Source organism: Oryctolagus cuniculus, chromosome 14, assembly GCF_051225735.1.
Source record: "Oryctolagus cuniculus isolate XC-2025 breed Fujian yellow rabbit chromosome 14, ASM5122573v1, whole genome shotgun sequence".
Lineage (NCBI taxonomy): Eukaryota > Metazoa > Chordata > Mammalia > Lagomorpha > Leporidae > Oryctolagus > Oryctolagus cuniculus.
Genome location: NC_142880.1, coordinates 54,904,408 through 55,048,586, shown reverse-complemented (window position 1 = coordinate 55,048,586; position 144,179 = coordinate 54,904,408). Strand labels below are relative to the sequence as shown.

The following is a 144,179-nucleotide window of genomic DNA, read 5'->3' as shown; positions in this document are numbered from 1 at the left end:
TGCTGGGTTCTAGTCCCAGTTGCTCCTCTTCCAGTCCAGATCACTGCTGTGGCACGGGAAGGCACTGGAGGATGGCCCAAGTGCTTGAGCCCCTGCACCCACATGGAAGACCAGGAAGAAGCACTGGCTCCTGGCTTCGGATCAGCGCAGCGCCAGCCATAGTGGCCATTTGGGGAGTGAACCAATGGAAGGAAGACCTTTCTCTCTGTCTCTCTCTCTTACTGTCTATAACTCTGTCAAATTAAAAAAAAATGGGAAAATTACATCTGTACTGAATATATATAGACTTTTTGCCTTTTTTTCTCTAATCAATACAATACAAAAATTTTTGTATAGCATTTACATTGCATTAAGTTTTACAGATACTCTAAAGAGAATATAAAGTTTACAAGAGGCTATGCACGAGATATATGCAAATATTATATATTTTACCCAAGAGACTTTAGTTACATCCATAGATTTTGGTATCCTGCAACTAATCCTCTATGATACTGAGGAACCACTCTATTCCTAGTATTTAACAAAACTAAATAAGTAAATACTCTTTTAAGTAACAAAGAGCTTACCAGAAATTATCTATCTTTCTTCTATTTTAACATAAATTTGTACATTTGCTGACATGATACATTATTCTAGAAAGTAGTATTGCAGCAGTGAACAAAGCAGAAGCATCATTGCTTCCTTGGAACATGCATTCATATGGAAGGGATTGACTAGATTCGTGATACCTTAATGAAATAAATTTCACACAATATGAGTGCCATAAAACAGAGGAAGATGATAGTAACTGGAGAAGAGACTTTCGAGCTTTCGCTTAGAACGTTGCTCAAGCAGCTGCATGTATCAGTTTGGAGAACAGGAGAAATATATGGTCCTAATAGATATGTATACAAAATCATGTCTAGAGAAGATACAGAGGTGAGTACCAATTGCACCAACTTTGTGAATATAGAAGAGTTAGGAGCAGATAAGAAGACTTGAATAGGTAAAGGCTGAGAGGTAGGAGAAACTGTGACTAAGCCTTCTGTAAGGGGTATTCACTGTGTGATGGATATCTTTTTTGGATTTGTCCTTGTGAGAATTCTGAGGATTTTGTTAATGGTAGTTTGGGTGAAGAGGTAGTTTCAGTGAGATTCTGAATGCTTTGAGAAGAGAATTAGAAATGAAGACATGCAAAAGCAAGTCTAAACAACTGTTGGGAATTATGCTGTGCTGTAAAAAGGACAAAGAAATAGTCATTTGCTGTGAAGAAATGTGGTTTAAGGTGATGTTTTAAAGAAAAAATAAATACATTAATGTATTATTGAATAGAAGCCCAAGTATTGATGACATGGGAAAAAGAGATTTCCATTGGAAAAATCTTTGGAAAACTATGAAGTATGGGTTTCTGAATACAGTCAGAGAGACTAATTTTCAATACAATGCCCACAGTGAGCATTGCTTGATAAACAGGAAGAAGGATATATTTATTCTTGGCAATAATTCTTGTCTGAATGCCTGCATTTGTTGTTTAATTAATTATTTAATTATTTTTATTAATTTTAATTTATGCAAATTTAATATATTTCATATATACAGATTTAGGAACATAGTGATACCTCGCACACTCCCTCCCAGTCATGTGGCAACCCTTCCCTAAATCCTTCTCACATTACCACTCATATATTTACAAAGACCTAATTTCAGTATACTTAATGATCATATAGTCAACAAATAGTATGAAGAGAAAACAAACAAAAAAAAAAGAAAAAAACAAACAAACCACTCCTCAACAGAAGAGACAAGGGCTATAAATAATCACCAAATCTCAAAATGTCTATTTCATTTCAATACATTGCATTTCAGTTGCTCTATTAGTTATCTCGGATCAGGGAAAATATATGATATCTATCTTTGGGGACTGGATTATTTCACTAAGTATAATGGCTTCCAGTTGAATCCACCTTGTTCAAAAGATGAGATTTCATTTTTTTTTACAGCTGAGTAATACTCCATAGTGTATATATACCATAATTTCTTTATCAAGTAAATAGTTGATGGACCTCTTAGTTGATTCCATATCATACCTATTGTGAATTGTGCTGCAGTGAACATTGAGGTACAGATAACTGTTTCATGTGCTGATTTCTTCTGGTTGGGTAAATTCCCAGGAATGGAATGACTGGATCATATGGTAGGTCTATATTCAGGAGGTATCTCCATACTGTCTTTCACAGTGGCTACACAAGTGTGCATTCCCAAGAGTACACCAGGTCACCTTTTTCTCCATATCCTCACCACCATATGTTGTTTGTTGATTTCTGTGAAAGCCATTCTAATTGGAGTGAAGTGAAACCCTATTGTGGTTTTGATTTGCATTTCCCTGATGACTAATGATCCTGAACATTTTCTCCAGTGTTTGTTGGCTGTTTGAATTTCCTCTCTTGAAAAATGCCTGTTCAAGTCTTTTGTCCATTTCTTAACTAGATTGTTTGTTTAATTGTTGAATTTCTTGAGCTCTTTAGAGGTTTTGGGTGATTACCCTTTATCAGTTGCGTAGTTTGCAAATATTTTCTCCCATTCTGTTAGTTGCCTCTTCACTTTGCTGAGTGTTTCTTTTGCAGTACAGAAGCTTTTACATTTGATGTATTCCATTTGTCAACTTTGGCTTTGATTGCCTGTGCTTCTGGAGTCTTTTCTAAAAAGAATTTGCCTGTACCAACATCTTGCACAGTTTTCCCAATGTTCTCTAATACTTCGATGTTTTCTGATCCATTTTGTGTGGATTTTGTGTAAGGTGTAATTTAGGGGTCTAGTTTCATAATTCTGCATGTGGAGATCCAGTTTTACAACACCATTTGTTAAAGAGACTGCCCTTGCTCTAGGGATTGATTTTAGCTCCTTCATCAAACATAAGTTGGTTTTAGATGCATGGATTGATTTCTGGTCTCTATTCTTTTCGATTGATCTGCAAGTCTGTATTTTGCCAGTACTAGGCCGTTTTGATTCTAACTGCCCTGCAGTATGTCTTGAAATCAGGTATTGTGATGTCTCTAGCTTTGTTTTTGTTGGATATGACTGCTTTAACTATTCTGGGTCTCTTGTGTTTCCATATGAATTTTAGCATCATTTTTTTTCAAGATCTGCAAAGAATGTCATTGGTATTTTGATTGAAATCACATTGAATCTCTAAATTTCTTTTAGTAGTATGAACATTTTTATGATGTTGATTCTCCTGATCCATGAACATGGATGAATTTTCCATTTCTTAATGTCTTATATTTCTTTCTTTAATTTTTTGTTATTTTCATCATAGAGATCTTTGATATACTTGGTGAAATTTATTCTTAAGTATTTAATTATTTTTGGGGCTGTTGTGAATTTGACTGATCTTAAAACTTCTTTCTCAGCCATGATATTGTCTGTGTATACAAAGGCTATTGATTTTTCTGCACTGATTTTATATCCTGCCACTTTACTAGACTCTTCTATGAGTTTCAATAGTCACTCACTGGAGTCTTTTGGGTCACCTATATGTAGAATCATGTCAACTGCAAACAGAGATCTTTTGATTTCCTCCTTTCCAATTTGTATCACTTTGATTTATTTTCTTTTTTTTTTATTTATTTGTTAGGTAGAGTTATAGACAGTGAGAGAGATACAGACAGAGAGAAAGGTCTTCTTTCCATTGGTTCACTCCCCAAATGGCCACTACAGCTGGCTCTGCGCTGATCCGAAGCCAGGAACCAGGTACTTCTTCCTGGTCTCCAAAGTGGGTGCAGGGCCCAAGCACTTAGGCCATCTCCCACTGCCCTTTCTGGCCACAGCAGAGAGCTGGACTGGAAGAGGTGCAACCGGGACTAGAACCCAACTCCTGTATGGGATGCTGGTGCCGCAGGTGGAGGATTAACCAAGTGGGCCATGGCGCCAGCCCCAATTTATTTTCTTTTTATTCCTAATGGTTCTAGCTAAAACTTCTAGGACTATATTAAATAGTATTGGTGAGAGTGGGCACCCTAGTCTGGTTCCGGATGTTAGGGGGAATGCTTGCAGCTTTTCCATGCTTGCTAGCCATGGGTTTGTCACAAACTCTCTTGATTGTTTTGAGGAAAGCTCCTTCTATACCAACTGCTTAAGGTTTTCATCATGAAAGTATGTTGTATTTTATCAAATGCTTTCTCTGCATCTATTGAGATAACCTTATGATTTTTGTTCTTCATCTTGTTAATGTGATTTGTCACCTTGATTAATTTGCAAATGTTGAACCATCCTTGCCTAACAGAGATAAACCCCAGTTTGTCTTGGTGAATGGTCTTTCTTATGATAACAACAATGTAACAGAGGCATAACTCAAAGATAAAAGCTATCAGAAGATAAAAACAAAAGTCAACTACACACATGCCTAAAAACAAATGCAGAAATTCAAGAAAGAAGAATTAAGAAGACACCATGACCCCATTCCCCAAAGGAACACAATAACATTTCAATATTAATATGTGAAGATGAGGCATTGAGGAAATGCCACAAATGGAATTCAAAAAATTAATCATTGGATTATTCCAAAGCAACCAGAAACAAATCCTTGAACTAAAGAAAACCATCCATGCCACGAATGAAAATTTATCCCTTGAAATTGATACTTTAAATTAAAATCAAAATGAAATATTAAAAGTGGAGAATTCAATAGGTCAAATAAAAATGCAGTGGAAAGCATTAACAGAAAATTTGGTAAAACAGAAAAAGAATATTAGAACTAGAAGAAAATCTTTGGAAACCTTTAAGTCAGACCAAAAAATACAAAAAAATAGAAAACTTATAAACAGTTTTGGAGATTTATGGGATACTATCAAACAACCCAACATACAGGTCTTAGGTATGGGAAGAGAAAATGGGCTAGAAGACCTATTCAGTGAAATAGTTATAGAAAACGTCCACAATTTGGAGAGAGAAAGGGACATCCAAGCAGAGGAAGCACATAGAACTCCTAACAGAAATGGCCAGAAAAGATCTTGAGCACGACACATTGTAGTCAAACTTTCCACAATAATCATAAAGAAAAATTCTATAGTGTGCGCAAGAGAAGCACCAGATTACTTCTCATAAGAAAACCTACAGAATAGAAGGGAATGATGAGATATAGTCCAAATCTTGAAGAAAAAAAAAACTGTCAATCCAGAACACTGTATGCTGCAAAGCTCTCATTTATGAATGAATGTGAAATAAAGACCTTCTATAACAAACAGAAATTGTGTGACCACTCATCCTGACTTATAAAAGATGCTTAAGGATGTGCTACACACATACACACAGAAAGATAGCAATGAAAGAAGGTAATGGCAGAAAATTCCCCCAGTAAAAATATAAAAGAAATCCAAAGCAAACAATAGGGATATTTATGGAAAAATTGTAGGACCAATTTGTTACTTATCAATAGTCCCTTTGAGTTTAAATGTCTTCAACTCTTCAGGTAAAATATACAGAGTAACAGAATGGATTAAAAAACAAGAACCACCTATTTGCTGCCTACAAGAAATACATCTCACCAACTAAGATACATGCAGACTGAAAGTGAAAGTTAGAAAAAAAGATATTCCACACTAACAGAAGCCATAAAGGAGCTGGTGTAACCACCCTAATATTAGACAAAATAGACTTTAACATAAAAACTGTTAAAAGAGATGAAGAGGGGCACTATATAATGAATAAGGGATCAGTCAACAGGAAGATGTAACTATAATTATTGTACATGCACCCAATTACAGGGAATTGTCTATTGAAAAGAAATATTAATGGATCTAAAAGGAGGCATACTCCAATGCAATAGTAATGGGGGACTTCCGTACCCCACTTTCGGCAATGGACAGTTGAAATAGACAGAAAATCAGCAAGGAAACATCAGAGTTAACTGATATGATAGACTGAATGGATTTAAGAGGAAGAATACATATTCTTCTCACCAGAACATGGAACTTTCTCTAGGATAGACCACATGCTAGGCCATGAAGCAAGTCTCAGCAAATTAAAAAAAAAAAAAAATTGAAATCATATCATAAGTCTTCTCTGACCACATGGAATAAAGTTGGAATTCAACAACTCAAGAATTTCTAAATAATATGTAAACACATGGAAAATGAACAGCATGCTCCTAAATGAACAATGGGTCATGGAACAAATCAAAAGAGAAATCAAAAAGTTTCTGGCAAAAACACGCCGGCGACAGGGCTCAATAGGCTAATCCTCCGCCTGCGGTGCCTGCACACAGGGTTCTAGTCCTGGTAGGGGCACCAGATTCTGTCATGGTTGCCCCTCTTCCAGGCCAGCTCTCTGCTATGGCCCAGGAGTGCAGTGGAGGATGGCCCAAGTCCTTGGGCCCTGCACCCGAATGGGAGACCAGGATAAGTACCTGGCTCCTGGCTTCAGATCAGCACGCCGGCTGCAGCAGCCATTAGAGGGTGAACCAACGGCAAAGGAAGCCCTTTCTCTCTGTCTCTCTCTCTCTCACTGTCCACTCTGCCTGTCAAAAAAAACAAACAAACAAACAAAAACAAACAACCAACCAAACAAACAAACAAACAAAAAAAAACAAAAAACAAAAAGGCAACAACAGATCATACCAAAACTTATGGGATACAGTAAAAACAGTTTTAAGAGGGAAGTCTCTCACAATCTGCAATCGGTGCCTACATGAAGAAATTGGAAAGGTACCAATAAAAGAACTTTCAATGCATCTCAAGGACTTAAAAAAAAACATCAAATCAAACACAAAATTAGTAGGAGGAAATAAATAATTAAAATTAGATAATAAATAAAATTGAAACAAAAATCAGTGAAATGAAGAGAAGGTTTTTGAAAAAATAAACAAAATTGATACACCACTGGCACAACTAACCAAAAATAAATAAATAAATAAAAATAGGGAGCAAAACAATAAAATCAGAGACAAAAAAGGAAATGTGACAACAGATTTCACAGAAATAAAAACAATCACTACAAAGAACTGTATGCCAACAAATCAGGAAACCTAAAAGAAATGGATAGATTCCTGGACACATCCAACCTACCTAAATTGAGCCATGAAGACATAGAAAGCCTAAACAGACCAATAACCAAGATGGAAATTAAATCAGTAATAAAGACCCTCCAAACAAAAGAAAGTCCAAGACAGGACAGCTTCACTGCTGAATTCTACTATTTAAAGAACTAATTCCAATTATTTTCAAGCTAATCAAAGCAATTGAAAGGGAGGGAATCCTCCCAAACTCCTTCAAGGAAGCTTGCATCACCTTAATTCCTAAGCCAAAACATGATGCAACAGAGAAAGTGAACTATGGACTAATAACCCTGATGAACATAGATGCAAAAATCCTCAACAAAATATTATTTATTTTTAAAAAAATCTTTAATATCTGTGACACAAGGGTAAAGAGAGTGTGATGGCTATATTAAATCGAAGTATATGAACAGTATCACTTTGGATGATAAATAACTGACAAAGTGGGAAAATATTTTTGGACAATTGTGACTATGCATTTGAGAGGTTTTAATCATGGATTTAAAGTTAACCCAAACCTCCAATTTGCACTCTTCTCCAGTAAGATTAAACTTCAAAAATTGACTACATATGTTTAATAAGACTCTTAAATTGTCCCTAGGAATTAGAATACAAGAAGAGTGAGACAGGAGTATGGGATTTTATCATAAACAGAGACTTTAAGGAGATACAAACTATGAAAGATGTGTCAATGAAAGATGATCCTGGTGTTAGCTAAATTGCACACACACACACAGAGACAAACTATAATATAATCATATAATATGAAACAATCACAGGAAACAGTACTTCCAAGGCTGACAGAAGACAAAATGATGTTTTCAGAAATTAGGATTTGAAAAAAGTTCTTTAAAGATTGGTATTAAGAGCAATGAGGGTGGTCTCAGTCTCCTGAGGGCGGGGTTACCTGGGAGTCACTCAGCCTGGAAAACTGCAGACTGTGTCCTGTCCTACTGCTCTCCAATCTCCAACCAATACTACCCAATGGGAGGACCTCACTGAAAGGAGTTAGCAAGGACATTGGGAAATGAAGTTGGCAAACTCCCAGCCCTAGTATCACAGAGGGGAAAAAATGTAAAAGCTTTAATTGACAAGTTCTGGTATTTCTCTGGTGGTTAAGCACGAGTTAACTCCTGAGTATAACAATGTCCTTGTGTCGAAGAATTTCACAATAAATATTAATTGCTTCATCTAAAACAATGGAAAAAGTGAAACCCACAATGCCAGAAATAATTCTTGACCTCCCTTGAGGACACTGAGCACCTTCAAACATATCCTTCAGTGAATGTTTATACCAGAAACTTGGTTCCCAATGTTATAATTACATTGATTCAATAACAATGATAAAGCGACCAAAGTCAATGCAGGCACTTTCACTATCGCCACAGAGAGGATATTTATCTGGGTAACAAGTTTCATTCTTTATCTTTCATTGTCATGTCACCTGTCCTTGAAAAGTCCTTGTGTTGGGTCACTAGTGATTATAATTTAAAGAAAAACATAGAGTTGTAGAAAAATTCCATTAAAAGAGAAAAACCAACACGAATAGATTATTCCATAAATATGCTTGAAGAAATTATGTTTAACTTGAGTGATTTATGCTCCATTTTTATTTGAATTCAAAATGATATACAATTTATTTTATAAGCATAAAATCATATTTGGCATAAAGTATGTTCATATTGGAGTTTATCATAGTCTGGCTATGTTAAAAGCTAATTTTATTTTCCAGAAAAGGTGAAAAATACACAATTACCAGCAAACAAATATTCATTAACCAAAATTTTAGAACAGTGGGGTGTGGATTCAAAACATTTTAATAGGGAAAGTTTTAAAAATAAGCACATTTAGATTTCTATCATTTACTCCAGTCATATAAAATCATTAGAATGACAAACCAGTTGTTCCTTAAGATAATCAGAAACTAAGCTGGAGCAAACCATTCTGAAAAAGCAGAAAATTATGATAAAATTTATTTTCAATAACCTATCAACCTAACTTCATTATTTTGTTCTCAACGTTTTTACTTGTTCCCCTGGAAGTTTGCAAAATAATACAAAGTTAAGTTAAGCAGTATTTAAACAGTTTCTGTTTAGTAACATGTTACTGAAATACTTTTGGATAAATAGGCCTAATAATTTAAATATGTAGTGCTTCGTAATGCAATAATTAAGTTCTTCCATTTTTTTGGATGTTGTACTTTATGCTCCAAAGTGAAAGATGAGATAATTTCTTTTAATCTTCATTTAGAAGCCAAAGACCAATAAAGCTATGGGCAGTTATCCAAGTTGTGTTCTTGCTAATTAGTTCCTCTAAGATGACAATATTTCATTATCTCCTTTCTCATTCTACATATCTGCTAGCATAACTCTCCTGTTTAGGAGGTCCAGTGTTTATCATTTATGCCATTTAAATGCTGTGCTTCATTTGTCAGCCAAGACTTCATTTTCTTTCTTTGTATGAGGCTGATGCCAGGTCCTGGGCCCTTTCTTCCTCACTGCCTGTGCCATTAGATGACAACTCATAGAGGGCTACTACAGCATTCAATAACTAATAAGTTTATCACAGAAGTCCCTTATTGCCAAACAGATATATCATCCTTCAACATACTTCTTTAAATTCTAAAACAGTGTTGACAACAAGTCCTAAAATCAGTGAATCCTAAAATGCATGTAGTTCTCAAAGATAACAGGATTTCAGTAGTATCACCAGCACAATAGAAATTTCAAGAAATGTCGTTCTCCCTGCAGCAACATCAGCAAAATAGAAAGCTGACCAAATGATGTCTTTTTGTAGACTGAAAATGGAAATAGCTTTAGAGTAAGTATATTGAAAACAAAAATGTCCCTATAACTATGACATCCTTTCAACAGAAAGAAAATAACTTTATTTTTATTCAGATGCTCACTTGGTAAAGACTGTATGGGAACTCACATATGTACCTCTGAATAAGGTTGTTTCCTCAGTTCAAGACGTCAACCAAGACAATTGATTTCTTCAGGGGTCAGAGATGAGAAGGTTTGGAGTATTCACTCACAGTATTATTTAGATACAGCATAATATATAAAATTACAAAAGAACATATGAGTTTGCAATACAAACATGTGTCTGGCAAAGTCAACATACTGGTAAATTTCATAGTCTGTTGTTGTTGAATTTGCAATGCTAATATTGAAAGTTTCTTTAAGCAAATGAGTAAAAACACCACATAGTCATGGCATTTTTTTACCTAACACAGGATGAGCAACATCCTGCCAGGTAGTCCTGTACCATGCTGTTACTTTGTATAGTTCTGAGATAGACTCTCCCAAAAATTGTCACTTTCTATGCTACTCCCACTATTTTCATATCCGTATTCTGGTTATTCAAGCCTCTCTCTAGCCATTCACTTCCATCCTCTATGTTTGAGCCTTAAGCTACCTTTCTTGATTTTAATTTATTTTCTTTTCTTTCTGATAAGCGTCCCCCTTGCTTCTGTTTTCCAGGATTATTCATACTTACACTCCTGTTTTTTTTTTTTTTTTCCCAAGAACATCTTTCCTTTTTTTCCCCCAAAGTAATGTTTGAATTAGTCACTGCTATGACCCTGTCACACTCTGTGCACAGACATATCATTGTACCATTCACATGGCTTTCAGCTAACTTAATTTGTTTCCATTTTTTCCCTCATTTAATTGCTCTTGGATGTGTCTTCAAAACTGGGATTTTTAAAAACCTTCCAAGCAATTCTGGTGTGCAGACAAAATTGAGAATTCCTTTTTTCAAGCAAGGAAATATGTACATTCTCCTACTGTAAATTCTCTAATGGTTATTATCAGCTGAGAAAGAGGGGGGGAGGAGAGGGAGGGGCCAACTAACACTTAACATTCTAATCTACAATTTTGAAGGTATTTCAAATGCATATGATACTTAGGATATCAGATGAGATAACAGCTATTACTGGTGCTGTTCTGTGAAATCCTCCATTCTATCAGGTCAAAAGGCCCTACAGAGAAGATGAGCTTCCCCCTACCAGTATTTGAATCAAGTCTGTGCATCCTCTTCCCGGCCCTTCTGTTCCCTAACTCCCAGCTTGGAATGATTTCTTCAATTCCACTGATGTGAGAGACTTGCATAGCAGTAGTTAATAGCTTCCAATGTAGAGTGGCTCTAGGTTATTTATTATCATGATTCTATAATAATAATAAAATCAGAGCAATTGAAAACCAGTGGTACTGTATGAGTAACTTCTCATTCTGTCAAGAAATCCAAATGAACTGATGACTTGCTCATGCACTGTCTGATCCACATGGTAAAGCAGTTTGTAGTGGTAGAGGTGCAGGAATGTAAAAGCTCATGTTTTAGGCCATCCTGCAGTTTTTTGCAGTGATTGCTATTCATTCCTGCATACCTTACCTCACTCACCTTATCTATCTTTCAGTTGCCACAGGTATAGTTTTCCTACCACTGCTGAGTGCAAATAGCCACAACTGTAGAGTTGTAAAGCAACACAAATTTCCCCTCCTAAAGACCTGGAGGCCAGAAGTCTGTAAGGCTCTGCAGGGCCATTGCATCAGTTCCAACGACTTTCTTTCTACCATAGGCCGCCTGCACCACGTGGCTTCTGATCCCCTCTCAACAGAAACAGTAGCCAGCTAGCGTCTCCTCTGCCCTACATCTGCTCGGTCGTTCTGCATTCTCTTCTTCAACCTAACTTCTGGCATTTCAAAGGAGACATGGCGACTTTTGGAAGTAAAGTCTATATTTTATTACATTTAAAATGCATTTGCATTGGTTTCTCCCCCCTCTCAATTTTGATGCTTTAATTTCATTTTCAAATAGAACTCATTTTTTTTCTTTTTTAATATTAAGGTTTCTCTATTGGATACATGAAATAAAATGTCAAGTATTCTAAACTTCGCATTTAAGAATTTTCTATCTCTAAAACTAGCTATTATTAACATACTACTTACAGATAATTTCTAAAATACATCTAATGAATACTTGTAAATCTATACATCGAATATTTTGTTCACATATCTAACTATTATTTGGTTGAATATTACATTTTGTTAATACTGAAAATATTATAACTATACTTTCTGCTCTTCATTATACATATTTTATAGATCAACACAGTCATTTGCCATGTAAAACCTCCAATAATTTTCTATTCAAGAGGCTGAGGTTTAGCAAAGTTTATTTGGAGTTTTTAAAATTCTTTTCAATCCTCTTCTTTTTAATGTTTCAAACTCTCAAGGGATTAAATCCGTTAAAATGAAGCTCGTCTTCAATTAGCAAGAAGAACATATGTATGCTCTTCATTAAAATCCCCAGGTATCATGAGTAGCAGTTCATTTTGGGTTTTCAGATAATTAAAGCCTCATACACATTTTCTAATACTCCATCTGGCATTAGAGTGTATTCAACTATAGACCACTTGAGTTAGCAGACTTCTGAGAAGCTTAATAACACATATTAATATTGGGATCAACTCTACATTGATGTTGCACAGATAAGTGCATTGTTATAGCACTACATTTCCTCACAACATGAAAGCAAAAAACGATGTTGGATCTTGTCTTCTTTGACAACCTTGCTAGGTTAACAGTTAGACATTCCTTTGAAGTTTCAGTATAAATATAATTTAAATGGCTACCAGACTGAAAATGGAGATACAAAATGAGATTTGAAATTTTATTTCCAGAAGTATTCTTTAACTCCATTTCCTAGCTGTGATCCTCTCACCTTCCTAGCCATTGAATTATGATGATACTTCAAAAGTTTAGGGAAAATGGAATCAAAGATAAAGCTTATTTTCTGAAATATTTTTGAAGTTCTCTCATACACATCATAGAAGTAATCATATACTTGTTGATTGAGTAAACTGCAGTTCATCATTTGTGTCCAGTTGAAGTATCACATATCTAGTCTTAAAATATTTGAAGCTTAATATAATGTTTGCTATTTGCCTGACTTTTGGATTTGCATCACTAAATGTTTTATAAGATCTCTTATAATTAAAAATGTACTCCATAGTTACAAATTATCTTAAGGATTAGGAGTCATTGATTTTTCAGCTGAGTCAAAGTTTACCTTGGTTCACTCCCCAGATGGCCACAACAACCGGGGCAGGGCCAGGCAGAAGGCAGGAGCCAGCCAAAAGCTGGAGCCCAAGCATTCGGGCCATCTTCCTCTACTTTACAAGCACCATGATAGTAGGGAGGTGGATAGGAAGTGGAGCAGCCAGAAGGCACACTAACACCATATGGGAGCCAGCATAGCAGGCGGCAGCTTAAGCAGCTGCAGAAGTGCTGGCCCCTCTCATTAGGTCCCAGCTCCCACGATGTTGCACTGGGGATTAAACGTCCAACATGTGTTCAAGTGGACACAGTCAAATCACAGCAAATACTGAAATGAGTTCTAATATGTCAAATAAAATTGCACTATAATTTTTACTAGAAGTTGTTATAACTTGCTATAAATTTATAATAAATTGTTATAATTATTAAGAAGATCTACCATTTTGAAAAAGGGGAAAGACTGTTGATGTTTCTTTCAAGTAAAGTTGGACTTGGCATTGATTGCTGTCATTAAGATGATTCATGCTCTGTGATTTAAAATAATAGTTTCAGGGGCCTGAGCTATGGCATAGTAGGCTAAGCCTCTGCCTGTGGTGCCGGCATCCCATATGGGTGCCAGTTCAAATCCCGGCTGCTTCTTTTCTGATCCAGCTCTCTGCTGATAGCCTGGGAAAGCAGTAGAAGATGGCTCAAGTCCTTGGGCACCTGCATTCACATGAAAGACCTGGAAGAAGATCCTGACTCCTGACTTCAGATTGGCACAGCTCCAGCTATTGCAGCCATTTGGGAAGTGAACCACTGGATGGAAGACCTTTCTCTCTGTCTATAATTCTGCCTCTCGAATAAATAAATACTAACAATAAATAAATAAAATAATAGTTCCCTAAAATGTCATGGGTATTCTACTGAATGCAACTAGAGCTCAGTTATTTAAAAGTTACTAGATGATATGTAAACACAGGTATATATGGAGGAGTAAAGTACACTGGGAATAATGCAAAAGTGGCATGATGAAATAGATGAGAATTTTTCAAGTTTTTCTACAAGAGAGTATAGACTAACTGGAATGATAGGCAAATGCTGGAAAACATAGTGAAGTTCAAATAGAATATGCTGTTATCATAATTGCTGCATGAAATTGTCAGTTAAAGAAATGAATCTGATCAATGTTCTCAGTATTAAAAAATAGAATCTAGTATGATGACTATTGCAAGTTAAAAGGAATTTCAAATGAGGAGAGCTACTTTAAAAAAAAAAAAGATTTTATTTATTTATTTATTTAATTGAGAAGTAGAGTTACAGACAGTGAGAGGGGAAAGACAGAGAAAGGTCTTCATTCCATTGGTTCACTCCCCAGATGGCTGCAACGGCCAGAGCTGTGCGATCCAAAGCCAGGAGCCAGGTGTTTCCTCCTTGTCTCCCATGTGAGTGCAGGGGCCCAAGGACTTGCGCCATCTTTTACTGCTTTTCCAGGCCACAGCAGAGAGCTGGATCAGAAGAGGAGCAGCTGGGACTAGCACCAGTGCCCATATGGGATGCCAGTGCTTTAGGCCAGGGCATTAACCTGCTGCGCCACAGCACTGGCCCCCGAGAGCCACTTTTGTTCTTAAGAATATATATAGAGCCGGTGCCATGGCTCACTTGGTTAATACTCTGCCTGCGGCGCCGGTTGGGGCGCCAGTTCTGTCCCAGTTGCCCCTCTTCCAATCCAGCTCTGTGCTGTGGCCCAGGAGGGCAGTGGAGAATAGTTCAAGTGCTTGGGCCCTGCACCCCCATGGGAGACCAGCAGGAAGCACCTGGCTCCTGGCTTCGGATTGGCTCAGTGCACCTGCCATGGCGGCCATTTAGGGGGTGAACTAACGGAAGAAAGACCTTTCTCTCTGTCTCTCTCTCTCTCTCTTACTGTCTAACTCTGCCTGTCAAAAAAAAAAAAAAAAAGAAGAATATATGCAACAGCAAATTTTTACTTAAAAAAACAAAATAGGACTCTTCTTAATTTTTTAAAATTTATTTCTTTAAATACAGAGTGATGATGCAGAGAGAGACAGAAGGAGAGAGAGAGACAGAGAGAGAGAGAGATTTTTTTCATTCCGTGGTTCACTACCCAAACAATTCTAACAGCTAGGTCTGGGCCACACTGAAACCAAGAGCCAGGAAATCTATCTTTGTCTCCTACATGGTGTCATGGTCCCAGATATTTGGGCCATCCTCCACTGCCCTCCCAGGCACCTTAACAGGAAGTCGGATCAGAAGCAAAACAACTATAATTCAAACTGGCACTCCAATTTGGGATGTCAGTGTTGTAAGTGGCAGTTTAATTTGCTGCACCATAATGTTGATCCCAATGCCTTTTAATATTAATCCATATTAATTCACAAAGAAAATTATATATGTACATTTTCCCTTTCTATTGATAATATTCATCAAAATCAAAATTTTCTTTAGAAGTTGATAGTACCATTTTACTAAAGATTGTACAGAAGGATATTCTATTTAAGCTATGATTAAAAGTGCCTGAATACGGAAAGGTTTGCATTTTAATATAAAATAAAATTCAGGGAGTGGGTATTTGGCCTAGTCATTAAGACACACATAATGACATCCCTGTCCTATGTTCTGTTCAAGACATGATCATTTGAGGGACTAACACTTAGTTCCAGCTCCAGCTCCTGATTCCAGCTCCCTCTTAATACAGACTTTGAGAAGCAGTGACAATGAATTAAATAATTATGTTCCTGCCACCCACATAAGACACTTGGGTTGCTTTTCTGGCTCCTGGCTTCACATGACCTAGTGCAGCTGTTGAATGAATTTTAGGAGTGAACCAACAGATTGGAACTCTCTCTGTCTCTCTGTTCCTATCTCTCAATCTCTCTCACTCTCCACATAAAATTAAATAACTAATTTAAAATATTCATATCTTACAATTTTTAAACAAAAGAGAAATAAATACATGGAGAAATACAGATTTTGAGTTTTAATTTTTAAAACAGATACTTAAAAATTCTGCTGTAGAATGATTCAAAACTGGTTTGAAGAATTGCTATTAAACCCCTCACCCAACATGCAACAAGCCAATCACTGACATAGGGTGGTAGAAGAACTGAGGTGCATTAGGAAAGTGCAGAACAAGCATCCAGGCAGTTGTTGCTTAATTCCCAGGCTCCCTAGGAGTTGGGGATAATGGTTCTGAAAGATTGCATTTAGGGCACAGAGGTGTGCATTCAGAGGACGTTCTAATTCCTGGTTGGTTTTCAGCACTCATGGCCTTTCTTTAGTTGGTTGGTGATACTGGGCCCTCTAGGGAATTTTGGGTTTTAGGGAATTTTAGTTAATAGTCTCAGATCTATGTGCAGATGGAAGCTATTTTTTTTTTTTTTGCTCAGGGACTGGAAATTCCTGGAAAAGCAACCCCTCAAACAAGATGTGCATCTATGTTATCTATAGCAGAAATAAATGACCTTGCTAATCCAGTGATTATGGGCCTTGTAGAGCCAGTTACACCACCCTCTCAAGGCAATGAGATAATTTTAGTAAAAAGTTGACATGCAATCATAAAGCAGGACAAATCAACTTTAAGCTAAGAGGATGAGGCTGAGAAACTGTGGGAGATTAGAACTCCATGGTATCTATCATCTGCCTTCAAAGCCCATTTGGAGCTTCAAAAGCTCCATTTCAGCTCAAGTAACAAACTTGCAAAATGAAATTGATATCAAGAGGGATATAATAACAATGTTTTAGATAATTTTGTTTTCTAAGAAATATTGAAAGCAATATTTGTTTAAAATGTTTTAAATATATTTTAACAGCTATACTATATTGAGGTAAGTATAAAAAATATTAATTTTTAGAAGTTTAACTTTGTCTTTATCACTATATCAATAACATTTATCACTGATTAAATACTTCCAAGGAACTAAATACTACCTTAGAACACTAGATATATTCCTAACTTTAACCATGTTTTCAAAATCTGGCAAGAAATTCATTGTTATATCTCCCTCTCTGGTGAAGGTAAAATGGCTTAGAGTCTTTAAGCTGGCAGTGGATGGAATGAGGATTTAAATAAAGTTTTCTTTTTGACTCTAAGGCTTATGCATTTATCCACCATTTATACACAAAGGAGTAGAACAGATACTGCAGTGTGTGTGTGTGTGTGTGTGTATGTGTGTGTGTGTGTGTGTGTGTTTTCTGCTGAACTCCTGGGCAGGTTTCCTGATCAGTATGCAGTGCCCAGACATCTATCACTTAAGAAGTTTTGCTCCCTGGAATGAATTGGGTCATGCCTGCCATGCCAGAATCCACTTTATCAGCTTCATGTGGACAGGTTTAGTATGTAATTCTTGTTCTTCCCTCCCTCCCATAAGTCTTTTGAACTGCAAGATCTCCAGTAGAAGAATTTACCTTTATCTTCTGCTACAAACTCTTAGGGTTGGTGAAAAATCGGTTCTTTTCCTGTTGCCTGATTGAAAGGGGTATGAATTCAAATCACTTCCTAGTTTAAATTGGCTTTTCATTTATGGAGCTCTTCCTCATGTATTTGTCCTGGTTGTTGGCTGAGATTTTTCATTCCTAAGTGCTTTGGTTTTATTCAGAGGAAAAGCATTATCTAAGTGCAAAATGTTACAATTAATATTAAAATGAGATTCCTTGGTCTTAAAAAAAGACTTTAAAAGAAGCCCAAGGAATTGCTTAGGAAAGACACCATGTGGTTCTTTGTATTTTATAGATATGCTTTTTCATAAGGTAGAAGTGGTTTTTCAGGACAGGTAGTTTTTAAAAGAGAAACATAAAGAGCTACATATGCAAACATAAAGTATTAAGGATTCTGAAATGTCAGAAAGGAACAATGCAGTAAAGATACTTTTCATGTGACACACATTTTGAATTTAAACAGATATAGGAACTTCATTTTGCCTTACTTCATAGCTTTTATAATTGATCAGACACATATTCAACTATAACTATTGCATTAATGGTTTTGGATAGTAAGAAGTGGCTCATTGTTTCTAAAATGCAGCAGTGATACTGAATGAGGCAGTGAGACAAATACCAACACAATGCTGCCATTCCATAGTGCTCTGAAATAAAAATTATGCTCACTTAATATTGAGTTCTGTCTTTGTTCAATATGGAAATAAGTTCCTGTGTTATGAATATAAAATAAACCTAAGTGCTGTTTTGAATAATTCAAAGTTTATATATTGGCATTATACCTCAATCAAAATTATGTTTATAATTTTTGAATTTGGTCAACTTGCACAATAATCATATGGTTCTTTAGAGGAAGACATGAATAAATCATGCTCACAACAACATGCTTTCCTGAAGAAATTATAGTTCATGATATTATCATACAAGTACTTATGAAATACTTTATTGATTTATTTGAGAAAGAGAGTTGCAGAGAAATAGAGAGACAAAGAGATAAATCAACTCAAATGATGGTTCACTTCCAAAATACCCACAAACAGGGTCTGGTAGTTGCAGGAATACACATTACTGCTACTTCCACAAAGTTTGCATTAGCAGGAAGCTTTAGCCAGGAACCAGAGCCCAGCTTTGAATATAAATAGTCTGATATGGGTGCAGCATCTTAATTGCCATCTAATTGCCCACACCAAAAATTTACTTTAAAAGATGAGGAACATAGTGTTTCAATATATATCACTCTATATATACACCTGTGTGTAAATAGCAGTTCCTGTTACAGTTACATCTATTTATTCCTTCAAACAGCATGAATTTTCAGCGACTAACTTTTGTAATTAGGATGTCAGACAAACAATTTTAACTTTTCATGAAAATGTCAGGTAAAATTGCAGGTAGTCTAACATACATTCCAGCATGATACATTAAATTTTAATTTAATGAACCCAAGTTTATAAGCAATAAGGTCTTTAATACAATTCTACCTATCAACTAAAAAATACAAGGGGACTTCAAAGAGTTTATGGCAAAATGAAATTAAAAAAATGCACATTTTTCCTTTAACTTTTTGATCTCCTTGTATGAGCATTAAAGGGATAGATTTATTTATTCAAAGGTATTTTTATCTAGTCTCCCAAAACACAATAGTTTTGGTGTGCATTAATTGTCTGAAATATAACCATCTAAATTAAAGCAGAAATTCAAAGCAAGACAAGGATTTAGTAGCAGACCTTTTTCTTCTTCCTGGGTTGGATATTTATGAGTTTTATTAAAATGGTTTACCATAAAATGATATTGTAAGGAAATTTCAAATTAAAATGTGATTATACCATTTGAGAGGTGTTGAACTCACTTAGCAGACAATATACCTAGATTATCATCATACTGCTCTTAAATGTTAGGAGAAATACATCCAACTAAGGGGAAGTAAGAATTTCCATTGTTGTTATGTACTAAGAATGATCCCAAAGATAATATTCAATATTTTGGTACAGTTTTTTTTTTTTTTAACATGCAAGCATGATTGTTTTACTTGGTTGATCTTAGCAGCTCTGTGTCACATGACAGCTTATCAACTTGTGTCACATGACAAAGCTATTCATTGTTCATTGCAGAAAGGGGTGTGTGTGTGTGTGTGTGTGTGTGTGGACTCACTTACCAATAAGATGATGGGACTATTCGATAGTGTGGGGACGCAGAACATATCACTCCTAAATGCTGAGCTGAAGGTACCTGAGAAGAAACTGAGTCAGGAAGCATTTCTTTCCTTGTCTATCTGCCTGAAAGCAGATTTACAAAGAAAAAAGTTAGTGCCAACCTCCCACTGCCACTCCCCTAGCCAGTCAACATCCTTTGTTTCACTCCTTCTCTAAAATTTCATTGTTCTTTTTTTTGTAGACACCATATAAGCCAGAATTCAAAGCCATGTCTTTCAGAACTACTTACTTTCGAGATGTCCTTCGCATGGCTGGAGGATGAATGGATTCATAGGTACATAAGAAGTGGGAGAGGTAGAGCTTTGTTTTAATCCAGGTCCTTGCCTTCTACTTAGAGATGCATTTTAAGTGCAGGCACACAGACAGTTCACAAGTGGTAGAGTTTATTTAAAAGGTGAGAAAGCAAACACATACACACACACACACATACACACATACACACAACAATCACACATACACACAAACACGTGAGCATAGTGAGGAGTGGAGTGGGCCTGGAAGGGAAAAAGGGTAGTAGAGGGAAGTTGACAGAAGGCACCTTCAGCACCTGCTTTCGGTCTCTTTTATGAGGCTGGAAAGGGCATAGATACTTGGCACCTCCCCCAGGTCTCAATAAAGGAGCCATACAGGAATAGGAAGGTTCTGATTAACAAGGAAGGGCAGGTGCCTATGGTTTCCAGCTAGTGGATTTAATCAAATTATCCCATATCAGCAAATGGCCCAGTGAGTAAAACCTCCACCTGCTATGAGGGCATCCTGTATGAGAGCTGGTTCGAGTCCTTGCTCCTCCACTTCTGATTCAGCTCCCTACTAGTGGCCTGGGAAAGCAATGGAAGATGGCCCAAGTGTTTGAGCCACTGCCATCCTTGTGTGAGACCCTTATTAAGCACCTGGCTCCTGGCTTCTGCCTAGCCCAGCCCTGTCTATTGTGGCCATCTAGGGAGTGAACCAATGGTTTTAAAATTTCTCCCTCTCTTTCTCTCTTCAACTCTGACTTTCAAATAAATAAGTGAATCTTAATACACACACACACACACGATAATAAATTTTAACTTGTTTTTCTCTTTCTAATCTTCTTGCTTGCTACAGAAGGCTCTACCAGCTAAGAACTTATCAGCACTGACAATAACATGCTTCTTCCTCTATATTTGTTTTATGTGTTTATTCTTCAGCTGCAGAAATATATTTCTCAAAGTACACATGCTCAAAGTACATATCCACATATCCTTTAAAACCATCAGTAAAGTTAGTTCTTCTATTGGTTAAAAAGATGAAAATCGACAGATTATGCTTATATTCAGTCAAAGCAAAACGACTTCTTCCATTTAGTTTTCTGCAAAATTTCCAGGAGAGAATTTTAACACTTTTAAGACAAATGACTATGTAGTAAATTGGATTATTTTTAAAATGTTCCGGGGGTGGCAGTATGACGTAGGAGATAAAGCTGCTGCTTGTATCACAGGCACGGGTTTGAGTCCCAGATGCTCCACATCCAATACAACAGAGGAACACAGCCCAAGTGCTTGGGCCTCTGTGCTCCACATGGAGACCAGGAAGAAGCTCCTGGCTCCTGGGTTCAGCCTGGTTCAGACCTGGCCATTGCACACATTTGGGGAGTAAACCAGCGGATGGAAGATCTCTGTCTCTCCTCTTTCTGTAACTCTGCCTTTCAAACAAAAAATAAATAAATCATTTTTTTAAAAAAATTCCTATTTTCAGAATGATGCATACATGTGTGCACAACAGTAGATTTGTAAAGTAAAATTTATCAGATTTATCAAATGTGGTATTTTGTGTTTTTGTTTCATGGGATACTATGCATAATTATTCTGAATAATATATATATATAGATAATTTTATCTACAATTTCTTCATAATATGTGTTTTCTATGAAATTTTGAGGATATTTCATAAGTATGGAATTAAAGTTTTTCATACCAAAAAAAACTTCTGTTTTAATTCTGTTTTCCACAAACTTCTTTGAAGTGTTCTTGTTTGTGTATACAAATGTGCAGTGAATATATTTCACATATGCCATGAATATTTAAAATTTGCTTTTAAAAGATGGGCTTCATAACCCAAACCCTTTAACTGCTATGCAGTTGCCATGTTTTTATCCATGTTTTACTATCCAAAAGTTTATCTTCAGCTTATATTTTATTATTTAAATCAATTTCATAATTTTGGTTGCTTAAACAATTTATGAAAAAAATGAAAGCTTTATAAACTGTAAGCATGTTGTCATTTTGTGGATGTATACATTTACCCTGTCCATTTGCTCACTAATTGGTACACAAAACTTCTTGTTCCAGTAGTGTTATCCATGGCAAAGGCATAGAAATAGAGAACCAGAACAGGTTTCTACATTACAGCTCATCAACATTAGTTACGGTGAATGGACAGGGACTACATGTCATAAAAATTCTAATGTTTTTCCCTTGTAAATTTACCAGATGTTGAGTCATATAATGTGGGAGGTTTAAAATTAATCATTCAAATCATTGCTCTGTCATTATATTCTCTGGTGTTGGAGAAGATTTTAGTTGATAAATACAAATTACTAAATCTCTCTTTTTGAATGTAAACTTAAGACACTAATTTGATTATAAGGAAGGAAAATGGAAAAAAAAAGAAGTGGCTGAAGGATTTATCTAACCAGTATTCTTTTTAAAATTTTTTTCTTTATTTATTTTAAATTCAGAGTTACACAGAGAGAGAAGGAGAGGCAGAGACAGAGAAGGGTCTTCCATCCACTGGTTCACTCACCAATTAACCACAACTGCTGGAGCTTTGCCGATCCAAAGCCAGGAGCCAGGAGCCAGGAGCCAGGAGCCAGGAGCTTCTTGCAGGTCTCCCACATGGGTGCAGGGGCCCAAGGACTTGGGCCATCCTCCACTGCTTTCCCAGGCCACAGCAAAGAGCTGGATCAGAAGTGGAGCAGCCAGGACTCTAACTGGCACCCATATGGGATGTTGGCACTGCAGGAAGTGGCTTTACCTGCTACACCACAGTTTTGCCTCACAGTATTCTTTTTAAAATTATTTATTTATTTGAAGACAAGAAGAGACAGGCAGATAATGAGAGACAGGCAGACAAAGACTTGTCAACTCCTGTTTCACTCGCTAAATACATGCAACAGCCTAAGCTGGACCAGACTAAACTGGGAGCCAGGAATCCAATTCAACTATCCCACATATATGGCAGGGACTGACTATTTGAGTTGGTGTATTTGAGCGAGGACCTGGAATCAGGAGCAGAGCTGATCCTCACACCTCGACAATCAGATATGGGGGGACATTAACTTGTATCTTTTGTATCCATAATTTATTTATTTATTTATTTATTTATTTGAAAGTCACAGAGAGAGGGAGAGGCAGAGAGAGTGCGATCTTCCATCTGCTGGTTCATTCCCCAAATGGACTTAATGGCTGAGGCTTGGCCAAGCCTAAGCCAGGAGTTTCTTCTGCATCTCCCACATGAGTGGTGTATCCCCCAGCATTTGAGCCAAGTTCTGCTGCTTTTGCCAGGCTATTAGACAAAAGCTTGATTAGAAGTGGAGCAGCTAGGACATCAGTCAGGATACATACGTGATGCTGGCCTTGCAGCAAACAACCTTACCTGATATGCCACAAGGCTGGCCCCAACTTGTATTTTAACTGAGAGGCCAAACATCCACCCCAGGCAGTATTTTTGAAGCATGTATAATATTTATCAATTAATTAAGATATAGCCATTTCATCAGGGAAATGCAAATCAAAACCAAAATGAGGTTTTACCTCACCCAGTTAGAATGGCTTTCATATAGAAATCAACAAGTGACAAGTACTGGTGAGGATGTAGGGAAAAAGTTACCCCAATCCACTCTTAGTGGGAATGTAAATTGGTCCAGCCAGTGTGGAAGACAGTATGGAGATATCTCAGAAATCTGAATATAGACCTGCCAGATTATCCAGCCATCCCTTTCCTGGGAATTTACCTCAACCAAAAGAAATCAGCACATGAAATAGTTATCTGTGCCCCATATTCATTGCAACACAATTCACAATAGCTAAGATATGGAATCAACTAAGATATCTATCAATTGAAAACTGTAAAAAAAAATTATGCTATATATACTCTATGGAGTACTACTGAGCTGTAAAAAAGAATGAAATCCTGTCTTTTGCAACAAAATGGATACAACTGGAAACCATAATAATAGTGAGATGAAACAGTGTCAAAAAGACAGGTATCATATGTTTTCCCTGATCTGGGATAACAGAGTACCTAAAATGTAATGTATTGTAGACAAATGGATGTTTTGAAATTTGGTGATTGCTTATACTCCTTGTCTCTTCTGTTGAGGGACAGTGGTGTTTTTTTTTCTTCATAGTATTTGTTGAACTCTTCTACTTAGTGTAGGCTTAACCTTACCATCACTGGGTAAACTGAAAGTAGATCTTTGTGAAAATTAAGAGTTTGAATGGGGAAGGGAAGAGGAAGAAGAGTTGGAGTGCAAGAAAGAGGGAAGGTAGGGTGGGAAGGATCACAGTGATCCTAAAACTATATATATGAATACATGAAATTTGTATAAATTAAATAAAATCTGAAAGATAATAAACCAATGGCACTAATTTACATTGAAAAAAGATATGGACATTTATCATATACATCATAATCACTTAAACTTAACCTGTATTGTGTCACAGTGCAATGAATTATGATACTGAAGCCATGAAAATACTAGCACTAATTGTGTCATGTGTAAATATCTGTGCTAATTTGAATAAGGAATCAGTATATAATAGTCTAAGCCATTACCAACACTAATTTTGTATATTTCCTATAAATATTGAAAAATTAACTAGTTGTAAACTAATAATTATAAAACATCTTAGGATACCCTTAATAAAATTTGTTTCAAACGTATAAATTATATATATATAAATCGTAAGGTGAAGATTTTTTTTTTTAAGAACATGTCAAAGGTGGCCATGTAAGAGGCCACTTGGGAAACCTGCATGCTGTATTAGACTGTTCGGGTTTTGGCTCTGCTTCCAATTCTAGCTTTCTGTTAATGTGCACCATTGGAAGTGATAGGTAAAAAGTCACAAATTTTGATCCCTGGTCACCTAGCTGGGATACCCATATTGAGTTCTTGACTCCCGGCTTCTGCACAGTCCTGGCTGTTGCAGTCATTTGGAGAGTGAACCTATGGATGGAAGATTTACTTTCTCTTTCTCTCCTTCTCTCTCTCTCTCTCTCTCTCTCTCTCTCTCATTTCTTTCACTCTATATCTCAGATAAATAAAATAAATATATAAACATTTAAAAATAATGAGTTGTCTACATGTATTCTTTCCTTTAATTGGGATTTCTGAGATGTTGATATAAATTCAAAAGAAAGTATCAGACACATTAGGATGAGTCCATAGTTATCTCCTCACATATTCATTCACTTAACGTACAGAAATCTTACTCTTTCTCTTGTTTGTAAGTCAAAACAAGAGGCAACTAACCTGACTTCACTAAATCATTCATTTTTCTAAGTGAGCAAAATATTGAACAGTTGTTTAATGAACCAGAAGTTTGGCAGATGTCAAAGTTAACATCTTGAAGCCATACTGTCATAGGAAAACACAGGTGATTGGAAATAAATGCAAAATTACATATCATTGAATAGCATTTGCCAGACGAATTACTACTTTGATTTACCTTCAACATAGCTCCAGACACATCCATCAAACAAACTTGGAATTCATTCCAAATCAAATCATCGAACTATTGAGCATCAAAAAAATTAAAATCGTGTTAAAAAATCATTCTCATTTAGTCTGTATGCAATTACTTATAGATAAAAATGGCAAATATTAACATTTAAAACATATTTTGAAGCTACAGTTGAGACTATGGATTTCTGGAATACTGTTATTTAATACTGAATGTGTTCACATCACTTTCTTTAGTGAAGTTTTACTTGTTTATCTGAAACATAGCTAAGAAAATAATTTGTAAGTATAAAGTATTAGAGCAATATGTCTCCATTTATTTAAAGTTAACATTTAGTTTAATTCATACCTAAGTCTCATGATTAAAACATCAAACACTACATATGCTATGTTCTCACACTACGTACTGCAGTAACACATGGGTTGCTTGAAAATCTTACCTACAGATGCTGCTCTGGTCACCAAGGTTTATTGGAAATCCCTTGAAAAATAACTGTTCATCTCTTTTGTTTAATGATTCAGCTGATGTTTATCTCCAAGAATATATTTAATTTTGGTTTTATTATTAATGTATGTAGAAATCCCACAATGTCAAATGGTTATTTTACAAGAATAATTCTTGCGTGAATTGCAATTAGCATAAATATGCTATTTAATCATTTAAATAAACAATTTTCAGGGTTTTTGTTTTTGATTATTACAGTCATGAGAAAATAGAATTAGATAAAATATCAATCCTCAGCTTATTTTGTAATTTCAAACAGATCAAGTAGAACTGTATGAATAATTACAAATGTCAGAATTCTGAGGGCGTGCTTACCTGGAAATAATTTATCTGTTTCATTGATGCGAGTCAAAGAATGGATAATTGAAGCATATTTAGGGGCAGGAAGAGATAAGATGGGAATTTTGATGACAATTCATAAAAAATGTTTCCATAAAAATTACAGACTGCATAAATCAGGGCTAGTGCTGGGAGAATAGATGGATAATGTGTGCTAGGATTTTGTCTTTTTAAAGCCCCAATATTTACAAAGGATCTGCAAGGAGGTAGAAATTTTATAATAGAAAAATAATTCTAGAATGAAATTCTATACAGTCTCTGAGATATTTAAACCTATGATTGTTTCAGTTTGCTTTAGTGTGAAAGCCATAAACATTCAGTATAAACTCTACATTTATGTTTTCATCCTTTCCTAGGCTACAATAATGGAGCTTGCTTTGCTGGACAGCAGCAGTATTCTCAGCCCCTGGTCTGCCACAGGCTCACAATGGTTCACATCACATATTTTGGTACTGTGTTGCCAGAATTTTTGGATCAAGATATTCAATAAATTACATGCAATACTCAATACCTTATCATCCCATTATAAACTAAGAAACACCTATATATTTACAGTTGATATTTCTGGTATTTCCTCTTTCCCTTTCTCTCTCTCTCCCCCTCCCTCACTCTCCTTTCATCTTTCTACTCAAATTTACTTTGGCTGTTTACAATACATATATTTTATTAATATCTACAGAATCAGATCTTCCTTTTTTTCCTCTATCACCAGTATCAAGAAACAGAAAATCTTATTAAAGTTCTGAAAAAGTGATAAAATCAGCATTAATTGTTATGAAATCATAAGTCTACTTTGAATAACAACACATTCCCTATGTGTCTAAATCATCAGATCAGTGGTCTTTTTTTTTTTTTTTAATTTAATTTTATTTATTTGAAAGACAAAGTTACGCAGAGAGGTAGAGCCAGACAGAGAGAGAGAGAGGTCTTCATCTGGTGGTTCACTCCCCAAATGACCACAGTGGCCAGAGCTGAGCTGATCCAAAACCAGAAGCCAGGAGATTTCTCCGGGTCTCCCACATGGGTGCAGGGGACCAAGGACTTGGGCCATCCTCCACTGCTTTCCCAGGCCAAAGCAGAGAGCTGGATCAGAAGTGGAGCAGCAGGGACTCGAACCAGAGCACATATGGGATGCCATGGCCTTAACCCGCTGTGCCACAGCACTATCCCCCAGATCAGTGGTCTTAATAGCTTCTCTTATAACATCGTAACTTCCAGAGCTGTATGAGACACTAATGAAAATATTTAATATGATATTATTTTATGATAATACAGTTGCCGCTCCTCCCATTATCACTTTCATATTTCATATAAAATAAAAAGAAGAGGAATGCCTTGCTACTCTTACAGAAATGATGAAAAATGTAAACATCTCACTTATACTCATGTATTCTTAATCACATTTTAGTAATGTGATGGAAGACTGGCAAATGGATATACCTGAGTAGTCATGTGTCCAGCTAATAATTATTTTACTACCTAGGAAAAGAAAATTCATATTTGAAGCATGATAGCAATCCCTGACCCTCTCCCAGCCACATCATTTCAGATTCTGACTTTCATGTCTATAATCTTTCACTCATTGCCATGAACAACAATCCTCTAGTTCTCAAACTGCAAGGAAGTGAAGGAGTCAATAACTAGGCCAACACAATTCTTTCCAATTATCACAGTTCCGTAAGTGATGATTTCAATCTCTGAAGGAGCCGATTGTATCCTAGATGACCGAGCTCCTTGGACTCTGAATCCTTTATTTGACTTTTTCACACACAACCATGGTTATAGTCTTCAAAGACATTCCAGCTTAGAGATTTAAAACCCAATGTCATGCTTTTTAGAGTTTCTCATTTCTCTAATGCTGTTGTACTCACTTCGTTCAAATGTTAATCTTTTTTTTGTCTATATTCATCTCCTTACAATTTTTTTTAAACATTTATTTTCTTTATTTGAAAGACAGAGTTACAGAGAGAGGTAGAGGTAGAGATAGAGAGAGAGGTCCACCATCTGCTGATGTACTCCCCAGATGGCCGCAATGGCTGGAGCTGTGCAGATCCGAAGCCAGGAGCTTCTTCTGGGTCTCCCACGTTGGTGCAAGGGCCCAAGGACTTGGGCCATCTTCCACTGCTATCCTAGGCCATAGCAGAGAGCTGGGTTGGAAGAGGAGCAGCCAGGAATAGAACCAGAGCCCATATGGGATGCCGGCGCTTCAGGCCATGGTGTTAACCCGCTGTGCCACAGAGCTGGCCCCAACAATGTTTTTTAATTTTCTAGGAGTTAAATATCACCTAAATGTGCTAGCACAGTGGAGTAGCAGGTAAGACCACTACTTGCAATGTAGGCATCCCATATGGGAACTTGTTCACGTTCGGGCAGTTTCATTTCCAATCTAATTTCCTACTAATACTCCTGCGAAAGCACAGAGGATGATCCAAATATTTGGGCCCCTGCACCAATATGGGAGACCCAAAAGAAGCTTCTGGCTCCTGGATTTGGTCTGGCCCAACCCTGGTCATTGCAGCCATTTGGGGAGAGAAGCAGCAAATGGAAGATCTCTCTCTGTCTCCATACTGGAAAATTTTTCGAAGCTCCAACTGTTTCCATATTCATCCAGTTGGAAATCTAATAGATATCTTGATGTGGTTTAAACTTTGAATCCTTCTTCTTAATCCTTCTACTTAATACTATTGGTTGAACTCTTTAATTAACACACAATTACTCTTAGGTGTTTAATTTTTGTTTTCCACTTAGGGAGTAAACTAGAGGGTGGAATTTCTCTCCATTCTCTCTCTCTCTTTAATATTGCCTTTCAAATAAATAAATGTTTCTTTTTTTACAATGAGTGAATAAGAGAATAAACTTTCCTTTTGCAGATGAAAAGTTTGCCTGATCTAAAATTGCCTGTGTGGGGCTGGCCATGTGGGATAGTAGATAAAACTTCTGCCTACAATACCTGCATCACTTATGGGCTCCAGTTCATGTCCTGGCTGTTCCACTTCAAATTTAGCTCCCTGCTAATGGCATAAGAAAACAATAGAATTTGGCCCATGTATTTGGGCCCTTGTCATTCAGTGTGGGAGACCCCTAAGAAGCTTCAGCTTCTCTTAGCCTGAGCTGTTGTGGCCATCTTGGTGTGAACCAGCAGATGGAAGATACCTTTCCCCTGACCCACTCTCCTTCTCTCTGTGTAACTCTTTCAAATCAGCATGTATTTTTAAAAAGTGCATATATATTAGAAAAGAAATTTCTTAGGCCGGCACTGTGGATTAATAGGCTAATCCTCTGCCTGTGGTGCCGGCACACCAGGTTCTAGTCCTGGTCGAGACACTGGATTCTGTCCTGGTTGCCCCTCTTCCAGGCCAGCTCTCTGCTGTGGCCCAGGAGTGCAGTGGAGGATGGCCCAAGTCCTTGGGCCCTGCACCAGCATGGGAGACCAGGAGAAGCACCTGGCTCCTGGCTTCGGGTCAGTGTGATGGGCTGGCCATGGTGGTCATTGGAGGGTGAACCAACAGCAAAGGAAGACTTTTCTCTCTGTCTCTCTCTCTCTCACTGTCTACTCTGCCTGTCAAAAAAAATTTAAAAAAGAAAAGAAATTTCTTTTTTTTTTGCTATGATCATTCATTTTTTTTTAAAACTTTTATTTAGTAAATATAATTTTCCAAAATACAGTTTATGGATTACAATGGCTTCCCCCCCCCACCATAACTTTCCTCCCACCCGCACCCCTACCATCTCCCGCTCCCTCTCCCATTCCATTGACGTTAAGTTTCATTTTCACTTATCTTTATATACAGAAGATCGATTTAGCATATATAAATAAAAGATTTCATCAGTTTTCACCCACACAGAAACACAAAGTGTAAAATACTGTTTCAGTACTAGTTATAGCATTAATTCACATTGGACAACACATTAAGGATAGAGATCCCACATGAGGAGTAAGTACACAGTGACTCCTGTTGTTAACGATTTGACACTCTTGTTTATGGTGTCAGAAATCTCCCTAGGCTCTAGTCATGAGTTGCCAAGGCTATGGAAGCCTCTTGAGTTTACCGGCTTCGATCTTATTTAGACAAGGTCATAGTCAAAGTGGAAGTTCTATCCTCCCTTAAGAGAAAAGTACCTCCTCCTTTGATGGTGGCCTGTTCTTTCTACTGGGATCTCAATCTCAGAGATCTTTCATTTAGGTGTTTTGTTTGTTTGTTTGTTTGTTTGTTTGTTTTTTGCCAGAGTGTCTTGGCTTTCCATGCCTAAAATACTCTCATGGGCTCTTCAGCCAGATCTGAGTGCCTTAAGGGCTGATTCTGAGGCCAGAGTGCTATTTAGGACATCTGCCATTCTACGAGCTGCTGTGTATCCCACTTCCCATGTTGGATTGTTTTCTCCCTTTTTGATTCTATCAGTTAGTATTAGCAGACACTAGTCTTGTTTGTGTGATCCCTTTGACTCTTAGACCTGTCAGGGTGATCAATTGTGAACTGAAATTGATCACTTGAACTCGTGTGATGGCTTTGGTACATGCAATCTCGATGGGATTATATTGGAATCCCCTGGCACATTTCTAACTCCACCATTTGGGGCAAGTCCGATTGAGCATGTCCCAAATTGTACATCTCCTTGCTCTCTTGTTCCAACTCTTATATTTAACAGGGACCACTTTTCAGGTAAATTTCTTTTCATATACAGTAACTTAGAAAATGTTGTGTATACTCAGAAAAATATGCTTGTATATATTTATAGACATTAATTTTTATGTTCACACTTTATTTCCATAAGATTCTAAATATCTGCTTGAATGAACTATGGAGGGTAAGATGACTTGATTGAACTGCTTATAAAGATTTTAAATTATCTCTACTCACTTCTACCTGTCTTTAAAAGCAAAAAATGATTGAATATAGCATGGATGCATTAATAAAAAAGTTTGACAGTATGCATGTATTCTGTTTAGTTCTTCACTTCTATTCCCAGAGCAATAAAATCTACAAGGATAAATGGTCCATTGAAATCAAATGAAGTATCATTTACAAAGGTTTTTTTGCATCATATCTTAAAAATAGACCACTTGAGAAGACAGATATACCTTTGATTAAGCTTCAGGGAAATTTGAAAAGAAGTGCAATATATCTCATGCAAATTTCTGTAGAAAACATAACAAATTCAGTATCCAGAGTTTTAGAAAATGACATTTTCCTGTGCCTTATGTTGAGTGTACAATCTTGTATTCCATTTCTTAAAGTGATTATGAAATGTATAAAATTCATAAATATTCATTATGGTACACACTTATGAGGTTTGCGTTTTTGTGTTACATTGCCATGTGAATAATAAAAGAAAAACAAGAGGCAGATTATTCATGAAAATGAGAAACAGCAGTTTTTGTTATCATTTTGCAAGTTTACTCTGTTTCTTTGAGTCCTGTGTATAACAATCAGAGATTTGTTATACCCGGAGCTTTTACCTGATTTACTATGTGTCTTCCTAGATGTCCTCGAAAGGTGAAAGAGCAAGTAAAGCAGATGGAAAACAGCAGGTACACATTTTTGATGCAAGAAACTCATTCATGATGATGACATTATTACTGTTCAAGATAGAAACAACGAAATGTAATTTAAGGTGAATAAGCAATAAAAATGCAATAAATCAAAGTAAATGAATGGTTGCTATATCTGAATAACAAAAAAGAGTATGGTGTATTTCATTCTGATATAAATACCCTCCTACAAGCAAAATGAGAACTAACCCCTCCCTAATAATAACTACTTGTGTTTTCTTTCATGTTTTTTAAGACATTTTTATTTAGCATCATGACTAGCATATTACATTTAGCAATCAATAGCATAGGTACAGAGAAAGAAAACAAAGAAAATGTACATTAAAATCTCTGTTGGAATGCTTTAAGCTTTTCACACAATAGAACCTAAATTAATTTACACAATAAGTCACAAATACAGCCCTGGAGTTGTTTTTTGTTCCTACACATTAGTATTGCTGTCTTATAACATGCCTTCTTGGTAGCAGTTTGGCCCTGCCACTATCGTACTAGTCTGAGTTCTCCTGAATCCACAGATCTATGCATGCAGCTTCCCTGTCACTGCCCTGGCGTTCCTCTCGTTTCCTGGCAGTTATTAAAACCTCCAGCCACTTCCATATCTAAGGCTGCTGCTGGAACTGCCATAGCCAGCTTGATTTCCTGGTTTGGCAAAATATTGGCCACTACCATCAGGGAAGTCAGAGTTGCTACCTCCAAATTTTCTTCTCTTTGGGCAACCATAATGTAATTGCTATAATTGACAAAATCACTGTACCTTCCACCACCTCCATGATTGCTTCCACCATTACCAAATCCACTGTAGCCATTCCCACTTCCGCCATATCCACTGACAGCTCAGCTGCCACGAAGGCACCATGACTACAGAAGTTTCCTCCATGACCACAGTTGTCTTTGCCACTAAAACCAATTCCACCAGCAGCACCAGAGCTAGTAGAACCTCTCAGGGTTGATGAAGTACTAGCCATCTCTTGATTCAGAAGGGCCTTCCACAGTTTGCTATTTCTGAATGACAATCTTATCCAGAGTCGTTGTCATCAAAGATCAGAAAATCAAAGAGGTTCTTCTGTCCGTTGAGTGGGTTAGTCATGGTATCAATCACTTTGACTTTCCCACGTTGCTCAGAACAATGTGTGTATGATGTCCTTCAGCAGCTTATTTAATGCCACCAACAAAGATCATTTTCACAGTTAGCTGGGCCATAGTCTTTGAGAATCCTCTCTTGAGGCAATCCTCTGTTGTTCCCCAACTCTCCCATTCACCTGTGTGACCTTGCATTAAGGGCTATATCCAACTGCTCCAATTACCTTAGGTTGTAAATCCAAAGTACCTGGGACCTTGGTGATTGGATCTCTCATAATCACACCATTGCTCAGAATGGCTCATGAGACTCTCACTGGCTGTTTCAAAGCTCAGCCCTCTGATGAAGAGTTTCCACAGCCTCTTTAAAAGATTGACTTAGAAACCACAGTGAAAGGAAGGGAAGCTTTGAGGTTGCTTCCTTGGCTACATTGGTTTGCAGAAAAGAAAAGCATTATGTTTTCTACCAGCAGATATTTCTTCATTACTGTCTCAATGATGTAAGCACATGTGCACAAAATCCACATATCAAAAATTTTGGAATCATTTCTTTGCAAGAGCTATTCATTTGTATTATTCTTAACCTAAAAGCAATATTGCAATTGAGATACCAGGAAGAAAAAATAAATCCTGTTTTTCTGGTCCTCGAACTATTTATCCTACTTTCATGACATTCCATTCATATATGTAAATAAATCTTGGTCTATATGATCACAAATCACCGTGGTTTCTTTTTATCTTTCTTTAGAGGAAATAGGGAGTATATATTCTGTGTGTTTATGTCATGTCCCTTAATACAGTAACTTCCTTTCACCTTGTCTGTTACTACAATTGGGTTTCCAGGCTAAATTGCATTTGTTCCTACTCTCTGAAATCCATTTCTCTTCACTCACAGAACACCAAATTATAAAAAGTAGTATGGCCTGAATTTACCTTTATATAAAATCTTATTCATTCTTGTGAATGGTCCATTCCACCTTAGATTCCTATTTTTGAAAGAATCACACATGTTCAATTCACTACATATTTTGACAGTGAAGTCCTTAATTCTCAGCCAGATGTGGCAAATTCTTCTAATATAGGGTATTAAGAATTTGCTGAAGAAAAAACATCTGTTTCAAAATGAATCTGGGACTTTGGTAAAGAGAAATGCTATTAGAAAAGATTCAGGGGCCAGGTAGGTTAGCTTGCTGCTTGAGACACTGGTGTCCCATATCAGAGTGGCAGGTGGAGTCTAGGAAGCTCTGCTTCTGGTCCAGCTCCTGGTTAATGTGCTTTGAAAAGCCATCAATAGGTTAATCTTCGGCCTGCGGTGCTGGCACCCTGAGTTCTAGTGCCGGTTGGATTCTGCCCTGGTTGCGTACCGGCAGCAGTGGCCATTTTGGGGGTGAACCAATGGAAAAGGGAAGACCTTTCTCTCTGTCTCTTTCACTGTCCACTCTGCCTGTCAAAAAAAAAGAAAAGAAAAAGAAAAAGGAAAGGAAAGAAAAGAAAAAAAAAGAAAAGAAAAGAAGAAAAGAAAAGAAAAGAAAAGAAAAGAAAAGAAAAGAAAAGAAAAGAAAAGAAAAGAAAAGAAAAGAAAAGAAAAGAAAAGAGAAAATGGATCAAGCGCTTGGGTTCCTGCCACGCATGTGAGCGACCTGGATAGAATTCTGGGCCCCTAACTTTGGCCTGGCCTGTGCTTGCTGTTGTGGCCATCTGGGTAGTGAATTGGTGGATGGAAGATTTCTTCTCTCTCCCTCTGGTTTTCAAATAAATAAGTATTTTCTTTAAAGGAAAAATCTGGAATAATAGGATAATTCCCCAATCACAGAATCTAAATTTCTCACAAGCAAACAGTAAAAGCCTTAAAAAAAAAAAAAAAAAAGGAAATTAATAAACATGGTGAGCAGGAGGATTTTGTGCAGGATGAGGGAGAGCAGTGAAGTTGGTCAGTTAGGATTTTAGTGGTTTCACAGGAAATATGTGTTTTTCCAATCAGAATAGGCAAGTAATGGGCCTCACCGAGTTCACAGAAAATTTGCATTATTTTCAAATTCCAGTTTCCCAAGACCTTCCATCTGCTAATTCAGTTCCCAAATGGCTGCAACAGTCAGGGCTGACCAGACCAAACCAAGAGCCAAGAACTCTAAGTCTCCCACATGGGGGGCAATAGCCCAAGTCTATCATCTGTAGCCTTTCCAGGAATATCATCAGGAAAGTGGATCAGAAGAAAAATAACTGGGACTGGAACTGGCATTTAATGCAGCAGCTTAACTCGTTGCACCACAATATCTGTCTTGGAAATTGTAGTTTAAAAATTTTAAATGCTAAATACTGTTTGTTCGATTTGAGTAAATATCACACAAGTAGAGGCTGACAAAGTTTAAAATTCAGAATTGTAAGGAGAAACTTACCAGAATATCATATCCTTTTCTAGTTAGCCGAAAAGGTTTCACTACAATTTATCAAGAAAATTTAAGTGTGGAAGTAGAACACACTGAAAACATAGGTGTTTTCTGAGTTAATTTCAAGTTCTTGAAAATTAATTGATCATGTCACTCTGATTTATAAGAGGAAAGTAGAGCAAGAACCGTAATGTTCCAACATTCAACCATTTTTCTAAAAAGGCACATAAAATATGCAAGTATAGCTCATAGACAAAAAGGAGATGAGAGAAGTGCTACTAATTTTTATTTGAAAACCTATGTGCATTCCCAGATATTTTCCTGTTTTGTCTATTATAACTTACATTACTGGAATGAAACATAAAGGGACAATAAGCATATCTCAAGATTACCTTTGATTTATTCATTCATCATTAACATGTTTTTTCTTGAATATATTTTGATCATTCTCATTGTATAAATCACTTTCTTCTCAAAAATAGAAAAGGTAATTGAAAATGAACTTTAATGAGCTGTCTGGTACTTATGTTTGAATAAGCTGTTCTTGTTTCCTTACCTTTATAGAATGTAGGCTCAGTGGGGACACAGAGACAGTTAGTCTAACCTAGTAGGCACAGCAGGCCCATAGAGCTTTCAGATTCTAAAAAAAAAAAAAAAAAAAAAAAAAAAAAAAAATCACTGCAGGGAAACAAGAATGTATAATAGGGTCTGGTAGAATTCAACATTATAATTGCATGTGCATTTTATACCTCTATAAATTGACCACAGATGGTGATTGCTAAAAGTTAACTTATTTGTCTATCATTTGCCAATTAGAGAAATGGGTGATGAAAAAAGCATGCAATGCTTATATCTTATTTTGGTACAAACCACTTAACTGGTTTCAAAAGGCAGAATAAATATGAGACAAATCAGCCACTTTATTTCCTTGGATTAAGGGAAAATTTTAGAAACAAAGAGGGAGGAAGCGTGGGAGGGAGAAAGGGAGAGAGAGAAGGTAGGGTAGGAAGCGTCATTATGGTCTTTTGCTTTACCCATATTTCTACAACTGATTCTGTATGATTCTATGATGCCCAGAATGGATGAAAATTTAGAAATATACTTCAAATTCTTGCCAGAAATAAAATTTATGCCATTCTTGACTACCATGGTTAAAAAAAAAAATCTTTTCCTTCCATGCTCATATGCTTAGATTTTATTTCCCCAGATATTTGTACCTATCATGCTGGAGTAGTAATCCCAGTTGTCCTTCTAAGCAAAGCACTAGTGCCTTATAATGAATCACAGATTTTATTTTTAAGCCTACATATTCAGCCTGGGAGTTCTGGACCTATGTCAAGGAACTGAAAGTAATTTTCCATCATATTCATTTTGGATTTTTATTTACCCTTCCTTTTAATTTAACATTTAAAAAATTCTTCTGAAATTAACCCTAGTTTCTCTTCCCCCAAGATGGTTCATTCATAATTTATTTTAGTCTTTGTTTTGTCAACTTTTCCTAAAGCCAATAATCTTTGCCCCACTTAGGATTATTATCATAACTGGTTTTCCATCAACCTGCCATTTCCCTCATAGGCATAGTTAGGCCTTCTTACTATTTCCTTAAATAATAATATCATTTAGTCTTTCACCTCTTGTTTTTATTTAAAAATTCTTTGTATAGTAAAATTTCTCTGGTAGATAATTTTTCTTTATTTTGTTTGTTGCAGTAGGCAAAATGAGTATTGGAAAATGGATACTTGGAAGGCTTCAAGTCAATCTCTTAAATTCATCCCCTAAAATATGCTGAAAAGAAGAAAAAAATTTGTATTTCTAGAACACATAGTTGAAACTTATTTAGCATTTTCACTAAAAGAATGTTAGAGAATTTGATCACCAATGTAATTGTTTCAACTGTGAATTGAATCAAGAAGAGCCAAATACAAAGTTTAATAAATTTTTGGAAAAGAGTATATTGTATATTATATACTGCATATACCCAAATATTTGTGATGAGCTTGTCCATATAACTAATTTACTAAAAGCAAAACAGAATTGTATGAATTTTTCAACCATGCTAACTTAACTCTATAAAAATCTTCCTATTAAAATATTATTAGAAATACATATAAAATAATTAAGTAAAATAAGATATTATTCATTTATTAGGCACAGGGAAATATAGTACTGTAACAAATACATGTAAAGCATTGACAAAAATATCTTCTATGTTTTTACAAGCATGTTATATTTATCATCATTTTAATATATTTCTTTTTTATGACAAAGATCAAATACTGTAAGTTTTCACTAGTAATCTTTCCATCTTTTTGTTCTATCAAACTGTTACATAGCATATTATGCAGAGAGTATAGAGTGGCTTGAATTAGCCATAACTATACAATTTAGTTCTATTTTCCCTTTATTCTTTAATGCTCGTATCTTACCATGGTTAGAAAGAGGAAAAATAAAATTGGCAGGAGATGGGCATGTATTCCTGCATCTACTTCTATTGGGGAGACTTTACCTAGAGTTATACTCAACCTTTAAAAACAAGTGATAACTCCATGGGAATAACAATATAATTCTTCACGTAAAGTGAGTTGCTGTCACTTTCTCCCTTATGCTATTCATAACATTTGCAACATTATGAGAGAGAAAAACAGAATGGAGCTATTATACCAAAGCAATAGAGATTTTGCCTACTGTAATTATATTGGCTTGGGAGTTCTTCAGTCAGGGACAATATAAAAAATATCAAAGAGACATTAAAATTTTTCAGGGTGGGGTTAAAAAAGAGCACAGCAATTTTGAGACTTTATTCTTGGGAAGGTTTATAAAAACAAGCTTATGAACAACATATTTTTGTTAAATAGAGGATCCATGGGTTTTCCTGAGCATTTTTGTTTTCTTTGAAAAGGATGTTTGTTATTTGACTCATACCTTAAGATCACATCAAATAAACTGACATAACGAAATGATTCCTTGACTGGATTTCAGCATCAATCAATCACTGAACAATCCTTGCTACTAAGAAATTGAGAAACCTTCATCAACAGATATTTGTGGGTCCAAAAGAGCAGCCCCTACAAAGAATGAAAATTTAAGTGTTCTTCAATCCTATTTTTAAATAAACATTCTGAAGTACCCTAGTGCATTGTTGATGTTGGAAAATGAAACCTTGAATGTTAGAGAAAAAGCAAGGCAGTATTTTCCAGAGTGCTGGAAATCATTTCTGTGTAACAGTATTTAGAGAGCAGGATAACCCTACACCTTCATGTCAGATAACCAAAAATATTGTCTATATTCTGAGCTCTTCCATTAAAGGATAAAACAACTAAGATTTCATTAATACACACTAAGCTGGGCAGTCTATAACATAACCTCCTTTCTTCAACACTCAGGGCATGTTTCAAAGTCATACTTGAAAGCTTATCTTTGTGCCTCATTCAAATAAAAAACAATGGAACAAATCAAACGTTGCATGAGGTAGCAATGTAAGAGTACAAAGCATAGCAATAGAAGGAATCATCGTCATTGAGTTTAACCTCAAAATCTATTTATTATTAACTTTCTATCTCATTTCATCACTTTTATGATCTCATTCTAAATCATTGCCTTCTAAAAGTGAATATTGTGTACTTGTATAAAGGTAAAATGAATATTTCAATAACTTAATGGTGTAATTTATAAATCTTTTGTAATGATTTAATTTTTCTTTAGCCAACATATTTTCAATTTTTTCTAAATAAAATTATTTTGTTTATGTTGTCAATAAAGATTACACAAAATATGAGCAAAGGAATTCATATGTAAGTATTTATTATTTACTTCAATATTTAGATTTATATAAGCCAGGATATATTTTAAGATCTTTAAAAATAATGTGATTCAAATTTTTGCAACTTTCAGATATTTACCAATTTTTATAATGACATTTTCACCTTAATAGTTATATTTCACTTGTAATAAATTATATTTTGATACTTTTATTAGAACTCTGAGAATTTTACCAGATATCTGTGTAAATCAGTTGAATTGATTTTACTTTTCAAAAAATGCCTATACATTTGCAGACCTATTAAGAATTTAAATCCAGAAGAACAATTGACACTGTCAGTATTATTTGTGTAAGCATATCTAGGTGAATTTGAAAGGCAATTTTAAAAATATAATTTGAGAAGATCGGTATTAGTCAGGTTTTTATTATAGTGGAATACATTTAAAAAGGAGGTTTATTTCAGTTCACAGTTTTAAGGTTCATAGTTTAAGATCTCGGAGTTATGGTTTGGGATCTGGGGTGACATTTTTTCTGGTAAAAGCCCCAGTGTAGCACTGAACAATAAATGAAAGAAGGAAGCATTTTTCTATCTATATCCCTCTTTCAAAAGCCACCACATTTCAATCAGGAGGGCTCTACTCTAACAAATACTACTAATCCAAACTTCCCAATTGCCCTGACTCTAAACACTTGCTTGAATTAAGTTTTCACCCTCTTTGTACCACTGATATATAACTTGGGGAACCAAGTCTTCAATATATGTGCCCTTTGGGATGCCCACATAAAAATCCAAACCATGGTAGTATTCTCTCATTCTAAGATATTTATTCATTTATTCATCTTAAAATTATATGCAAGAAAAGTTATTTAATACAGACATTGAGTAGTAAATTTGTAATTGACCCTTTTGTAAGTTGTCACTCAGGATGAGGTGTAAGAGCAAAGGAATTAATATCCATGAATTGTCACATTATCAGATTTGCAGATTATCAAGACATAGAGAAAGAAAAAGTACATAAGATGGTAAAGACAACTGGGAGAAGTGGAAACTTGTATAACTTGCAATATAAATCTTCTTTTCAAATAAAATTGAATGAGATTGTAGATAATAAGTAGGTGGCCTTTGTTCCAAATTGTATTGTATGTATTAGCTCAGACAAACAACAAAAGCTAACTCTATATGAAAGCTTCAATAATGAGATAAATTTTGTTTGGTATTTCAATACCGGGATGAATAGTATTTTTAATATTTCATTTTAAAGATTTACTTTATTTACTTCTCTGAATGATACCTTGAAGGGAAAAATAACATCCTAAAATATATTCGGGAAGAAGAAAATGTTATCTAAGAAAAACTGCTAAATCCATATGCATGATGCAGAAAACATTTACTTTACTTTTTCCTCATTATATTGTCAATACTACTCATTTTCTAGATAGGAGAATATGTGTTTTATAAAAGTGGTTTATACACATTGTATACATAGAGTGGATTGTCACACTGCCTCCTTATAATATGTAAATTATTATGTACAAATTAAAAATATATTAGAAAACAGAAAAAAACCCTAATGAATTGAAATGGAAAAAAGGTTTAATCTACTAAATGACAAGAAAACAATATTGACCATTTCTATGTTTGTATCTTCAATTTTTAGAATGTTTAAGACTTTAAGACTTAAGATAGCAATTTTTATATTTAGCATGTTTTTGTAAATAATTTTGTTTGTTATTATATAAATGATATAGTATAAAGCCTTTGGCTTGTATGAAGACTTTTTAAAAACCTATGGCACTAGCCGGCGCCGTGGCTCAATAGGCTAATCCTCCACCTTGCGGCGCCGGCACACCGGGTTCTAGTCCCGGTTGGGGCGCCGGATTCTGTCCCGGTTGCCCCTCTTCCAGGCCAGCTCTCTGCTATGGCCAGGGAGTGCAGTGGAGGATGGCCCAGGTAGTTGGGCCCTGCACCCCATGGGAGACCAGGAAAAGCACCTGGATCCTGGCTCCTGCCATTGGATCAGCACGGTGCGCCGGCTGCAGCGGCGGCCATTGGAGGGTGAACCAACGGCAAAGGAAGACCTTTCTCTCTCTGTCTCTCTCTCTCACTGTCCACTCTGCCTGTCAAAAAAAAAAAAATAAAATAAAAAAAAAATTAAAAAAAAAAAAACAAACCTATGGCACTGACAATGTATTAGTAAAATGAGAAAATGCACAAAAAGTAAGTCAGTAAGTTTTATAATACCAATTTGTTTGCAAACAAAACTCCAAATCACTGAAAAGTGCATGCAAATGACTCTATTAAACTTAATCTAGATTGAAAAGAGAGTATGTTTAAGAATGTAATGGAAATTAAAGCACTTCTTTAATTATCTGCATAAATTACTTAGCCATCAGTATTAAAAATCCAGTAATGCATTTTGGTTAACAATAAGTATTTAAGCAAGAGAACATGACTAGGTTTCTACTGAAAGTCTAATAAAAAATCATTGTATCAAAATTTGATGAGGCAATTCTAAAAAATAAAATTTGGCATGGTATTCCTCTCTTGATGATTGGTGGAAAATGATCAAATTTGGAAAACTGGTAGGAGTCTAACATTATTATAACAGATCTTATCTTTAGGTGCTCAAAACTTTGTTTTGAGGTGGGCATTTGAAAGAGCAGTTAAAAAGACTCTTGGAACACCAAATCCCATGTTGGAGGGCTTAGGTTCAAGTACCAACTCCTTCCTGATTCCAGCTTCCTGCTAATGTGCCCTGTGGGAGGCAGCAGGTGAGGATTAGAAACTTGACTCCCTGTCACTCACATGTGACACTAGGTTGGGTTTCCAGCTCCTGGCTGTGGTATAGTTCAGCCCTAGCTCTTGCAGGGATTTAGAGAATAAAGCAATGGTTGGAAAGTAGTTTGCTGTCTATATTGTTTCTGAATTCTTCTCTCTTTATATGTCTTTTTATGTTTCAACTAAATAAAATTTAAAAATTAATATTAAAATAATAATTTGTAAAAAACGAGTATTTAAATTCCCGTGTGAATACAATTTTTAAAATTCTGAATATCGTGAATGTAACAATGTAACTACATAATTTATAATATGATACATTTTCTAAGTCAAATTAATATACATCCATCTTCATATAAATTAATTGTAGCATAAAAGGTAACATCAATAATATTAGTGTGCATACTATATTTTTTCAACTTTAATTATATGTTGTAACATATTTTCAGAAGTATTATTTAAGTGGGATGATAAATACTGACAAGAATAAATAATTTTATAACATTTTAAGTTGGTATTCTTCAAGCATTAAATGAGGGCAAAAGAAGTAATTAACCTCAAAAGAATTTCAGACTCTGAAGTTTTTGAAAAATGCCTTTTTAGAAAAGATAAAATATAGCTTGAAAACTATTTGGATAATAGATAGGAATAGATTTTAGCAAAGGACATATTTAGTTTTATCCTAACATCTTTATATATCAATTTCATTCATTAATTTATTCTATTCAAAATATTGTATAATAAGGCATTTAGAGTTAATTTGAAATGTTGAAGGAAAGAATGCCTACATTCAAGAATGCTCAAATAATTTATCTGACTCTCTAGTGTTAGACAATCCCTGTTCTGAAGTTAACTCAAATCCAAACTAGCTCCCCATAATTTACTTCCAAGAGTTTAAATTACAAAACGACCTCGAATGGCTATGATACCTGTTTTTTGATGACTTCCTTTATATGTATCACATAAAAGTGGTATTTGAAAAGATAGAATTTGTTTTACTTTGAGTAATAAATACATGCTGTCTTTCAAAATTATCTGTAAAAGTTATGTTATAAAATAATAGAAATTCCTTATCAACAAGACTGTCAATTTTAATTTAGTATCCATCTCAGTCTTGTACAATACAGTTGCCATATAGGTACAAGAATCTGCCAGAAAAAAGCACAGTGTTCCCATAATAGTCTACTAGTGATGGAAATAAATCTCTCCCACAAAGTACCTCTGCTTCTCCTTGCATAGTTCCCAACTTCATTTTAACATAAATTATATATAATGTAAAGTTTAGAACAGTACTAACTAAGCTATAAATATTGAAGGTTAATGAATGATAATATTTATTTTATTTGGGGGACGTTCCTAAGTGTAGCCAATATTTTTTTCCAAGAGTAGCATAGCAGGCTAGATTCTCTGAGCTTCTTCTACATCTCCTATGGTAATAATAAAAAATCAAAGGGACTTTCAGATATGAAGAAAGATATGGGGGTATATCTGGAAATAGATGGAAAAATCAATTGTGGCCAAGAGTGGGGAAGGGAAGGTGGGGCTTATTACTCTGGTTGCAGGAAAAAAAAAAAAAAAATCCTTCCTTTTATGAGATCCCCACATTCATTATTTTATATATTTCTTAAAATGGCACAAAGAGGGCAAAGCAAATTTAACAGACTTTGGCAGCAGAGAAGCAAAAAGAAGAAAAAAAAAGGAAATCTCAAAAAAAAAAAAATCAAGTCACTGTTTCTCATGGTGTCCATTTCACTTCAACAAGTTTCCCCTTTGGTGCTCAGTTAGTTGTCGCTGATCAGGGAGAACATATGATATTTGTCCCTTTGGGACTGGCTTAATTCACTCAGGATGATGTTTTCCAAATTCCTCCATCTTGTTGCAAATGACTGGGTTTCGCTGTTTTTGACTGCTGTATAGTATTCGATAGAGTACGTGTCCCATAATTTCTTTATCCAGTCTACTGTTGATGGGCATTTGGGTTGGTTCCAGGTCTTAGCTATTGTGAATTGAGCTACAATAAACATTAATGTGCAGACTGCTTTTTTGTTTGCCAATTTAATTTCCTTTGGGTAAATTCCAAGGAGTGGGATGGCTGGGTTGAATGGTAGGGTTATATTCAGGTTTCTGAGGAATCTCCAGACTGACTTCCATAGTGGCTTAACCAGTTTGCATTCTCACCAACAGTGGGTTAGTGTTCCTTTTTCCCCACAACCTCTCCAGCATCTCTTGTTGGTAGATTTCTGAATGTGAGCCATTCTAACTGGGGTGAGGTGGGACAAATATATGTTCTCCCTGATCGGCGACACTAACTGAGCACCAAAGGGGAAACTTGTTGAAGTGAAATGGACACTATGAGAAACAGTGACTTGATCACCTCTTGTCCTGACAGTTGATGTACAATGTAATACTTTATCCATTTTAGTATTTTTTTTTGTTCTAGTACCATTGGTTGAACTCTGTAATTAACACACAATTATTCTTAGGTGTTTAAATTTTAACTGAAAAGTGATCCCTGTTAGGAATTTGGAAAACATTATGTTGAGTGAAATAAGCCAATCCCAAAGGGACAAATACCACTTGTTCTCCTTGATAGGTGACAACTAACTAAGCACCAAAAAGGAAACCTGTTAAAGTGAAATGAACACTATGAGAAACAGTGACTTGATTAGCCCTCACCCTGACTGTTGATGAGCAGCTTAATATGTCATCCCTCTTAGTATTTTTTTTTTGTTTGTTCTACTTAATACTTTTGGTTGAATACTGTAATCAATACACAATTCTTCTTAAGTGCTGAGACTTAACTGAAAAGTGATTGCTGTTAAATATAAGAGTGGGAATAAGAGAGGGAAGAGATGTGCAATTCGGGACATGCTCAAGCTGACTTACCTCAAACGGTAGAGTTAGAAACATACCAGGGGATTCCAATTCAATCCCTTCGAGGTAGCATGTACCAATGCCATCTCACTAGTCCCAGTGATCAATTTCTGTTCACAATTGATCGTAATGATAGGACTAAGAACCAAAGGAATCACATAAACAAGACTAGTGTCTGCAAATACTAGCTGATAGAATCAAAAAGGGAGAGAATGATCCAACATGGGAAGTGAGATACACAGCAGACCCATAGAATGGCAGATGTCCTAAACAGCACTCTGGCCTCATAATCAGCCCTTAAGGCATGCAGATCTGGCTGAAATGCCCATGAGAGTATTTCAGGCATGGAAAGCCAAGACACTCTGGGGGAAAAAAAAAAAAAAAAAAAAAAAAAAAAAAAAACACTAAATGAAAGGTCTCCACGAGTGAGATCCCAGTGTAAAGAGTAAAGAATGGGTCATCAAAGAAGGAGGTACCTTTCTCTGAAGGGAGGAGAGAACTTCCACTTTGACTATGGCCTTGTCTAAAAATGATCAGAGTCAGTGAACTCAGGGGGCTTCCATAGCCTTGGTAACTCATGGTAAGAGCCTAGGGTGATTACTGAGGCCATAAACAGGAGTGTCAATTTGTTAAGTCAACAATAGGAGTCACTGTGCACTTAGCCTCATGTAGGATCTTTGTCCTTAGTGTGCTGTACATTGAGATCTAATGCTATAACTAGTACTCAAACAGTATTTTTCACTTTATGTTTCTGTGTGGGAGCAAACTGTTGAAATCTTTACTTAATGTATGCTAAACTGATCTTCTGTATATAAAGTGAATCGAAAATGTATCTTGATGTGAATGGAAGGGGAGAGGGAGTGGATAAGGGGAGAGTTGTGGGTTGGAGGCACGTTATGGGGGGGAGCCATTGTAATCAATATTCTGTACTTTGGAACTTTCTATTCATTAAATAAAAGTTAAAAAAAATAAAAAAAATAAAAAAATAATGAAATATCTAGGAAGGTAAGAGAGAAAAACCAACATATATATCATGGAGGAAGGAGAATTTATGAAAAAAGGAAACTATTAAGGAACACAAAGAACGTATTCAGACTGATATCATGGCCCTAAAAATATCAAAATCATAAACACTGAACTGAACAATTAGGTGTTAAAAATGAAAGGCTTGGGGGCCTGCACTGAGGCGCACTGTGTTAACACACTGGCCTGAAGCGCTGGCAATCCCATATGGGCGCCGGTTCGAAACCTGGCTGCTCTGCTTCCCATCCAGCTCTCTGTTATGGCCTAGGATAGCAGTGGAGGATGGCCCAAGTCTTTGGGCCCCTGCACACATGTGGGAGACCTGGCTCCTGGCTCCTGGCTCCTGGCTTCGGATTGGCGCAGCTCCAGCCTTGCAGCAAGTTGGGGAGTGAACCAGCTGATGGAAGACCTCTCTCTGTCTCACCTCTCTGTGTAACTTTGACTTTCAAATAAATAAATAAATAAATCTTAAAAAAAGATTTTTTAAAAAAATGAAAGACTGATTATTAACATAGCAAAAATGTGAATCTACTGGGAACCAGGGTCAAAAACCACTCAGGAAATAAAAAGCAGATTGATCAATGAAAGATAAAATGAGAAAGTCAGATTAGAAACAATCATCATTAACAAAACTAGAAGGAAAGAATTGCATGAAAATAAACACAACAATGTCCTTAGAAATAATAAATTTCCTTAAAATTATTTAAAAAGATCAAAAATACTCCTAAACTTCTAAGCAGACTATATATAAAAAAGACCGACAGTTTAAAAATCAAGACTTGTAGACACCCATTGTGAGATTTAGAGTGTTACTATAGGAAATTTTATATTTTGTCAGAAAATAAAGGATACCGTCCATAATAGAAATTTTATGAAAGAAGATAATATGTAAAGTATTGCAAGTCAAAGTACATTTGAAACACATAATCTATTGAACATCATAGTTTAGTATCAGTACGCTATATTATCTTTTATTTTTCTTCATTACCCTATGACTTGCTGGGAATGTTGGCTCATTTCTGCTACTCAGCTTTGTGGGAATATCATACTTCATAACACTAGTTCAAAATAGATCAAAGTTGAAAATTTGGAATAGAGTTTCTCCTAAATACTTTATCGTTGTAGTAATGTTGAAAAATTGGAAGTCAAACCATCATAATTTGGTGACTGTCTATAAACAATATATAGCAGTTTTATGTTCACTGCAGGCTATATCTTGCTTATACCACTGACACAAGACCACGGCATGTCTTTGCACTCTACAGCTTATAATTCCTGTTCTCAATTTCCTGCCCCAGTCCCATAACATTTTGAGTTCACTGTATGTTGCTATGGAATAAAAATATTAAAACTGAATATGGAAAATTGATAAAATCAACAACTTGGAAGGCAGCTAAGTAAGAGCCTCTACTAATAACTTCCCCTGTGGAGATAGTGATTTGAATAGCTTTTCATTAATCAATCCACCCTAGAAGAGATGGGAAAGCCAAATGAGAGAAGACTGTGCCTGATCTTACTATAATAATAAGATAAATTGAAAAAAGAAGGAAAACATTACTTTTGTCAATCCTCTCTCAATTCTAAACAGTGCAGTATGAGACACTCCTCCCACTTGAACAAATGAAAGATAACTAATTCCAGGGTTTGAACTTGAAATCTAGTACAATTTCTGCTGCAATGAAACACAGGGCCAGGTAGAACTACTCTGCCTCTACCTGCAGGTCAGTTGCCATGGACTGAGCCTCTGGAATCATATTAGCCAGGTAACTACAAGGGGTAATCTCTACCACCACTCACACAATTTTGGGCAATACAGCACTAAGGAAAATACTGCACTCTGGGGAGTGGGGTAGGAGTGCCAATGCCCCAAGGTATGTATAATAAAGAAGGGAATTAGGCAAGGGAGACTTCATTCAATGGCAGGAGGTTAAACAGGGGGCTCTGTTAGACTCTGATCACCTCACTGGCTTCTGAGGCATTTAGTGCTGGGAATTCCATTGCCTTTGCAGGTCCAGGACACAGCTTGGGGAGCTGCAGAGAGAGGCAAGCCCACATTGCTCTTCCCCTACCCACCCAGACTTTTGTTGCACAGATTCATCTTGTGACCTCATCTGCCCAAGAGTCCTCTTTTCTTTTTTTTTTTAAGATTTTATTTATTTATTTGAGAGGTAGAGTTAGAAACAGTGAGAGGGAGGAGAGACAAAGAAAAAGGTCTTCCTTCCATTGGTTCACCCCCCAAATTTCTGCAATGGCTGGAGCTGCTCTGATCTGAAGCCAGGAGCCAGGTGCTTCTTCTGGGTCTCCCACATGGGTGCAGGGGCCCAAGGACTCGGGCCATCTTCTACTGCTTTCCCAGGCCACAGCAGAGAGCTGGATTGGAACAGGAGCAGCTGGGACTAGAACCAGCGCCCATATGGGATGCCGGCACCACAGGCAGAGGATTAACCTACTGCGCCACGGCGCCGGCTCCTCCAAAGGTCCTTATAAGAAATGTTTAAGTGTGTCCTACAGCTAGAGCTAAATGACCACAATTACCATCATAAAAATTCATGAGTACATAAAATCTACTGGTGGATTACACATATAAGATAAAGAGAATGTTATCACATTCAAATCTTATCACAGAAAACCAAGGATTAATAACCAGAAAGGGAGAAAAAAGCACCAAAAGATATAAAACACAATTTGAGAACAGTTAACAAAATCACAGGACTTAGTTTTTACATATCGTTGATAACCTTGAATTGCTCCAGAGCTGTTTCAGGCTGAAGTCTGGAGTCACTAACTCAATTAAAAGACATAGACCGGTTGAATGAATAAAAAATAAACAATTTTCAATTGTTTGTTCCCTGCAACACACTCACTGCATCACTGATGACACATATAAATTGAAAATGAAGGAATGAAAAAATATTCCATATAAATGGAAATAAAAAATTAGTGGAGATAGCTATGCTTGAGAGAATTCTTCAAAATCTCACAGAAAGTGCATATTAATTAAAAATTCTATGTATGTATGAAATTCAAAATTTCTTGCACTGAAATGAAATTATCTTTAACTTGTATTTCCCAGAAATATTTTCAAGTATCCTTGACTATCAGATAAAATAGACTTTAAGTAAAAATCTATAAAGACACCAAAAATTCATTATATAGTGACAAATGCACTGATTCAACAAGAAAATACAATAACTATGAATATATGTGCACCCAACACTGATGCACAGAGAGGAAGACTCTCCCACAGCAGTCATCCCTCACCACATTTTCAAAGAACTGACATCAACTCTTCCCAATTATTCTGAAACTGAAAGAGAGAAAATTATCTCAGATTAATTCAATAAAGCCACTTAGTCATATACCAAAATTAGATGAAAACACAAGCAAAAAAATTATGTACTGACAAGGTTGATGGACAGAGCTGCAAAAATTCTCAATAAAATATTAGCAAACTGAATCCAATTAACATCAAAAATGTTTTTAAAAGCCTTATCTATTTGTTCTATTTGAGAGGCAGAGAGAGAGAGATTGAGAAGGAGAAAGAAGGAAAGAAGGGAGGGAGGGAGGACAAGTAACTCCTTCCACTGATTTGCTCTAGGGTTGTGACAGGCTGAAGTCCGGAATCACTAACTCAGTCCAGGTCTTTATCTCTTGCTGCCTCCTATGACCTTCATCAATACAAAGCGGGGCAAGATACAACCAAAATGATCAATTGAGCTTTGTCCCAGGTAAGGATGCATGCAAGGATGGTTCAATGTATGCAAATCAACATATATGACATTTGACAATTAAGAACAAATTTATATGATCGTTTCAAAGATGCAGAAAGAGCATTCAGTAAAATCCAACATCTGAGGGAAAAAAAAACCCAGCATCTATTTATGAAAAAATTCCACAAATTAGGTACAAATGTGTCCTTTAACACAATGAAGGCCGTATGTGACAAATGCACTAATAACATCGCAATAAATAGGGAAAGTTGAATTCCCTCTATGACCTGGAGCAAGACAAGAAAGTGTGTTTTTAGTAGTTCCATTCATCACAGTATTCGAAATCTTAGCCAGAGAAATCAGGTAAGAGGAAAAAATAAAACTCAATCAAATAGGAAAGGGAGAAGTCTAATTATAACTGTTATCAGACACTATGGTCTTACAAACAGAAAAATTAAAGACATCACTAACAAACTGTTAGAATTGATTTGTAAATTTGGTAAAGTTGCAGGATACAAAATAATCTTTAAAAATCAATGGTGTTCTGCATGGGAGACCAGGAGGAAGCACCTGGCTCCTGGCTTCCGATCAGCGCGATGCACTGGCAGCGGCGGCCATTGGAGGGTGAACCAACGGCAAAGGAAGACCTTTCTCTCTGTCTCTCTCTCTCTCTCACTGTCCACTCTGCCTATCAAAAAAAAAAAAAATCAATGGTGTTTCTAGATAACAATAATAAATTTGTTGAAAACTAATCAAGAAAGCAATTTCATTCAAAAAAAACTACAAAGAATATTCTAGGAATAAATTTAAGTATGAAAATGAAAGATCCTGGCCAGCACCATGGCTCACTAGGCTGAACCTCCACCTGCGGCGCCGGCATACCAGGTTCTAGTCCCAGCTGGGGTGTAGGATTCTGTCCCGGTTGCTCCTCTTCCAGTCCAACTCTCTGCTGTGGCTCAGGAAGGCAGTGGAGGATGGCCCAAGTGCTTGGGCCCTGCACCCACATGGGAGACCAGGATAAGTACCTGGCTCCTGCCATCGGATCAGCACAGTGCACCAGCCGCGGCAGCCATTGGATATAACTAAAGGAAAATCAAATCAACATATCAAAATGTTACTTCTCCTTCCATGTTTATTTTAGTACTATTTGTAACAACAGAATTATAGAATCAACTAAGTTGTCCATGGACAGATGAATGGATAAAGAAAAAATGCTACATATTCAGAAAGGAATATTATTCAGCTATAAAAAGTAATGAAAACCTGCCATGTATGGAATATGGATGAATCTGGAGGACATCAGTCTAAGTGAAATGAGCCCAGCACTGAAAGACAAATAACACATATTATTACCAATAGTTGGAAGCTAGCAATGTTTATCTCATAGAAGCACAAACTTAAAATGACATCACCAGAGGCTGTGAGAGGACTAGTGGTAGAGAGATTGAGAAAACCTGAGTGACATAAACCAAAATGCAGTTAGATAGTAAGAATAATTTCTACCGTTGTATAGCTCAGCAGGATAACTGCAGTTTACAAGAATTTATTATATATTTCAAAACAACTAAAAGAGATTAGCTTGAAGTTTTCCAACACAAAGAAATGATAAATTTTTAAGGAGAAAGAAATTCTAACTACCCTCATTTAATTTTTACACATAAGTACACATGTATTATTACAATGTATCCCGTCAGTAAAATTACTATGTGCTAAGTAAAATTTGAAATTAAAAATTCTATTCTATTGGCTGAGTTCTATGGATAATTCAGTAGATATGCCTTTGATTAACTAGGTAAAAAGATTCAAAATATTACAAAATCATGATAAATATCCAATTCCTGAATGTAGCTAAGATAGCTATAATAATAAAAATTAATAAGAAAGATTAAATAGAGGAAGGAAACAAAAAACTCAATTGTAAATTCTACTATGATGCAAAGTTACAAATATTTACTAGGAATAATCTAGCTAATTTGTTTCAACTTTGACAGTTCGCAGGTGAGTGGGCATAACTTAGCAAATAAAATTATGAATGAATAATAGTTGCCAAATTATTAAATATATGAGATAAAATGGAAATCAAATATCTCAAACAAATCCACTCTTGATGTCCAAACAACATTTTGTAAAATTCAATATGCATTCTAATATGAAATGTATATTTTTTCTCTATCCATATGTCTTGGAATCAAGAATTAGTTTCTTTCAACCATTTGATGAAATGTGAATACATTTGTGGATTTGTCACAAAATTAGAAAATATTTTCTAGTTTTGACATTTTCATTAATGTGTGCTAAAAATGCTAAAATGCATTAATTAATCTTATGAAGAAGAAAATAAATGACATTTTTCTCCGAACTAACTCATTCCTATAACTCAAATAACCACTCAAATAACTCAAAGAAATGGAAAAAAGTGTCATACTCATATAAAAGTTCTAAATTAAACATGTGAATATATTAAATTAGAGTAAGACAAAATGCAAAATTTTAAAAAGAACATGCTTTCCAGAATTTCGGTAGTTAAGTGTCCTGAACTGCATCAGCTTCCTTAAGATTCTGTCAGTGAGATGAGATACATTCGGATAGGGTCCTGAGGAATTCAGAACAGTCAGCACCATTGCTCATAGAAATAATCCATATTTTCTTGATTAAATTTTCCTGTAAAGAAATTAATTTAAAAATGTTCAAGAAATTTCAATTTAATTCTAACTTTTAAAGAAAGATTTTAGGTGTCTATATTAAAAGAGCAAATTTGAAATAATTATTTTTCTATAATACTAATTTCATAATTTATCAACTAAAATGTTTCATATGGGTTCTTATCTGTCTCCTATAATATTCTTGAGAGAGGACATTGCAGTATTTCTCCTTTTAAAAAGAAGGAGATTAAGTCATAAAACAAGGGGGACACAATTTGTTTTATGTATATAGATGCTAATTTTTCAAATATTTATTTAATAAAATAGTTGATGAAAGAGCTAAGAATATATTGCAATATTTCATCCTGGCATATTGTTCCTCTGTGATAAGTGATCTGTAAATAGTTTGCTAACTTGTCTCAAATAATAATTTACAATGAAAGCAGTTAAAATTAATGATTATATTACTGCAACAAAATATTGTTTCAAGCAGTGATGTAATATCTGATTTTTGGCTGTGAACATACAACTTTTGAGCCACTACTAAAAAATCAAACTTTAGTGGAATGAGCTTAGAAGAACTATACTTAGAAAATTGGAAAATGAACTGATGACAATCAGGTGACCATTATGTTTCCTTCATTTTAGAATTAGAATCCAGCTGAGTACTTGGACACAAAACTTTCTAAGTAGTTTTAGTTGAATACAAGTATGAATTTATTCATGATATTAGAACACTATTTGAAACTAACATGTTAGCAAAAAGTTAAATATACAAATCAACAAGTAAATAATTATCAATATTATTTTACTAATTACAATGATACCATTAGATAAGGATGGAAAAGAATGGTACTAAATATATATAGAGAAAATATTTATAACATGTGTTAACAATTTCAGATTCAAGAATTCTGAAGAAAAAAAAAAAACAAGAGAAGCACAGTACTGAAGTATAGACAATTTAGTTTCTTAGGTTAGAAGGATAAGATTTTCATCCTGCTTCTGTTATTAGTTGGCCAACCTGACAAAGGATTTTATCACCTTGAAATTATCGAGATATTTCGGAATAAACTAATCTATCAAAGATTAGTTATCGTTATTACATAACACATGTGTTTGTGGATTTGAAATTGTGGTGTTGATTTTTGCTTCTTATATCATTGATCTTGTATTGAAAATGGGAATTTTCCTGTTTTTATGAGTCCATGCCCAACATTTCTTGTAAGGTTGCACACATGCACATACATAAAAATATATTCAGACAGAGCAATGGATAAAGATATAGCATAAATGTGAAGATACAAAGATGCATACTTATGTTTTTCACATTTAAACAATATTTCCAGCAGGAATGGAGTGAAAGTAACCTGCTTTTCAATATAAATCTGTCCTATTTTTTTTTTTTTTTGACAGGCAGAGTGGACAGTGAGAGAGAGAGACAGAGAGAAAGGTCTTCCTTTGCCATTGGTTCACCCTCCAATGGCCGCCGTGGCCGGTGCACTGCGGCCGGCGCACCGCGCTGATCCGATGGCAGGAGCCAGGTGCTTATCCTGGTCTCCCATGGGGTGATTTCTGATGTTTCAACCATAAGAAAGACATAAAACTATTTCATATTTAAAGATATCTTTATTCTAAAATAAGTTGAATGTTGATGTACAATGAAAGATTACACATTTTCACTTTTATTTGATTTCTTTTAAAAGAATTTATAGGCCAGCGCCGCGGCTCACTAGGCTAATCCTCTGCCTGTGGCACCAGCACTCTGGGTTCTAGTCCCAGTTGGGGCACTGGTTCTGTCCCAGTTGCTCCTCTTCCAGTCCAGCTCTCTGCTGTGGCCCGGGGAGGCAGTGGAGGATGGCCCAAGTACTTGGCCCCTTCACCTGCATGGGAGACCAGGAGGAAGTACCTGGCTCCTGGCTTCTGATTGGCACAGCGCACCGTCCGCAGCAGCCATTTGGGGAGTGAACCAATGGAAGGAAGATCTTTCTCTCTCTCTCTCACTGTCTCTAACTTCCTTTAAAAAAATAAAAAAGAAGTTATAGAGGGGAGGACATATTAAGCATATTACACAGAGTATTAAATATCATCCTTCAGTTCGTTAACATGATCTATCATGCAACATTGCTCTAAAGGTAAACAAAACATACCTCTATTCACATACTCCATGGGATAATAAATTATAGCCAAATAATATAATACAGTATACATATATAAACACATGAATGTGTACTTAAATTCAAAAATATTCATATTTGTACTTAAATAGTTGTTTTTGATTCATTTTACGATCATTTTCTCATTTAACAGCTCTTTCTGTTATGGTGTTGCAAATAACAAACATTACTCTAATGAGTTTGCCAGTAATATTGGAGGACATATTATCTAGAGAATCCCTTCTTTATTCCACAAAGTGCATCTGTTTATATTAGCTTTATGATTCAACCATGTTCATGAATGATGAAGATAAAATTTATTTTAACATGCACTTCTATTTATTTTACTTATTTCATATAACTTGGAAGTATTTTTATATTATACTAGTCTTGTTAGTGTACCCAAAGTCTAGTATTATCTTTGATATTATTGCACGGAATTATTTTTTAAAGATTTATTTATCTATTTGAAAGGCAGAGTTACAGAGAGGCAGAGGCAGAGAGAGAGAGAGAGAGAGAAAGTCTTACATCCACTGGGTAACTCCCCAAATGGCTGCAATGGCTAGATCTAAAGCTGAGGGCCAGGAGCCAGGAGTTTCCCAGGAGTTTCTTCTGGGTCTCTCACATGGATGCAGGAGCCCAAGTACTTGGGCCATCTGCTACTGTTTTCCCAGGCCATAGCAGAGAGTTGGATTAGAAGTCAGGCAGCCAGGACTAGAACTAGTGTCCACATGGGATGCCAGCACCGCAGGCAGTGGCTTTACCTACTAAGCCACAGCGCTAGCCCCACATATAATTATTTTTAAGTTACAGTAGTTAGAACTGATATAAAGATTATCTTAAAAGAATAGCAACATTTTAATAGATTGAATGGTTATTCTGACCTTGTTTAAATTAATAAAAAGTGTATGAAGTATAATGATACGAACATTTTAAAGACAAGTATTTTGAACACAGCTAAATGATAAGGTTCAAGAGATAATAAAGCATTCACTTGAATTTCATCTTTAAAGCAATCTTTTACTTTTATCCACCTCTTGGAACATTTTAAAAATACTGAATTTGTTTTTTATGTGAAAATATTTGTTTGACTATAATCCTGGGATTCTGACCAGCATTATTTATGAATATTCTTATTTATTCAAATTTTTGAATGGCCTGAGAGAAAAATCATATAATTAAAGATTTCTGAATGAAGGATATTGAGCATTGAAAAAAAGCGGTCTGCACCCTAATGTTTATTGCAGCACAATTCACAATAGCCAAGACCTGGAACCAACCTAAATGCCCACCAACGGTAGTCTGGATAAAGAAATTATGGGATATGTACACTTTAGAATACTATACTGCAGTAAGAAACAATGAAATCCAGTCATTTGCAACAAAATGGAGGAATCTGGAACACATCATGCTGAGTGAAATAAGCCAGTCCCAAAGGGACAAATACCATATGTTCTCCCTGATCGGTGACAACTGACTGAACACCAAAAAGGAAACCTGTTGAAGTGAAATGGACACTATGAGAAACAATGACTTGATCAGCATAGCCCTGACTGTTAATGAACAACTTAATTCATTATCCCTCTTAGTAGTTTTTTTTTTTTTGTCTGTTCTATTTAATATGACTGGTTTAATTCTGTAATTAATACACAGTTATTCTTAAGTGTTGAAATTTAACTGAAATGTGATCCCTGTTAACATAAGAGTGGGAATAAGAGAGGGAAGAGATGTACAATTTGGGACATGCTCAAGCTGACTTGCCCCAAATGGTAGAGTTAGAAACATACCAGGGGACTCCAATTTAATCCCATCAAGGTGGCATGTACCAATGCCATCTCACTAGTCCAAGTGATCAATTTCAGTTCACAATTTATCATAATGAAAGGACTAAGAGTCAAAGAGAGCACATAAACAAGTCTAGTACCTGCTAATACTAACCGATAGAATAAATAAAGGGGAGAGTGATCCAACATGGGAAGCGAGATACTCAGCAGACTCATAGAATGGCGGATGTCCTAAACAGCATTCTGGCCTCAGAATCAGCCCTAAGGGCATTCGGATCTGGCTGAAAAGCCCATGAGAGTATTTCAGGCATGGAAAGCCAAGACACTCTGGAAAAAAAAAAAAAAAAAAAAAAAAAAAAAAAAAAAAAAAAAAAAAAAAAAAAAACCTAAATGAAAGATCTCTGTGAGTGAGATCCCAGTGGAAAGAACAGGTCTTCAAAGGAGGAGGTACCTTTCTCTGAAGGGAGGAGAGAACCTCCACTTTGACTACGACCTTGTCTAAACAAGATAAGAGTCGGAGAACTCAAGGGGCTTCCATAGCCTTGGCAACTCATGACTGGTGCATAGGGAGATTATTGATGCCATAAACAGGAGTGTCAATTGGTAAAGTCAACAACAGGAGTCACTGTGCACTTACTCCTCATGTAGGATCTCTGTCCTTAATGTGCTGTACATTGAGACTTAATGCTATAACGAGTACTCAAACAGTATATTTCACTTTGTGTTTCTATGGGGGTGCAAACTGTTGAAATCTTTACTTAATGTATACTAAACTGATCTTCTGTTAAAAAAAAAAAAGAAGAAGAAGAAGAAATTATCAATTCCCAACTTGACTCTCACTGGGATTAAACATGACAATAGGTCTGATCTGATTTCATCATCATTTAAAAAATCATCTATTATTTTTCACTTTATGTTTCTGTGTGGGAGCAAACTGTTGAAATCTAATTAATGTATGCTAAACTGATCTTCTGTATATAAAGAGAATCGAAAATGAATCCTCATGTGAATGGAAGGGGAGAAGGGAGTGGGAAAGGGGAGGGTTGCGGGTGGGAGGGACGTTATGGAGGGGAAGCCATTGTAATCCATAAGCCGTACTTTGGAAATTTATATTCATTAAATAAAAGTTAAAAAAATATTTACTTATTTATTTGAAATTTAGAGGTACAGAGAGAGGTAGAGACAGAGAGAGATCTCCCATCTGCTGTTTCTCTCCTTAATGGTGCCAACTGATCCAGGTGGAAGCCAGGAACCAGAAGCTTCATCCGGGTCTCCCACATCAGTAGTAGGGGCCCAAGCACTTGGGCCATCTTTCACTGCCCTCCCTATGCCTTTATCAGGGAGATGGAGCAGACGTGGAGCAGCTGAGACACCAACTGTTGCTCATATGGGGTGTCCTAAGCCCCTCTAGTTCCTTAAAAGCATCAGCTCCGGCAGGAGGCAGTGATGGGGACTGGAACATGGAAAAACTGGCACTAGGGGTGGGGAGGCTGGGGGACATGCAGATGGTGGGCCTTTCTTGGGGAAAGGGGAGAATGTCTGCGGCTGCTTTACAGACAGCAGGTCTTCTCTTGCCTGGACAGCCCTTGACTGCAATCACTTTAATAAGACGCTGATAGCGCAGGGCATGCCAACCGATCCAACCCTGAGGACAGAGATTTTATTCTGACAAATCGGCTACTCTGAGGTGAAGTTCTCCATCAGTTCACACTTCATGATCACCATCTTGAACATGCGAGTCTCCTGCCAGGGACACACAGCCCTTGTGGATATTGATGAAGTTGAATGGTGAGACAATGGACTTCAATTTAACAGTGCTGTCATGAAAATGCCAAATATTGTCTACAGCACAGGTTACCATGTGACTGCAGACTCCAACCTGGTGATTGTCACAACAGGTGCACCCCTGAAGCAAGAGGAGACACGCTGTCATGTAGTCCACAAAATGTAGCCCGTTGGGGCAGCTCTGAGGCACAGTAGGTTAATCCTCCACCTGCAGTGCCGACATCCCATATGGGTGCCAGCTCTAGTCCCAGCTGCCCCTCTTCCCACCAAGCTTTCTGCAATGGCCTGGGAAAGTAGTAGAAATGGCACAAGTGCTTGGACCTCTGCACCCACAGTGGAGACCAGGAAGAAGCACCTGGCTCCTGGCTTTGGATCAGCACAGCTCCAAATAAATAAAATCTTTTTTTTTTAAATGTGGTCCATTTTAAATTAGTGATTTCCAGTATTGTCCAGTACAGCCCCTGCTGCAAACTATCATTTCCAATCCAGTGGATATTTATTTTATGTAGCCTGGAAGTTGAGTGCATTTCCTAAAAATTGTGTTATTGGAACTGGCTGTAATCTGGATACTCTTCATTTCTCTTTCTTGAATGAGCAAAAGCTCCGGATCCACTCTGAAACCTGTCATAAGTGCCTTCTTTGAGAGCATGGAGACTTGAGTATTCCTGTGTGGAGGGGAGTGAACAGTGCTGGAGTCCCTCTAAAGGATCTGAACTCAGATACAGGAACTGATCTTGATCCCATTTTCATACATAAAATTTTATCATACTGGATATAATTTTATCCAAAATTTCTCTCTGTAACTACAATGGTTAATTTATATGTCTCCTTCACAGGATTAATGGATGCTGAAATGTTAGTACATGTTATTTTTGAGTGTAATTCTAAAAGCCTATCAGGAGGAAAATAACATTTAAATTAGTAGGCTAACTAAAGAAGATCTGCTCTAATCACTGTGGATGGATGTCGTATAATCAATCAAGGGCTCAGAAAGATTGAAGGCAAAAAGACTATCAAATTTCTCTCTCTCTCTCTCTCTCTCTCTCTCTCTCTCTGTGTGTGTGTGTGTGTATGTGTGTGTATACCTTGTAGAGTTCATGGAAAACAAAACTAATTGATAAGTTTAGGAGTGGGCATTTAGCCTAGCATTTAAAATTAGTGGCTCCACATTGGGTTGCTTGCATTTGATACTTTCATCCAGCAGCTTGATCCATATTCCTACCAGTGCAGAGTCTGGGGAGGTAGTGATGATACTGGAGTATTTTTTCAAGCCTCCCTCATGGTGGACTTGGATGGTGATCCTGGCTCTTGGCTCCTGGCTCCTGGCTCCTGGCTCCTGGCTCTGGCCCAAGCCCAGCCTTGGCTATTGTGGGCTTTTAGAAAGTAATCCAGCAGATAGAATCTGTCTTTCAGTCTGCTTCTCAAATTTTTCAAGACAGTTTTATTTTGGTGCAAAATTTTGAAAAAATCCATTCATATGAATTTCTTCAAAAAAGACACACATGCACATATCTTCCATTGGTTCTTTTTGTACTATTCCTGATACTGTTAGTTTCTCTGAGGAACTCTTAAGCCATACGCTAGAACAGAAGCCATTTACTGATTGCTTACTGTGTTGGAAACAAATTTGATTGCTCTTACTGCTTTATCTTGTTTAATCCTAAACATTCATGGTTACACATCATACAGACCCCATTATACAGATGAAGGAGTTGAGGATTTCAAAAGTTATGTAACCAGCTGCAGGACACTTGACAACTCACTTTCGGAGCAGAAAATTTTAGCCCAGATATGCTGATGAGAATCATTGTTGACCTACCACATTCTAAACACTTATGTGTCTGAAAACAAACTCACAACCCTTGCACAAATATGCAAATATGCACATTTTCATTTGCACATGAAGTTAATTTTTTTCCACAGTTGTCTTTTGAAATCTTATCCTCAGTTTTGGATGTAACTTTGAAAATATTGAAATTATAACTCATACATTCAATAGATATGTTTTTTATAGCAAATGTGAGTTTGTACATGTCCAAGTTGCATAAATATTCATAGAAAAACCTCTTATGTAAAAAAATTATCTATCTGTATTTTTCTTACTTTATCATTGAATATAGTATACATTAAATTTTTATATTTGTTTTGAAAATATAATAGCCATGATAAAATTCAGTGATAATTCAAAAGCATGCCCTTGTATACTATTTTATAGACTATTCATATATTTAGCAAATATTTATTGATATATACTAGGTAAAGGTAAATACTCATAATCTCTGCCATGTGGTCTTTAAGCTTAGAGGCAAAGCAAAAAGAAACATCCAAACAACAAAAGAATGATTTTTTAAAGAATAGTGGTATAGGAAAAAAAAAAAAACAAACGCAGCACATAAGGGAAAAAATCGAGTTTTTATAAATATATAATTCATAGTTAATAGTTATATATATTAGTTTTATATAAATATATAATGGATTATTCTGGCCATAAGATGACGAGAGCAAAAGAAGTGAGGAAGTAGCATGGTCCACATATTCAAGGAATAATTAGAATGGAAGTGTGATAAGAGAAAAGGAAGATGAGCAGTCAGAAAGGAAATAGAAAGACCAGATTATTGAGTTTTACAAGTATATTTAAGGAACTTGGCTTTTATGCTGAATGAAATCAGAACCCACTAGTAAATTCTGAACGACATCACAGCTTGTGTTTTAAAAGAATCAATCATTGCAATCCCTTTTGTACAGCAGCTAGAGGAGCTAAGGAAGAAGGGGAACGTTAGAAAGCTGCTATAGTCCACAAAAGAAATGATCTTGCTTTGGATAAAGATGGAAGTTTTGAAAGTTTGGGATCTGTTCAATTTTGGGGTTTGTTTTGAAACCATCAGTATTTCCTTTTTAGGGAATAACATGAAAGAAAAGATAGCTGAGAATAATAAAAGATCTTTGACCTGAACACTGGAAGTATGCACTTTCTATGAAAAGAAATATGGAAATACATGGATGGAGCGCATTTTGGTGAGCTAATCAGAGAACTAACATTGTTCATGTCTGATTTGAGGTGTCTGCTAGATATCTAGTGTCAATAAAGGGTAGGTTATTGAAGTTTATGTGAAATGTGTGAGAGTTTGAGCTACAGATGTGAATTTTAAAGTGCTTTGAATAAAGATTTAAAGCCATTATACTGCATGAAATAATGAAGAGAGAAAGGATGGAACAAGTTGATCAAAGATGGATCCTGAGGCATTTCTATATTAAAAAAATAAAAGAAGAAAAAAATCTGGAAAATAGACTAGTAAGAAGTAAAATTGAAATAAAAATATGATGTTGGATAATGAGTACAAAATTGTTAAATGGGATGAATTCCAGCATTCCAAATTACAGTAGATGACTTTAGTTCATTATAACATTGTGTGTTTTATGAATAACTTCAGTCTCCAAGCATAAAGCAATGATAAGGAAACAGAAACATTAATCAATCTAACTTTATATATTCTCATTGTATACATAATTTGAAATATTACATTACCCTAGAAATAGATCCCATTGTTACATGTTAATCAAAATTTTGTAAATCCTTCAATAGAAGTGCTATCTATTTTAATCGCTTCATACTATATACATAAATTAAAATATCATACTGTGCTCCACAAAAATATTCAATTAAAATATAAATACATGTGTTTAGAAAAAATACTAAAAATCTATTTAATTCACAGTAACTCTAGTCCCATCATTTCTGTCAATTAGCAGAACTGCTTTATATTGCTTCAAAATTATGCCAAGATTCAGCATAAATCTGATTACAAGTTATGCCATTGAGGATTCTAGGTATCATTGTATCTATCTATCCAAATATTATTAGCTAGCTGCCTACCCATCTGTACTTGTCATTTTAAATTTTCTTATTTTAATTTTTAATTAGTTTTTAACAGATTCAACATGATTTGTATATGCAATTCTAAGAAGATAATATTACCTTCCTTCCTCTTTGCCTCTCTTCCCCCTTTTCTCCCACCCAACTTTCTTCTCTTTCTTTTTTTTTTAAGATTTTGAGATAACATAATTTAAATTTATATTACAGTAAAAAGCTTAATGCCCTACTGAATATGAAGTTTAACAGAATTAGACCACATTTAAAATATTTTAACATATTTTGTATCAAGCAAAACACATAACATTGTGGAAAGAAATAAAATATGAACTTACTTTAAGATAAACACACACACATACATATGTAGCTCCAAAACAATTATTTCACATAGTGATTTGTAAATTTCCTTGTGCTGGTTCCCCTTGTGAAGCTATAGTAATGGTAAAACATTCCCTCTAAAGTTGTTGAAAATAATAATGTAACAAGCAATTCCAGGAACTTAACATTAGGGATAACAAGGCAATATGAGTTTATCAAAAATAAGTTGCTAATGTCTGAAGATTGGTGTACATACAGTAAGGGAATGAAGGCTCACTGGTGTCTATGAAAATTCTGAACTCTATGCATCTTTAGAAATCTTTAGAGATGACCTGCATCTTCTCACAACTGACAGTAAATGAATCATTACCTCCACAACAGACACATTTGATGAATTCCATCTTCTCACCTGATTTGGGTTCTGAATTCATGCATCATAGATGTTAAATCATATACCTTAATCTCATGTGTAACTGATTTGATTTTGTGACACAGTTCTCTAGATCCTTGAATTCTCTTCAGTGCCAGACTTCTGATATCAGCACTAAATGGGTTTTGTCAAGTTCCAATGGACAGACAAAGCAGAGAAAGGTAACTACGATTTCACAAAAAGAGGTCAGATTATTAGAAAAAATCTCTATATTTGTGTGTTTACCTCTTCCTTCAATACTGTATTTTCTTGTACCTTTTCTTACAGATAAAGTTAAGGGTAGTTAAATAGCTAATGACACTTTCCAAATAGTTCCTGTGTTTTAGAGCTTCATAATCCACAGTAAATAAGTATTTGTGTGTGTGTGTGTGTGTGTGTCAAAAGAAACATTTATATCTATAATAGTTCAACTCAGTTTTCTTAGGTCCAGCAGCACCACTACCAAGATCTTCAAGAAGGTAACCTCTTCTTTCCTGGCTGCATGAGAAATGAATTCAGGGGCTGAGAGGTAGAATGAAAGTGTTGAGGATGGGAGAAGGCATTGCTTGTTTAGGCATACATTCACTGAAACCAAAGGAATACTACTTCTGAAATAGTTAGGAACAAAAGATTTATTCTCTGGGAGCTAATATTTACCTATTTAAAGCAATTATTTGTGTCAGAAGAAATAAATATGAGGGTACTAAAATAAGTTTATTAAGATGCAATTTAAAAATTAGCTTATTTTTGGTGCAAAAATAATTCTAAATGCATGCATCATTTTTTCCTTAACACTCATTTCATGGTCTTTTAGAAATCCCTTTTAATTTATGTAATGGTAATCAGACATATTTATTTGTATTTGGGGCTCAAAATTCATTTGTTGTGGTTCTTTTATAAAATGACAGGTAGAATATTTGATTCTGTCCAAATCTTTAATAGCTTCTTTTCTAATAAATGTCAATTCCAAAAAGTAAGAAAGAAACAGTATAAAGAGGAAAGGGAATAAATTCAAATGTTTTACTCCTGTTTTTCATTAGGTTCTCTGATAGGATTTCTGCTGGACAGCTGTGATTTATTTCAGTCTCTCTCTGTAATTGATTAGGAAAGCTTTGGTTTATGTTGTATATTGCTCAGTAAATAAAGCAGGTGACCTATTGAGGCTCATAAATCAATATTCTAGCTTGAATAGACACTTCAATTTAATGTTCTATGTTACAATGCGAGCACAATTATATGTGTAGTAGCACACACACAGCAAAACCTACACAACTTGCAGAAATAGTTTGTCAAAGGGTTCACATGTTTCAGGAAATGAAAGCTGATGAGGTTTTGTCTATTTAAGAAAGAGTACCACAAAAGTAATTTACTGTTCCTCAAAAACTGGTTATTTTTGCAAGTGATAGGTTCCTGAAGATGATAAAACTGTCTTACATTTTATATGCAATAACTCATGAAGAAATTTACTTAAACACTAAAATTTATGCTTACCATCCCTCTTTCCACCTTGTAGCAATGTCCTCTTCTAATCACCTTCCCAAGCATCACAATTTTATACTTACAGCTCTCCTATTCTGAATATTTCTCAGAAAATAGCTTAAGACAATTATATTTTAAAAATGTATTATGGTCTTTTAAATTCTGCTTCTAGCTTTGCCTCAGGGAACCATGGCTTCAAGACTAAGTAAGGAGACAAGTTGAAGTTTTGGTTACATTTTATTTTTCACATCAATTAATTTTATTGATTAAAAGTTAAATTAAGTCATATATATGAGTGCACAGAGAGAATCTGGAACTGTGAAAAGGTGGTGAAATTGTAAGTTTTAAGAAAATTGAGCACTTCAAAACTTTTAAAATCCTATTAACCTATCATCTAAAATGTGTATGAATTATATGAATACATTGCTTCCAACTTCTTTCGTACTGACTCCATTCTCCTAGCTTCTCCAAGAATCTTAAGTTGGAATTTAGGACTCAATATAATTTATCACTTTCAAGTTTTGGCTTTATAGGTCATCATTGTAGTTAAATTATGACAACAGAAATTAAATATATTCACATTAAGAATAAAGTTGGAGGTTTTACTTTGTATGTAAATACAGTCTAATAATAGGTTGAGTCTTGAGACATGCCCTCCATTTCTTACCATCAAATGGAAGATATTCATCATTATTATCCTGAGCCACCTTTATATACAAGTAAGGTAGTTAATAGAAAGTCTAGGGCATAAGAAAAATTGGCAAATATAAACTATAATGATTAGAAGGATGATGATAGGGATGATGATGGTGATAATACCCATGCAGTATTTTTCTTCACTATTTTCTGATAGGCCGGTAACTTTGCATAGAGAATTAGTTCATCAATTAAAGAATTTAGTTAAAATCTTAAACACTGTAATTCTTTATACTTATGACATAGTATCCAGCTATGCTTTTCTTTAATGAAGGTTCCTGGCAGCCTTATCATATATTTTGTTTTATCACTTGTGTTTCTTCACAAGTAACTAAATAAGTATTTCCATCATGATCAATTTTTCTCATTGGTTTTTCTATGTGTTATTCAAAGATTATGTAATTACAACTGAAAGCTTGGTCCCTGTCCATGACGCTGAGTCAAAACAGAGAAAGTTCAATTTGTCAATATATGAGACCAACAGGAGACCTTGGGGTTTCAAGAAGTAATGACCTCCTTACTGAGGACAATTTGGGGTTTTCAAGGAAGCTGAAAGGAAGTCAGGCTGCTGAACCAGTTGCTGAGATTGGTTGCATGTCTGAATTCAGTGCATCTCAGATATAAATGCAATTCCTTGGCAGACTTGCTTGATGGTTTGCCTTTATCATGACGAGGACATAGCAGGATGTTCTGTTCAACTAAGTAGCTACAAAACATCATTTGGTTGAGTTATAAAAGAGACAAAGTATTGTGGTAAGAGATTCAGTGTTTAATTGCTATTACACCCACTCAATCCAGAGCCACTGCTTACCATGCCATTAGTTATACATACCCCATTGCATTTTGTTGCAAAAAGTTCAAACCCCCATTCATGCTGACAAGGGAGGGCCAGATTACTTGGCAGGTACAGTCTTCATTCTCAAGGTTAGGTTCTGGAATTCACAAGCAAGCATCATTTGTCTGAACAGACACTTAAGTCAGTCACAAGCTCAGTAGTTTTCCATTCATTGGACTATTCAAAGGAAAAGAAAGATGCATTTGTTCATGTTACATATTCATATTGATTCTCATATATGAGGACACTTTAATAGGTTTATTAAAATTCAATGAAAAAAGCTTATTTTGCCTCCAAAATTTCATATTCATGCATATGAAGGCCACTCAAAAATTCATGGAACATGCATATTATGAAAAAATATGCATGCATTTCAATTTATTTTTTCTCCCAAGTAAACTTACCTTTTCATTCCATGTTTATGGGCTGTTTGAACTTCTCTGGTGGAAATAATTTCTGAGACTAATCTGAAGTCTAGTGCTATTCTTTATCATTTTCCTACGTGTGGAGATACAGAATTGAATATTTTCACTCACTTGGAATTTTCTTTTATCTTTGTTTCCTGAATATTTATTTGTCAAGTCATGTAAATGTTATCCAAAATTGGCTACTTTATATTTTCTCTTATAGAAAATATAACATGTGAACTGAAATTTGGAAATATTTTCTATTGCGAAGCTATTGATATTTTATTCTTTAAAGTTACCTAAGTTTTGAAGGAATATATGTAATATATAACAGTGTGTTATTTGTGAGCAACTTTAGACTTATAGACAAATGTGAGCATATGATACTGAGAGTTCCCGTATATTGTTTGTCAATCCGCTAGTTTCTCCATTAGCAGTGTCTTGCATAAGTATGATATGTTTGTAATATTAATGAATTAATATGGGCACATCATGATTTAAAAGTCAATAGTTTATGTTACAAATTTTTCCTTTTCTTGCACATTCAATGAGTTTTGAGAAATATATGTTTTCCTGAATCCACTATCATAGCACCACACAAAACAGCTTTACTGCCCTAGTAAGTCCCTGCACTCTAATTACTCATTCTCCTATCTCTCTCCACTCAACCCCTATCAACCATTGGAATTTTGGTGTTCAGTTTTGGCTTTTCCAGCTTACTATGGAGATGGAATCATACAGTATATAATATTTCAGGCTGGCTTTTTTTTCAGTTAGCCATAGGCTTTTATCCTTCCTCCATGTCTTTCCATGGTGTGATAGCTTATTTCATTTTTTTCACTGGATCATGTTCTTTTTTATGAGTATAAAAGAGCTTTTATAGCCAATAACATACTGAAAAAATCTTGGTTCCTTCCAGGTTTGGACTATTGTGAATAAATTTGAAATACACATCCACATGCAGATTTGTGTGTGGACAACATTTTCAACTCAATTGAATATGTATGCCAAGTATGACTGCTGGATGATATGGCCACTGCATGTTTAGTTTTTAAAAGTAAATATATAATTTCAATGTTATGTCCAGCAGTGAATTAAAATTATTTCATTCCACAGCTTTATCAGCCTTTGCTGATAAAAAATTTTTCCAGATTTTATCATTCTAATAGATGTATAATTCATCTCATTGTAGTGCTAATTAGAATTTCTCTAATGATATATGGTATAGAAAATATTTTATGTACTTATATGCCACTTGTACTTATATGACATTTCTTTGATGAATTATCTGCTCACCTCTTTCACCTATTTTTTGAATTCAGTTGATCATTTTCTTAATAATGGGTTTTAAGTGTTACATGGATTTTGAGTGTGGTTCTCTATCAGATATGTCTTTGGAAAATATATTCTCACACTATGTGGATTGCTTGTCATTACTTTGAGAATGTATGTTTCAAAGCATGATTTTAAATGTTAATGAAATACATTTTATCAACTTTTTTGTGGATTGTGTTTTCAATGTTGTGTCCATAAAGTCATTGCTGATTCCAAGGTCATCTATTTTCATCCTATATTTTCCCCAAATGTTTTCATAGTTTTTACAAACTATGTTTAAGTGTATTATCTACACTGAATACATTTTTCTGAAAAGTGTTAAGTCTGCATCTAGATTCATGTTTTTGTATGTGTATGACCTTTTGCTATTGAAATAGCCTCAGTCTTCTATCCAAGATCAGTTAACGAAATGTTTCATTTTTTGGTATCTCAGTTCTATGTTCGACTTCAATGGTTTGTCTGTTCTTTTGCTAACACAATACTGAAGCTACATGGTGAGTATTGGCATCAGGTACTGTTAATTCTCTGATGCTGTTTTTTCTCCTTCAATATTGCATTGTCAATAATTGTTCTTTTAATTTACCTGTAAACTTTAGAATCAATTTGTTAAAGATCTATGAATTAACTTACTGGGATTTTTACTTTGACTGCATTGAATCTACAAACCAGGTTATGAGGAAATGACAGCTTATAATATTAAAAGTTTACATTCCTGAAAATGGAATATTTCTCCATTTATATACAGAGTTTTGTAGTTTTCCTCATAGAGATATTATATATAAATATAATTAGATTTATATAGAAACATATTATGGTTTAGTGATTAGGATGCCCATGTCTAATATCAGAGTGCTGACTCCATTTCTAGACACGCTACTTTAGACTCAACTATCTGATAATGTCCCTGGGAATGATTCCAGCCACCAGTGTAAGAGATTTGTGTGGAGTTTCTGGCATCTGGCTTCAGGCTGTCGCTGCCCTGGCTTTCACTGGTGTTTGGAGAGTGAACCAGTAGTTGGATGATTTCCCTCTGTCTCTCCCTGTCTCTGTCACTCTGCTTTTCAAACAAGTCATTTAAACATTTCACATTTTGTACAAATGATATTTAGTTCTTAATTCCAAATAAAATAAAAAGTTGATTTTTGTATTATTCCTTTAACCTGCAGCATTGCTAAAATCATGTATTAGGAGCAGGCTTTGGTCTAGCAGTCAACTTTCCACTTGTGATGTGTCCTCATCACCTATTGGAGTGCCTAGGTTTACATTCCAGCTTTGCATCCTACTCTAGCTTTTTGCTAATGTCTACCACCAGATGCAGTAGATGATGACTTAAGTAGTTGGGTTCCTGTCACTCACATGGAACACTTAGATTGAGTTCTTGTATCCTGATTTCAACCTTGCTGAACACTGGCCTTTCCTGGCATTTGGAAATGAATCAGTTGATGGAAGTTTGTGCTCTTTGTGTCTGTTTCTCTATCTTTCTGCCTCTCAAACAAATTTTTTTAAAGTTAAAAAAATTAACTTAAACCACATATTAAATCCAAGAATTTTTTTGGTTGACACTACTGGATTTTCTACATAAATAACCATGAACTACGCAAAGTGCTATTCCCTTTTTCCCAATTTTTACACTGTTATATTACAGGTTCTCCAGAGAGACAGACCAATATGACAGATTGATAATAGATACAGATAACTTCAAGCAGATTTACTAAAGGAATTAGCTCACACACTATGGAAACTAAGTCCCACAATATGATGTATGAAAGCTGGAGAATAAGGGAGGCTAGTAGCGTGACTCAGTCCAAGTTCAAAGCCGCAAAACTTGAAAAGGAAGTGGTGTGATTCTCATTCCAAAGCTGAAGCCTTGAGAAATTGGAGAGCGAATTGGAGGATGACTGCTGGTACAAATTCCAAGAGTTCAAAGTCCAGAGAAGCTTGATGTGCCAGCTCCAAAAGAGAAAGAGAAAACTCATCTTTCCTCTGTACGTTTGTCCAGTCAGGTTTCTCTGCTGATTGATTTATGCCTATACACACTGGGTGAACATAAATTTTCCTACACAGTACATTCATTCAGTCATCAGTTGCTTCTAAAAATTCCCCCAACAATATACCCAAAATAATGAATTATAAACAATCTATGTATTTCTAAAGCCAGTCAAGATGACTCCTAAAATTAACCAAAATTCACACTTTCAAATTTCATTATCCTGTCTTGTTATGGTATTGAAAAATAGTGGTTTGAATAAACATCCTGTCTTGTTAATGATATTAACAGGAATGTATCAAGATTCTTATTCTTATCCTGACTGATCCTGAAGTCACCTGTGGGTTTTGTAAACTCTATATTTTTAAAATTGCACTTATTTTTTCTAAGGCACATACAGAGAAAGAGAGAGAGAGAGAGAGAGAGAGAGAGAGAATGATAGAGAATTCTCTCATCTATGCATTCACCTCCATGCATTCACTCTCCACATTCATGCAACAGTCAAGGTCAGACCAGGCCAATGCCAGGAGCTAGCTGAGAACTCAATCTGATTATTCTGCCAAGGTGTCAGGTGCCCAAATACTTGAGCTATTGCCTGCTGCCTCACAGAATACACCTTAGCAGAAAGTGGAAATGGAAAGCAGAGCTTGGTCCTGCACTCTGGCACTTCAATATACTATGTAGGCATCTGCAACAGCGTCTTAAATACTGTGCTAAATGCTTATTCCAGTTTTTTAAAAAATTCTTTAACAAGTCAAGTTGCTTCCTCTTTTCTTAGTTTACTAAGAGTTTTTAACATTAGTGAGCATTATATTTACAAAATAACTCTCTGAATCTATTATAAAATCATATGATTTTCCTCCCTAGCCTGCTGATACAAGGATTTTTGAATTTTGAACCCATATACTTGTATACACTGAAAAAATCCCATTTGGCCATGGAGTTTTTTTTTTTTTTTAATATTTTTGATTCGATATACTAGTATTTTGCTGAGGATTTTTTTGCATGTGTGTTTATAAGAGGCATGGGTTCATAGTTTTCCTTTCCTGTGTTGTCTTTGTCTGATTTTGATATTAGGTAAACATAAAAATACATTTTGAAAGGAATATCTTAAACAAGATATTCTCACAAATTTAAAATATATGAAATACCTATAATTTTTAAAAGATGGTCTAACTGTTCTTGATAAATTACTTTAAAATTTCATGCAATCACTTCTATCAGGCTTTTTACTAATATAAACAGAACAGATTTAAAAGCATCTTTCCATGAGGTGGTAAAATTGCAATGCTTAACTGATGACTGATTGTTTTACTTAATCAGTTATAACAGCATGTTGGTTAATTCTTACTCAGAAAATTGTCTATAATAGTTGATTTCTCTAGTGTACTTATGATTAGGCTTATTTTCTCCAAGAAATTGATAATTTTTAATTACCATGAATTTAACTGAACAGTTTTGATGTGTTTTCTTTTGTACCTACCCCCAAATAATCAGCATATTTGATTACCAAAATTTCCTCTCTATTTCATAACAAATATCCAGATTTTAAAAGTATGAATAATGTGTCTAAAACGAGGAAGCCCTTAGAAGAAGGTTTGGAGCTTAATAGTAACAGTACTGAGCAACAAGAGCAACAAGACGACCTTGTATTTTTCTACATGCTATAACTTAGGTGTCAGCCTTTAAATTTAGCTTATTTTATTTCTGAAATTGGATCATTTCCTACTTATTATGGTGTGGAAGCAGTCATGAAACATGTAAATAATTTTAAAAATGGAAGTCAAAGAAATATCACTATGTGACTTTAAAGTCAGTAAGTCCAGAAATTTTAATAAGTCTTCAGTACTAGAGGTTAATGAATTGATAAATTATTACATAGAGAAAATTCCATTTCCTCCATATGTCTGATTTACTTAATTACTATTGATCTATCTCTTTCCCACACAATCATGAACTGTAAACAAAACTAAAACCCACAAGAAATAGATTGTATCAAAATAAGAGAATGGTTAAGTCATCCCTCTTTTTCACATTTTAATCATTTTTTTAGTCTGTATTTCCCGTTGGTTTTCCACCCAGCTGTAGTTAAAGATTTCTAGATGATCCCCAGTGATGTTTATCTCTTGGCGTTCATTTCCTTCTGCATTTTCTCCTCCATTTGGGAGTGGGTGAATTTAATGACTTGCTGTCAACTAATAGCAAGTGTGATGGGTTGTCAGCTCTGTGATTAGCCTGCTGGGTGTCATGACCTCTGCCTTGCTATTAGACTCTTTGTTTGCATTGATGTTTTGGGAAAGGCCATGTGAGAAAGAGCCAGGTATCGAGGAATCAGGCAGAGAGGAATCAAGAACAGAATCCAGACATAGAAGGTGGGGAACTGAGACCCTTCAAAATATATGAGGATTTAAATATTAAAAATATACAGAAATCATGAGAGAATTTATATTATTTAGTCCATTAAGTTTTAGAAAAATTTTCTGCACAGTAGGTATTTACATGCAGACATAGCCATTCTCCATTTTAATGGGCTGGCTTAGAAATATTTTTCTCAATTGTAAAAAGTCTGAAATCATTTATTCATTACAAGTTGTGCAATAATAGGCATAGAAGCCAAGCCACTGCAGCAAAAAGAAACCTACATGAAGGATTTCTCTGGGGGAGACCCCAGGGGGAAGAAGTGGTCATCAAAGTAGGTTGTACTTTTCTCTGAGGGGAGAGCCATAAGCTACTTTGCCACTTTGCTTATGGCTTTGTCTAAATATTGAAAGATTTTGTGGATTCCAAAGGCTTCCGTAGCCTAGGCAGCTCATGGCAAGAGCCTCCGGTGATCATTGATGTCATACATCAGAGTGTTAATTCTTAAATTAACAACAGGAATCACTGTGTACTAACTTCCCATACAAGACCTCTATCCTCAAAGAGTTGTATTATGAGAGTTAATAGTAAAACTTGTTCTCACAGATTTACTTCACTTTAATGTATTAAGTGGAAGATAATCTTAAGTCTCAGAAATTTTAGATAAGCCTAAGTGCCCAACTTGATTGCCTGTTTCCTTAGGTGCTTCTTCAATTAATGATAAAACTTGTTCTCAAAAGAAAAAAAAAGTATATTATTACAAAAATTAAAAGAAATGTCAGAAAGGAAGCAGGAGGAAGGGTGGGAGCGAGGGAGTCAGGGAAGATGCAATGGGAAGTGTCATTATGTACCTAAAACTTTTGTATGAAATACAGGAGATTTGTTCCATTTAAATGAATACAAAACTGATAAAAACAAAAAAAAAAAAATAGATTTTAAAAACCAGTGAATTTGGTGCTAACATGAATTTCTTTTTCCTTATTCACATGTTTTTACAAAGGTATAATTTTAATTTCTTTTTAAGTTTTGTTTCTTTTTAAATTAAATGTAAGCGGTTGATATAGGAATTTTAAAATATGTTAATTTTAAAATATGTTAATTCCTCTACTTTTATAGAGTTTGGAGACTGTTTACTTAAACTTGAGTTTATCCAGTGTGCCTTCTATATATTTTTGTGATTGAATGAAAAGAATGTATGTAAGATGTTCATCTTGTGATTGGACCCAACATATATATTTCTATAATTTGAAGGTCATATAAATACAAAGAGACTATACAAAAACCAGTAGCTTGATGCTCCATTTTCCTGTGACAAACCAGGGAGAAGTTTGGGGTGGAAGAATTAAGAATTATTTATTGGGGCTGGCACCATGGTGCAGTAGGTTAATCCTCCACCTGCATAACTGGCATCCCATCTGGGTGCTGGTTCTAGTCCCGGCTGCTCCTCTTCCAATCCAGTTCTCTACTGTGGCCCGGGAGGGCAGTGGAGGATAGCCCAAGTGTTTGGGCCCCTGCACCTGCGTGGGAGACCCGGAGGAATCACCTGGCTCCTGGCTTTGGATCTGCGCAGCTCCGGATCTTGCGGCCATCTGGGGAGTGAACCAATGGAAGGAAGACCTTTCTCTCTGTCTCTCCCTCTCACTGTCTGTAGCTCTACCTCTCAAATAAATAAATAAAAAAATTAAAAACAAAGAATTATTTATTGTCTTCTAGGCAGATTTTGATGTTTGGGTTAAATTTTGAATGGCAACTCAACATAAGTACAAGGGGTGCTGAAATTAAGTCTGTGATGATTTAGGGGCAATGATGTCAGCATTCAGAGAAGATATATGTAAATGCATGACCTATTCTTCCATCAGTACATAATGTAGATGTAGCTACCCATCATTTATACAATCAGCTAAATGTTCACTTTCCAATAAAAATTAATTTATAGGTGCTAACTAATGAGAATTCTTATCAGAAGTTAATTTTACTTAAGGTTTATTCAGGCACATTTGCAATATCAGAGTTCATTGCCATCTTATTATTGTTTCTTCATGGCTATATTTGGATACACAATTATGGCCCTGTAAAAATACAGACCTCAGAAAGTATCTATAGTAGATGTGGTTAAGTAGAGTTTTAAAGATGTCTGCCTTATGGAGTCCTCTGATTGTACAGTCTGTCACTAATCTAGGTACTGCCATGAGATGATTTTGCTCTTGCAATTAGGGGTAGTAACTGGCTGACTTTCAAATAGAAAGAACATCCTAGATTATCCCGATGGCCCCAATGTAATCACATGATCATTTGAAATGAGGGAACAAAAAAAAAGAAATATCAGAAAACTGTAGTAGAAGAGACCAGAGACAATCCAGGTATGAGAAAGATTCAATATGCTGCTTTTGACTCTGTGGTAATGATTTGTATACAAGGATTTGAGACAGGAGCCTCTGCTCTTAGTAACTGACAAGTGGTAGCAAGGAAATGGAGACTTCAGTTATAACACTCAAAGCAACTGAATTCTGCCAAAAATCAAATGAACTTGGAAGGTAATTCTGCTATATTCAGCTGTCTTACACATTGATATTGGCCATGTGAAGCTTGAAGCAGAAAAAGCAACTGAGTAAACCTGGATTTTTGATCTACCAGATTGTGAGAATGTTTTTGTACTTCTCTAGTCTGCTATATTTGTGGCAATTTGCTACAACAGCAATGCAACTCTAATGCATCTGGTGTTGTGATGATCAGGATCATATTGATCTTTGAACCCAAACTCCAATCATTTAAGTCAGTTTTATATTTTCTGCCAAACTGAAAGTCTGTACTCAAAATACTTCTGCCTATAAAGTCTTTGGTTATGGAAGAGATTAAAACATACAATCAACTGATATGTAATGAGAAGTTGGTGAGATACAGTATTTATTGCATATCATGAAGCAAGTTGAAAGTTGGACAGTATTTGGTATCAGAAGTCCATGGGTAGTTGGAGTTAAGATTAGTGAAATAAATGCAATGCTTAGAAAAATAACATGTCCTTTTTCTCCTTAACTTTACTCAAGCACAATGCCAACGGCATATGTACTCTTGACACTGAGAACAAAGGCAGTATTTGATTGCCATTGCAGAACTCAGCGTCTTCTAACACACTGGGAGCAGTAGAGTAGGTTTTATACTGTACACATAGTTGTGTTTTATGTACTTGAAGCAGGCCTCACCAACAGCTGTAACTAAAAGAGGAAATAGACTTGGTGGTTAAAGCAAACTTAGTTCTCACAGTAAACTCCTATACTTTATTATAGAGGAAGAGGTAAAAGGGATTAAAATAAAATTTTAGAATAAGTGACTGAATTGAAAGTTAAGGTAGGGTGCTGGCGCTGCGGTTTAGTGGGTAAAACAGCCTCCTGTGGTGCCAGTATCTCATATCTCCCAATTCAAATGTCTTTATTTAAATATCTTACATGTATGTTACAAATCATTATTCTTACTCACTTTCTTTCAAATGTTACATTTTCATACATATGCATCTTACAGCCACTAGAAATTTGCTTAGTAATCTTAAAGAAATATGATGAAGACTTAGATTTATTGGTATTAAAAATTTTAAGATTTTATCTTTACATGGGTATTACTAAGAAAAATCAAATATAACTTTGGCTAAGTGACACTGCAAATACAGTGTGCCACACCAATATGGAAAAGCAAAGAAACATCAGAAAAATCACTTATCCCAAAGGAAGTATCTATTATAAGAGATTAAGTGACTATTGTTAGATATATTTAAGAATATTAAAAAACTTACAAAACAGTTGTAAAACGTTCAGTAGTTATTCCAGATGGCATGATCATAACTATAATATTAATTACAAGAACAAAAAATACAGAATTATATCACTTCACACCCAATACCTGATTAACAAAACTATGGCAACAGACTATAGAAACAATAAAAGGGTCATTTATTAAATTTAAACATTTATTTTAAAAGTTGTTATTTATTTAATTGAAGGTGAGAGAGGTGTCCCATATGCTAGTTCACTTTAATTTTTTAGCATTTGTAAAATACATTTTAAGATTTAACAAACTTTAACATTTTGTCATACTCACTTTATATGTAGATAGTATGTACGTACATGGATATAATTTTTTGGCAACAAGGAAAATATAATGTGGTTTTCATGAAATCATCATAAAGTGAGGAAAAAAGAGTTTATCATCATGTGGATCATAAAATTCAGTGAAAACAATACTTGTCACTGTTTATACGCCAAATAATATGACATCTATAGTCTTAATATGTATTAATTTACACATATAAGAAAAAACCTCTGGTATGTGCCTTTCTGTGTCTGGGTTATTTGACTTAGCACAACAATCTAAATATTTACTATTTTTTCCAAAATTGAAGAAAACCTCCAAAGATTTTAAGAGAAGTTCACATACATATTTCTCATTAGCACTGGATGTTTTGGAGAATGTTAGAATGACTTTGAAAGTGTTTTTAAAAGATAATTTTGAAATGGAAGTTACTTTGCAAAAGTAACAGTTAGGCATAATGTTTAAATATGATATACTCGTAAATAAGCATTAAAAAGTTCTCTTGAATTAATTTTTGAAAGTATAAACACTGTAAATAAAATATTTAAATATCATCTCTGATGCTTCACTCAACATACTAAAATTATCTTTCAAAATTTTCTATACTATAGCAATTATCTTAATGACACATGTAAAATAAACTAAAAGTGAAAATGTAACCTTCTCCTTTTGGAAATGACAGCTAAATACTACCATTTATATAAAAATGTTACCAAATTGTCATGTATCAGAGATATTATATAAAGTGAGTGAATCACAAGTTCTGGAACGAAATAGTCTTTTTTTTTTTTTTTTTTTTTTTTTTTGACAAGCAGAGTGCACATTGAGAGAGAGACAGAGAGAAAGGTCTTCCTTTGCCATTGGTTCACCCTCCAATGGCCACCGCAGACGACGCGCTGCGGCCGGCACACCGCGCTGATCCGATGGCAGGAGCCAGGTACTTCTCCTGTTCTCCCATGGGGTGCAGGGCACAAGGACTTGGGCCATCCTCCACTGCACTCCTGGGCCACAGCAGAGAGCTGGCCTGGAAGAGGGGCAACCGGGACAGAATCTGGAGCCCTGACCGGGACTAGAACCCGGTGTGCCGGCACCGCAAGGTGGAGGATTAGCCTAGTGAGCCACGGCGCCGGCCGAAATAGTCTTGATTATAACACTTGGTTTTAGTAGTGATTTCTTTAGAAAATCTGAAGAAAATGACATTTTCAAAATTATTATTTAAAAAATGGGAAATGGTTGGCCGGCGCTGTAGCTCAATAGGCTAATCCTCCTCCTGTGGCACCGGCACACCAGGTTCTAGTCCTGGACGGGGCGCCAGATTCTGTCCTGGTTGCTCCTCTTCCAGTCCAGCTCTCTGCTATGGCCCAGGAGTGCAGTGGAGGATGGCCCAAGTCCTTGGGCCCTGCACCCAATGGGAGACCAGGAGTAAGCACCTGGCTCCTGGCTTCGAATCAGTGTGGTGCGCTGGTCCCAGCGTCCAGGCTGCAGCAACCATTGGGGGGTGAACCAAGGGCAAAGGAAGACTTTTCTCTCTGTCTCTCTCTCTCACTGTCCACTCTGCTTGTCAAAAAAAAAAAAAAAAAAAAAAAAGGGAAATGGCAAAATACTTAGCACTGTTTGAGAAACTAACCAGCAAAGTGTCCGTCATTGATGGGCAATAATTTTCTATATATTTTTTTTACCCTTCCTTCCTTTTATTATGTCTGTTTTGGCATCTTTTTTTTTTTTTCTCCCAGGAGTGCCTAATGTATGAATACTGATTTGATTTAATTACCTGAAAAGTTGCTTATTATGTCTGCTTCTCTTATTTCTAAGGAATGTGGATGTATGTCTTTGGAGAACATCATATAAAGCATTGATTAATAAGGCCCTTAGACTTTAAAATGCCATTAAAAAAAGATAAGTGAGGAGAATGATCCATTTTTAGTTTGCAGTGTATGGAAAGCCTTGAGTTTATTCAATAGTAATCAACAATCTCTGCCCTGTTATTTACTGATTGCTATTACATTTTCCTAAGGGGCATGAGTAGAGATTAAGTGCTTCATAGAAAAGTTACACAGCCTGAGCCTGAGGCATTGCATAATGAAGGTAAAATTAGAGAGACAATACTTCTGACATCTGTAGGAATCACATTTTGCAAATGTAGCTTAGCATTCTAGGATTTTTTTTTCCCTTCAAATTTAGATATGCTGCAAATCTCTTCAGAGATTATAGCAGTAAAACTGTCAGTGTGATTTCTCAGAATAAGTCCGAATCTCCCTCTTGAGTTCTTGACAGACATGTTTTTCATTTACCGATGGACCGAAATAGGGTAAAGCCACAACACCTTTTCCCATTAATATAAAATGTTTACCGGATGACTCTTGGGTTCACATGTTCACATCCTTCTTTACAAAGATAGAGGAATCAAGGTATACTCCAAGGATTGAATTCAAATCTAATACAAACTCTCTTGGAGCCCTCCAAACGTGACAATGCAGATGAATATAATTTAATAGTGAAAGTCAAAGCCCAAACCATGACTATTGAGCATTTTGTAGCTCCAAAAAAATAAAGACATACTCAAACAACAACAACAAAGTCAAGTAAACAGTTTTAATGGGAGCACTCCAAAGGGTCTGGATTTTAGTTGAAAATTGTGCTTCAATGTTGTGTCACTAACTGAAATAAATGAATCACAGTGATGGAAGTTTTTTTTTTTTTTTTTTTTTTTTTTTTGACAGGCAGAGTGGATAATGAGAGAGAGAGAGACAGAGAGAAAGGTCTTCCTTTGCTGTTGGTTCATCCAACAGTGGCCGCTGCGGCCTGCACTGCTGCGGCTGGCGCACCACGCTGATCCGAAGGCAGGAGCCAGGTGCTTCTTCTGGTCTCCCATGGGGTGCAGGGCCCAAGCACCTGGGCCATCCTCCACTGCACTCCCTGGCCACAGCAAAGAGCTGGACTGGTCAAGAGGAGCAACCAGGACAGAATATGGCGCCCCGTCCGGGACTAGAACCCAGGGTGCCGGCGCCACAGGCCTAGCGAGCTGCAGCGCTGGCTGGAACTTTTAATAATATGGGCAACTTGTCCAGAGATATTTGGGAAAGGACTCTTTTAATTTTGCAATTATTCTGTAAATATCATCTGGGACTGACATTGTGCCATAGTAGGTTAAGTCTCCCCCTATGCCTAAAGTCGTGGCTGTTCTACTTCCAATCCAGTACCCTGCTAATAGCCTGGGTGTGTAGTAGAGGATTGCCAAAGTGCTTGGGTCCCTGCACCTGTACGGGAGACCTGGAAGAAGTTCCTGCCTCCTGGCTTTGGATAGGCTCAGCTCCAGCCATTGCGACAACTGTCTGTAACTCTGCCTTTGAAATAAATAAATCATATATAGTGTAAAATAAATAAATAAATTGTGTAAATAAAATAAATATATATATAAATATACATTTATAAAATTGTATAAAAACTATTTTGAATTTTTTTAAGATGAAAATATACCTTAGCATAAGAATTAAAAGCTTATTTGGATAAAGTTCATCAATAAGAAAATATTACACCAAAGAATTTTAAAACATGTATTGCATTATTTTCTTTAATAACTTAAATTCATAATTATTATTTTTATAAGAGAATATTTTAAGTATAGGTTTATATTTACAGCTACAAGTTAACATTTCTTTAGCACATTATCTTTCACAATTATTTTCTGTTTAAAAAAAGGATAATGACATATTTGTAAAAAATATGTATTTGAATATTTTCCTTCTATCTAAAAAACAATCTCACAGTACAATGAAACAGAGTAATATGCCTAGGATTGTGTTAAATGAAGTTTGTGGATAGTGGTTTTATAATAGTTTTTGCCATTTTCAATTATTTAAAATTGCCATATTCTCTAGCTCTCAGAAGGTATAGGCCTAAAATAGGATACTTGCTAGATCGATCTTCCTAGACAAGAGAATTTTGAGAAAAAACTGTAGAAACAGATTATAGTACTGGAGTGAAATGAAAATGATCAAATATGTTTGATATATGAAGACAAGGATCCTGACCTGTAGCCAATTTTTATACAAATAAAGAAAACTCAACTCTTTCAGCCTTGAGTGAGTGGTGCTCTTTATGTATATTACAGTGAATTATACCCTGGGGCTACAAATATAATTGTTCTTGAATTTTAAAAATTATTTATGATGACGATAGACTTACATAACTAATAAGAGAATGGAATATAGTAGTGAAATTAAATCTGGATATGAATACTGTCTCTTCTGCTTCAAGTTACATGTGTTTCAGTAAGGAACGTCAGCCATCTAAACTTCACTAACATATTTAAGATAACTGGAGTGGAGCGGTGAGAGTGAAAATAAATAGTACTTCGTTAGTGTTTAGCTTAGCATAATGTCTATTACAAAATGGATTTATAAGTATATATAATTTAAAAATCGTAAAAATGGGAGCTGGCATTGCAAAGTAGCAGGTAAAGCTGCTGCCTACAATGCTGGCAGTTCGAGTCCCAGTTGCTCCAGTTCCAATCCAGCACCCTGCTAATGCGCTTGGGAAAGCAGTGGCAGATGGCACAAATGCTTGGGCCCCTGCACCCATGTGGGAGACTCTAAAGCACCTTGTGGCCCTGGCTTCGGCTTGATCCATCCGTAGACATTGTGGCCACTTGGGGAGTGAACCAATGGTTGGAAGACCTCTCTCTCTCCCTCTTTCGCTGTAATTCTGACTTGCAAATAAATAAATCTTTAAAAAAAAATTGTAAAAAATTGAATGTGAATTCCATTTCAGTTAAATTCCTATAAAATCTTAATTGATAAATATAAAATTGGTTTAGAGATCATTTGCACATTAACTGTCTGTACTTTATAAAAATTACCCTCAATGAGTGATTTTGTATAAATCTGACTGATATTTGGAAACCCAGGTATTTAACTAAACAGTATTTCTGGCTGTACTTGTGATGATGTTTCTGGATGAGACTGTATTTGAGTTGGGGACTTAGTAAAGCAGATTGTCTTTCCTAATTCATTAGGCCTGAGTAGAACAAAAGGAAGAGGGGGCACTCATCCTGCACTGCCTAGGAGTTTTGCTAGGGCATCAGTTTTCTCTTCCATCAGACTCGGATTTCTGCCATTGGCTCCCCAGATTTGGGGGATGACAGTGAAGCATATCACCGGCTCTCTTGGACCTCTACTTTTGACTTTTTAATTCAAATTATGCCATGATGGTCAGAAATACCGTTTAAATAATTGTCCAGGTGGATTTTATAACCATTGTTTATCCTAGTTCATAATAAAAATAAAAACAAGTGAATTAGGGTGCCAGTTCGAGTCTCAGCTGTTCCTTCCAATCTAGCTCTCTGCTATGTCCTGGGATAGCAGCAGAAGATGGCCCAAGTCTTTGGGCCCCTACACCCATGTGGGAGACCCAGAGGAAGCGCCTGGCTCCTGGCTTTTGGCTTCAGATTGGCGCAGCTCCAGCCATTGCGGCCAACTAGGGAGTGAACCAGCGGATGGAAGATCTCTCTCTCTCTCTCTCTCTCTCTGTGTAACTCTGACTTTCAAATAAATAAATAAATCTTAAAAAATAACAAATAAATTAAAATACCAAATTCAGTTGTCATATAGTTCTAAATAAAATTCCAATTATTAGATATTTAAATGCGAACATGGAACTAAACCTGATTACCCATAACATGAGGGAAATGATTCCTATTTCCTGAGATTATTTTAAGAACTGAATAAAGGGGAAAATACATGTGAAGGACACAATACAAAAATATGTGTGGCTGGCGCCACAGTTCACTTGGCTAATCCTCCGCCTGTGGTGCAGGCACCCCGGTTTCTAGACCCAGTTGGGGCCTGGATTCTGTCCCAGTTGCTCCTCTTCCAGTCCAGCTCTCTGCTGTGGTTCAGGAAGGCAGTGCAGGATGGCCCAAGTGCTTGGGCCCTGCACCCGCATGGGAGACTAGGAGGAAGCACCTGGCTCCTGGCTTCGGATCAGCGCAGTGCGCCGACCATAGAGGTCACTTGGGGGGTGAACTAACGGAAAAGGAAGACCTTTCTCTCTGTCTCACTCTCTCTCACTGTCTAATTCTGTCTGTCCAAGAAAAAAAAAAAATTGTGATACTACATTTGTGTAACATGGAAATTTTATATGTATCTTTATATCTATTACCCATCTACCTTAGACTTTGATTTACTTAGTTATTTGAAAGTCAGAGTTATAGATAGACAGAGGGAGAGAAATATTCCATCTGTGTGTTTATTTCCCAAATGGCCCCAATAGCCAGTGCAGGGCCAGGCCAAAGCCAGGAGCTGGGAGCTTCTTCCGGTCTCCCATGTGGGTAGCAGGGGCCCAGGGACTTTCATCATCTTCTGCTGCTCTCTCAGTCACAATTTAAGGGAGTTGAATTTAAAGTAGAGCATCTGGGACTCAAGTCAGTGTCCATATGGGATACCAGTGTTACAGGCAGTTTGCCACATGCTGGACCCCTATCTTAGTCTTAACTTTTCTTTCTTTCTTTTTACAAAGATTTATTTATTTATTTGAAAGTGAGAGTTACACAGAGAAGCAGAGGTAGAGAGAGGTCTTCCATTCACTGGTTTACTCCCCAATTAGCCACAACGGCTGGAGCTGGGCCAATCTGGAGCCAGGAACCAGGATCTTCTTCTGGGTCTCCCATGTGGATGCAGAGGCCCAAGCACTTGGGCCATCTCCTATTGCTTTCCCAGGCCATAACAGAGAGCTGGATAGGAAGTTGAGTGGCCAGGACTCGAACCAGCGCCCATATGGGATGCCATGTAACTGAAAAGTTATAGTTTTTTTTTTTTTCTTTTTAAAGCCTTTTAAAAATATTTACTTATTTGTTTTCATTTTTATTTTAAAGGTAGAGAGGCCGACAGATGGATTGGGGCAGAGAGGCAAACACAAAGAGACCTTCCCTTTGCCAGTGCTCTCCCGAAAAGCCTGCCACAGCAAGGACAGAGCCAGGCTGAAGCAAGGAGTCAAAAACTCTCCAGTCTCCCTCATGGGGGTCAGGAAACCAAGTACTTGAGCCATCCCTTACTGCCTCCCAATGTTCATTAGCCGGAAGTTATATAAAAAAAAGTGGAGTAAGTAGAACTTGAACCAGGCACTCTGGTATGGCATGCAGGCATTTCAAGCAGCATGTTAACCACAGTACTGAATTCCTGCCCCTATAATTCATTTTTTATTCTAATAGGAAACTAGTCCTAGAAAAACATTTGTTGTATTTATTTATTTATTTTTTATTTGAAAGGCAGAGTGATGAGAGATCAAGAGAGTGAACATGCTCTTCCATCTTCTGGTTCACACTCCAAATTCCTGCCAAGTCTTCGGCTCAGCCAGATGCAAACCCAGAGCCTAGAGCTCCATCTGGGTCTCCAAGATGAGTGACAGGGATCCACATACTTACTGTACTTGATTTATCTTCTGCTGCTTTCCCATATGAAAAAACTCGATGCTGGATCAGAACCAGCATAGCTAGGACTTAAACCAGCACTGCAATGTGTGATATTATTCTTTATGTAAGTCTCAGATGTTCCTGACTATCAGCAAACAGGGGCTTAACCCACCATACAACAACACCAGATTATGGAAAAATTCATCAGCAAACTTAATCAAGTACAAAGTACCTATTAGTGTTATGATGGTATTCCTTTACTTTCCTTACTCATTTTCCATTTCTGAAGATATATTTCCCTATGTAATTTAGAGTTAAATAAGACTTCTTTTTTTGCCAAAATTAATTTCTTGACTCTTTCCACTGTGATGACTTTTTGTGCTGAGTTTTCTTCAGAGTCTATAATGAGCAGTACTGATTCGTTATCTCAGTAGTCTTTACTTGGTGGTAGATATCTACTGATTCTTAGGCAATAGAGGAGACAGATTATGCCCAACTACTCACAATTGCCCATTACTTATACAGTGACTGGGCATAAGGAAAAGTTAGTCAGGCTTTCTCTACTGACGTATTCTTGGACTTCGCTCTACCCGTGAGCTTAAACAAGAGCAAAGGTGAGCACCTACCCTTTGTGTGTAATGCTGAGAACAGGCTGATCACAGGAGGGCATAATTATTTCTAAAAACCCCAATAATTCCATGTGTTCTCCCCCACCGACTAAAGTTTCCTTGAAAAGTTCCTGGTATTCTTGCCCATCCTTTCTTACATGAGGAAACTATTTTTTGCTTTGATTTTGAGACTTTGCTGGTCTTACGGTGGGAATTCTGCAATAGTGATTTTGAGTAAGGACTTATTTTAACTCATCCAGAATTATTCTATTTGACAGTACTACACTCTGGTTTGGAGGAGAAAAGAGGCTAAAAGTTTTGTGGATTGGAATTCAATGAGAAGAAATTCATAAGGAGAAAAATATATTTGTATGTATATATGAATAAATGTGTGTATATACATAGAACGTGTAGGTAATATGTGTGAATATGTACACACACATGAAGAGAGAGATATTCCAAATGCTTTGACTAGAGTGTAAGATTTTAGAGAAAGGGACATAATGTTTCATAGGAGAACACGTTCCTTTCTTTATACTAACATATGTTAATTTCCTATGTGCTCCCAAAAGATGTATGAAATATAGACTATTATATCACTTTCATGTATAAGTAATATCACAGACAGACCAAGTAGTTGGTCCAGGGTCACACTCTGAAAATGAGATGGAATTTGAACCTTAGCCTCCTGGCTTAGTATCTTCTATCCTAATCATCACATTGTCTACAGCATTCTATTGCTGATGAAAAAAACCCAAGTTTTAATCATCAGAACTTGCAACTAATTATTTCTAAAATTGTACACATAAAAATGGAAGCTAATTATCAATGGAGTGCTTCAGAAATACTCCATAAACTTTGTCTCAAAAAAACCAAGAAAATTTTGTAGTTGGATGCAGCTTTGACTTTAAAAGAGAAACACAAATATATATCATTATTTTACTCACCTTTTGTCAATTTCATTAACACTCAACATTTAAGATTTCCATATGGTCATATGATTAACAATTGTCTCTCTTGGCAATGTACTTGCATATTATTAAGCACTGTATCCTTAATATGCTTGGGCATTAATTCATTTGAAATAACCACAAAAAATTGCTATATACAAAAACTGAGGCTTATGAAAAATAACAATTTTGGCAGAAACAGAGGTTTCCATCTCATTATTATTCTCAATGTAATTCTCAAGTGTTCCTGACTATTTGAAATTCCAAAAATAATTAGTAAAAAAAAAGTGCTTGGAAAAGCATCCAACTTTGATAAAATCATAATCTTTTTCTTCAAATAAATATGACTAAGATTGGATATGAAAAACAACTGGCAATCAGTGACACATTCTGTATTTTCACAACTTAAAATGATGTAAATGCTTTTTGTAACTGAATTTTAAAAATAGTAATTGAACACAGCAGACATATATTTTGTACTATTCATTTCATGCCTTTAAGTTGAGAGAGATCAAATTAATGTACTAAAAGTCAGATCTACTGTTTACAGTTCCTCCAATTTGTAAAAACAGTGGATACTATTTTGTCTTTAATATAAATTCTCTTATATTCAAATCAGCTTATATTCCATTCATGATCAAATCACATTTCTAGCTTAGAATTATTTAATATTATTCTCTGAATAGCATAAGATCATACCTTAACTTGATAATGTTTATTTAAAATTAATTAAAAATACAAATATGGAAATAGAAATTTCAGAAAAATTATTTTTAAAACCTTTTGTACATAATTGAAAACAGGTTGTACTTCATTTTACTTTATTATTATTACTTTTATTTCAGAGATTAGAGACAGAGAGACAGGGAGATGAAGAGAAAGTTCTCATCTGTTCATTCACTCCCCCAATTCCTTGGACAATGAGGACTGGGCTGTGGTTAAAACCAGGAGATAGTAACTCAATTCAAGTCTCCCATATGAGTGACAGGGATCTTACTACTCGAGCCATCACCACTGCCTCCTGAATGCAGGAAGATGGGGTGAGGAACTAGAAATGAGTATCAAATCCAGGCACTCCATTAAGGAATGTAGACAGCTGCTAGGTCCAACTCCTGCTCTGAAAATTAAATTCTAATATTAAAGCATACTCTTTCCTGTGTCAGAACTTTGTTGCTCTTTCTGGGTGTGTATCCAGGAACTTTTAATTCTTATTTTCCATTTTTTATTTTTAAAACTTGAAAATCCTGTGTTTTCTTCACTGCCCTATAAACAGCAAATATTATTTGATACTAAAGAAAACAATATATACATTAAGAATTATGAGCTTTAACATCCCACTTTTGTCAATGGGTAAAATATTAAGACAAAAAATTAACAAAGAAACATCAGAATTAAATTGCACTATAGACCAAACGAACCCAGCAGGCACAGGGTATTCCATTAAACAGTCACAGAGCATATTTTCTCATCAGCACAAGGCATATTCTCTAGGATATATCATATGTTAAACCACAAACCAAATCCCCATAAACTCAAAAAAACTGAAAACATTTTATGGAGCTTTTCTGACTGCAACCAAGTAAACTATAAATCAGCAGGAACTTCAGAAATTAGATGAATACATGGAGACTATAGTATACACTTGAGCAACTTTATAGAATAAATCGAAAAGGAAATTAAAATATTTCTTAAACAAACGGAAATAGTAAAACTACACCAAGACCCATAGGATACAGCAAAGCATTACAAAGAGAGAAATTTACAGCAATAAAAAGTGTACTAACAAAGAAGAAATATTTCATATAAACAACGTAAAATGCAACTGAAGGCACTACAAAAAGCAATAACAGTCAAACCCAGTATTAGTAGACAGAGATAGCAAAAATCAGAGCAGAGAGGCCAGTGTTGTGGCATAGCAGATTCAGTCACTACCTGCAGTACCAGCACCCCAAATGGACATGGGTTCAAGTCCCAGCTACTGCACTTTCCATCTAATGCCTTGCTAATGTGCCTAGGAAAGTGGCTGAGGATGGCCCAAGTGTTTGGGCCCCTGTAACGAATGTGAGAGACCCAGAGGAAGCTCCTGGCTTCCGGCTTAGTTCTGGCTCAGATCCTGCTATTGTGGCCATTTAGGGAGTGAATCAATCTCTCTCTCTCTCTCTCTCTCTCTTTCTCTCTCTACCCTCTCCCCGTAACTCCATTTTTCAAACAAATAAGTCCTAAAAAAAACTTCAGAGCAGAAATTAACAATGTAAAGACTAAAAACAATGGTGGCAGACACTGTGGCTTAGTAGGTTAAGCCTATGCCTGTGGCAATAGCATCTCAGATGGGTGCCTGTTTGGGTCCCAGCTGCTCCACTTCCTATACAGCTCCCTGCTAATGGCCTGGGAAAGTAGTGGGGGATGGCCCAAGTGCTTGGGCCCCTGCATCCACATGGGAAACCCAGAAGAGGCTGCTTGCTTCCGGTTTCGCATCAGCCTGGCCCCTGCAGTTGCAGTCATTTAGGGAGTGAACCAGTGGATGATGATCTTCCTCTCTGTCTCACCCTCTCTCTGTAACTCTGCCTCTCAAATAAATCTTTTAGAAAAATAACTTGCAAGATCAGTACAATGAATAGCTTGTTTTTGGAAAAGATCAACAAAATCAACAAATCTTTAGCTGGACTAAGAAAGAAAGAAAAAATCTGAAAGAAAAGGAGACATTACAACTGATATCATGGAAACACAAAGGTTTGGGGGACATTGTAAAGAACTGTATGTCAATGAATTAGAAAACCCAGAAAAAATGGACAAACAGCTGGATCCATATAACCTACCAAAGGTGAACCATGAAGATACAGAAAACCTGGAGAGCAATAATAAGCAATGAGATTCAATCCATAATAAAAGTTTTTCAATAAAGAAAATACCATGTACAGATGAATTTTACTCAATCTTTAAAGAAGTAACATCAATGATTCTCAAACTATTCCCCACCCCACCCCACCCCCCCAAAAAAAAGAGGAAGCCCTTCCAAACTCGTTCTATATGGCCTGTGTTACCCTCATGCTGGAGTAGGAACAGAAAGCTAAAGGCTAATCTCCCTGATGAACAAAGATGCAAATGTTCTCAGTGAAATACTAGTGAATACAATTCAATATTTTTTAAGAAGATCATGTGGGATTCATCTCAACGATGGTAGGATGATTCATAATTAGATTTAAAAATGTGATATGTCACATCAGTAGGAAAAAGGACAAAATGCAATAATCATCTTGACAAAAGAAGGCATTCTTTAATATTCAATATCCCATCCTAATAAAAACTCTTAAAATTAGATATAGAAAAAATTAATATAACACACTAACAGGCATTGATGACTAACACAGAGCCAACTTCCTACTGAATGGAGAAAAGTTGAATATGTTCCCTTTAAAATCTGGAAAGAAAAGGATCCTATCTTCCACTACTCTTACAAAAACATGGCAGTCTCAGCTACAGAAATTATGCAAGACAAAGAAATAAAAATCATATAAATAGGAAGAGATAAAGTAAAATTATTCCTGTTTGCAGATGTCATGATTCTACATATAAAAAAAGCTAAAAACTACAGCAAAAGACTGGCAAAACTGATTCACAAAGTTTAATAAAGTCTCAGAATACAAAATCTACATACAAAAGCTACATAAAAACCACTAGCCATTGCGTACTTGATAAGAAAGAAATATTTTCAATTTTCAAATAACACTGTACATATTTAATGGTTCAGTGTGATTCTTCAATAGTTGAATGAATGTACATAATGAACAAATCAGGGTAATTAGCATTTCAATTTCCTTATCCTTTATGTTTGGAGAATTTGAGCCTATCTCTTTTCGTTCTTCTCAAATAGGTTATTGTTACCTACAACCACTCCTCCTCAGTTTATTCCATATCTTAGCTATTGTGAATAGTGCTGCAACAACCATGGAAGTGCATGTATCTCTTCGATATCCTGATTTCATTTATGTGAAATTATATACCCGGTAGTGAGACAGTCTTTTTTAAAAGATTTATTTTATTTATGTGAAAAGCAGTAAGTGTGTATGTGTGTGTGTGTGTGTGTGTGTGTGAGAGAGAGAGAGAGAGAGAGAGAGAATATCTTCCACTCCCCAAACAGCCACAATGACTGGCACTGGGCCAGTAAAAGTCAGGAGCCTATAATTTTATCCAGATCTACTGTGTAGGTAGCAGGATCCTGAATACTTTGAATACCTGGAATATCTTGGCTGCATTAGCAGGAAGCTGGGTTGAAGAACACAAACCAGGACTCTAACTGGGTCTCCAATATGGGATGGCAGGGGAGGATGGGACAAACATTACTGAGGTTCCTCTATATAACCACAGAGCCTAATACTCTAGTATTGTTTGAGAACACTTTCTTTGATAGACTTGAAGGAGAAAATTTTATTCCAGAAGACGCTCAGTTATTCAGCAGTTACTATTTTCTGTGCTCTTAATTACTGTTGCCTCTATCCTGAGTCACTAATTTGTTTTTACCACCACCCAGATGGAACTTCATGATGAAGTAAGTGCCTGACGCATAGCCACCAGGGTAAAAGTGGATGAATGAAGAACACAGTTACTCCTTTCAAAACCCCATTTTTGGGGTGGCAGTTTCATGCAGGGATTAAAATGTTCACGTGCTGTGTTGGAGTCTTTGGGTTTGCCCTCTCTCAGCCTCTTATTTGGCTTTTTACTCCTGCATGCCTATGAGACAGCAGGTGTGGTTCAAGGATTTGGGTCGCTGCTACCTACATTGGAGACTTAGAATGGTTTCCAGGATCCTGGTTTCTGCTTATTCTAGCCTTGGTTGATATAAGGTTTTGGGAAATGAACAAACATATAGAAGATAGCTCTCTCTCTGTCTCTCTCTCTCCCCCCAATGCAAATAAGTTAAATAGATAAATAAACCTCTCATCTTTCTTCCTGTGTATAACAACTACCAAACATTGAATGATTATAGAAGCCTTCCTGAATTGTAGGCAGGTTTATTAATGAAAATTGCACCATTTGCATGCAGGATTAATCCTACTAATCACATATACCATACACAAAGGCAAAATACATACAAAAACAACAGTGAAGTCCTAACTTTGTACAGGAAAGTTACTGCATGAATTTACTTTGATGTTAACCCTTGCTTCTCCATATTTAGTACTACCAACTTAAAGATAACTCTCAATATTCAAAACACAATGTTGTATAATTTCCCCAAGTATCTAAAAACAAGAATTGGACTCATTTTGTGTCTAAGCTGAACGATTGTGTCCTCAAAATTCATGTTCACTACCCAAATGGCCACAATGGCCAGGTCCCTAGCCAGGTGAGGGTAAAGTCAGGAACCAGGAGCTTCTTTTGTTCTCCCACATAGAGTGAGGGGCCCAAGTATTTTGGCCATCTTCTGCTGCTTTTCCCAGGTCATTAGCAGGAAGCTGGATTGGAAGTGGAGCTGCCAAGACTTGAACCTGGGCCTAACTGGGATGCTGGCACTGTAGGCCATGGCTTAACCTGCTGCACCATAGCACAGGCTCCTAAAATTTATAATTCTTTCAGAAACCAGTATTAATTATATATGTTGGAAGTTTAGGAGAATTTGCTGTGTCAGAAAAACCTGTTTCCCCAAAAGCTGGGGGATAAATGTGGTCTTCCAATGTGTCTTTAGAACCATAATAGCTGGATCCTGTGTCCAAAAATATGATCTGTGGGTAGAGTGCAAAATCATTCATGTTTAGGGACATTAATGCATATAAACTATTGAAAAATGTTTTTAAGTTCAGAAGATATATTCAAAATTGATTCACTAAATGTTTCCTGGGTCAGAAAATATGGTGATGTCAGTCGTTCGAAAATGTTATGAAAAGTAACTTAAACAATTTTGCAGAAAGAAGGGCCAATGTTTGCATGTTCAAGGTGAATGGAAAATGTCAAAAGCAGACAGATTTCTCCAGCTGTGGATGAGGAGTAAATAGTGAGAGAGTATTTCAGTGGTTCTAGAGAGACAATCAGAAAGTTTGCTGGAAAATAGAAAGGAAAGGGGAAATTGGTGAATTCTTTGGGGAATTTCAGCTTATCTATTTTCTTGGCTCATCCATGACAGAGTCCAGGTTACCGAGCCGGAAGAACACAGAAGTCTCATTTCCACAATCATGGTTATCTCAAAGCCCTTAACAAAGAACAGTATAAAATAATATATCCAAGAAATAAATGATGCTTACACTGTTTTCCAATTTGTACAACATTTAAAGCTACACGCAAAGTATGGGCAGAAACCCGAACTCTAATAAAAGTTATTAGAATGCCAAATCCCATGTTCTTTCTGCTGCTTTAAACTTTCTTCTGAGTGGTGGAGGAATGAGAGAAAGGGATCATGTGATTATTTATACTCTGTTCTGCCTCTGTTCCATACATGATTGCTCTGGAACTAGCCAATGTACTTTCCTCAGAATTAATTAATACTAAGAGATTATCTCAAAATCAGCCAAAACCCCAGAGTGCCAGTCTAGTTTATTCACTGAAGCTTCAGATCTCTTCTTCAACAGCCTTAACATATGAACCCTTAATGAGCAACCTTTCCACGATCCCAAGTTTTTTGAGCATATTTTATATGTCTCCTTTTACCCCAAAAAAGGCTGCAGTTTTAAGGGCAGAAGTTCCATCGAGGGCTTTCCTGTGGTGACCTATATTTTTCTCTCATACGCCTATTACCCTCAGTACAGGTGTAAAATAGCTAAACTATGTGATAACTTTTATTCAGATAGATTTTTGATGCCGATGTTTTCCTTGAACTCTAGTGGATGGGATTTCTGTCACTTAACGATCAAGATAAATGTGCTTTCATTTCCCTTCTCACTTTTATCTATCAACACATAGGGTATTTCCTGTTCTATATTAAATAACAATAATAAACAAATTCAGAACAGAAGCAAGGGGGAGGAATAAAAAGAAAAAAAAAAAGTCAAGGCAAGGGAAAGAGGGAGAGTGATAGGACCTTTAAGAGGCTCTGTGCTGTCCTGGATTGGGCCAGATGGGTGCCTTCCATCTAGAACAAAGGCTGGACTCCTTCCCTCCTCTCTGCCTGTTTGGGGGTGATAACCAAAAAGTGAAGTATACCTTAATGCACTACAGTTGGCATACAATGGATGGGAAATATTAAAGTTCATTACATCAAAAACTTTTCTTACACAAAAGGTATATTCCACAAAGGTAGCAAACTGACTCAAACCATCATTTGATGATTTTTTAGAGAATGTAGGCATCTCTATTTTTACTGCCACATCATCATTAGATGTGAATAACTCAAGTTAGATATGGAAAAAAAATGTGCCTTCTACATTAGAAAGTAAAAATTTCCAGCCAGAAAAAGAGGAAAGTATCCCATTTAGAACATATTTATGCTCTAGAAAATTCCAAAGGATATCAATCTGAAAATGAATCTTGAGTAGATAAATATAAACCAGAAACATGTACTTGCTGTACATAAGAAAAAAAAAAAACTTGAACAAGTTGAAAGTTGATTAGAAATGCAAGTCTCAGACAAAAACCAAATGGATGGATCTATTTTGTTAGCAGCAAGTTCTCTTGAGTGTGTAACGACTACTATAAAAACACTATCCTAGGAGCATGAAATTCAAGTACAAGGGTGACCTAATCATATTTTTCTGAGTTTTATTTTTACAAAGATGATTACGGAATTGCTTAATTTTAGATAAAGCTTGTATATTTCTCCGTTTAAAAAATCTCAGTTAACAGTTTTCATTGACTAGAAAAATAAAGCATGAGGAATTACAAATGGTTATACATTTCCTCAGAACTGATAGAAAGATAACTCTGGATGATGATTGACCTAATTAGCTTTGTTGAGATTCTCATACTTTACATGAAGTTCTAAGTAATTGTCTGCAGATTTTATTTATGTCATCTGACATTTATAATCTCTGGTAGTATCAGTGAAGACAAGCATGTTACTATTTCCCAAAGAAATTCAAGATCAGTGTTTGATGGCAAAGATTATTTTCATTCTTGTTGATAGAGAGATAGACTCCAAGCTAAGTAGTTAGGGACCAAGGGGTTCCCTCCCCATTTTTGGGGGATGAGTCTTGGAGGACATGAGAAAAGTCAAGCACCCAGCTTCTGAGAAGTATGTTGATGTCATGTGTTAGTTCTTTTAATCAATGTTTTTCAATAACCTTGTAACTCACCTGAGTAACCAAAATTTTACACATCTTGGTGGAGATCTTTCATGTACTTTCTGTTTTTCTTGAGTTTCAGTTAGAGACTTAAGTTTCAACAAATTAAACAAGGCAAACCATGACTTCTCATTGCTTCTTCCAGACCAATCATGATAACTTTGCCTTTTTTTAGCCTATAAAAACCCCTATGGGATCAGCCCCTGATGGCTCCCTGTTTCAGGGATGCCTTTCAGTATTGCTGGAAGCTTTTTCATTGCTTTCATTCTCTCTGTTTTTCTGTTTTCTAATAAACCACTTCTGCTTTAGACAACTTTCCTTGTCTGTGCTCCTAATTCTTTGTGGCTACGAGACATGATCCTTAGTGATTAGAACCACTGACTCCTACAACACTGTGACAGCAACAATGATGAGGAGTGTGCCCACATACGCGAGAGAGAAACAGAGGCAGACAAATAGACAGAGATCTTCTATACACTGGTTCACTCCTCAAATGCCGACAACAACCTGTGTTGGGCCAGGATGATGTGGGGAGCTGGGAACACAATCTAGATCTCCTATGTGAATGCTGAGAACCCAACTACTTGATCCATTACTGTTGACTATCAAGGTCTGCATTAGCAAGAAGTTGAAGAGCTGGAGCCAGGAATCAAACCCAAGCACTGTGATAGGGGACTCGAGAGTCTTCACTGGCATCTTAACCACTAGATCAAATGTCTGCCACAGTCCCAGTGGTTTCTAATAGGTGAAAAGTTATCAAGAAAATTGCAAGGCTAAGAAATACCTTTTTTTCCAACTTCTGCTTATCACTTTTTCTTTCAGATACTCTGTAGGTCAAACCTTGGTCAATTAACCTTTCTAATGAGCAATCTAACTCAAATTTATTTCATCCAACATATTGGAAGATTCCCCCAAAACAACTCTTTGAAAGATTGAAAATGAAAGCTTTGAGATACGAGTAACATGGAATGATAGACCCTGATGGCGAAGATGAAGTCCAGTTTAATGGAAGGCATTCCAGATAGGGAGCTCTCCGGGAACCCAATCAAACTGTCAAATCCAATACCTGGTATCTTGTTCTCAGAATAGTGGATATGTGAGACGATGTTTTGGTGCAGTGGGTTAAGCTTCTAATTGCAACACCTGAATCGAATATTGGAGTGCCAGTTGGTCCACTTCCAATCCAGGACTAAAACCCGGTGTGCTGGCGCCGCAAGGCGGAGGATTAGCCTAAAGAGCCATGGCGCCGGCTGGCACAAAGGATTATTATACAAAATATGGGTACAAGTGAATAGTCAAGCTATTTTTAGCAAAATTTCATATGGTGTGAATTTTAAACCAATTGTTTACATGAACTATCTCATCTTCATAAGAAATGATCTTTAGAGTATCTTCAAGCCAGCCTTTTGAAATAAAAAGTGGTGACAAGACACATACAGAATGTATGAAGTTGTGAGGATCTCAGCAAAGAGTGAGCAATCAATCCAGTATGGGGTGGCAGGAGAAACATACTACATAGAGCATACTAGTAAGCCTTAAATTATTAGCAATTTGGTAAATGCTTTCTTTTCTATGTATATAATACTTTCTCTCAAAAAAATACAAGTAGTATTCACTGTTTAAGATAAACAAAAATAAATTTTGAATACATGCAATAGAATGGGAAGTTTATGCAAATAACACTACACATGCCATCATAATTATTATCATTACTATTACTTTAGTATTGATTTCCAGGAATGCCAAAATTTACGTAATTAAATTGTACTTTGTAAGCTTTTTTCCTATTTTTACTACAATGAAATCTATTCTGGATAATTGAGGATTATTTAGTTTTGTTGTTTTAAGGAAATAGACTAAATATCCTTATCCATAAAATTTTTAAAGAGGGAACCAATGTAGAAAATTAAAAGAAAACATTTGCCAAATTGCATTTTCTTTTATCTTAATGATTACCACAGGCTTATATATATCATTATAGTTTTAAGTACCTAAACTTTCTGAAACCAATTTAGACTCTTTTAGTAATATGCATACTGAGTAAGAACAATGTGCACTGAATGTTCTATGAATTAGAAATCAGTGCTGCAAAGACTATGCTCAAAAAAAATAAGCAGCATAGAAACAGCTGGAAAAAAATTATGCTTATCCAGCCTTATGAAACGTAGTTTAAAATGAAAGAAATGAGGAAAACACTATTCATAATTTCTTTAAGACACAAAAGAATTATAAAACAGCCTCCCAGAGGACTAGTGCACTCAATTCTCCCTGATGTTAGAGAACAGAATCCAGAAAGAGTCTCTAAGAATATAATAACGTGACTTGCTAAAACTGGACTGTTTTTAGTTCTTATAATATAGAAAAAAAGAGTAAAGTCCTTGTTCTGAAATGCATAACAAAATTAAAGTTATAATTACACAAAAATTATGCAGTGGCAGCAGCAAAACCCCTTATATTACTCCCCAACTTTAATTCCCAGAATTAATCCTGATCTTATTGACTGCCTTATTAGTTGCTGTAAATAGCAAAGCACAGTGTGTTTGTGGGAGGAAGTTAGAGGCATCAGAGTATAGAATGACAAACTACATTATGATAATATATTCCCCCTATCCTGAATGGTATATTCAATTCCCAAGTAGAAGAAAATACATGTCAAAAATATTGATAATAATATCAAAAGTTTATTACTTTCCTAATTAAACCTGAAATATTTCATTTTTTCAAAGTTTGCATGGCTGGGAGCATCTGTTCATGATTTATTACAGAACACAACAAAATATAATGTAATTACTGTTATTTTCCTCCCAAGTAATTCTATCCTAATTTTTCCTGTTTAACTAGTTTTTTTTTTTTTTTCCCCACCCTACGGGTACACAATGTTAATTGTTTGCAATCACTGATTACAGTTTCTCTCTGTACCTTCATTCAACCTAAGATTTCCAACATTTTAAATTGTACAGTGTAACACATTCAATTGTTTATTATCTTTACTTTATGTCTCCATACTGAATCTTTCATGGTTTTGTATAGCAGATATTTTGAATGAGTTGCAAATATTTTTATTCCACCTCTTGACTAAGGTTCTGAAGTAAATAAACGTTAGGGAATTTTATCTTCTCCAAGATTTTCTATTTGTATTTTTAGCTTTGTGTATTTTTTTAAAGATTTATGGATTTTATTTGAAAGGCAGTACCACAGGCTGCGGCTTTACCAGCTATGCCACAGTGCCGGCCTCGAGCTTTGTATAGATTATAATTTAACCTTCCTATCAGTGAATAATATAAGAATCAGTCCTAGTTAACACAATATTGAATTTACATCTGTTCTTTATAGCTATTGGTTCAAGAAAAGACGTGGCAAAGGTTTACCAATTCTATATTTGCAGATTAGTCAAAATAGATTTGGTAGCCTCCAATAATCATCATTTCTTAGATTCTGAAAGTTTACTAAAATGGATACTAACAATCAGGCACAAAATATTTTTGAGCAAATGAATTTTCAAATTACTGACAAATAGATTAACTATTTTGATACCAATAACTATAGCATAATAAGTATATATTAAGAATCTTTTGAAAAAGGCTTTCTTGTTATCATTGTATCTCAGAATAATGTATTTCTCTACAGCTCTCCTGAACTGACTCTTTGGAAAGTTATTCACTCACTCAGTGTTGCCAAGAAAGGAATACCCTTCTGTCTTTGTGTATTATTTGCCAGAAGCACTTATTTTAGAAGATACTTTCTTCTCTTGAATTTTCTGGCATAAGTACTTCATTTTTGTTTCTGGATCACAGCCCCTCATTCTATTGTCACTTGGGCTCATTCTAGATAATGACAGTCAGGTCTGATTCTCTCCCACTTCCTGTTTATTTTTTTTCTCATTTATCAAAATTCATGTCATCATTTCATAAGTTTGCAAATACCAGATTTATACATATACCTTTTACCTTGCTCTCTAATTTTTTATACTTACTTGCATACTTGTATACATAATTCTCTAATATATTTGTGGTAGCATTTTAAACCTAATATGTTATAAACAGGAATCTTTGTTCTTTAATCTGGTACATGATAATTCATACCCTGTTCTCTATTTCAGCGAATAGATTATTAGTCATCCAAATACTCATTCAGGATTTACCAACAAATCCCCACTATCCCTCAAATTTTGCGTCAGTGACTGCCTTTGAACCTATCATTAACTTATATTTTTAATCTGTCTCTAATTCGTTTCAATTTTATCTCCATGGCTATCATCAGTTGACCATCCTGATTATCCTACACTCTTGAGATAACATTGCCCACATTGCATTCCTAATAAAGATGTTCTTTTTTTTCTTATCAGAAATTGATATGCGGGGCCAGTGCTGTGGCATAGCAGGTAAAGCTACTGCCTGCAGTGCCGGCATCCCATATCGGCACTGGTTCAAGACCCAGCTGTTCCACTTCTGATCCAGCTCTCTTATGGCCTGGGAAAGAATGAGAAGATGGCCCAAGTCGTTAGGCCCCTACACCAGCATAGGAGACCTGGAAGAAGCCCATGACTCCTGGCTTTGTATTGGCACAGCTTCAGCCATTGCAACCAATTGGGCAGTGAACCAGTGGATGGAAGACCTCTCTCTCTCTGCCTCTTCTCTCTCTGTGTAACTCTTTCAAATAAAATATAAATCTTTAAAAAATAAAAAAGAAATTGATATACTCTTTCAAAAATTCATATGGGAATGTAAAGAAAAGTACAATACCGAAGATATGGAATCATCCCAAATGTCCATCAACTGATGACTAGAAAAAGGAATTATGGGATATTTACACCATGGAATACTACACAACTTTAAAAAAAGAAAAAGGGAAATCCTGTCATTTGCAACAAAATGGGTACAACTGGAAAACATTATATTTAGTGAAACAAGCCAGGCCCTGAAGGACAAATATTATATGCTCTCACTGATATGTGGTAACTAATAAAGCACCTAAAAGGTAACCTATAAAAAGTGAAATTGACATTTTGAGATACAGTGACTTTGAACAATCCTTATCTCAACTGTTGAGGTTGAGGCTTTTTTTTTCATACTATTTCATTATTTTTTTACTTAGTATAGGGTTAATCTTATGTGGATAAATTAATTTAAAATAGACCATATTAAAAAATAAAAATGGGGATAAGAGAGGGAGGGAGTAGAAGGGAGGAAATGCAGGTGGGAGGACAGGTAGGGTGGGAAGAATCATCATGTTCCTCAATCTGTATTTATGAAATGCATGAAGTATACCTTAAATAAAAGATTTTTGGAAAAAGAAAACATGGAACATACAAAACTATGATTTTTAAAAAAGATTTTATTTATTTATTTGAGAGGCAGAATTAGAGAGAGAGAAAATAAGAGAGAAAGAGAACAAGAGAGAGGGAGACAGGGAGTGAGATAGTAGGTCCATGAAAAAAATAGAAAATAGGCCCATACAGATAGGGTAAATCGATCCTCAATATGCTGTAAAATCCATTCCAATAAAATAGTCATTTTGAGGCCAGCAATGTGGCACAGCAGGTTAAAGCTCTGGCCTGCAGCGTTGGCATACCATATGGGCATGGGTTCTAGTCCCAACAGCTCCACTTTTTTTTTTTTTTTTTTTGGACAGGCAGAGTGTACAGTGAAAGGGGGGCAGAAAGAAAGGTCTTCCTTTTCGGTTGGTTCACCCCACAATGGCGCTGCGGCTGGCGCGCAGCACGTATCCGAAACCCGGAGCCAGGTGCTTCTCCTGGTCTCCCATGCGGGTGCGGAGCCCAAGGACTTGGGCCATCCTCCACTGCACTATCAGATTGCTCCTATTAATTTAAAAGTGGTTTTTTTGGTAAACAGGTAATACAGATTTTTCCAGCTTTGTTTTTAGAGTGTCCTCCTTTAACTGCATTCAGTTCTAAATGATATTTATTTGCTTGGAGATGCAAAGGGGCTTATATATCTTTTGACTAAGAACTTTTTCTCATGGAAAAATATTTTAATGACTATAATGAACATGATAATGACAGGTATCCATGCTAAGTCAGTCAGAAATAAAAGGCTAACTTGTTGGAGCTACAGAGTAAAGTTTAATAGTTCTTCTTTAGATCTAGCCCTGGGGGGGGGGAAAAAAAGAAATAATATGAGGTTTTATCTTTCGGGCCATATGAAGCATTTTTAAATGCCTACCTGCTACAAGTGGGTTTATTGTTATTTTAAAATTATTACAAAAATTACTATTTATAATCTAATGCAAAAGTAGCTTTGAAGCTGGTAAATCATTCATTAATTATGTGGGTGATCTTGAAGACAAAGCTCCAATAAGAAATAGTTTTATAGGTAAAAACTTCTGAAACTGAGGTCTGTGAAAAATGTGGCCTGTACAAATCTGCTTTGATATATAATATACTACAGTGGCACTAATATAATGTTAATTACATCCAGGATATACACAGAAGGTTTCACATCCAGAAAATGCATAATCCCTTTTTATTTCTTGAGAAATATTTACTTAGAATTTCAAAGAGATGAAGAAGGAAAAGTCAAAAGTCAAAATAAAAATGACAGGCATTAGAAAATACATCTAGTTACTCAACCATTCATTCATTTGTTTATCAAATACCTTGAATGTCACATTTGTGACTAGTCTTGCATTACATAGTGAGGATACAAGAGGGAAAAAGTCCAAAACCTTTGGCCCTCATAGACTTATGTAAATTCATTTTTCCTCTTTAAAACAACATATAGATTGCTTGTCATTATGCTTATTCTTTTTCTGAATAAAGTCTTTTTATTGCATAAAATAATTGCATAACATAACATCATGCTGAACAAGTTTTGGGATTCAATTTAATGTCTACACTCAAGACTATGCCTCAACTTTCAATAATATTGAAGTTTGGGTAAGGAGAGTTTGGTGACCATTGATGGTGCACCCAATACGGTAGTACTTAGGCATAGTAAGGGGAGTATGAATTAAATGTTTGAATATATGATGTATAAATATATATATAAATATATGTATTACAAGAAGCAAAAGTTGTTTCACTCTCCCTTTTATGTATCCTGGACACTCCCCTAAATCTTAGTGTGAAAGCTCTGAGAAACTCCCAGATTTTCACTGAGGCAGTTTCTTTAGAGATCTATAACTTCCCATTATCTCCCTTTCTTGTCACAAGTAAATAAGATTTTCCTCTGAGGAACTTCTAGTTGAAGCTTATTATTTGTAGACACCTAAGTGAATATACCTTCTCTGTGTCAGCTAAAAAAATTGATGACCCAGATGGGAGTATCCATAAACTATGATCAGGGTGACTTAGAATCAAGAGTGAAGAAACTAGCAGTGTTGGCTCATCCTGAGCTTTCTCACTATAGGGGAAAGGTTTCTCTGTCCCATTGGCTTATGAAGATTCTGCTTGATGCCTGGGAGCCCTGAGTTGCTGGATTGGAGTCTCAAGAGGTAAAATAGCCACCTGGATTTTTTCCAGCACCTTACAGAATTAAGGAGAATATAATTCAGGATTTTAACACTAATAAATACCCTAGAGTTATTAAAAGTGAAATCCTGTACAGGAAATGTGCTGTAAGAAAAAGATCAAAGGCTAAGAAAACCTAACATTTTCATGATGTATCAGAACAAAAGTTTTAACTCTGTGAGACACAGGAATGCCAGAGAAGTTCCAAAATTTTCAGAGCCCATTAAATTTTGCTCTGGGAAACTGAGGGTCATGATAGAAAAGATCTGAGAAATATCTGTCAGGTTTCTGGGTTACTTGTTCCCACCTTCCCTAGTTTCACAGATGTGGCAACATTCTGTTCTGCTTTAGAGACTGAAAACATATAGGAAATTTTATATTTTATAATTTGTAAAAATTTTGGTGTATTGATTAGTTTCTCCGCTGCTTTCTAGTATTACGTCTGAGATTTTATTCTTCCTTGCTAGTGCATTTATCCATAAATACCTCATGCTGTTCTCCTAACTCTACCTGCACTCCTCCATGTGCAAGAACAGCTTCACTGACAGACATCAGATACACCCTTCCTTAATAACACAACTAGCATTTCCTGGCATGCGATTGCTGTAAGTCTGGGGAGGTATGTTTCCATCTCTCTCAGGTTCCAGATGATGAAGTGGGAATTGATAAATGTGCATGTGAAAGTCACCATTTCTAACTTATGTAATTAGAAGACATGTGTTAAAGACCTGCAAGCTTGGGGGGGCAGCGCTGTGGCTCATTTGGTTAATCCTCTGCCTGCAGTGCTGGCATCCCATATGGGTGCCGGGTTCTAGTCCCAGTTGCTCCTCTTCCAGTCCAGCTCTCTGCTGTGGCCGGGGAGGGCAGTGGAGGAGGGCCCAAGTGCCTGGGCCTCTGCACCCACATAGGAGACCAGGAAGAAGCTCCTGGCTCCTGGCTTCGGATCTGCGTAGCACCAGCTGTAGCGGCCATTTGGGGAGTGAACCAACGGAAGGAAGACCTTTCTGTCTCTCTCTCTTTCTCACTGTCTATACCTCTAGCTGTCAATAAAAAAAAAAAAAAAAAAAAAAAAAAAAAAGACCTGCAAGCTAGTCCTGAGGAATTCCTGTCACTGATAAATGGTTTTTAAAACACACACAATCCACCCTGAGTGGATATGTAATTCGTAATAACCACATTTCTGACAGTGGATGAAAACTCAGTTGTACTTCCAAAGATCAGAAAAAAGGGTGACAATCAATATGCCAATCAAATTGAAAAGCAGTTTGTGGAGGCATGCTGAGGAATAAGTCCCATAATTGACCCCAAATTGGAACCTTAAAGTGTCAAAAGGCATAAAGAGATTTTAGCACTAAAAATGTGTTGCTAAGGAATGGAAGAAGTAACCCAATCCCCCATAAATTGAGCAAATGAAGATACATATAGCAGCGACCAGGAGAAAACTCTTCTGCCTTCTTAAAGAGACTAAGGGAGTGTCTGAGACAGCAGCTTGCATTGGACCCTGAAGCTCAGGAAAGTCAGTATTTCTAAACACCCATTTCCTGTCTCAGAGTACTGTAGACATTCAGAGAAAGTTTCACAAATTGGCTCACAATCTTGAGATCAAGCCTTTGCATGTATTTCCTGCACCCAGATTCAGGAACATAATGATACTACTCACCCTTTAATCCCTCTTACTCATGCTCTTAATCTTTCTTTTCCTTCTTCTAATCCAATCATTAATTTTTGGAGTATTTTCATATTTTTTAAAATTTTACTTAAGGTGTACAAAGTTCATGTATTTCCTATATAAAGATTCAGGAACATAATGATACTTTCCATCCCACCTTCCTTCCCACCCACTGTCCTACCCTTCTTCCTCCTCTTTCTCCTATTCTCATTCATATTTTTTACAAAACTCCATTTTCATACTCATAAGATTAACTCTATACTAAGTAAAGAGTTAAATTGTAGCTGGTGCCGCAGCTCAATAGGCTAATCCTCCGCCTGCAGCGCCGGCACACCGGGTTCTAGTCCCAGTAGGGGCGCCGGATTCTGTCCTGGTTGCCCCTCTTCCAGACCAGCTCTCGGCTATGGCCCGGGGCTGCAGTGGAGGATGGCCCAAGTGCTTGGGCCCTGCACCTGCATGGGAGACCAGGAGAAGCACCTGGCTCCTGGCTTCACATCAGCGTGCCGGCCATGGCGGCCATTGGAGGGTGAACCAACGGCAAAGGAAGACCTTTCTCTCTGTCTCTCTCTCTCTCTCTCTCTCACTGTCTGCTCTGACTGAAAAAAAAAAAAAAAAAAGTTAAATAGTATGAAGAAAAAAAGCACTATTTGAGACAAGAGCTGTTAAAAATCAACAAATCTCCAAATGTCAATTTCACTCCTATTGATTACTTTTTAGGTAATCTATTAGTTATCATGGATCAAGGAAAATATATGGTGTCTGTCTTATTTTACTAAGTATAATGGTTTCTAGTAGCACCCATTTCGTTGCAAATAACAGGATTTTTTCTTTAACCAATGAGTAATACCCCATGATGTACATATTCCATGATTTCTTTATCTAATCTTCAGTTGATGGATATTTGGGTTGATTCTATATCTTAGCTATTGTGGATTTAGCTGTAATAAACATTGGGGTACAGATCACTCTTTCATATGCTGATTTCTTTTCATTTGAATAAATTCCTGGGAGTAGCATGGCTGGGTTATACCATAGGTCTATATGTAGATTTCTGAGATATCTCCATACTGTCTTCCACAGTGGCTATACCAGTTTACATCCCTACCAACAGTGGATTAGGGTGCTATTTTCCCCCACATCCTCACCACTATTTGCTATTTTTTTATTTCTGTATGAAAGCCATATTAACTGGGGTGAGGTGAAACTTCATTGTGATTTTGATTTGCATTTTGCTGATGGCTAGTAATCCTGAGCATTTTTTCAATTGCTTGTTGGCCACTTGAATTTGTCCTGCTGAAAAAATCCCTGTTCAAATCTTTTGGCCATTTTTTAACTGGGTTATTGTTTGTTTGCTGTTGACTTTTTTGAGGTATTTACAAATTCTGCGTATTATTCCTTTATCAGTTACATAGTTTGCAAATATTTTTTCTCATTCTGTTGGTTGCCTCTTCACTTTGCCGAGTATGTCTTTTTCAGTACAGAAGCTTCTCAGCTTGCTGTAATCCCATTTGTCAATTTTGGCTTTGATTGCTTGTGCTTCTGTGGCTTTTTCTAAGAATTCTTCACCTATGCCAATGTCTTGCAGAGTGTAAGATTCAGAAAAAGGAAGGGGATTAACAAACCTGCAGAAAATCTAAAACATTTTACTCTTGTGAGCTTGTCAGAAGGTGTTCCATGAAAGTTTCCCTTGAAGTATTCCCCTCGAAAGGTGAGGTAGGGGAGTCAAACCACCACAGAAAGGGAAGCCTGCAACAAACCAGCCTGAGTTAGAGTTTTAAACATACTGATGTACAAAGAGGTGTACTGCAAGTAGGAAGGGCACTTCTTTCTACATTCTGGCCATTACCTTAAACTTTTCCTTACAAGCCCTGGCAAGAGGCCAGCACTGTGGCTTAGCAGGTAATACCACTTCCCACAGTACTGGCATCTCCTCTGCTTGCTGGATCAAGTCCTGGATGCTCCACTTCTGATCCAGCTCCCTGATAATGCACCTGGGAAAGCAGTGAATGATGGCCCACGCTCTTGGGCCCCTGCACCCACTGGGTGATTTGGAAGAAGTCCCTGGCTCCTGGCTTTGGACAGGACCATCTCTGGTCATGGCTGCCATTTGGGGAGTGAACTAGCTGATGGAAGCTCTCCACCCATCACTCTCCATTTCTCCTAGTCTTTTTCTGTAACTCTGCTTATTTAAATAAATTAATTAAAAATTAATCCTATCAAACTGCTTCTCAGGGAGGCAGATTCTTTAGAAGACTGTCCTCTTCTGCTATCTCCTTTGTGAGAAGTAAATAATGAGCAATTCCTGCTTGAAACTGATCATTTGATACATACCAAGGGAATAGACCCCTTGCTTCCGTTAACAATGGAATGTCACAGGAGTTTCCATGTCGGGACTCTTCATTGTCTGTGGGATGCCTTGTTACAGATCCCTTTCCTGAATCTATGATCTGGGAAGAAAATATTAAATGCATCTTTGGAGTTGAGATATTGTCACATTTATAATATGTATGTGGAAAATGAAAAGAACTGATAAAAATGTGCAGTATCAGCACAAAATTAATGTGTAATTCAAGGGAATGGATAAAACCTCTAAAAAAAATGACAATGTGGATTCAAAGGAATAAAGCAAAAATTATGAGAGCAAGAGAAAGGAAAGTTGATTTTAGAAAAATAAAACGAGAGACATATTAATACCAAGTGTGGTACATTTTATAAACTAAGTGGGCATATTTGAGAGGAGAGAATTGTGACCAGTGCTAATAGACAGAAACTGTTAGTGGATAGATGTAGTGGTAGCTGTTCTTACATGGCTCTCTTTAAAGACAAAGCAGCATACACAAATCAGCACCATCCAAGTTCTAATCTTTATGTGCTTTTTGTACCAACCAAATATTTTATTGACTTCACTATTTGTTTAGATATAAAGGACTACAGGAAAACTAGCTTTAAACATAAAACTTATAGGAGTTAATTTATCTAATTCCTAAAACAAAATGTTGAATGAAGAAGATTATATTGAAAAGTTGGGATCTGGGAGAGTTTTGTTTTTAAACATAAAATTAAATAGAAACATTCGTTTGCATTTTGAAGTCTCTAGTTAGCTCTCATGAAAACCTTAACAATATAAGGAGAAAATCAAGACTGTCAGCAAATAAATTCAGAGATGAGAAAAGAAATATTCCTAGAACAATTGGATTGTGACCAACTGGGGTTAAAGCTAGATTTTCTCTTATGTCAAAATTATCTACCACTTCAGGATAAATCAGTTCCCGAAAAAGGAACTGATTTAAATCTAAGTCTATAGCCACAAAGGTGCTAAGGGATGGGAATTTGCACTGAGATGGTGAAACTTCAAGTCAAAGAGACTGAGTAATTTGCTTTAATGAAATTGATACTGTTTTTCAATATGATATGGTGTCATATTGCTAAAAATGTTTCAAGATTTTGTGCTCACCCTAAAATGCTAATCCACATTTAATAGCTCTGCTTAAACTGTTAGCAGTGTAATGTAGATGACTTGTGCAATAACCACGTTTGCTACATGTGCCTCATAGAAATAACATAAGAACTATCAAAAGAGGCTTATAATGTACCAGATAATTGCATGGCACTCTGATTTATAGATTCTCTAAGTTTTTATAGTTTTAATTTTCATTCAAATGCCCTGAATGCTTAAGAAAGTAGGGATAATTCTGATTTTCTGCTACAGATTTGAAATTACAATTACTCCAAGAAAGAAATATCCAGCATTTTTTAATAGCTACATAGATTGAGAGATATTATTTGTGTACAGATGAATTATGTCAAGTTTTCCAAGATTTAACTACTATTTACTGTTGTTCTTCATCTTGCCTAAAGAGATTAGAAGGAGGACCAGCACTGGCATAGTAGGTAAGGCTCTTAATGCAGTGCCAGAATCCCATATAGGTACCAGTTCAAGACCTGGCTCCTCCACTTCGGATCCAGCTCGCTCTTGATGGCCTGAGAAAGAAATGGAAAATGGTCCAATGGCTTGGGCTCCTGAATTCATATAGGAGTCCCTGAGGAAACTCCTGGCTCCCAGCTTTTGGCTTCAGATTTTCCCAGATCTGCCCTTTGTGACCATTTGAGAAGTGAAACAGTGCATAGAAGATCTCTCTCTCTCTCTCTGTCTTTCCTTCTTTCTGTCTATAACTCTACCTCTCAAATAAATAAATAAATCTTAAAAAAGGCAGAATAGAAGAGTTTATTAACTTAGTGGTGGTTGGTGGGAATGTAAACTAGTACAGCCACTATGGAGATTTCTCAGAAATCTGAAAATAGATCTACCATATGACCCAGCCAATGCACTCTTGGGAGTTTACCCAAACAAAATGAGATCAGAATATGAAAGAATTATGTGTACTCACATGTTTTGATTATTTCTGCTCAATTCACAATAGCTAAGATATGGAATCAACTCAGATGTCCATCAACTGATGACTGCATAAAGAAAATGTCACACACACACACACACACACACACACACTATGGAACACTACTCAGCCATCAGAAAGAATGAATATTGCCTTTTGCAACAAAGAGGATACAACTAGAAACCATTTTTCTTAGTGAAATAAGCAGTTCCAAAAAGATAAATATCATACATTTTCTCTGATATATGTCAATTAATACAGAGTACAAAAATGTATAGGAATGAAACAGACATCTTATGATATGATTGTGGTTTCTAGCCCTTGTTTATCCTCCTGTTGAAATGTGGTCTTCCTACTTTTTACTTTTTTATTTCCTACTTTTTACTTGTTTAATATGGTTAGTGATGAATTAAGCCTGTGGTTATAGATTGGGTGGAAATTATTATTTGCACAAATTAAAGAAAAAAGAAAAAATGTATTTGTGAAAAAACATGAAATCCTCTCTATACAAATAAAAATTTAAAAAAAAACCTTAGTGATAGTTTTTTGCATTGACTCATTACCTCATTCATTCAGTAAATAGACTTGAGAGAAGTATTATGATGGGATCAAAAGCACAGGCAATGTCTTAATTCATAGAAGATCCAAAAAGAATAAAGAGTCAGAATTAGAAATTGAAGTTGTTAAGCCGGCGTCGTGGCTCAATAGGCTAATCCTCCACCTTGCGGCGCCGGCACACCGGGTTCTAGTCCCGGTTGGGGCGCCGGATTCTGTCCCGGTTGCCCCTCTTCCAGGCCAGCTCTCTGCTATGGCCAGGGAGTGCAGTGGAGGATGGCCCAGGTGCTTGGGCCTTGCACCCCATGGGAGACCAGGAAAAGCACCTGGCTCCTGGCTCCTGCCAGGATCAGCGCGGTGCGCCGGCTGCAGCGGCGGCCATTGGAGGGTGAACCAGCGGCAAAAGGAAGACCTTTCTCTCTGTCTCTCTCTCTCACTGTCCACTCTGCCTGTCAAAAAAAAAAAAAAAAAAAAAAAAAAAAAAAAAAAAAGAAATTGAAGTTGCTAATTTTCAGGACTGAACTGAATCAAACACAACCAGAGAATAAGAGCAAGTTACTAGGTAAAATTAATATAACAATAATGGCAAGGAGAGTTTAGAAGTTAGGAATAAAATGAAAGCATTCTGGTTTGCAATGCTGGAAGTGATATAGTAAAGTAAAAAATAAATAAATAAAAATAAATACAAAGGAAAAAGTTGGCTATAAAAACAAACAAGCAAGCAGATGGCATTCCTACATATTCTCTTGTTAACAGAATACTTGATAACATAGAACAATTTAGAAAACAAAGACTCATCATTTAGAGTATCTGGATTGCAGAATTCTTCCTTTCTCATGTTAGAACAATTATTTTTATCTACATTGTTAGTCTCATTGAGGAATTAAGCTATAATTTTTTAGAATAACACTAATGTATAAAACTCAAACATTGTAGATAATGTTTACCTCAAATGACTAGATGAGATTTTTCTTTCCTTTTCAGTTGGAGTTTTCAATGTGAATCTAATAAATTATGTGCCAGTATGCTTCAATGTATACATATACCTATAATAGGTTGACACCCATTGTCTACTGAAGTAGTTCACAAGTTTTATAAATAATTGGATTATCAACAGTATGATTATTTTCTGCCCTTTAGATTGTTACAGTATGCTGCTGACTTCCACTTCAAAAAGCAAGAGATTGTTATTTTGACATTTACATGATTTGAGCTAAACAAAAAAGTCAGTACATTATAAAATGTGTAAATGCTTCAAGGATTTTTAGCATAGAAGGATAAAAGTGACCCCCCTCTAATAAAAATGTTCAAAATTATAACATTGTTTGATTTATCATGTATTTAAACATAAGCTTTGAAATAGTGGTTATTGCAACATCAAAGCATATGTTATATAAATGGCTTTAAAGGCAAAGTACCAATAGTGTAATTCGAAAAACTAAAGTGTTTTTTTTTCCTAAGACTTTATAGGAATATAAAAGTCTCTACCACTGTCAATGATATCTTATGTGTCCCTAATAAAAACAAATATTTTCCAAGCATTGTGATGCATTATATTTATGAGCAAGGCCTTGAGTTCTTGACAGATTTGTGACCAGTTAAGACAGGAAATCATTGGGTCATTTTCTCATCTATAAAAGAGCAAGTAACTATTGCAACTGCTAACCAGACTTTAGAGAAGGTTATTGTTAGAACACTAGTAATTTAAATGACTAAAATGCCTGCAGTATTTCAGCTGAATTACATTTTACTTGGCTACATCAGAGATACATAAAGCTAACAGGAAACATCATAACTCATGAAGAAGTTTTTCTTGATATCTACAGAAGGTTTTTTTTTTGCCAAAAATTATAAAGTTATCTGTAATATTTGATATGATAATACAGGGGTGTATGATTCTGTTATCATCTCTATCTGTGTCCGTATTTAATTGGCTGTTGTTGATGAGAAGGATGTTATGATTATTGTTACTGGTACTATCAATAGTGCACTTAACAAATGTCAGGTAGTTCTCCAATTATTTTTCTTCAAATTGCAAATAGCATAGCATCAGCCTATGTGCTTTGTTTGTGCAGAGTCCAAGCATATTATTACCTTGTGTTTTCTCTTGGTGCAAAGCATTTAAGTGTCCAAAGACCAATTCATCTGAACTAATGTTTCTAGAAATATTTTACAAAGGAAATAATATGTAATATCTACAAAAATTAGAAAATAACTGCTTTCACAGATCAATCTCTTCACATCCTTCATCAAAAGTATAGTAGTTCTTTTGTTGTGGGACAATGTTCAGGATAGAAGAATAGCTTCAGGATACCCCCATTCCTGTGGTTCACAAAAAAAGTAGGATAGTGCACTTGGTAGAGGATATTTCAATGAAATAAGGCCATCTATTAATTGGTTAATTGTGTTAACTTTGAACTTTTTTAAAAAATTTATTTACAGGTAGAGTTAGAGACAGTGAGAGAGAGAGAGACAGAGAAAGGTCTTCCTTCCATTGGTTCACTCCCCAAATGGTTGCCATGGCCACCACTGCACCAGGTGCTTCTTCCTGGTCTCCCTTGTGGGTGCAGGTGCCCAAGCACTCTGGCCATCCTCCACTGCCCTTCCAGGCCACAGCAGAGAGCTGGACTGGAAGAGGAGCAGCCGGGACTAGAACCAGCACCCATATGGGATGCCGGCGCCACAGGCGGAGGAGCAACCAAGTGAGCCACTGTGCCAGCCCAACTTTGAACTTTAAAAATTAATGTTTCAATGGGTAAGGATCCACAATTAGAGAAGTGGACATTTCAGCAAAGTAGATCCTGAAAAAAATACACTCAGTTATGTAAAATGAGGTGAAAAAACAAAGGAAAATTCAGGTAAGGTAGTAAGTCAACCAAAATATAAAGAATGCATATGCAAGGGGAGAATGTTTTCTAGATATTGCAGCAATCTAAAGTAATATTTCCTAAACAGTCAAAGAAATGCATAGAGCAACAAGAGGTTATAACTATACAATCATAGAGCAACAATGAGTTATAACTCTACTAATCATCAGGAGTTAGAACTCTACATCATCAAGGTAATCAGAAAAAAATAAAGAGATCACCAACAACCACTGTTGGTGGAAATGCAGATGAAATGTTATTACAGAAATGTGAAATGTTATAACCTTCTTATGAAATACTCAAAAATATGTAATATGAAAAGTATATACCTATATGTATGTGTGTACATATGCATACATATATTTAAACAAATACAGATATGTGTAGAGCTTACAGTAGAAATATATTTAAAATAAGTATAATAGATTATTAAATGCCTTCAGAAACATTATTAGTGCATACAATGGAATTTCATGCAGACATTTTGTACTTGGAGCACATGGGAAGATTTCTATTATACAATATAAACCGAAGAAAGCTTTTATAACAAAATCCCAAAACAAATAAGAATAACTTTCCAGTATATACGATCATATATACTTTTTGTACAAGTTGTAATGATCAGGAGAGGGCTTTTGGATACCACAAAAGTTACATAAAAAATAAGAAGTGCTTAGGGACTGTTGGAAAAAAATAGAAAAAACAGAGAGATAAATTACAGTTGAAGAACACCATTAAAATACATATCCCAAGCTATAGAGCATTATGAGCCTATGAAATTTCATGCATGTGTTTAAATACCCTTCATTCTTGGTACACTTAGTAATTTGTGTCATTATCCACCATTTTTTTTTGACAGGCAGAGTTAGACAGTGAGAGAGAAAGACAGAGAGAAAGGTCTTCCTTTTCCATTGGTTCACCCCACAAATGGCCGCTACGGCCGGCACGCTGCACCGATACAATGCCAGGAGCCAGGTGCTTCCTCTTGGTCTCCCACGTGGGTGTAGGGCCCAAGCACTTGGGCCATCCTCCACTGCCTTCCTGAACCACAGCAGAGAGCTGGATTGGAAGAGGAGCAACCAGGACAGAATCTGGCACCCCAACTGGGACTAGAACCCTGGGTACCAGTGCTGCAGGCAGTGCATTAGCCTAGTGAGCCGTGGTGCTGGCCATCCACCATTTTTTTTTTTAAAAAACTTCAGACTCTTTGCCTTTTTTTATTTTAAGCTTTTTATTTAATACCTAATCAACTCACATTTGATGTGTTCTAAACAAAAGGTGTATTTCCTCTTCATACCTATTCCTCTCCGTCTTTTCCACTTCAGAAAATTACAACACCATTCTTGCAACTCTTTCAGCTCCACTAAGAAAGCTCTCCTTCCTCTACCTTAATTTTTTTTTTTTTTTTGACAGGCAGAGTGGACAGTGAGAGAGAGGGACAGAGAGAAAGGTCTTCCCTTGCCATTGGTTCACCCTCCAATGGCCGCCGCGGCCGGCGCACCGCGCTGATCCGAAGCCAGGAGCCAGGTACTTATCCTGGTCTCCCATGGGGTGCAGGGCCCAAGCACTTGGGCCATCCTCCACTGCACTCCTGGGCCACAGCAGAGAGCTGGCCTGGAAGAGGGGCAACCGGGACAGAATCCGGCGCCCCGACCGGGACTAGAACCCCGTGTGCTGGCGCTGCAAGGTGGAGGATTAGCCTATTGAGCCGTGGCGCTGGTTTTACCTTAAAATTATATTTCTATTATTCCCCCACTCTCTTTAAAGATAAGTCCGCTGTGAATTGAGCTGCAATAAACATTAGGCTGCAGACCGCTTTTTTGTTTGCCAATTTAAATTCCTTTGGGTAAATTCCAAGGAGTGGGATGGCTGGGTCGAACGGTAGGGTTATCTTCAGGTTTCTGAGGAATCTCCAGACTGACTTCCATAGTGGCTTGACCAGTTTGCATTCCCACCAACAGTGGGTTAGTGTCCCTTTTTCCCCACATCCTCGCCAGCATCTGTTGTTGGTAGATTTCTGTATGTGAGCCATTCTAACTGGGGTGAGGTGAAACCTCATTGTGGTTTTGATTTGCATTTCCCTGATTGCTAATGACCTTGAACATTTTTTCATGTGCCTGTTGGCCATTTGGATTTCCTCTTTTGAAAAATGTCTATTGAGGTCCTTGGCCCATCTCTTAATTGGGTTGTTGGTTTTGTTTTTGTGGAGTTTCTTGATCTCTTTGTAGATTCTGGTTATTAACCCTTTATCTATTGCATAGTTTGCAAATATTTTTTCCCATTCTGTCGGTTGTCTCTTCACTCTCCTGACTGTTTCTTTTGCAGTACAGAAACTTCTCAATTTGATGCAATCCCAATAGTTAATTTTGGCTTTGACTGCCTGTGCCTCCCGGGTCTTTTCCAGAAACTCTTTGCCTGTGCCAATATCTTGAAGGGTTTCTCCAATGTTCTCTAGTAACTTGATGGTGTCAGGTCATAGATTTAGGTCTTTAATCCATGTTGAGTGGATTTTTGTGTAAGGTGTAAGGTAGGGGTCTTGCTTCATGCTTCTGCATGTGGAAATCCAGTTTTCCCAGCACCATTTATTGAATAGACTGTCCTTGCTCCAGGAATTAGTTTTAGATCCTTGATCAAATATAAGTTGGCTATAGATGTTTGGGTTGATTTCTGGTGTTTCAATTATGTTCCATTGGTCTATCCATCTGTTTCTGTACCAGTACCATGCTGTTTTGATTACAACTGCCCTGTAGTATGTCCTGAAATCTGGTATTGTGATGCCTCCAGCTTTGTTTTTGTTGTACAAGATTGCTTTAGCTATTCGAGGTCTCTTGTGCCTCCATATAAATTTCAGCACCAATTTTTCCAGATCTGAGAAGAAGGTCTTAGGTATCTTGATTGGTATTAGCTAAGACCTGGAACCGACCTAAATGCCCATCAACGGTAGACTGGATAAAGAAATTATGGGATATGTACTCTTTAGAATACTATACCGCAGTAAGAAACAACGAAATCCAGTCATTTGCAACAAAATGGAGGAATCTGGAACACATCATGCTGAGTGAAATAAGCCAGTCCCAAAGGGACAAATACCATATGTTCTCCCTGATCGGTGACAACTGACTGAACACCAAAAAGGAAACCTCCTGTAGTGAAACGTACACTATGGGAAACGGTGACTTGATCAGCATAGCCCTGACTGTTAATGAACAACTTAATACATTATCCCTCTTAGTAGTTTTTTTGTCTGTTCTACTTAATATGACTGGTTTAATTCTGTAATTAATACACAGTTATTCTTAAGTGTTAAAAATTAACTGAAATGTGATCCCTGTTAAACATAAGAGTGGGAATAAGAGAGGGAAGAGATGTATAATTTGGGACATGCTCAAGCTGACTTGCCCCAAATGGTAGAGTTAGAAACATACCAGGGGATTCCAATTCAATCCCATCAAGGTGGCATGTACCAATGCCATCTCACTAGTCCAAGTGATCAATTTCAGTTCACAATTGATCAAAATGAAAGGACTAAGAGTCAAAGGGAGCACATAAACAAGTCTAGTACCTGCTAACACTAACCGATGGAATAAATAAAGGGGAGAGTGATCCAACATGGGAAGTGAGATACTCAGCAGACTCATAGAATGGCAGATGTCCTAAATAGCACTCTGGCCTCAGAATCAGCCCTAAAGGCATTCAGATCTGGCTGAAAAGCCCATGAGAGTATTTCAGGCATGGAAAGCCAAGACACTCTGGCAAAAGATCTCTGTGAGAGAGATCCCAGTAAAAGAACAGGTCATCAAAGAAGGAGGTACCTTTCTCTGAAGGGAGGAGAGAACCTCCACTTTGACTATGAGCTTGTCTAAACAAGATAAGAATCGGAGAACTCAGAGGGCTTCCATAGCCTTGGAAACTCATGACCGGAGCATAGGGAGACTACTGATGCCATAGACAGCAGTGTCAATTGGTAAAGTCAACAACAGGAGTCACTGTGCACTTACTCCTCATGTAGGATCTCTGTCCTTAATGTGCTGTGTATTGAGATTTAATGCTATAACGAGTACTCAAATAATATATTTCACTTTGTGTTTTTATGGGGGTGCAAACTGTTGAAATCTTTACTTAATGTATACTAAACTGATCCTCTGTAAAAAAAAAAAAAAAAAAAAAAAAAAAAAAAGAGAGAAATTATCAACTCCCAACTTGACTCTCACTGGGATTAAACATGACAATAGGTCTGATCTGATTTCATCATCATTTAAAAAAAATCATCTATTATTTTTCACTTTATGTTTCTGTGTGAGAGCAAACTGTTGAAATCCTTACTTAATGTATACTAAGCTGATCTTCTGTATATTAAGATAATCGAAAATGAATCTTGATGTGAATGGAAGGGGAGAGGGAGTGGGAAAGGGGAGGGTAGTGGGTTGGTGGGATGGTATGTGGGGGAAGCCATTGTAATCCATAAATCGTACTTTGGAAATTTATATTAATTAAATAAAAGTTAAAAAAAAAAAAGATAAGTCCGCTGATCTAAGGTGCCAGCATTTCTCAACTAAGCAATTGCTGTAATTTTTTTTTTATCTTTCTCCAGCTACAAACTTGACTTCTTCAGAGTCAATATTTCAAAGTTAATGTAGTTCCACTAGCATTAAGTTATATATTAGTGATTGAATTCCTTGTTATACTTTTCAGTGCTATGCAGAATAATGCCCATAGAAGTGTCAAAATTTGAAGATAATTCAATTGACCTCATTTTAAAAACATTCTTACTTTCTCCTATCCTGTCCCAGAAATTTTGGTCTCATTGCTATTAATCCAACACAATAAGTGTGTTCATTTCCACAGTAGTGTCCTAGTGCTTGCTCATTCCATTCAGCACATTTTTTTTTTCTCCTGATATTCATACCTTGCTCCTTCACATCCCTGCTCAATTTAGCTTTATCAGAGGAATGACTTATGTGACTTATAGAAAATGGATTCCCTCCCCTAGCCCTTAAAACATTTCATCAGTCTCTCCACTCTGCATTAGCCCTTCTTCATACACACACAGAGAATACACATAAATTAATCAATCAATTGATCAGTCGATTGGTTACTAAAGACATATTTTTTCTTCCATAGCAAAATTGCCCTATGTCAACGCTATAAGATTCTGCTTTTTCAAATAGAACATGTGAAGTATAATTTTGAGAAAATAATGACATTGAATTTCATTTTGTCAAAATAGTGTTTTGTTTTTTTTTTTCTGGAAGCCTTAGGGCAGTATTAGTCTAATATCATCTCTTCTGACTGCCGAACATATGTACTATGTTTTCAATGTATGTGGCATCAGTTTTCTCCTTTTTACTCTCATTGTATCCACCCTGGGAGAACTATCCCTTTTTAACTTTCTCTTAGATTCCATCTATTTTCCATAGTGAAACATATGATACACATCCGTTTTCTTCTTTCCTTTTTTTCTTTTTTTAGACTTTTTAAGGTACACAAATTTCAAGTATTTCATATATATACGGATTCAGAAACATAGTGATATCTCACACCTTGTCTTCCCTCCTGCCTGCATTCCCACCTTTCTTCCTCCTCCCTCTCCTATTCCCAATCCTAATTAAAGAATTCAACAAATAGCATGCAAAAAAATCTTACTCTTTAACAGTAGACAAGGGTTATAAATGATCATCATATCTCAAAATGTCAATTTCACCTCATGTTTTCAGCTTCATTCTCTTTTAACAATTTCTTTGTATCTTTAACATCCAAATCCTGTCTTTTTTAAAAAAAGATCTTGTTGAAATTTCTTCATTATTATATTTTCCCACTAGAAACATTAGCTCAGATCTGTCCGTTGAACCCAAAGCATTTTTGGTTTTTAGCTTATCCATCACAATATAGTATTAATTTGTGTGTATCATAGAAGTAAGTGCATTTTTGAAAATGAAATCTGTTTTTTTGAAAATTAATCTTTGTGTACCTAAATTATTCCAGAACTCCACAAGAGATAAAGTGCATCTATAAATGAAACAGAATCTTTGACAAAAGTTTAAATTGTGAATTACTGAAATGTTATCCTAGTAAGACCAATGAATTGTTAATTTTACCTATTGAAAAATGGGAAGTAGAAATGAATAGTACATTCAGAACTACAAATAATAGGAATAATAAAGTAAAAACTGTCTATTGATTTATTATTTTTTCCACTTCATCTAATTCCTCTGGATAGATCTACAAACTATCTACAATAAAGTGATGTAGAAATGATTTCACTACTTTTAGTTTTTATTGCATTCTTTTTACTTTTATATGTTTGTAAACACTCTGGTCAGTTCTAGACAATGTCAGAGTTATCAACAAAAATAGTTTGCCAAGTCACTACACTTTTTGCTTTAAAATAGGACCAACGCAAATGACTGCATTCAACTGATACCAGTGATGTGTGTGTGTGTGTGTGTGTGTGTGTGTCTGTTGAACATGAGTATTCTGTACATGGCACTACTGAAGTTAGGAAGATTCATGGGCCTCCCCTCTCTGTCTTTGCTTTTGTATATAAGCATGCACTCTGAGGCCACATTCACTTAAGAGGTGTCAAACACCAGAATGTCTCATGAAAGGGCATAACATGTACTTAATGAGCTTTACAATCTCTTTCTTCAATAGTTAGTAACAACATGTTCCTTAGCAGGGACTACACCAAGCTACATACAGATACAACTCATGAGTGACAATAAATCCATCAACAACTTCAAATGTTACAGAAGCAATCTGATGGGGATGTCAACTGCCAGCCCATCTTATTATTTTTGTCCTTATTTTAGTAAAACATTGTTTCATAGGGATACAGGTATTCATGATCTTCCTAACACTTAAGGTGTTTTTCTCCAGAACATGCAGTGACTTGCATTTAATTAAACTTCCTCACTAGTTCTATGATTCAAAGACATGCACCTATGACCTCAGAGCATCTGCTCAAGTATTTTCAACTCTGAATTTCCGTAGATAAAATGTGTGGCTCAATCTTCTTTGTGACACTCTAACAAATACCTGAGGCTGGGTAACTTATACACAACAGGCTGCTCTGGAGGCTGTGAACCCCAAGATCAAGGTACTCCCAGTTTTGGTTGTCCAATAGGGTTGCACCTTCCAGAGGGACAGAATGCTGCACTTTCACAAAGCAGAAGAGATGAAGAGCAAGCCAGACCAATGCTACACCAGCCCCTTTGATAAGGACCTGATCTCATTCGTTAAGGAGGAACTCGCATAGCATAATCAATTCTTGAAGGTCATAATTCCTAATACTATCATGTTGGTATCACCTGAATTTTGGAGAGGATACATTCAAACCATATCATTTCCTGCACAATACATAAACATGCATATATGTGTATGTGTGTATATATATGTATATATATACACACACACACCAGTTGATAAGTCAAAATACTTGAATGTTTCCACTTATTTTCTTACAGAAAATAAGCGACAAGGAATATAATTCATAAAATAAATCCCTCCTAAAGCTCAATGGTGTCACTCAGGTACACACTCTACTTCTCTAAACCAGATAATTCCACTGGTGTCACTCCCTCTTTCTTACAATCTGTTCTCAACAGAACAGGTCAATGTAATGGGCTAAAATTTCATTACACTGCTCAGAACTGTTCATTCCTAATTCACTCAGAATAAAAGTTAACATCCCCAAAATCTCCTAAATGTCCTGCATAATTTGCCTCTCACTGTTTGTCCTGCATAATTTGCCTCTTACTATCTTTCTGATCTCATCTCTGAAGACTTTCCACTCATTTCAGGACCAGCAGATAGAGGACTTCCTGCCCCTCCATATTCAGATGGAATTCTTTCCCATACCCAGACCTTGTTTCCTGCACATATGTCTCATTAGACTGATTTTCTGTGAGGATCTACCAGGACTCCCTATCTCCTATTCATGTACTTGATCTTTCATTTATTTGTATGTTGTTTGCTTTGTCCACAACTGTAGGAAACACTTCAAAAAGTAGCTGATAGATAAATGTAGTTCAATAAATGCTAAATGAATGAGTGATTTTGTGCCCTTTTAGTAATGATTTTATTTTAATATTTATTTGAGAAAGAAAGAGAGAGAGAGAGAGAAAGAAAGAAAGAGCGAATAAATTACTCCTATCTTCTGGTTTGCTCCACAAATGCCCACAACATTGGGGTTGAGGCTAAAACTGGGAGCTTTGAACTCAATCCAGCTCTTCCATGTACATGTCAAAACTGAGCAGCGCCACGGCTCAATAGGCTAATCCTCCACCTGCGGCACCGGCACACCGGGTTCTAGTCCCGGTTGGGGCGCCGGATTCTGTCCCGGTTGCCCCTCTTCCAGGCTAGCTCTCTGCTGTGGCCCAGGAGTGCAGTGGAGGCTGGCCCAAGTCCTTGGGCCCTGCACCAGCATGGGAGACCAGGAGGAAGCACCTGGCTCCTGGCTTTGGATCAGCGGGATGCGCTGACCGCAGCGCACCAGCCGCAGTGGCCATTGGAGTGTGTACCAACAGCAAAAGGAAGACCTTTCTCTTTGTCTCTCTCTCTCACTGTCCACTCTGCCTGTCAAAAAATAAAATAAAATAAAAAAAAAAATCCAATTAGTTGGATTTGCATTAGCAAGAAGCTAGAGTCAGGAGCCAGAGCTAGATACTGAACTCCAGTGATCTGATGTGGGTTCTTAGCATCCTATTTGGTGTCCTCAACACTGCAACAAATGGCTGTCTCATCAATGACTGTAGATGCTTAGCTACAACAGCATCATCCTTACCTAGCAGTGGGTTAGTCACTGTGGCTTGATCTTACTTCTATCCCATCTGATGCCCCAGCACTGCCAGCTAAAGAGTGATGATGACATACCTGGACTTATGTGACTAGAAAGACAATGTAACAAGGTGATCTAGTCTTTTCGAAATAATGCCAAAAAATCCTTATGATGAAGTATTATATAAGTCTGAGAGGTCACTTCAATAATCCAGGAGCAGTATTTGTGTTTCTTACCAATATTATTACTCTGAAATGTGAATGTCTATTGTTGGAGCAGATAATTCCATAAACCCTTGAAGAGTGGAAGGGAAGGTATTAACATTCATTAGATGAATCCTTTATTCATTGTTAACGTGTCTCATTTCCCTCCTTCTAAGTACAAGTAGTACCTTTCAATTCCACATACAGTAAAAGATAATTGGGTACTTGGAAATAACATAACCAAAGATGAGAGCCATGAACATTCCATTGTCAGTCTGTCGCATTAATAAAAGTGCAATCATCTTGCTTTATTTTAAATATGCTATGTGAGAAAATAGAAAAAGCAATCCAGCACCCCTGGTATGCACCATTGTTCTTTATATTGCCAGGTTATTCTCTGATGCAAAAATCACAGATGTTGATCGAAATTAAAGTAATAGTTCATTCTCATGGAAGCAGTGGTTTACAGATTGCTTAGATAATGTGATAATTATGAACATGGCCATCTGCTTTATGTCCAGCAGTTAGTAATGTTACAATTTTTATTTGATTTAAAGCTTCATGTTACATAATCAGTCACTCAAAAATATTTTTATATTTTATAAGTTTGTACCTTCTGTTGTCAACCTAGGTTATTACCCAGTGTTGTTTTAATTAAACTCTGGATCACTAAAATAATGTGAAATGATCTTGTTGTGTCTATTGCTGCCAGTAATGCTGGTGAAACACACACATACACACACATGCACACACACACAGAGTTTGAAAGAGATTGGAAGTAAGAAAATTTCTCAGTTTTTATAAGTGATGACAATTAATAAAAAAGTCATAAGAAAGTTCTTTCCTCTTTTTCTCTAATTTTAGAAAGATAGTTGAATCAGAAAATTTAGAATTAAAATCTGCCATACTGAGTGCCCATATTATGTGACCCTGTTGGAACTCAGAAGGCAATACCACAAATTATTTTGCTATGGAATACTGAGTACTTTAAAGAGGCAATGTCAGTAGCAAGAGCTCAGACCTCCAGACTTCCTATCTCCATAGCCTCTTTCCCTCCTTAAATATTGGGAGGGTCTTTCTTTGAATTTTCTTTACTTGACTAAAAACAGCTCCTACTGTAGAAGACAACTGCCATCTATCTGCCCTTGCAATGTCATTAACTGGTGAAGATTATCTCATATCACAGGAAAGAAAATGAAAGATCACTCTCCACCTTACACAGAGAGACCTTTGTACAGCCTGACACCTTTTCTTCTGAAGAAACTTGTTCTGCATAACAGGACATTCTTTCTGATGGAACAAAGACATAAGCCTCAGCCATTCCCCTCATTGCTCAAAAGAGATAAATATTGGCATTTATTCCTTGCCCTTGAAACTTGATATCTCATACCCTATTGCCTTCATACTCCACCCCCCTCAGATACCTGAAAGAGGAGTTGCTCTGAAAACTAGAAAGACCAGTTCCTGGAATTCCTCTCTGCCTGCTGCCCCCGCCCCACCCCCATCCCCAGCTTTCCTAAAATATAAGAAGGCTAGGCCCCTAGGGTCAAGCCCTTCTGCCAAGTGTTCCATCGGTGTGCATGCGGGCAGTTGGTCATTCACCTCTACGAATTTACTTTCTCTGAATAAATTGCTCTGGCTGTAAATTCATATACCACATCCTCTCTATTCTGCACCTCTTTTCCAAACATTTTGGTGTCCCATGTGAGGAGGCACCAATCTGCTACTCTTTTCCTAATACTTTCCTTTCATGTGTTCATTCAAATAACCATAAAATGCCTTATTCAGAGCCCAAATTAGTTGAGTCACCCAAATTTGTACATGAAGCTCCAGAATCATGAATCAAATAAACCTCACTTTGCTTCATAAATAACTTGTCTCAGGTATTTTGCTGCAGTGATTAAAAGCTGGCTAGCCAAGTTATGTTGTTTTGATATGCAGACAACAAAGTAGTGCCTTTATAAAATGTGGATAGTGGTTTGATTTGGAGAAAATACATTAAATTTTAGTTGTGGTGGGAGACATGAACAACCACTCCGACAAGGTGTGGTTTGAGCAAAGTTTTCTAAGTATTACCTAAAGTATGCTTAGTAACCAAATGTCTTTATCCAATTAGAATATATCTAAATTTCTGCCATTGACAAATGAGAGTCAAAAAAATCAGACCAAAGTAATTTAGTTTTAAAAATTGTTATTACTATAAAGAGAACAGATTTCTTCTATTTCATAGATAAAGTTCTAAGAAGATAAACATGCTTGCATCATGCCTTCCACCCCTCAGTCCCCCTCCTTTTCTTTTTATTCCTAAAATATTTGCAATAACATAATTTCAATTTACTTTTTTTTTTTTTTTTTTTTTTTGACAGGCAGAGTGGACAGTGAGATAGAGAGACAGAGAGAGAAAGGTCTTCCTTTTGCCGTTGGTTCACCCTCCAATGGCCGCCGCTGCAGCCGGCGCACCGCGCTGATCCGATGGCAGGAGCCAGGAGCCAGGTGCTTTTCCTGGTCTCCCATGGGGTGCAGGGCCCAAGCACCTGGGCCATCCTCCACTGCACTCCCTGGCCATAGCAGAGAGCTGGCCTGGAAGAGGGGCAACCGGGACAGAATCCGGCGCCCTGACCGGGACTAGAACCCGGTGTGCCGGCGCCGCAAGGTGGAGGATTAGCCTATTGAGCCATGGCGTCGGCCCCAATTTACTTTTTAATCATGGGATTAGTGTACCAATAACCACATGTTCAACAAGTAAAAAAGTAGAAAAATCACTGATCTATAGGAATATAGAAAAGTGTTATAAGCAATAAGCAAATCATAAGATATCAGCTTCACTTTATACATTATATGTTGTTTGCATTTATTAACTGCCACATATCAGAGAAAACATATGATACTTGCCTATGATACAAAATGCGCTTTTGAGCTATTTTCACTCATATTTCTCAATAATATACTAATGTGATTTTTGATAAATGTTAATATATTAAAATTAAGGAATAGAATTGAGTAAATCTAGTATGAAGAAATTATTGCTGGATATTGGTGACTGGCATAACTAATACATATTAAAATTAAAAGTTACAAGTTTGCTTGTATAAGATTAGCAGGAGAATGAATAGGCATTTCACAAAAGAGATTCCCAGTAGCCACAAGCTCATACAAAAAGATGTTCCACTTCAGTAATTAGGAAAATAAAAACTAAAATCTATGGAGAAGCCAATATAAACTTAGTAACATATCAAAAAGCAGAAGGTGGATGATCACAAGTATCAGAAGGGAGGTGGAATAAGGAAAACTCAGAATAATCTTATTCTGCTGGTAAGATTTTATATCGGTGTTTTTGTTTGTTTTTGGAAAACTGGCCCTATCTACAACAGTAAAAATACTTGCTCTCCTGTGACTCAGCTATTCCACTTCTGTATACATATCCAGCTTGAAAGACTATTCAAGTGAGCCAGAATACACATGATAACACTACCCACAGTAACTTAAAACTGAAAGGAACCTGCATTCCATCTATTATTATATAAATTGTGGCTTACTAATATAACTATGTGTTATACAGTAATATAGATAAATGAGTTACAGGTATGCACAACAACATGGACAGAATTTATACTATATTAAAGCCTGAATCCAATAACTAAATAATGTCCACTGGGAAATACAACAGCCTGCCATTTTACCCTATTAAAAAAGTATGGCTTGATTCTGTTTTAATTGAGGTTAATCGCCTAACCATAACCATAGTTTCATTGAGTTAATATTTGACTTGATCAACGTATCTTGAACTGGGGGTTAATTATTTTCTTGATCCATAAAATACGATGTTCACTGAAACAGTCAGTTCTAAAATGGAGATATTAATTGGATGACCAATATGATGAGTTCAGATAGCATATACTGGTTCAGATTCCTATTCCAGTTCTCACTTACATTATTTTACAATAGCTACCATAACAAAACACTAAAGACTGGTGGCTTAAACCACAGGCATCTATTTTTCCTGTAGGAAAGAAGTCCAACATCCAGGTGCTAGAAGATTTTACTTATTAATCCTCTCCCTGACCTGCAGATCCACTTTCTTTCTGTGTCTTTAATCTGCTCCCTGAGTCTGAACACCCCTGATATATTTTTGTTGTTGTTGTTGTCAACATTCTTCTTATGAAGAAACCAGTCACATTGAATTCTGCATTAATCATATCATTCAAACTAAATAACCTCTTTAAAGACTCTGTTTAGATACAGTCACATTATGAGATATTTGATATTAAAGCTATAACATAGGAATTTTAGGAGGACAATTCAGTCCATATATTGCTGTCTTATCATCACACTCTTAAAAAAGTTTTTAAGATCTCATGGAATATTAGTTATAACTTTTGGAGGCAGGAGTAACATCATGACCTGACTTACTGATTACTGTGCATTGCATGCTGCTTACTTATATGTAATAACTCATGAACAGAGAAAAATATTTTGGCTTGTGATTTACAGACTTGAGTTAACAGACTTGAAAATTTGGTGTCAGAATATTAAGGGCTTGCTTTCTTCCTTAATGTCAACCAGAACATATGCAATTATGGAAGACAACCTAAGTAATAATATAAATATAGAGGTCCACCTTATCAAATTTAATTCACCCCTGTACTCTACTCAAAATGCCTATGTACTGAGTAGTCACCATGTGGGTAAGGATCAAATTGAATGTCAGACTCAACAATAGATATTTCCTCTCACCAACTTTGATCTAGCTATCACCACTAGTGCCTACTAGGACTGAGTTAACATATAACTACAGATGGATGTTCTAGATTGAACAGTAATCAGAAGGCTCTCTGGTTGCACAGTAATTGTACTGGACACCTTTTATTATGGAAAGTCAATGCCTTCTCAACGCTGGAACAGAACACATTCAAGAGAAGACAAGCACATCTTTGGCTCCAGTGCTTCTACCAGCACCAACATTCATGGAGATGCAGAATATTTGCACCATTGTGTTCCACTCAAGATCACTTTCATTGAGACAACCTATTTTATATACAGCTATGAATTAGTGCTTAAAAAGACATTGATTCTGGGATCAACTTGTTTGATAAAACAGTGAGGTTCTTTGCTAAAAATTAAGATATCACACCATTTGAGAAATAGCATCCTGAAAACTTAGAGAGTTATTGCAGAAGACTGTTTGAATACACGCTTTAAATCTAAAGCCAGTGAGTGGCATCATTCTGATCATAATAAGGATACAAAAAGTTATTAATATTTTTTCTTTAAGTTTTATTTACTTTTTATTTATTTGAAAGCTAGAGGTAAAAGAGAAGAGATGGTAGTGAGGGGAAGAGAGGGAGAGAGAAGGAGAAAGAAAGAAAAAGTATCCTTCACTCACTTGTTCACTCCCCAGATCCCCACATCACCTGGCACTGGATCAAGCCCAAAGCCATGATCCAGGAACACCATCCAGGAGTTTTATGTAAGTGGCAGGAATCCAAGTACTTGAGCTATCATCTGATGCCTCTCAGGATACACATTTTCAAGAAGTTGAATCAGAATTTGAGGCAGGACTCAAACTTAGGCATTCTATTACAGGATGTGGTCATCCCAGTCAGTGTCATAACATACTGTACCAGAATGCCAGTCCCTATGTGTTTTTTTTTCTCTTTTTTTAAACTATCATTTTGGACTTGGTTACCTTGGAGTGAGGAGTGGCCTAGCACACTGTATCACAATGCCATTCCCTGTTGCTTTTTATTCTCTTTTTTTAAGCTATCATTTTGGACTTAGTTGTCTTGGAGTGACTAGTGGCCTAGAGGAATGCTTCCAATAAGGAACACAATAACTGTTCAATTTTATCTGAAATTGCACTGATTTGTATCTACATGATCTACTTCTGATTGAACAAGCAGATCCGGTGACACTGGCCAGGGAATCCTAATTATAGTAGTGAAATAGATTACTGCTTGACACTGCAGAAACGGAGGATGATGTACTAAACCATCTAATATTTTATTGCTCAATAATCCTGACCAATTTCATAACTGCATCAATAAACCCCAGGTCATCAGGGTCCCAACTCCTTTAGGGGTAAAGGACTTGCTGTCTGGCAGTATAGATACTAGCAGGAAACCAGAATCGAGAATAGAGCCAAGACTCAAACTCAGGGCCTTTGTTATGGCATGCAGGTATCCCAACCACTCTCTTAATCATTAGGTCAAATGCCTGCCCTGGTTGCTAGGGTATTAACTTGCAGTTGGACATATGTCTGCACTTCTGTTACACCAGGATGATTCCATAGCTCATATGCCTTCTCACATCCTGTGTTATACAACTTTCTACTAAAGAGAAGCAATAGTAAATGTTGTGATGTAGAAGTGGTATTGCTGTGGATTTGTTCTGAGAGGATAAGCACGGTGGGGGAAAGAGGCACAGAGTTACTACACAGACCCCGGGAGTTAGGTGAAAGCAGGCCAGAGGCCCGCAGCCTGCAGACTCGTTTATTTCAGTTGGTACAGCAGCTTATATAGCCGAGGCAGCCAATCCAGTCAAGGGGCAATTTATGCCCTAACCAATCACAGCCTGTTGCCAGGCAGTTTCCAAAGCCATCCAATCACAGCCTGTTTCCAGAAAGGCTCCATTGCCATATGGTTTCCAAAGTCGTCCAATCACAGCCTGTTGCCAGGGAGGCTTCGTTGCCAGCAGCCATCTTGGCATGCCCTTTTCATTCCACCACAGAAGTGGTGTGACATAGGAGATATATTTTAATCTACCTTCACTTTTGCTCCCCAAGAGTGATATATCTTTACAAAATAAAACATCCCCCTTGCTTTCTATTCTCTGGTGGCTGATGATAAAAGTGGGGTACAAGCAAGACAATGAAGGGAAGAAAGTGAATGAGGTTTTTGAATTAATTGGGTCATATTCTTTTTTTTTTTTTTTTTTTTGACAGGCAAAGTTAGACAGAGAGAGAGAGAGAGAAAGGTCTTCCGGTCTTCCTTTTTCTGTGGGTTCACCCCCCAAATGCCTGCTACAGCCGGCACACTGCTCTGATCCAAATCCAGGAGCAGGTACTTCCTCCTTGTCTCCCATGCGGGTACAGGGCCCAAGGACCTGGGCCACAGCAGAGAGCTGGACTGGAAGAGGAGCAACCGAGACAGAATCCAGTGCCCCAACTGGGACTAGTACCCGGGGTGCTGGTGCCTTAGGCGGAAGATTAGCCTATTGAGCCGCAGTGCCGGCCGGGTCATATTCTTTTTGAAGTTTTGTTGCATACTGACTGCTTGCTTTGACCAAAGCCAAGAGTTTATGATGTGACTCTGTCAAATTCTCCTTTTGTGTTCTGTTAACACTTCCTCCCTCCTCTCTCTTGCCCCTTCAGATCTGGGGTGTAAAGTTTGGCACTGCTAATAGTTCTAGGGTACTCCTACCCTAGCCATACCATCAAAATATCCACAGCATTTATTAATAATTTCTGAAATTAACAAATCTTATTGTATAATGTAACTAAGATTAAAAATAAATATATCAATAAAATTATATTAGAATAATTACATATTAATATTCTTACATAGCTAACAACTACTCAAACAACTTAAGCAAATGTTGCAATTCCTCCCCATTGGCATAAATTCTTTTTACATAGCATCTAAATTATTGCTATATAGAATGATGGACAAACTCAATCACTAAAAGATTGCTGAGATATGAGAGAACCAAGCGAAGGGAAAAATTCTATTTGGGGAAAAAACTCAGCAACTAACAGCACTTTGCCAACCTAGAAGCAGATGTTTAACTATAACTATCTGTGAAACACGAATAAAAAAAATAGCATCATGTTGTGAAAGCTTTAGTAAAGAAAATATAAAAATTAGAAGCTTAAACTTGAAAATGAAAGATAAAGTAAAATTAGTTACTGTATAATTTTTCTAAATAAATTATTATTTTTAAACTCAAAGACTATCATGATAACAGCAAATTAAGTCAGGGAGTTTGATGGTTTACAAGATTTAGGGGAAATTTAGAATGAAAGTTCTGGAAAAGAATGAGAATAATGTTCACTCAAGTGGTTAGATTATATTTACATTTGGAACAAATAGCAACTTTTTAATTAAAACAAATGTCGAGAAGCTGTGTACCACTGTACAGAGCTCAATAAAAATCACTGATATAGAAAGACTTGCTTTTGAAAACAACAATCCTTCTATAAACATTTGCTATCTTTCACCAATGAGTTTTTCAGTATTATGGGAAAAACTAATATTTTATGTACATGAAGAGTGTCAGATCACGGATCCTCCATGGGTGAACTTAGAGATCATATTGTACAGATTACTTTTCTCCTTTGCACATCACGTACTTATATAATGGTCATTCTTCAGAGTAATACATTTTTATTTGGTAATATAATCATGCAAAATTCATAATAGCTGTAACACAAATTTAGTTCATTATGTATTGTATTAGTTTGGAATGGTTCTTGATTCACTGATATATTTTCTTATTTTTTCCAGCATCTACAGAAAGAAATAATAATAACAGGAATTTAGGAGTAGAAATTTAAAAGCAAAGCCAGCATTATATATGCTAACTTCTGAGACTGAAAAAAATCCAGGAATTGGTATACTTTAATGATTATTACACTATGAGTTCACAGGTATGATTGCACATGGTTGTTTCCAGCAATAACCAGTGTTATACTTTCAGTTTACTCCCTAACAGATGGTGGAACAGATAATGTTATCCTCCCACAGCTAAACATTAGATTTTTAAAAGTATAGGAGTGAATTTATAAAAGACATACAAACTGGCAAAGCCTCTCTTCATACATAAACATTTATTTGAGTTTAAATTAACTAGTTAAAATAGTACTGCAGGTTTTTGGAAAATACTGTTAGCAGTTTTAAAGTTTATGTAGGAGTGTACTTGAAGTATTATGGGATTTTTCCATTCTGTTTGAAATGTAGTTAACAGTAAGAAGTTTTTATATATATATATATATATATATATGTGTGTGTGTGTGTGTGTATGTGTGTATACATATAAATATATAACAATATACATATATATAAACCTGACATTATTTCAAGTAACATTTCAAACCTTCCTCTGAAATGTCTATAATAGGTGTAGAATATTTTTAAAAAAATAACAATTCACCAATATCCTTGATGAACATAGACACAAAAATTATTAACATAATATCAGGAGACAGAATGGAACACCACATCAAGATTTTACATCACAATCAAGAGAGAGACACAAGAGTGGTTTAATAATTGCACATCAATAAATGTCATCAACAGACTGAAGAACAAAAATCTTATGGTCATCTCAATAGACGTGAAGAAAGCATTTGATCACATTCCTTCATGATGAATACTCTACACAAATTAGATTTAGAAGAACATCCCTCAAAATGATATAGGCTACATATGACAAACTAACAGCCAATATCATCCTGATTGGGGGAAGCTGAAAGCATTTCCTTTCAAATCTGGAACAAGATGAGGAAGTTCACTTTCACCAATCTTATTCAATATAGTATTGGGAGTATAAAGATTTCTACAATGAGATTTATAAAACATTGATGAAAGAAATCATCAAGGACACATACACAAATGAAGAAAGACACCCCTTGCTCATGGATTGGCATAATTAATATTATTAAAATGTCCATAATACCCAAAGCAATGTACAGAATTAATGCAATCCTTTTCAAAATATCAATGACACGGTTTATAGAATTAGAAAAAAACAATCTGAAAATTATTATGGAATCATGGAATGCAACAGTGATCCTGAAGGTGGGGGGGAATAGGAGGCATAATAAAACCTGACTTCAAAGCAAACCACAAAGCTCTAGTTATTAAAACAACATAGTATTAGAATAAAAATCGGCACATAGCTCAATGGAACAGAATACAGAGCCCAGAAAATATTACATACCCATACAGCCAATTGATTTTTGACATAGACACCAAAAACACACCTTGGAAAAAAGACAGTCTTTTCAATAAGTGGTGCTGGGAAACACACACACCACACATACATATATACATATACATACATACATACATGAAATTGTATCATACCTCTTACTATATGAAAACCAATTCAAAATGTATTAAATACCTAAATGTAAGACTGGAAACTCTAAAATTACTGGAACAAAATATAGAACGTGCTGACATTTTGGCATAGCAGGTGAGCCTGCTGCCTGCAATGTCAATATTCCACACAGGCACCAGTTCATGCCCCAGCTACTTCACTTCTGACTCAGCTCCTTGCTTATGGTCTGGAAGACACAGCAGAAATTGGCTCGAGTGTTTGGGACCCTGCCACCTGGCCTAGCCCTTGCCATTGTGGCCATCTGGGGAGAGGACCAATTAATGGAAGATTCTCTAACTTTTGATTTTTAAGTAATAAAAAAGAGTAAAATATATGGAAAATAATTCAAGACGTTAGGTTGATGACAATTTTTTGAATAAAACCTCAAAAGCATAGTCAATGCAAGGAAACTAAACAAAGATTATATCAGACTCAGAATCTTCTTCTTAGTAAAGGGAACAATCAAGAGTGAAGAGACACAACAGAATAGGAGAAAATATTTGCAAACTACTTATCCAACAAAGCATTAAGATCCTGAATGTATCAATAAGTAAAATAATTTCAACATTAACAAGACAATCATTACAGTTAAGAATGGCCTGGACAGAGTTCTGAAAAGGTGAAATCTAAATGATAAAAGATATATCAAAAAATGGTCAACATCAATAGCCATGAGGGAAATATCAATCCAAACCACAGTGAGAAATCTCCTCATTCCTATCTGGATGGCTGTTATCCAAAATACTGAGATCAACAAGAGCTGGTCAGGATGTGGAGCAAGCAGAACTCTCACACTGTTGGTGGGAATATAAATTAGTGCAGCCCCTGTGGAGAACAGTATGGAGACTTCTTAAGAAAAGTGGAAATGGATCTGCCATATGATCCAACAATCCCACTGCTGAGCATGTACCCAAAAGACATTGCCTCATTTTATCCAAGAGATGCTTGTCCCACTATGTTTATATCAGTACTGTTCACAATAGCTAAAATATGGAATCAACCAACATGTGCATCATCAGATGAATGTATAAATAAAATGTGATATATATGTATGTAAATGCGATATTTATATAAGTCATGAAGAATAAGAACATGTCATTTGAAGCAGAATGAATGGAATATAAGGGAATCTCCTTAATTGAAATATGCCAGACCCAGAGAAAAAATACCCCATGTTCTCTGATGTATGTGGAGGCTAAAGAAAGAGAGAGAGAGAGAAAAGGAGGGAGGGAGTTCAATCAGAACAAGATGGTTTATTATAGGCTCACAGGGGTGAGAGGGATAAAAAGAATTTGGATTAAAAAATAAGGAATTCTGAATTTGGTTAATTAATTGCTAATTGGAGAAATGGGATTAGGGGTATATTGGAAAACTTTTTTTTGCTACCTCACAATTTTTGTTTTGTAATTTGAAACAATTCTTAAATAAAATATTCAAAAATTTGAGACAACACAGTCCACCATTTTGCTTTATAAACGTCCAATTTGAGAGAGACCTTAGTTGTCATAACAAAGGCACATGGTTAACTAGTGACAGAACATTAAAGTAATATCTTTAATCACAGCTTAGGATGCCATCTATACTACTTCATTGCTAACAATTTAGTTGATTCTTTTGAAACATTTACATGTATAAAACATACAGATCTTCCATAGCCTATTTTCTTACAAAGAATTATGTTTTTACTATTTACAATATAAGTGAAGAGATACACATTTTTAAATCTGTTATCATGAAAATGTTTTTAAAAAGTAGGTCTCAGTTTTTATATAATCTTGCAAAGATACTTTTATAATCACACACATTTATTACAGATATGACAAAGGCAACTAATTAGTACTGAAGCTATTGAAATATGAACTGCTTGTATTTTTAATAACAGAATATAGTGAAAACACTGGTTTTTTTTATGTCTCCCTTCCCAAGTAGGTTGCCATTTTAACTGTGACTTTTATCAGATTTTGATTTATCTCTTTATCCATTCTTATACCTAATGGGGAACAAATTACTTATTACTCATGAAAGACACTAACTACCTAGTGTTGCAGAAAAAGAGAATATTACAATTTACATTTAAATGAGATTTGAAATGTTAATGAACAGATCTAGTATTCTAATTATCTCTACAAATATGTTAAATTAAGGTGAACTTTTGTAGATGGATCATTCCTTGCATCTTACTCTAGAATGCCCTATAGGATTTGTTTGATAACATATAAAGCATATAGTATACATATTAAATGCACTTATTTTTTATAATGGAAATTATAGTCAAATAGGTGTAATTATTATGAATAAACAGAATTTTACTATAATGAATAATCATAAATCATGTAAAACATTTTAAATTACAACATTATCCTATAACATTATTGTTCAATTGTGGATTTTAATCATTTATTTTCCTAGAATTAGAAAACATGAATCATTGTATATATGGACAGTTTTAATAATCTTTTTTCTGTGTAACAACATGAGTATTTGCTTTTTATCTTAACATCCTTTCTGTAATGTAAAATGTGTTTGTAAGTAGTAAATAGCACCAAAATTCAAAAAAAAAAATAGTCCTGTCAGTTATCTGTAGTTGGCTATTCTTTGAGCTAACAAGGATCTTGAGTTCAACATGAAAATTTCTGTCCAAATACAGGTAGTGACTCCTAGTGGAAAAAACACACGAAAAGCACCTCATCTTTTTCTATACCCCTATTATTTAAATGTGTAATGAATAGAAGGGTATTGTGGTCTTCTCTCACATTTGTGCAATTTTCTTTTTCCTGTTTTTCTTTATTCAAGAGGTAGAGAAACAGTAAAAAAGAGAGAGACAGGGAGACGGAGAGGGGAAGGAAATAAGATAGAGTGGGGCATTTAGGTTGGTTCCAGGTCTTGGCTATTGTGAATTGAGCTGCAATAAACATTTGGGTGCAGACAGCTTGTTTGTTTGCCAATTTAAATTCCTTTGGGTAAATTCCAACGAGTGGGATGGCTGGGTCCAACGGTAGGGTTATCTTCAGGTTTCTGAGGAATCTCCAGACTGACTTCCATAGTGGCTTAACCAGTTTGCATTCCCACCAACAGTGGGTTAGTGTCCCTTTTTCCCCACATCCTCTCCAGCATCTGTTGTTGGTAGATTTCTGTATGTGAGCCATTGTAACCGGGGTGAGGTGAAACCTCATTGTGCTTTTGATTTGCATTTCCCTGAATGCTAGTGATCTTGAACATTTTTTCATGTGCCTGTTGGCCATTTGGATTTCCTCTTTTGAAAAATGTCTATTGAGGTCCTTGGCCCATCTCTTAAGTGGGTTGTTGGTTTTGTTTTTGTGGAGTTTCTTGATCTCTTTGTAGATTCTGGTTATTAACCCTTTATCTGTTGCATAGTTTGCAAATATTTTTTCCCATTCTATTGGTTGTCTCTTCATTCTCCTGACTGTTTCTTTTGCAGTACAGAAACTTCTCAATTTGATGCAATCCCAATAGTTGATTTTGGCTTTGACTGCCTGTGCCTCCTGGGTCTTTTCCAGAAACTCTTTACCTGTGTCAATATCTTGAAGGGTTTCTCCAATGTTCTCTAATAACTTGATGGTGTCAGGTCGTAGATTTAGGTCTTTAATCCATGTTGAGTGAATTTTTGTGTAAGGTGAAAGGTAGGGGTCTTGCTTCATGCTTCTGCACGGGATATTTACTCTTTAGAATACTATACCGCAGTAAAAAAAACAATGAAATCCAGTCATTTGCAACAAAATGGAGGAATCTGGAACACATCATGCTGAGTGAAATAAGCCAGTCCCAAAGGGACAAATATCATATGTTCTCCCTGATCGGTGACAACTGACTGAACACCAAAAAGGAAACCTGTTGAAGTGAAATGAACACTATGAGAAACGGTGACTTGATCAGCATAGCCCTGACTGTTAATGAACAACTTAATACATTATCCCTCTTAGTATTTTTTTTGTCTGTTATACTTAATACTACTGGTTTAATTCTATAATTGATACACAATTATTCTTAAGTGTTGAAATTTAAGTGAAATGTGATCCCTGTTAAACATAAGAGTGGGAATAAGAGAGGGAAGAGATGTACAATTTGGGAAATGCTCAAGCTGACTTGCCCCAAATGGTAGAGTTAGAAATATACCAGGGGATTCCAATTCAATCCCATCAAGGTGGCATGTATCAATAAATCTCACTAGTCCAAGTGATCAATTTCAGTTCACAATTGATCATAATGAAAGGACTAAGAGCCAAAGGGAGCACATAAACAAGTCTAGTACCTGCTAATACTAACTGATAGAATAAATAAAGGGGAGAGCGATCCAACATGGGAAGCGAGATACACAGCAGACTCATAGAATGGCAGATGTCCTAAATAGCATTCTGGCCTCAGAATCAGCCCTAAATGCATTCAGATCCGGCTGAAAAGCCCATGAGAGTATTTTAGGCATGGAAAGCCAAGACACTCTGGGGGAAAAAAAAAAAAAGGACCTAAATGAAAGATCTCTGTGAGAGAAATCCCAGTAAAAGAACAGGTCATCAAAGAAGGAGGTACCTTTCTCTGAAGGGCGGAGAGAACTTCCACTTTGACTATGACCTTGTCTAAATAAGATAAGAGTCGGAGAACTCAAAAGGCTTCCATAGCCTTGGAAACTCATGACTAGAGCATAGGGAGATTACCGATGCCATTAACAGGAGTTTCAATTTGTAAAGTCAACAACATGAGTCACTGTGCACTTACTCCTCTTGTAGGATCTCTGTCCTTAATGTGCTGTACATTGAGATTTAATGCTATAACGAGTACTCAAACAGTATTTTTCACTTTGTGTTACTATGTGGGTGCAAACTGTTGAAATCTTTACTTAATGTATACTAAACTGATCTTCTGTATATATAGAAAATTGAAAATGAATCTTGATATGAATGGAAGGGGAGAAAGAGCGGGAAATGGGAGGGTTGCGGGTGGGAGGGAAGTCATGGGGGGGGGGAGCCAATGTAGTCCATAAGCTGTACTTTGGAAATCTATATTCATTAAAAAAAAAAAAAAGATAGAGTGGGGGCAGGGAGGGAGAGAGAGAGAGAAGAAAATACAGAGACAGACAGACAGCATTCCAATCTTCTGGTTCATTTTTGAAATGATCACAATGGACAGAGCTAAACTGGGCAGAAGTCTGGGCCTGGGTATTCAATCCAGGTATCCTACATAGTTAGCAGGCCTCAGCTATTTGAATCATCACACACTGTCTCCTAAGGTCATATTGGCAAAGTTGGAATTCAGTTCCAGAGCCAGGTACTTCAATATGGGACATGGGCATACTAACCACTTGTCCAAATACCTCCACAAATACTTTTTTTTGATAAACAGAATTGATGAATCATCCAAAATATGAATGCATCTCCAGGATATTGAGAGCCAAAATAGTGAATGAAAAAGAGAGGCCATAAATATTGAAGAGACTGTAATACACATTCTGGAAAGAAATCAAATAGAGCACTGTGCGTCAAGTGATTAACTCAGCACATAGGAAAACCTGATGGGTAAAGCCAGCTGAAACAAGAACTTAACACATCAAAGCTGTCATAGTTGTTGTCTGCTTTAAATGGGAATGAAAACCCTTTCAATGGATTGAGGACGATGATAACAGTGCCTAGCATGGCAAAATTTCCTTTTATACTATTTTGTTCCATTTGGAAGCATCTGAGGAGTTTCTTCATGACAAGAGAAAACAGACACAACACACAGATTTGTATTTAAATCAGTGTAAAGAAGGAACAAGAAATTGAACCACAGTCATCAATTCCTCCCTCCCTGCCCATGTTTCACCTAAAGTCTGATAATGCCCTTCTGTCTCAGACAGTGCAGGCTGCTATAACAAAAATGCCATGCTGGGTGGCTTAAATTATTGGGACTTAACTCTCAAAGGCCTGGAGGCTGCAAGTCTCAGATGAGACTTCAGGTGAGGGTTCGCACCTATTTTGCAGATGGCCCATCTCCTAGCTGTGCTTCACATTTCACTGAAGGAAAGTGTTCTCTGGGTTTTACATATAAGGACACTAATGGCACCATGAGAAACTCTCTCAGGAGCTCATGTGAACCCGACTAACTCAGTGTGTCCCAGTTACAAATACCATCATATTGAGGATTAGGATTCAACATAAAAAATTTGAAGATGACACAAAAATTAAGTCATACCATCTTTCTCACACGTCATCTCAATAATTCAAAAGCCAAATCTCTTACCTATACTCATCTCTTCCAGAGGAACGTCAGCTCTTTCATATAAATTTGGTGTTCTATTTGTTACAACACTACTGTATTTATTGGTATGTTTTTCTTGGGTATTTAATAATGAAAATATTGACTAAGGATCTAGTAATGAAAAGTGCTAAACAGAAATATGGGCCAATAACCAATAAAACTTTCAGAAACATATGTACATAGAGCAGAAAAAATGAAAAAATAAAAAAATTAGGATTTTAAACATTTTAAAATGTGAAAGGAATCAGATATAAAACAAAGGGAAATAAAGTTTAATTGAAATAGTATATATGTGACTTCTTCAATTTAAGCTAAGTGGAATAAAATCAAATGTGAATAAAAGGCTAAGTTTTATAAGATACAAAAAAGAAAACTAAGAAATTTTTCACATACAAAATATATATTAGGATCACGTATTTAGTCTAGATTAGGGCCAATATTTTAATATAGTTTTATGTTTTGTTAGGAAAGTGATAAGAACATAAAGACATTCAAGGTGGGCTCAGAAAAGATAAATAATTTAATATGAATTATGAATGAAATGTATAAGTAAAAATCTGTTTCTCATACCACTAAAGTAACATGAGCTTACTATTGGTTTTATTTGATCTTTCCATCATTTCTAGAAATTTAATCTGCTGGGAACATCCCGGTGAAAATATTCTGATATTTAACAGGTTTGCTTACATTTGTTCACAAAATATCAGCCCAATGGCAATTCCATGTTCTATTCCCTCTTTACTGGGCAATATTTTGTTGGGAGGAGATGCATATTGAGGAAGGTTTAATGGGTTGGAATAAGATTTTGTTCCAGAACAATTTACCGGCAACCTAAGATAAACTCTGTTGCTTGTTTTCTTATAAAGGGGCTTAACAAATCACAGAATGTCAAAATATAAAGAATATTATCAATGATGTACATGATTAAAAAGATAAACTAAAGAGAATAAGTAATTTATTTTCTTCTCGTCCCAGTTATGCCAAATGCCCAAGTTCTATGTGAGTCCAAGGTTACCATAATAAATTACTCCTGGGGCCGGCGCTGTGGCGCAGTGGGTAAAGCCATTGCCTGCAGTGCCAGCATCCCATTTGGGTGCCAGTTTGAGTCCAAGCTACTCCAATTCTGATCCAGCTCTCTGCTATGGCCTGGGAAAGCAGTTGAAGTTGGACCAAGTTCTTGGGCCCCTGCACCCACGTGGGAGACCCAGAAGAAGCTCCTGGCTCCTGGCTTTGGACTGGTGCAGCTCTGGTTGTGGTATCCAATAGGGGAGTGAACCAGTGGATGGAGACTTCTCTCTCTCTTTCTCTCTCTATCTCTCTCCTTCTCTCTTTCTCCCTCTCTCTCTCCTTTTCTCTCTGTGTAACTCTGCCTCTCAAATAATAAGTAAATCTTTTTTAAAAAGTAATAAATTACTCCTCAGACAGCTCAGTGAATCTTTGTCACAAGGTCACATGACTGCACTACCAAGAATCAACGCAGAGCATACTCACATAGAGCTTTCTTAAAGGCAAAGGTTATATGTGGGGGAAAAACACTGATAAGCGGTGGAGACTGAGTGGAGACTGAGACTTCTTGGCCAACTCCCCAGGGTGCACTATATCCAGCTGATAACCACTAAGACATGTGCAAGAAATCTTAGTTTCAAGGAGTTTACGCAAAAGTTTAGTCTTTATATGCTTTATAGGTTACAGTACCAGACTATGATATTTAGCCATGCAAAGCAGACATAAAATATCAATCTATACATTTTTAAATAATATAAATAATTAGATTTGAGAACATGGACTTGGCTCAGCAGTTCAGTCATTCCCATTCCGTATCCAAGTGCTTGAGTTCTAACTCTGAATCTTGACTGTAGTTTTCTGATAACACAGTCACTGGAAGGCAGCAGCAATGGCTCAAGTGATAGGGTAATGGCTACTCATGTGGGAGACCTAGACTGTATTCCTCGATCTTGGTTTTTGCCTCCATCCAGCCCCATCTATGGGCAATTGGGTAATAAACCAGCAGATGGGGGCTCTCTCTGTCTCTCTCTGTCACTAGGAGAATTTGAAATCATAAATAGCATGGTATGAATAATAATCTCATGATCTCATTATTCATAGGTCAAAAGATTTCCCAAACTTTTACTTATTTTTAAAATTTTATTTACTTATTTAAAAGGTAGACTTACAGAGAAAAATGAAAAGGGGGCTCTTCCATCCTCCTGATTTTTGGAGAGCTGATCCAGTCCAGCTGTAAAGTAGCTCTGTCTCATACACAGTCTAACACAAATTACTAAAACAAGCACATTGCTACATATGCATAAATTTGATACAGTCTAGTCTCCCAAACACATCAACTAAAATATCAAAATATTCTGATGCAATTAAATTTTATAAGAAATTCACACATTCAAGGGTATAGGTTGCCACTTCTTATATCAGTGTACCTGTGCATTAAAATTGAATGTTTAAGTAAATAGATGGAGAGTGGTAGAAATCACGTTTCTCATTGTTGGAGGGAGAGGTTACAAACAACAGAAGAGGCTGGAATAACATGTGTGTTCATGACTTTGAGTTTGACGCAGTAGTATGACATTACATTTAGCTTAATATAGATACAGCAGTTACATATAAGATATTTGTAAATATTTGTATCCACATATAATATTTGAAACTTTAGTATAGATAAATATTTCACCTTGTTTATCAACTCAATGGTCCCAGAAGCAGGAATGTCCCAGGATCAATGAGAGAATCAAGCATAAGATCAATTTCTAATATTATTCTCCAGCATTAGTTGGAACAACTACTGCTAGAAGAAATGATTGATTCTAAGGTGGCTACAGTGACTATGAATCTTTTCAAGACTTACAGCATTTACTCTTTGCCAAATGGAGGTCAGAATCACCCAAGTCCTTTATTTTCTAAACTGAATATGACAATTCAGATATTGACAGGCACATCATTTTTTCTCCTTCCATAATTCCATTAATTTACATTCTCTGGCGAATTTCTCTCTCCCTCTCCTTCCCTCTTTCTCTCCATCTCTTCAGATATAAGAACCATAAAAGTTTCTGAACATGTACTCAAAACAAGGCAAACCATAATATTCATAGGGCTTTTTTGTCTTCTTTTTAAACTACATTTACAGCTTTTTTTAATGGAGATTTTATTTCATAGTTCAGAAAAGAACAAATAAATGCGAATGAATTTATTGGGCCAGGTTTCAGTTACATACTGCCCCTGTAATCTAAGACATGGTTCTAGGAATTACTGCAATATTAAAATTTAGGTATTAGGGTAATGAAAAAGATGCATTGGGTATGTACAAGCAACTATTATCATTAATTTTAAAGTTATTTTTCATGAAAAGACATAGTTTAGTTGTAATAATCTTGTGTATGCATGAAAAAGACAATGAAAAAAGGTACTGGATGATGATTCTGTCAAAATAAGAATGGTGCATTGTATATACATTTGATTACACAGCTGCATTTTCAAAAGCATTTTCTACATAAAATCTCATTGACTTCAATTAGAATTTGCAATCTAAGTAGACCATATGGCTGTGCTTAAAAGCAATGAGACTATTAAATTTAATTACTTTTATATGCATCTCACATGGTAAAGGTGCTTGTTAAAGGAGCAGCATTATGTGGGAATTATTTCTAGTAAAAATTGAAAACTAAGAACATGGCTACCGTCTGGTGGTTACTAATTGACAGTCAATTCAACAAGAAAAGTAATTTTCAGTAATACTAAAAAATGCCATGCTGAGAACAATGTCACTTTGCTAACTTTATTGCTGCTCTATATAACATTATTTGAATATAATGTGAATTAATACTACTGCTCTAAAGGCAAAGTTTTTTTTTCTGCTTACGCATCACATCTTCTTTTCTTCCATCCCCTTTGTGAGTAAGGGGGTATATATATATATATATATATATTTCTATATAAATAATATATATTAATGGCCTCATAATTATTTTGTTCATCTTGTTCATTTAAGTTTTCACAAATTTGAAACCTTAATAAAGGCAAATATATAATGTATGTGGTTTATGTCTCACTGTGCAAATACAACTTAGACTTCTACAGGAAGTAGTAATATCCATGGTGAGCTCCAACTATTTCTCCCCATTGTAATAATTTGTACCCAGTATCACCAGATTGATTAAGTCAACTTTAAAGTAACCTGAATATCTATGAAAAAAAATCTTCAAAAGATAGGTGCTGACACTTTAATGGAGCAGGTCAAGCCTCCATTTTCAATGCATGCATCCCATATCTGAGGGCCTATTTGAATCCCAGATGCTCTACTCTAAATCTACCACCCTGCTAATGTGCCTAATGAAGCAGCAGATGATGTCCAGTGTTTGGCCCCATGTCACCCATGTGGGAAACCTGATTGAAGGTCCTGACTCTTGAATTTGGCCTGGCCCAGCCCTGTCTGTTGTGGCATACCCCATCTGAACACTGGTTCAAGACCTGGCTGTTCCAGTTCTCATGCTGCTGCCTGCTAATGTACCTGGAAAAGCAGCAGCAGATGGACTAAATATGTGAGCCACTGTCACAGACGTTATGAAACTCACTTGGTCTTCAAGCTCCTGGCTTCAGCCTGGCAGAGCCCTGGCTGCTGTGTCATTTTAGAGAGTGAACCAATATACAGAAAATTTCTCTTTCTCTTCCTTTGCCTTTCAAATACATAAATAGATCTTTAAAACAATATGGTAAAGTTTGTTCAATTTTTGAAGAATAATATGATTTGCTTTATCATTTTGCTCAACTACTTTGTTTTTCTGATTTTGATTCTCTTATAAATCAGTGATTATTTCTTTTTTTTTAGAGAAAGGTGTTCCTTCCGTTGATTCACCCTCCAAATGGCTTCTATGGCCGGCACTACGCTGACCCGAAGACTGGAGCCAGGTGCTTCCTCCTGGTCTCCCATGTGGGTACAGGGCCCAAGCAGCTGGGCCACCCTCCACTGCCCTCCCATGCCACAGTAGAGAGCTGTACTGGAAGAGGAGCAACTGGGACAGAATCCGGGGCCCCAACCAGGACTAGAACCTGGGGTGCCGGTGCTGCAGGCGGAGGATTTAGCCTAGTGAGCCGTGGCGCCGGCCAATCAGTGATTATTTCTAGTCAAAAAAGGCTGACAGAAGAAAAATGATTATAACTACACATAATAGAAAATGTAATTAAAGGACCTAAGAAATATGTTTTCAAATCACCACAAATTTCATTGTTGAAAAATCCTAACAGATGCATCCTTTCTACTACAGCACACATTTCTTGAAATATAATGCCAATAATCAGGGTGATAGAGATGGTTCATTGTAGTGGTACTCTGTACAAGCAAAAGAACTCTCTCTCCTGCACCCCATTTCATGCCCCAATATTTAAAAGAAACAAACTGAAGAACCCTTCCACAGTGGTGGAGGGATATTAGCATTCTTCTGTTGTTTTGTTTTGTTTGTTTTCTTATGGCGGTGGCCCTGCACCTCTTGATGGGGTACATTTTAAAGGACTGAAGCAGTTGCATGACCTGTTTCACTTAGCAGCTTGTTTCTGCACTTTCTGTGCATATAATCAGTCTTTGAGACACCACAGAACAGGTGACATATGCAAGACCCCCAAACAGCCCCACAAGAAATTGCTAACTCCACTGTGAAAAAAGCCCTTCTGCACAAACTTAAAAACAACATTTTTGAACATATCTGTATTATTAGTAGAGCTCCTAAAAATGTTTGGAGAGTTGAAAGTATTAATTAGACTTCAAAAATATTTGTAAGCAATGTATCTGAATCAAAGCCCTATTTACAAATATCAGAAGATAATTCCAAATAAATTTATTGGCACTTTGAGGGAAGCCTCTTATGAAGGAAAATTAATTTAATAATCTTTCAAAGAAAGGATGATGAGAAAGCTAAACACATTTAAAAAATAATTTTAAATACTCTGAAAATGACTAATGATAATAACATGCAAAACTAATGAGTACAGTCTTATGAAGAAAGTGGAGGTCAGGTTTTTTAAAGTAAAATTCATGATTATTAGGAAGAAAGCACAAGAGAATTTAGAGCATATATTGGACATTATAAAGTATAAATGCATAGAGCCAGATAATTGCACATTGATGCATTTTCAACTGTTAGAAAAGGTGTTATAAATTATTTCTATTGAAAATTTTAAAATGTGTTCTTCAATAGAGAGAATGTCTTAAAATTACCAATACAGTATAGTTGTAATCAACACCCAGTGCTACACACAGGAACAGAAGTATTCTTTTAGATGTTCAAAGTTCAACTTACCTGTCTTGAGTTAGTCCTCTGTTAATATAACTTTAGAATTCTGAGATTTGACGAAAATACCTACAATGTAGAGGAGACTTCTGGTAAGCTGTGTATGATATAATATGGAAACACTTCACTGAGAACATACTCAAAATAGTCACATCTTCAATGGAATAACATGTGAGACACATTTGTCATTAATTATTAATATTCTTAGATACATAAACATGTCTATTGATTTTGACTCAGTTAAGAAAATTTCTTAATATTGAAGGAAAACATCACATTTTGAATAGCTGACTGTCATTTTCCTTAACTTTATTGTAAAATCATTCTTTAGTTGGTGAAACTATTTGAGATAGCCCAAATAAAAACTCAAATATATTATGAAATATAACCAATGAAGCTGTGCAATTTTTCAATTTTAAAATATATGGAACAATCCCTTGATTTCTCTCTTTTTAAATATATATGAACTACTATATATATATATATATATATATATATACCTAAACCTATTGAAAATGTGTGAAACGTTGCTAGTTTAGAGATAAGAATTATATTTTTGGATTTGAGTTGGGTCTTAATAGTCTGGGTTTTTATTGTTGCACAAAAATTTTACAAATATGTCCAGGTCAATTGAAAGATTTTATAAAGTGATGGCATGAAATCTTTGAATTTTTTTTATAGCTTTGGCATGGTTGATAGATAAAAAGACAGGATTCTTCTTAACATGAAACCATTTCTCTTTCCTTCACAGAGAGGTATATTTCTCCTGATTTTGGAAGGCATTAAACTCAATTTCATTATGTTATAAATCTATTTGAAAGTATGTTGTACCTGATTTTATATACTACCAAATATTTTATCTGTGACTCATTGCTATTTTTTTAAAAACGGAACTGTATTTCCTTCTTTGGAAAGGTCTTGTATCACATTTTTTATTGTTGTGATATATTCTCAAACTTAATTTGAATCTGTCATACCAAAAGAACATAAAGTTATTAATCAAATGGTAGATGCTACCAAATAACTCAGTTATATTAAAGAAGAAACAGGCAGGTAGGAAATTATTTTGCAATCAAAGAATGACTTGGAACAAAATATAGCCCAAAACATACATGTTACCAATTTTGACAGAAATTTGGATACCACAAACACCAGCATTGGAGAGCTTTAAGTAAAAGAGATCCAGACTTACTTGTTGTCACTAAAGGAAGGTTTTCTTCATATTTATGTAGCTAATACAATACATAATTAAGTAGGTAGATTTAATTTGTACTCAAAACATTCAATACATTGCTTATTTTTCTTTAGTTTCAAAAATATTTTAAAAACATAACTCATATACAACTCTCCTACTTGAATATGTGTGCCTTAGTTATCAAAATATAGAAATATACAAATATGGGGCCAGTATAATGGCATACTGGGTAAAGCCACCACTTATGATCCCTACATCACATATAGGCACTCGTTTATTTCTCAGCTGCTCCATTTCCAATCCAGCTCCTTATTTTAGTGGTCTGGGAAGGCAGCAGAGGATGGCTGAAGTTTTTAGGCCTCTGTAGCCATGTTGGAGGCCAGAATGAAACTCCTGGCGCCTGGTTTTGTTCTCGACCTGCCCTACCCTGTCTGTTGAGGCTGTTTGGGAAATAAATCAGGAGATGGAAGCCCCTCTCTCTCTCTCTCTCTCTCTTAAATCAGCAGATGGAAGCCTCTCTCTCTTTCTCTCTCTCTCACTCTCTCTCTTTCTGTGTGTGTGTGTGTTTACCCTCACCCCTACTGTAACTCTGATCTTCAAATAAGTAAATAAATCTCTAAAAATATACATGTATACAAATAAACATGGACTATAAAATTTTTTTTTCGTAGAATGCCTTCATTTCTGAGTACCTAGCTATCAAGTGCTAAGTTCCTATCTTCTACAAATGCAAGGCCCAGCATGTGTGTTTTCTCATCAATTAGACACTCATTCATTCAACAAATCTTTACAATAATACTTTTCTGAAGGTATAATAGATAAGATACTTTATACCTGATTAAAATAAGCCTCCGATGTTAAAATTATTTTTCAAAGTTGATAGTAGGATATTTTTTTTTTGACAGGCAGAGTTAGACAGTGAGAGAGAGAGAGACAGAGAGAAAGGTCTTCCTTTTTCTGTTGGTTCACCCCCCAAGTGGCCGCTACCGCTGGCACACTGCACCAATCCGAAGCCAGGAGCCAGGTGTTCCTCCTGGTCACCCATGTGGGTGCAGGGCCCAAGGACCTGAGCCATCCTCCACTGCACTCCTGGGCCAGGATTTTAACCCAAAAATGTTTCAATATAAAGTATAGTTATAGGGAGCTCTCTAAATATGGCCTGAGTACCACCACATATTAACAGGCTTTTAATTGGGGAGAACAAGGTCGCCCACCTCTTGGAAGCTGAGCCGTGGGAGCCGCCAGGGCTGCTGGACCCGCCTGACCCGCCAGACCCGCCAGACCCGCCAGACCCGCCGAGTCTGCCCGCCAGTGCTGGAAGGGGAGGTGAGCTAAAAACCTCTCGGTAACCTGAGACATTGGCGGGGAAAGACAGAAAAAGCCTGCAGAGAAAGAGGCCTGAAACCCCATTGGGGAAAGTTCACCAGGCTGGCTGGAGGAGAGAAAAAATCGAATAAATAAGGGGAACCTGCACGGACATTTAGCCTCTCTCTCCACTCACCTTATAAAGCTGAGCAAGACAAAGGGCAGGCACCATTTTACTTAAGTAAAGCAGTACGGGATAGCGGGTGTCTCTCATTAGCCAAGCAGAAAAACCTGATTCTGGTAAGCAAAGGAATACCCACAGGGGCCAGATTTCATACATCAAC

General features: G+C 36.2%; 1 pseudogene; it reads right to left on the bottom strand.

The window, feature by feature from the left end:
* Window positions 1-32,378: 32,378 nt before the first annotated feature.
* LOC138845152 (heterogeneous nuclear ribonucleoprotein A1-like) lies at window positions 32,379-92,802 on the bottom strand (annotated as a pseudogene).
* Window positions 92,803-144,179: the final 51,377 nt, after the last annotated feature.